This window comes from Drosophila kikkawai, chromosome X, assembly GCF_030179895.1.
Source record: "Drosophila kikkawai strain 14028-0561.14 chromosome X, DkikHiC1v2, whole genome shotgun sequence".
In the NCBI taxonomy this organism is placed as follows: Eukaryota; Metazoa; Arthropoda; class Insecta; order Diptera; family Drosophilidae; genus Drosophila; species Drosophila kikkawai.
In genome coordinates, this window is record NC_091733.1 from 13,203,043 (window position 1) to 13,342,093 (window position 139,051).

Consider the following 139,051-nt stretch of genomic DNA (forward strand, 5'->3'; position numbering starts at 1 on the left):
GCGGATTTCGGCAACTGGCTTTCATCTGCCGACCAGGCTTACATCGTCATCATCAGCATCCTTAGTCGAGTAATTCGAGTCCCGGGATCTCTTCAGTCTTTTGGACTCAGCCAGGCGCATTCATTTATTTATGAGTTCGGGGCTACTTCTTTATTGATTGCCCCTGGAATGTGAGGTTTGTATTTTTGAGTTCGCCAGGGGGCTTGGGAAAATGAGGAAAAGTGGTTGGAAAATAAAGGTAGTTGGACTGTTTCATGTGGCAAACGAAAGAATGTTGTGTGAAATTCGTTGTGTAACAGGGTAGTCCATGGGCATGACTCCCTAAGTCATTATGTGGTAAGCGAAAGATTCAGGTGGCTAAATAGTAAGCTGTTTGTTTTGTTCTGTAGAGAGTTCGGTACTTTTTGTTCTAAAAAATATAAAAGATATTTATTTTTGATTTTAAAAATATTATTTTTTTCCTTTTAAAAAACAAAAATCAAAGCAGTGACACAGTCAATACATTTTTTTTTTCAATTGCCTCTTTATCAAAGCGAATGAGATTTATCCTTAGCTAGTAGCTAGTAAGTAGTAGGTAGTACCACGCCCCTTATCCCCTTGAAAGTTGTGCCTTGCCCAAAAAGACTCCCTGTAACAGCGGCATCTCCTTTCGTTCCGTCTAACCGCATTTCTTTTGTGGCAGTGGCAGCGGCACACCGCCTGACAGGCTCTAACTTTATTACATCGTCCTTGTCTGCGTCGAGTGGTTTGCCATCTGTTCAGCCCTGCCGCTTTTCCCAACCGCCACAGTCCCCCCCTTTCCCCGCCCCCGCCTTTTGCTTTTCCCGCCATGTTCCTGTTGCTGTTTTAGCCAAGCAACAGGCGAGGCAAAATGTGTGCGGCATTGTGGCAAAATGTTCAATTTATGTATAGTAACAACATGAAAGACCACAAAAAAATGGGCCAAAATGGGGCTGCCAGTGGCAGTGGCAGGAGATGGTGGGTGGTGGGTAGGAGTCCTGGGCAAACATCATTGGAAACTTGACGACCAAAAAGCGGACATAGTTTCCTTTTTTGCCAAAAGAAATTAACATTAAAGACTCAACGAAGACGTAGGGAAATGTGGAAATAAAACCTGAGAAATCTCAAATAAAAATTTACTTGGGCTTAAGGAAAGGCCAGGAAAAGCGGCAGCAAGCCAGACTGAAAAACCTGAAAACACTGCAAATGACCGAGTTAATAAGCTGGAAAATGTACCCCAAAGACCAACATTACCATTAATGGCGTCAAGTTGAAAGAAAGGTCAAGCATGGGAGTGGGGGAAATGGGATTGAACCTGTCGACCCTGAACCCTCCTTTGCTACTCCTCCTCCTCCTTTTTTGTAGAGGAAAATCTCTGAGAAGAATCAAATGCCTGGGCCCGGGCCTGGTCTTTAATTGAGACTAATTGACGAACCTCGTCGGTGCCAGGGGGCGTAAATTGTAAACATTTTCCAAATTACTTAAGCTGACAGTTGCAGGCATTCGAATTAATATCGAAATGTCCGACTATTGATGAATTATAAGTATGTATGTGTATATATATGGATATTATCTATATTCTGATACACTGGAACAAATTATTAAAGCCACAATAGTTTGTCTCAAAGGATTTTCTTGAAAATCAATAGAAATTAGCAGCTTCTAGTTCTCATTTTTGTGACAGTGTTGCCCCCGTTTCATGTGGCAACTATAAAAAAGGAAGGTGGAATTGTTTCGCCAGGATATAAGGCACACACACACACACACACACATTAAGGCCGCTCTGGCAGCCATTAATTGCTGTCCTTGCACGTGAGTGTTTGAGTGTGATCATAAAATTTGATGACGACGCTGCAGGAGGCCAGCATCCGGCTGGCTGCTAATATATACTACATACTCTATATATATATATATATATATATATATATATATATATATATATATATATATATATTTATATATAAATATATATGTACATATGTGGCATATGTTCTGACTGCTGATCCAGCTGACAGCTCGACGCGTTTTTAAAAACTGCCCAGAAAAACATAGAACACACACAGAGGAGGCCAGAGCATGAGACCATGAGAGCAACGTAAGCGGAAACGGAAGCGGAAACAATGCGGAGGAAATGGCGAACAAGGGTGTCGGAAAAACAAGTGCTAAGCCGGTGGCGAAATTGGCAATGGCATTAACCCATCGCCAACTGTGTTTGCCAGCGCCATAATAAAACTGTGACTCTGGCATATTTTTCTGTGTGTTTGCGAGCTGAGAATGCTGGCAGTGCTGTCACACGGTCGCCAGGGAAAACATTTAAGAAACCATTTAAGGAAATCATTCAAGAAATTATTTAAGAAACCATTTTCCATGGAACTGAATGGTTATGTTAAAAAAATAAAATCAAATTTATTTGATTAAATTCAGCGCTTTGCAAGGACATTAGAGGGGAAATTATGGCCTAACTATAGAGGATTCTATAAAAATTATTAAACAATTTTTAATCATGTAAGATCATGTATTTAGATTGGGTATTTAATCAAAAAATATTTTCAAATATATATGTGATAATTTATTTAAATTTTTTTATAATATTTAAATATTTTAGATAATGTCTTTAGATTGTTTTATAATTATCAAAAAATATTTAAACATATAATATAATATATTTAGATTGATATAATTATTTAAAAAATATTAAAATATATAAGAATGTATTTATTATTCTTATATAATCATCAAAAATATTAAAATATTTTAGATAATGTATTCAGATTGTTTTATTATTATCAAAAAATATTTAAATAAGAAAAATAATTTATTTAGATTTTTTATATAGCCGAAAAATCTATTTTCGAGAGGAAAATGGGGCTATCTGAGTGAGTTATTGTTTTCGTTCTTGGGAAATCCACAAAAGCCGCATCTTGGCAGTTAAAATATTTATTATCAGCTTTTGGAAAAGAGATTTTTCCCATAGCTTAAGCATTTCCTTCCTGTTCCGTTTTGCAATGATTGCCCTCAGTTTTCCGCTTTTCCATGGCAACCTGCTTTAAATCGAAGCTAATTACCTTTTGTCTGGGCCAACTTTCACCGGATTTCAGACGCCCGACTCCGGGATTCCGGATTAAACCCACTTAACACCAGCCCATATTATGGTTATGGTTATTATGGTTATGGTTATGGTTGATTTTAAACAGGAAAAAAGAAGCAGGAATAATTATTTTGTAAAATATAAAAACAAAGAGAGAGAAATTCTAATCTCTATATATTCTCTATATTTTTTCTTAACGATATATCTACCCCAAATGTCTGATTTCCTGAAGCCTTAGGCTTTGAATACCAATTCTTGTTCACTTTTTCGTAGGCACTTGTTCTAGTTTTTGTGTGCGAGATAGACCTTTTTTAGCGCCTGGTTTTTCCTCTTTTTCCCGACTGTTTTTTTTCCTTTTTTTCCCCGCCAGGTTTTCCACTCATGCAATGACAGCTGTCAAACAATGCTTGCCCTGCGAATGCATTTTAATGGCCCTAGTTTTTCCCCCCAGAAAATTGAAAAAGAAAAACGGGCAGAGGCATTGCAAAAAGAAAAATGAGGAGACGAAAGCATTGTCGCATAGATTTTCTTGCTTTACGAGCTGTCTCAAATTGCATACATTGTGCACACACACATTATACACACCACATATGTACACACACATAGATGTGTAGAAAGGACAAAGGACACCGAAGAAGCTGGCTACAAAGTTGTTAACTATTTCGGTTACGAAACTTTGTTACCACAACCGCGAATAGCGGAAAATGTCGTGCTTAATGCCATTATCTTTTGACATAAAACAAACACTAAATAGGTTTCTAAGTTGCTAAATTGGCTAAAAATTCAAGGCAATTTCACCTTGCCATTTTATTATGAGGCCTCACAACAAAGGACTTCTCAAAACTTGAATATTTGTGGGCTCAAAAGGGAAGTACTATTCCCGAAAGAACCCAATAAATTTCAGTTCTTTTCAGAACTGTTTATCCCAACAGGAAGTATTCGTATTGCATATATCCCGACGGTATCCATAAATATTCATTATGAAATTATAGGGGGGAATGGCGCAGTCACAGGACTCTATAATTGAAGCCTGCGGTTTGAGGATAATCCAGGCCATTAGCCAAAAGGGGGGACAAGCTATCCCTCTAGCCAAGACTTTTGCAGGACTTGTAGCCTGATGCCCAGCAGATTTATTTGCATCTCTCTTTCTGTCTCTACCGTCTCATTACAATTAGGATGGATTTTAATTACCATAATGATGATGATAATGCTAATGATAATGCTAATGGTAATTGCCTTATGGCGAGTGTTGTCACAGTTGGTTTAGTTTCTGCGCCTATTTAATATTTGATCGTCCAGGGCTTCTTTGATGTCGCCTCCTGGCTAATTAAATTGCATCCTTATTAATTAGGCCACGGTGTCGGTATGCCAGGATCCTCGCTGTCTTGCTTGAAATGTCTCCGGGGCCCGGGGATGTAATTAAAATATGTTGCCAAAGACAAACAACGTTGGGCAAAGAGAGAGATACAAAAAAGCACAAAAGCCAACACCAAGAATATATAAACAAAAGCCAGAAACAGCAACAAAAACAAAAATAACAAAAGCAACAAATATATATAGTATATACATATATATAGAAATATATAGAATAAAATCAAGCTAGGAACCCGCCAAGCACGCACCGCACAAATTGATAAATATGCAAATTTAATAGACTCGCAATCAATTTGCATAAATCTTGGCGGCCAAAAATAAATAAATAAAATTGGAAATGCAAAGGAAAATTCAAAATGGGTTAGGCCAAGAGCCTCGCAGAGGGAAAAAGAGAGAGAGAGAGCTCTTAGGTTTCTTAATTAAAACGCACACATGCAAAGGATAACAATCCTTAAGGTATTCATAAAAAAAAAGTGAGATTTTAAGGCACTTATTTGACTTGCTAATTTATAATTTTTTTATGTTTAATAATATCTAATAATATCTAAAAAAAAAGGTTGGTTTTTAAGGCAATTATTTAATAATTTTACAAAGCTTAACTTGATAATTTATATATTTTTTTATTCAACTAAAAATATGGTGGGACTTAAAGGAAAATATTCAATAATTTTTAGAGCCAAAAATGCTATTTTATATATATATATTTCTTTATTTATTTTAATTTTGGAAAACAGTTCTAGACGATCTCAAAAAGACACTAATTTGCCTCCTTAAACTCTCTATATGTATATATATATTATCTATATACATATATATGAAACAAAGCTGGAATCTTTACCCAAAAGCAAAAACTAACAAACATAAAACGAAAACAAAAATAAAAATAAAAATAAAAATAAAAATAAAATAAATAAATAAATATAAACAGCTTGAACAGCAACTGGCAATTGACTGTGAACAGTTGTGCATATAAATTGGGCAATGCAAGGAGGCCAAAAACACAAAGGATACAGACAGCAAAGCAGATACAAAGATACACAGATACGCAGATACACAGATACACAAGTACACAGATACGGATACAAGGGGGCGGAGGAGGAGGAGGAGGAGGAGGAGGAGGAGGAGTAGGAGGAGGAGGAGGAGGAGGAGGAGGAGGAGGAGGAGGAGGAGGGGGAGGAGGAGGAGGAGGAGGAGGAGGAGGAGGAGGAGGAGGAGGAGGAGTAGGAGTTGGAGTTGGAGTTGTAGGAGGTGCTCTGAAAGTGACAGGCGCCGAAAACGAGATCAGGATTTGTTTCGTTTCCATTTCCGTGACCATTTGCAACAATTCCCCTTGGTATTTATCCACCTGCCACTTTCCACTTGCACAACCCCCCCCCCCCCCCCCCCCCCCCCCCCCGAATTTTCCCATTTTCCGGGCTCCCCTTTTTCGATTGTGTGTGTGTGCGTGTTTATTTGCGTGTACATTATTTGTACACACGATTGCCTTTCGCATATTAAAGACGAATTCATAATAAATACAAAGGCATTTCTCTTGGTCATATCTGTGGCAATAATCAGATTGCCTTTGCCAGAATATCCTCTTCCAAAACTCCTTTGAGTTAACTGATATTTACTCCATTTTTAGACTGTATATATATATTTTATTATATTTAATATAATTAATCCCATATGGTAAGACCGATTCATTAGCTCGTTAAATGATTCATCAGTGTGGAATTGTGGAATTTTCCTAGAATTTTTCCCGCAGCTTGTGACAGCCTTTGGTGTTTCCAGGAAACTGATTTCCCTGGAATTGTAAGCGAGTCAATCAAGGCCAGAAGTTAACTTTAATCGGGGTTTCAGGGAAGGACTTTCTATGTAGCTTCTTTTAAAAATTAGAAATAATTTGTTACCTATTTTATTAATGGCATCTTCCTAAGTGTCTTAAATCTGCATTTTATTTATAGTTCAGGGATATATATAGATGATATATATATACAAAACTTTCTGAAACCAATTCTCGGCGGACTTGCTGCCAACTAATTCCGGGACGCCCAGCCGTTCAATTACCAAAGTTTTGCCAGCCAAGTTAATAACATTTATCGCTGCTCATAAAACATATCGTATATACAAATATATATTTATATATAGACGGGGAAAGTTACTGCAACAAGTTTAACCTTTTTTCCGACAGCCTCCTTCCTTCTCTGCCTGCTTGGCGCTTCCGGTTTCCGGTTGCCCGACCAGCGAGCCAACATTGACTTTTCTCTCCGCACACAAGCAGGAAAACCAATCGAACTTTTGTATAAAAATGCACAAGAAAATGTGACTAGCTTAAGTATAATTTAACAAAGAACTTAAATATTAATAAATATAAAGTAAATAAATTGAAAATAGAATAGAAAGAAATAAATAATAAGTAATATTTTTATAAGATCGAAATTCTCTAAGTGAATCAATAGTTGCCCAGACACTAGCAGTAGAAACTGTTGACACACTCTTCAGAAGCAATAGCAGAAGCATAAAGGCAAGCAGAAGCAAATATCCTCTAGGGTAAATGGCACTCCCAGCCAATGCATTCCACAAATTGCATCGCAAAACCAGCGATGGCTTTACCCGATTTCCATTTGCCATTAGATAATTGACAAACGGCTTAGGGTTAATCTGTTCCGAGTGAAATTTCCGCAAGGCCGTACCCTTTTCCTATGCCCGGAAATCTTTTAAGCGATTAAAATATGTTGAGATTTATTAAAATATATACTTTTATTTATGGAATATAAAACTAAAACCGCAAAAATACATTAATACTGGTTGTATGACACTATATTGTGGCTTATAATAAGGTCATACCGTTTTTTAAAATTTGATTTCATTTTATTTCAATTTAAATTTGCAAAAATAAGAATTAATATATTAAGGAAATTTGCCTTCTAAATTGTGGAAAAATAAATAAAGCCGCGATTAGACATTAATCCTTGTTGTATGACACTATATTGTGAGTAATAATAAGGTCATACTATTTTGTTTTAATTTCATTTTATTTTAAAATTAAATTAGCAAATAAAAAAAAAAATAAATTAAAGAAAATTTCCCTTTTAATATTTAATATTAATTATTAATATTTTTTGTTCTTACTTTGATTAATAATCTTCTCTTATTAGAACTCCATTATACTCAATTAGAATGATAATTAATAATTAATAAATGTAATGTCATATCTTGGGGAGTTCTCTGCATCGAAAAACCTGTTGAAACTCGATCTTAACTTTAATTTAGACCTCGTTGTGCCTGCTTGGCCTTAAATAAAGCCAGACATTCAATGGGGCCTTGGCCCATAAATAAAGCTGGTTTTCCTTTTTGGGAAATCCCCCGCCCTCGTTACAGCTCAACTTGAGTTGAAAAATGTTTGAAACGGCATTTTAAGGAGCCACCAACGATATGCAAAGCACTTTCACCTGGAAGACGAAAAATCGCATGCCTATGCATTCCATTCCATTCTGTTTTATGGTTCATAAACTTTTGCTCCTTGGTGAGTGCTTTTTGCCCTTTTTTTTATGGGGGGCAAAAAGGAGAAAGGACGACTCGCGCTGAATAAAAAACTGATTTGTTTTTCACCTCGTCTCCATACCCATACCTACATATACCCACCCTTCCCATCGTTTGATGTTGCCGTCTGTTTTGGCTGATTTCCAGCCATTTGTTGCCACCAAAATGTGGCTCAGTTTTTCCGCTTTTCCGGCTGCCTCCTCCTTTCTCTCCCTCTCTCTCTCTCTTTCTCTCTGTGTGGGGGGGGTAACATATGGCACTCACTTCGGAATAATCAACATCATCATCGGCCTCATCGTTACGCTGACGAGTTGTTAATGATGAACATAATGATGACATGGCGTGGGGTACCCGCTTTGGGCCAAACAAAGTTGTTAACATAAAATGGCTCGATGCACACACATACACACACACACACACACACACATGCTCGAATTTGCGCAGATTTCCCGAGTATTTACTGCCTTTTTCCCAGGCCTTGTCTGTGTCTGCGCCCCACCACTTTCACCTTTAATAGTCCGCATCTGTCATTGCAATCGCTTTCCCCCGGCTCAGTCGCAGCAGCAGCAGCAGCCGGGCTGCCCAGGCCAACAAGCTCTCAAGTAAATTTCCACAAAGTTACCAAAGAATTCTCAAGTAGTTTTAGAGGCTTGGAGGGATATTCAAAGATCTTTTAGATATATATATTTATAGATAGTTTTATGAGCCATAAAAATAATAGCTATAAAAATAGTAACAATCCAAAAAATAATAAGTAAATATTAAAAAATAAAAAAAAAAAACATTACAAAAAAATAAGTAAAAAATAAAAAAATAATAATTATGAAAATAACCAATAATAAATAAATAAAAACTAAAATAATAAAATAGGTAAATAAATAATAAATAAATATTAATATATAAATAAAATTGAATAAAACAAAATTAAACGAAACATAGAATGAAGAAAAGAAATACCTAAATTAATACATACCTTCTAGATACATAAAAAATATAAAAAAATAGTAACAACAAAAAGAAATAATAATAAATAAATATTAAAACATAATTAAAATTAAATAAAACTAAACTATATAATAAATACGATAAAGAAAAGAGAAACCTTAAAATCCATTTCTCCCTGTGCCTCAATTTCCCGTCTCAAACTTGCTGAACAAAATATGTGAAAATTTCATTAGATTTTGCATTTGATGAAGGTGAATGGAAGCAACAAAAAAAAAGCGAAAGTAAAAGTAAAAATAAAATAAAAAAGATGAGATTGAGGGGTTGCTTTTGAGCTCCCTCTCTCTCTCTCTCTCTTTAGGGTTGACTCGGGACACTTTTTTTTTTTTTCCTTTGGGTGCGGGGTAAACTTTTCATGTTTTTCCCTGGCCTTGCCCCTCGGGCGATGGATGATTTTGATTTTGATTTGGATTTCTGGTTTTATGCTTCTCCCCCCGCCGTCTCTTTGTTGCCTTGGGTTACTGGGCGTATGAGCAATGTAAACACTAGCTCTATCTCGAGTTTCACTTGGCGAGTCTAACATATTTTATTTATTAGTCAGTCTCGAGATATCCTTCCTGGAAAGCCACAGAAATCATATTCAATAATTTTCCAGCTTAGAAGAAAATGAGAAAGAGAGAGAGAGTCAAATTACTGGGAATTTGTGAAAATTTCAATGTGGCTCCTTTGAAGCGTCCACCTGTCCGACTGTCAGCCTTCTCATCCGGCCGCTCGCCCCGCGGCAACTATGTCTCCCACAAAATCCTGCACAGATCCACCCGGTTGGGTATCGATTACCTGTTACATCTCTTTATCTAAAAGCAGCGGGGGGGGGAAGCGGGTTTTGGCGGAGGGAAAGACTTTAATGAAAACTACCTGGAAAGTTAAAGCCAATTAAAGAATGAAGGCAAACATTTGTATGTGCTCGAAAAATTTGTATGTGGAACGAATTCAGCGGAAATTTTAAAACAAACCTACCGGTTTTTATATTAAACTTAAATAAATAATTACATAAATAATTACGGAATTTAATATTATTTATTTAATTATTATTATTCATTTTTATTTATTTATTTTAAATTTGAAATGAATAATATATGCTATCCCTCAAGGAAATCCCACATATTTGCATTCTCTAGAAATTTGAAATCGATATAAGTGATGAAGAAATCAAAGTCTATATTTTATAATCAATTATTCAGGATTTCTATTATGAATCGGTTTATATATGACATTTGAAAATAACACAGCTTTGGGTAAGAAATGCTTCTAGGAATATAATAAATATTTTCTTTCTTTACAAATTTGCAATCGATAATTATCGATATAATTTTTGTAAAAGCCATAACTAACCCACAAAAAAGGATTAATTATAATTCGTTTCTGTGTTAGTTTTTATCAGCTTACAAAATCAGCATTTCAAGTTTTTTATTTAAAAGCTTTTAAATTTATGGAATTTCTCACAATTTTAAAACAAAGTCCTCAATTATGCTTATGCCTTTAATCGATATTTTCTTAATATAAAATGATATAATCGGAGTAAAAAAAAAATAGATAGAAGTTAGAACTGCTTTTTAAAATAAGCATAATTTCTTATTTTTCTATTCTTTAATTTTAATGAAAACTAAGGTTTTTTCCCACAATACTTAAACAGCTTTAAAAAAATGTAAACCTCAAAAAAACCTTAGAAAAACCTAAGTAAAACCCCATTAAATTTAAATATTAACAAAGCAGAAAATGTAAACTCGTTGGTTTAACCACTTTAACAATCCCTCGTAAGCGATAATTGCAATTGAAAATGCCAGGAAGCGGAGACTGCCAATAATGCCGACCATATATCCACTAAGCCAACGCATATTCAAATGGGTATCCTGCTCGCAGGACGACGACGATGGGGTCCCCTAAAGAACATGCTATCAATTTTATTTTTATTTATTTTTGCCGCTCCGCAGTTGTTTGCTCTTGGCTCAGGCTGAGCATATTTTGTAGCTCGTAAAAGTTTTTGATATAAAATGTAAACAAAAGCGTAACGGCACACATACAGACAGCGGGGATGGGGACACTGGACAAAATTTATGATCTTTATATGATATATATTTTATAAAAGTAAGCGTAAAGATTTCGACGATTTTTTCTTGCAAGATTTTTAAAGTCAAGGGCTTAAAAAAGCTACAAAAAAATATAATTATATAAAATTTAATATATTTATATTATTATATAAATTATATAAATAAAATAATTGTATAATATATAAGATTTTCAAAATCGTTAATGAAAATGTTGTATAAATTTCAAATATTTCTTCATTTAATTTCTTTAAAACTAACCCCTTTTTTCTGCCAGTGTCTGGGCTAACAGCTCGAAATTATGGCGCGTTTTGTAACCAGCAAAAGGCCAAAAACGAGATTCGCCTTTCCGCTTTGCTGTTTTTGTTGCGGCTTTCCTGCCCCGCCCCCTTGTTCCCTTGTTTTCTCGCTTTTCCCCCTTCCGCTCTCTCCACTCCCAGCCCTTTTCCGCCATTTTGGGCCAGGACCTGGGCTTGGTGTGAGTGTGCTCAACGAGTCCTTTCCATGCTCGATGCTCACGCACTTGCACGTATTAATTAAAAAGTTCAGGGTCAGGCCAGGAGACAGACATCAGCTGGCAGAGGACCAAGGGCCAGCAACAGAAAACACACACACACACACAACAGAGAGCGGGTTTTGGTCTAGGGGAAAATCTATGGAAAATTCAGCACAGCCATAAGGGGCTATTCTTAGGCGGAGAAAATATTTTGTTTACTCTCCTGACCAATGATGATGGGTCCCGGGTGCCCGCTTCCTGTTATGACAGTGATTACACTGTAATTTTCCAAGCAATAATGGCTATTGGAAAACCTGGTTTTCCAAGTAAAACATACAAATATTTCTAGCTAAGGGAAATATTTATAAAAATTATTTAACAAGAAAACAAAGTCACCTACAGCCTGGAAGAGAAGCTTAAAAAAATGGGAAAGAAAAGCAGAGGAAGAGGGATGGAGGGAGGTAAAGATAGGTGTAGCGAGAAGGACAGATCCTGCCGGAAACTGTGCGTAACTATAATTAATTTCATTTTAGACTGGTTAGCAAATAAACGAGCAAACGATGCGGTTCTTCCCCCGTGAAACCGTTCGTCTCACCCCTTTCGGTTGAGACACTATTTCCTGACATCGTCCTTGTTGTTTGCCAGCCACTTTACTGGGGGGGGGGGGGGGGGGGGGGAACTGAGGATGTCGGACTCAACCCAGGACCTCGACAACTGTTGCTCATGTTTTGTGGGTCTTTCGAGAGCCATGCTCTCAACCCTTATCAAAAATTCAACGAAATGATTTTTGTGCCAACCAAAAATTATTGATTCAACGCCGAAGCACAAACCCTTCGTCCTTCGCTTTTCGTCTCTCGTCCTTTGTCGTTCGTCTTTTGCCCCTTTCCGGCTTAATCGCTTGGAACTCATTAACTTTCCTGCCTGGCAAATAATTTCTTTAATTTGCAACTGAAACTCATTACCAATTCACTTTTATTCGAGGGCTTACTTAAATATTCTACTTTAATATTAAAAGAGTGATAATATTAACATTTTTTAAGCAATATAATAAATAAATACAATAAAAAATATAAATATTATGTAAAGAATTTTCTAAACTCTAAATGTAGGATACCTTTTAAAAGCTCTCTTAAAATTGAATTTTTAAATTAAATATATATATTTTATTTATTCTATAATTTATATAAAATATTTTCAGGTATATAAATAAGTTGCCTAAAACCTGTCGTACACTTGACTACCAACAAAATTCGTTTCACAAAAGTCCACGAAAGTTTTTGTCAAACAAAAAGTTGACACAGCAGAAAAACCCTTTTGAACAGTTTTAACAAAATATTTGCACTAATGAAGCCAGTTGCATTTAGTTGAGTTAATGATTTTATATATGTATATTCATATATACATATATCAAGAAAACATAGGAAAGTATACACACTCGAGCTGGGCCATAGGTCATACCGAGATGATGCCATCAAATATGCAAGGCATCATCATCATTGGCATCAGCAGCAGCAGCAGTCTCCTACTCATCCTGGTCCCTTAAATCCTCCTCCTGCTCTTTCTCCCCCTCCCACACCTTGTAGCAGATCCTGTCCAGCCGCCAAGCTGTCCTGTCCATTTGAATTATGCATGCATAGAGACGCTGGGCTGGTCTTGGGTTGTGGAAATGTGGAAAATGTGGGAAAAAGGGGTTGTCAACGTCCCGGAAAAAAGCGCAGCATGGAGGAAATTAGATTTCCTCGGCAACAATGGTTGGCTTTTCCTGGACAAAACGGCTTAAGTGCTTCGCCGCGGCGCCTTTTCACTTGATTTGCATAATGGTCGCGGTCGCGAGGCAAAACTTTATATATATATATATATTTTTTTATTTTTATCAACTTTTGTCAGCGGATATTATGCAGGGAGTCAGGTCAGTTACGTGTTCAATATCAAATATATATATATATATATTTATGTACTATATATAACACACTTTAATTATTTATTTATTCAAATGGCTGCCACCTCCTTTTGCCTTCTAAGCCGAAAAGCCTTTTACAAAGTAAAGAGAAAAACCAAGGGGAAAAAAGCCAGGGGTAAAAGAGGAGAGGCGGGGTTGCAAAAGGGGAAAAGCCAAAAGCAAAAGTAGAGAAAGGCATCAGTGCCCAGCATTTTTTTTCTTCCAACTTTTCCGCCAGCGTTTCCTGCACCTTGGAGCAGCCCAGCCGCACACAAGAAATTGAAAGTGGCACGCGCAAATTACTTAATCCGACTTTCCAAGTACTTATGGCACACAAACACACGCACGTGTACAGTGTGTACTGGCCAAAGGGGACTAATGAAATTTATAATAAATAAAAATCAAAATAAAAACAAAAATAAAGAATAATATAATAATAAATAAATAATAAATAAAAAAATAAATAATAATAAATAAATAAATATAAATAATAATGAATAAATTGTAATGAATAAATAACAAAAAATAAATAATAATTAATAAACAAATTATAATAATAAATAAAATATTAATAAAGTATTCTTGCTAAGTCTTTAAGAGTTAAATTTAGCAATATTTTAGTTATTAGGGTAATTTGGAAATTTATAAAAAATATATACAAAATAGTTAAACACATTCCAAACATAATTTTGTCTTCTTTTTAATACATATTTTTTAAATTAAATGTCAAGTTAAATGATGTTACTATAATAGCTATAAAATTATAATAAATATAAAACTTTCAATATTAAAAATTAATTATCAAGACTGTGAATTTTAATATACGAATAAACATATAATTGCCAAGGCTATTAAAAAATAAATTAATTAAAAACCTCTATATCTATAAGATATCAGAGGTTATCAAGGTGTTAAATCAAATACAATCCAAGTATCTCGAAGATACTTTATAAATAAAAAGCCTTCAAAACCGGGTTCACTCTTCAGAGACTCCCCTGTGAATGCCTACACGTACTCCACGGGTCCTTTGATCTAATTTACCAAGCATTTTCAGGTATTCCAACTTTGAATGCCAAAAACGAAACCCAAGATGACAACAACAACGGGCTAGCCTCTCAGCTATGTGGGCACAAGAAATAAAAATAAAATATAATAAAGAGGAAGAAAAAAAAGGAAGAGGGGAAAAATAAAACCTTAAACGAGAGCGAAAATGAAAACTGTAAATGAAAATGTTAAATGAAAATGGTCGTCCGTAGGACAGCCCTCGCTACCCGCCGAATCTGTCATATATGTCTTGAGCGAGTCCTGGCAGTTAATCAATGAATAGCCGCCGCCACACCCAACCTGGAGATGGAGTCCCAGGGACCCAGAGAGACCCAGGAGCCACCCCTCGCAATTACATCAAAAGGAAAGCGTTGGCAGCAGCCCAAGTAATATTTCAAGGGTCGAGACAGACGCTCTAAAATTAACTAAATAGCAGCAGGAACCACCCTCTGACGGGCGTGAGGGGGAGGGACCGCATTCCGCAGGACATGAAATGTCACTTTCGGGGTTGCCTGCCAGGTGCCAAAAGTCCTAAACGTTCGCCTCTCTCTCTCTTTTTTTTTGTTATATTTTTTTATTTCAAGCGAATTGCATTTTATTGCCAGGACAACGGTCCACAGCATAAAAGCAGCTGAGAAATACAACAACAAAAAATTGGTAGAAGAAACCTGTCTGAATAGAACCGCAACAGGGACAAGGACAAGGACAAGGACGAGGACAGCCCTCTCCATCCTCCTCAACGTAAAACGTAAAATGTTGACCATTTAACTAAATTGTTTCATTTAGCGATGAAACAAAGTGGAACTGGCAGCTGCGGCGGTTAGATAAATGACTTCTCAGGGATAATGCAGATTAATGGTGTCGGTTGATAGGGGATTTTGGTACAGCAAAATGTGCGTATCGAAAAATATATATATATTTGCGATATGAAGGAATTTTTTAAACTGAAACTAAGCATATTTTGGGAGAGATTTAATTGTAAATATTAAATTTTTGTTATATTTCACCAATATTTTAGAAATTGAAAGAAATAATATTTTAAAACAAGAAAGAAAGCTAACTTTGGCCAGTTAAAGTTTGTATACCCTTGCAGGTAACAATTAAAATATATCATAACTAAGCCAAAAATGCATTAATTTCGATTCGGAAAGCAATTTTGTGTTAGTTTTTATTAATTTAAAAAAACAGCACCCAAATTTAAAATTTTAATAAATCAAAATTGTTGGCCATTTTTGCTAATTTTAATGATGTAAACCCTTATCAAATTTCGGAAAAATGGCCAAAAAATCGATTTCTTCCGGACATGTCTAGAAAGATTCGCATGTTAATGCTGATCAAGAATATATATGGTTTATAGGGTCGGAAATGATTCCTTGACTTAGAAAAATATTATTTTGTATTGTAAAATCGGATTTTTTATATTAAAAAACTTCTTGATTTTTTTTTAAATTAAAAATATCATAACTCGGCCAAAATAGCATTAATTTTAAATCGGAAAACTGTTCCGTGCAAGATTTTCTACAGTTAATAAATCTGCATACTTCATTTAAAAATTTTGAAAATTCAATTTTTTATCAAAATCAAAAATTTTAATGATGTAACCCCTTATAAAACTTTGCAAAAATGGCCAAAAAATCGATTTCTTCCTAACATATCTAGAAAGATTTCCCTGTTGATGCTGATAAAGAATATATATACTTTATAGGGTCGGAAACGTCTCCTTCACTGCGTTGCAAACTTCAGACTGAAATTATAATGCCCTGCAAGGGTATAAAAAGTATGACATTATACTGTTACTACACTTCTAATATAAGAATAATATATATATATCTTATTTTTTGAAGGCTTACAATATTATATATAAACTTTAAAATGTTTTTATTTTTATATATATATATTTATATTTATATTTATATATATGTTTATATTTATATATATTTATATTTATACATATTTATTTTATTTATATACATTTTATATATATATATATTTATATAATATTAAGTGTGTTTTATTAAAAGATAACACTGCGTATACGTGTTTTGGGTATACAAAAAATATAGCGCATACGCAGCGTTGATTTAATAAATTGGTTAGCTCATGAACAAGCTTAATTAATAAATAAATCATTACTGTTTTTATATTTTTTTAAATATTGAAAACCATACGTATTTAATATTAAAGAAAATATATAAATATTTAAATTTATGAATATAAAATTATATAAATATTTTTTCTTAATCCTTATAATATGTTAGATATCTTTAATGCTGTCTAGTGTCATAAATTTCAAAGAAACCCAATAGTTCCCAAAATCAAATACCCAAATGCTCTGTTATTTTTGGTGTTGAGTGACTTTGAATATGGTTTTTCAATATTCGAAGCGCTTTGCCATCGATATTAATAGTGCCAAAGTGCAGCATTTACCTTTTTTTGTGTGGATTGTGGTCAAAATGTGGATTTGGCCAAGACCCATGACCGCACTAGACAAACTTTTAATTAGCCCAAAGTGTGAGTGCGTGTGTGTCGGTAACTTTCATATGGATTTTTCCCCGGGAACTTTGGCAGGAAAATTGCATCTGCTAAAGACGGAAGCTGGTGCCAAAGTGGTGCCCGGTGCCAGGTGCCAGGTGGCAGGTGGCAGGTGACGATATCTCTTTAAGCTAGCCCTGTTCGATGATTGGAAGGTCGTCAGGGCGGAAGACAATCCTCGCTCCGGTCGTGTTTGGGTCCAGCTGCTACGGCTTAGCCGCAAAACTGGACTCCAACTGGGAAATGGGAATGGGAATGAGAATGGGCATCGAAGCGGAGGAGGAGGAGGAGTGGCAAAATTGAGTTGAAAATTGTTCATGGCACTTCACAGGCAACGCAAATTGACAGCTGTCAATCAACTGGTCGCCAGGAGCCACCATTTTTCCTGTCCTGGCGGACATTGCTTTGCCGCTTTCCTGCTGCTGTTGATGATGATGATGGTGATTCCTGCTGCCAGCTGCTGTTCCTGCACTTGAAATTGATTAAGCTCTGGCTGTTGTCTTTCCACCAAGTTCGTCCTTAAATCTGACAATGAGAAATTATGAGTAAAAGGACGCCAACAGCACCCGAAATGACTATTGATTTGTAAGCCGAAAATGAAATCCTTTGAGCTCGAATGTCAAACATAAACACACAGACTGCACATTGCAGAAATTGCATTCGAATGGCTGGCATAATTGCCATTTTCCAGGACAGGACTCTCCGTACCTGTATGCCGAGCGAATGTCCAAGATGGCCATGAAGAAAATTGCCCTCCTCTTGTTTCCATTGGCCATTGCCATTTTCATGTCCATTCAATACTCTCGCACTGCAAACTGTATGACTGTGTGTCCTTTGGGGGAACTTTGGCACACACTTTGGACAAGTATTTTCCACTCGAGAAACTCGGAGGGCAACTTTTATGAAGCTGCCACAACAACTTCCGGTACCCACACACACGCACACCCCTCCCTCATGCAACTCACAACCGTCTGGCAGTTATTAAGTTTATGGCCCTAAACTTGCGGCCAAATAAGTTGATGCCCCATTTTGATTGCCTCGTCGCAGTCCCAGCATTAATTCATCTAGAATTCTGGGCCAACAGCCTCCTTTTCCCCTTCCACTTGTTGGTCATCTGGCTTGAGTGCACCAGGTCTGAAGTACACTTGAACAAAAATACAGGGAGAGTCCATTTTTTAAGTTTGAATTGAACGCGAATTGAGGTCTTTCTGAGAGACCTGAACTCATTATAAAATCCTAGAGACCACAGGTCAGTCTAGAACAATCTGAAATACAAATTCGTGAGGATGAGCCTGGGCTGTGTGGGGAATATACATTAAAGGGAAAATTTCCAAAGGATTATGGGGAGAAAAATATAAAATATATATGTTAATAATGTCAGCAAAAATTTTGCATTTAAAATTAAAATAAAGATATTATAATAAATTGGTCTCAAATTAAATTATTAAATAAATATAATAAATATATATAATTTATTTAAGCTCACCCATATTCTCACAGTGTATTCTATTGCCCCACCGCAATTCAATGGGCAAACATTCTCTGAAAAAATTAAATTGAATTATTTGTGCATTATTAACAAGCCAAAAACGACAACAAGCTGTAACTTATGAGTATCGAATTATTTGAGGGGTAGAAGCTTCCGAGAAATGGTGTATGGTAACTCTGTCTGACAAGAATGTTTTCTCCGGAATTAAATTCTGTTTATTTATTTATATTTCTTTGTTTCTCTCTGGGCAGTGAAGGTATATTAACATTTTTTACTCAATAGACAATTGCAAATTGGCGCCTTAAAGAGGCTTTAAATCGATTTTTTATCGATATATTTATAATACTATAAATACTTTTTTGGATTTAAAGTTAAACTTCACTTTAACTAAAATAAACATTAATTTCTATATGGAATGCTTTACTTTTTTCTTATGAAAAGTGCAAGTTAATAAATATAAATAAATATATTTTCGATATTTTTATAATATTATAATTTTTTGGGGAGGCCAAGTTAAGGTGATTTTGTATACTCTATATATAATTTAGAGGAAAATGTTAGATGAATATTAAGGATATATCAATAAGAAGCAAGACTGGGGGATTTAAAAAACACAGGAAATATATATTTAAGCGCACAATTTATTATTATTATTAGCTAATTATAATCATTTAACTTGGCATGATTATTATTGATAATTATTTCTCAGTTATTTACTTTTGTGTTGACTTAATATTACATATATAAATATACAATTTAAAAGAGATATTGACGAGTTGGTTAATTGATAATCTAGTATATATAGACCCCCCCCCCCCCCCGAAACCCGGTAATTAATCAGTAGTTTGAGCCCACAGCCATTAGTAAGTCCCTTCCCCCAATTCTCAGCCGGAGCCCATTATTGTGAATCCCCCCATCCGATATATTTTTATAAAACCACAAAAAAAAACAACAACTATTTTCTTCGTTTTTTCCAGTGTATCTCTGTGTCTCTGTGTGTGTGTAGCAAAACCAATCAATCAATCAATCAGTTACCCCACCCAGTAACCCCCCAAAAAAAAAACCAAACCCCCGCATTAAACCTGCCCTGCCAAAAAAAAAAAAAAAAGTATATATATATATATGTATATATATATGGTATATATAAATATAAAATAGAAATGCTAAGAGCGTAGGGCGCACAGGAGGCAGACGAGGGAGCCACAGGAGCCGCAGGAGCGGCGGCCAAAGGATACCGCTCACCTCAAGGATCGGCGGGCGCTGCCACAGAAGCCAGAAGAACATGCGCCATGTCAAAACTGCGGCATTACAGGTCCATGGATCAGCCCAGCAGCACCTGCGTGGTCATACGCAAAAAGTTAGCAAGCCCACCAACCACTTACCGATAACCTCAATAACCGCATACCGCATACACACATCGAAAGCCTTTCACCGTCCACCCTCAGCCAGCGAATGCCCTAGCCACAGACATACTTTCTATACTTTTTACACTTTCCACCTGTCAACTCTGCTCTACTCTACTCTAGAGGAAGGAAAAGTACTCTATCATATCGAAAATAACGTTAAATTTGATCTATTGCATTATTAAATATCGAAAAATATTGATTTTAAGGCTAAAATATCGATTTCTTTGAAGAATATCTGAATAATGTCATTTCATTTATTTGGTTCTCTTTACCAATTATAATAATTCGATATCATATCTAGAATATAATATATATACAAGATCGATATATATTGATATATATTATGTTACTATTTCGTATTGCTTTTTTTAAACAAGTTAAATCTTTAAAAAAATCTAAAGTAAACTTACTTAAAAGAAAACAAATTCAAATAACAAACAGATTGTACCCATATTTACACAATCTATGTGTAATTTTACACTCTGCATCCAGGACACTTTTCGCTGAGCTTTCGCATCCTGAAAGCTTACCACTGCATGACTGCTTTTTCTCTGTGAAAACTTTGAGCCTCTTGGACTTTTTGCATGCCCATCGCTGTTGGTGAGGAAAAGCTCCTGCCTCGCTGGCGCTTTCCAGCCAAACGGAAACCAAAAATAACATTCTGACTTTCTTCGCCGCATGACTCTGTCCTATCTTCTACAAGTTTTCCCAATTTTTCCCTGAATTTTTCTAAGAGCCATGTTTCTACTTTTCAATTTTCTATTTTTCATATTTTCACGTCTCTGTTTTCTGCATGAAAAATAAAAAAAAAGATACAGTAAATATTTGAAAAGTTTATTTGGAACCCAACTAATCAGGACCTTGTATCGTTGCAGGACTATGACAGCCATTTGCTTCGTGTGCAACCTGCCTATCATGTCGCACCAGGTGGGCTTGGTGTGGCAGGGCGGCAACGGCTGGGACGATCTTGTGCGCGAACAGGTGGGTTTTGATTTAAAATAGTACAAAGAACAGTAAGAAAACAGCGTTAAGATAGTAGTGGAAAAACAGTGTACAAACAGTTTACAAAATGCCAAAACACGTTGTTAAAAAAAAAATTAATAAATATAAATTAACATTTAGAGACCCTTGAAAATGTCTTTCAATAAATAAGTAACACCACTCCTCTTGCAGCTGGAGGAGTCCACCATCCGTCAGCGTTTGGGCGGCAGACGCGACTCGGCGGCCCAGATCACAACCCCGCCGAGCACCTCGCCTCCGCCGGGACTCCAACGCCGCCGGCGCAGCTCCCTTGCCCAGCTGACGGACATTCTGCGCGAGTGGAGCGGCGGCGGCGCCAGCAAGCAGCAGCAGCAGCATCACCACCAGCAGCAGACGCAACAGTCCCAGTCCCAGTCGCGTTCCAAGGCGCAGCTCAATCGCCGCGAGACGCTGGCCGATCTGGCCAGGAGCCTGCCCTGGCGAACCTCTACCACCACCGATGCCAGCACCGGAGCTGGCGGAGGAGGCAGTGGCTCCGTTACCACCTACATGGCACCGCGCAAGCGTCGCGAGTCCAGCGCCGATTCGGGCATCAGGAGCATGCGTTCGCGTCGCGAATCCAACACGGCGGAGTTTGTGCGTCACTGGAATCGTCGCGAGAGTGGAGCAGTTGAGGATCAACCGGGATCGAGCAACTGTGGCGTGGTCGTGCCCGTGGTCATCGAGTGCAGCAAGAGCGTGAGTATCGGGGATCGGGACAAGGGGGAACCTAAACCAACTCCCTGAGAGCCAGCCAGCCAGCCAGAAAGCCCTAATCCTTGGCGCTCTTCTCTCTCTGTGTCTTCCTTGAAAACCTCAACCGACCTGCCTGCCTGTCCGACCTCCTCCGACCTCCAATGATCCATCAGGCCTCCCGTCGCGGGTCCGGTGAGAGCTACCTGTCCGGCAGTCGGCGGGACAGCAATGTGGCCGGACGGGTGACAACACCCCCACCGCCGGGCAAGTATCAAATGGCCAAGAAGCGCGACTCGCTAGCCGCCCCGGAGTTCCCCAACTTCCGGCAGGAGCAGCGGCCCAGCACCAGCTCCGCAGGCTCCTGCTCGGATCACTCCCAGCCCCTATTATCGCAGCACTCGAGCACTCACCACCTGGCCCACCACCAGCAGGTGGACACCGCCTGCCAGGCCCTGCCGCCGCCGACGATCATCACCAGCTCGGTGACGCCGCCGGCCACCAGCCCTACGGCCCCCAAGGGACGTCGTGACTCCCAGACGCAGTGCGGAAGGGTCAATCGTCGTGACTCCAAGGCTGGGGTTAGTCCAGAGCGAGCGCCGCGCCTGCAGCGTCTTCAACGTCAGGCCACTGCCTTCGATGAGGGCTGTCTTCCCGGAGGCGGCGGCGGCAGCCGTCGTGGCTCGCAGCCGGCTTTAAGTCCGGATCCGCCGGACCAGGACTGTGAGCGAAGGACATCGCGAAGGGACTCTCTATCACCGGACAGTGCCTCGCGCGGCGGTCGCCGGGACTCGAGGACTCACTTGTCGCCGGACAGATCGCACGAGCGGGATGGCAGTCCGCGGAGGCACACGCTCCGCAGGCAAAGCAGCTCAGCGGCGGGTAGGTCGCCCAGGTCGCCGGACTCCAACAGCTGCTGCTCCTCGCGGGATCCCAGTCCCTGCTCGCGGCCCGGGCCGCAGGTGTCCACCGTCTCCGAGCAGAATCAGCGGCCGGCCATAAGGCGTCAGTCCACCACCGAGGAGATTCTGATAGCTCGCGGCTTCCGGCGGCAGTCGACCACCGAGGAGATGATCCGTTGCCGGAATTTTCGGCGTCAGAGCTCCCAGAGCGACGATGTCTGTCGGTGAGTGTGCACATAGGATATAAAATATAAAGAAAGGTTATAAGGTTATAAAAATACTCAAAATATTCTAATGACAATCTTTTATCCTTAACCGCAGCTATCGTGGCAGACGCGACTCCTCGGCCCAGATCATAGACGGCACCATTGGCACCATGACCGTGGAAACCACTAGCACTTTCTTTGACTCCAGCACCCAGACAGGTGAGTCATAGAATTTAAGTTCTTTGATTGGATAGTAAAAAGAAGAAGTTAATAGAAGAAGGTAATATGATATTATTAATACAAAGAGGTTATTCTGGGATAGGATCGGTCGATATTACGATGCTCAGCCCTAATTTAAAAACCAATAAAGATTTTAAGGGATTTTTAAAATAATTTTAGAAAGATATTTCCTTTTTTCAACTATAAAAATTTACACAAAATCTGAAAAACCTTATTAATTTTACAAAGAAAAAGAAACAAATTGTAAAAAGGATACCTTCTGTACTTTCCCCTTTTGAATATATTCGAGTCCTGCCAACCTGCTTTGCCAAGCTTTCGCCGAAAAGCTTTGCCCTGCCAAGCTTAGTGCTTTTCCGCTTTTGTTGTTTCCGCTTTCCCCCCCTGCCCTGTGGTTGCCCCAAAAGCTGCGCCCAGCTGACTGCTAATAGGATCAGCTGTGCCCTCCACTTGGGCTGTCCACTCGCGGTCCTGTCCACTCCACGAACTCGACTCGAGGCAGCGCCATCAGTCGGTGTTGCAGACGCAGACGTGCCACAAGCGCCAAAGGACGCAGGACTCCAACGGAAACAAAAAGAGAAAAAATAGCGAAGAAAAAACCGGCGGAAAAACAAAAGGACATAGAGACATAGAAATAGAAAAAAGAAGCGAGGAACTCTGCGAAATACACGCAGAAAAATCGGAGAGTGAGCGATGCCACAGCAAGCTGGCGCTTTTTTCTCCCAGTGCGCATAAGTTGCTGCGTGTGTGTGTGTGTGCGTACGTGTTCGCGTCGGTGTGTGTATATTTTTCCTGAATCCGAAAACTTCGTCCTTTTTTTTTGTATATTTTTTTTTTGTTGTTGTTTGTTTGTATTTTTGTGAGTGAGTTGGACTTAAAAGTTGCAACTAAGCTGAGCGACCAGCAGCAGCCTCCGTGTGCCAGCAGCGCATTATCCTTGCCACATAAACAAAAGCAAGAACAACAACAGCAACAAGAACCAGAAGAGGCAGCAACGTGGCCGAGTACGTCGACGTTGGCAGCGACGGCGGCGCTGCTGCCCCGCCGCTGCGCAGCGGTCGCCGCCAGCCGTCAAGCAGCAGCGCCAGCAGCAGCAGCAATCGCAGTCGCAGCGGTCTGTGTAAATTTCTACAAATATTTATATATCTGAATATATATATATATATAATATATATCTAAAGAATAGCTCAAAGAAAATGGCAAAGTTCTTAAAGGGATTTACTTGTTGCATGTGCAAATATGAAGCCAAAGAGGGAATACTCTATGGGATTTGATATTATTTAATATTTGTATAACTTATTTAATTCTTTATTTTAATACAGTATTTTCATGCAGTGTCATAACGCCATATAAAATCATAATTTATTATATTTTATAAGTTTTAATCTTAATGTTTTTTTTTTTTTTGTGGGGGGGGGGGTTAAAATATTTTGTGATATTTATTATACTCAATTTTTTAAAGCCTTTTTTAAGGCAGTCGACCAAAATGTTTATTTACCAAATTAAACAGTCTCATAAAGTCGTAAAAGTTTATATTAGGTTTATTGCAAAAAAAAAATATATATATAATTCCTAACGGGCTCTAGCCTGAATGTAGGGTAAAGTCTCAAGAATTTTAGCGATATTCGTCTAGTTGTTTCTGACTTAAAGCGAACATATATTTTTATGAGCTATATTAATTAGGATCTCCAAGGAGGACCATCTGGAGAAATATGTGCCAAAAGCCACAAGTCTTGTTCTCGGAATGGGGGCTTTTAATGAATGAAAATGGAAAGTGCAACGGCTGCCAGCTGTCCATGTGTGCGTTTGTCGGTTGGGAAGTATCTGTGTATCTGCGTATCTGTGTATCCGTGAGATACACTCTCTCGCTCTATCTCTGGCTTATGAATGAAATGAAAGACGAATCGAGTGGGCCAAGTCGCAGAGTCAGGGCCGCCTCTCCCGTTTCGCCCATTATTCTTCAGCTATATAGTATCCGTTTGCCCGTTTTCCATTTTCCCATTTGCCATTTTTCCCCCGCCAGCGGCAGTGCAACAAGTTGAGACTTCGCGAACAACTTGGGCGCATTGAAATGCAAAATTTATTGATTCAGACCACGGGCGGCATTCGAGGTCAGAGTTCAATTGCAACCTAGCTAAGCTCCTGCATTTTCAATAAAAGATTTCCCTGGCTGAGAAGAATCCTTATAATTAAGCTCAAAGTTGTCTCCATTTTGGGTCTTAATTTACCGAAAGATCAAACAGAGAGACATTTCATGGGGAGAAAGAAGAATTGAACAATTTGCATGCGAATTTTAATCAGTTTATTAAGGACCCTTGAGTGGTCTCCCTCTCTCTCTCGTAAGGACATGCCACATGGCCCTTCAATTAAGCGCAATCGGCGCGTTGTTGGAAAGGATTTACGCCAAGTGGCTGTCGCTGTCGCTGCCGCTGGATGTCCTGCCAGGACTCACTAATTAATTTTGAGTGTGAGCTACGAAAAGAAAGCAGCTTCAGCACTTGACTCAATTCGAGCAATTAGTCCTTTTCCTTTGTGTCTTTAAAGAGTCAATCAAGCGAAAGGATAATCGGCAGGACTTTCGTATGAAATATATTGAGTAATATTCCGAATCTAGGATCCACCAAAGGGTTAAAGATTCGCCTTTTGCCAGCCAATCTATTAAATGGAGTTCATCAAAAAGAACACAGGATTATCAACGGCAATTGCCGGGACTGTAGTCCAATTAGTATCTCAACTGCCCATCGATTACATTAATTTTTATAATTGCCTTTTTACGATGCACACGCAAACACACACACACACACAGACAGGTCAAACAAAAAGCGAAATTAATGTTAATTTATGGCCAAACAAAGTTCACAAAAAAAAAAACAGAAGCGAGAGAGAAAAATAAACGAAGCGAGGGGACACTTTTATTACCAAATTTGGATCGATGAAAGGCATCGGGTCAGGTCATAATCCTTGAAAAAGTACAGTTTTATTTCAATTTCTATTATTGTGATAATAATATCAGCTCTGTCATAACTGTTATACTGACAAAGGGTGTCATAAAGGTAGTGTTATAAGTCCATAGGTGGAAAATGGGCATAATTTATGGGGTTTAAATATTATTCAATATTTATTTTACTCCCTTTATTTTTAAGGCTTTTTTAAAGTAAAAAGAAAAAATATGGATTTTTAATACCTTAAGCAGGGGACTATTTTTATTATCATATATAAATGGGTTATGAAATAAAGATAAGATATTTATGCAGTAAAATAATATTTTAATATTTATTTAACTTACTTAAGTCTTCAAGCTTCAAGCTTTCGGGTAACCCACCTCTCGACAAGGTCAATCCCTAACTCCAGGTCTAGTTGTCTTATTCAGTTATGTGTATAATACATATTATTTATTTTCATGAACGCATCAATAATGGCACAGACACAGAAATTGTTTTGCCGCCTAATTGATTGCCCAGCCCCAAAGATTGATTTATCGAATTAAAGTTTCGCCCGAATTAAAGCTTACCCCTTGATGGATATGGCCGCCTGATTGATGGGCCAACACTGGCACTGCCACTGGCACTCGTAAAACAGTTCGTAATCGAAGGAATTAGCAGCTGACGCCGAATTCGAATCGAAATTGGCAGCTCGAAAGTTTTCAAATCAGCCGCTTGGTTAGCTCGTAAAATGCAAATTGTTGCGGGGGGCTAAGGAGGGGCGGGCAGAAAGGAAAACCAGGAAGCTGGGCTGGCCAGGATGATGGACTTCACCTGGAGAGGTGGTTAGAAGGGGGAGGCATGGGGGCGTGGCCACCGCACAAATGTATAATGCCATTAACAGCTGTCACTTTCGGGGCTGTTGAAATATTTGACAGTCAAACACGAGTGTCGCATAAAAAAAAGGCAGAAGCGAAGGCAGAGGCACAAGGACCTGAAGGACTCGAGGAAAAATAACAAGGAGAACCATAAAACAGGAGACGATAGAAACGATAATAATAATAATAATATTATTATTGAGACAGCATTTTAGTTTCGTGGTAATGGCTCGCGTTTATTTGCCAAACAAGATGGTGGCTGTCAATTGTTGTCTGTTCCTTGTTATTCCTTAGCCTGCTGCCTCCATTTACCTCCCACTTTCTTTCTTACTTTCTTCTTTATGCTTTCCCTTTTATGTGTGTGTGTGTGTGTGTGTGTGTGACGGAGTATCCAAATTTCGACGCCTTTCGTCAATCATACGCACCGTTGTACGCACCGCGGGCCATAAGTCAGCCTAATGCCTTTAGGAAATCAATATCTTTTTTAGGGAAGATAAGCTTCTTAGTTCTGGGCTAAAATTCTGGCCACCGGAAAGTCTTCTAGTGTTGGGAAAATGAGTGGAAAACTGAATTAGAGAGTTAAGCTTTAGTATCAGCTGCAAAATGTACCTGCATTTCCTTTCTATTTAAGCTCTTTTCCCCCTTTTCCACACCTGAAATCATTTCCTTTTGGCATTTTCTTGCAGCTATTTTCATAAAATCAAATTAACACACAGCGAAACCGGAGCACGCAAGGGAAAATCAAACCGAAACCAAAAAAAAAAAAAAAAGGATAAGAAAAACAAGAAATATACAGGGAATGCCTCCTCCTCGCTCGCACTAATTGAACCAGGCAGCAGCGGGGGGTGAGGCTTGGTTGGCAGCGGAAAATGCGGCTGATGGGGGGGTTAGACAGAATGTTTGACTTTGGCTCAATTAACACCGCACACAGAACGGCCGACTCATAGATTCATTAAAACACAGCAAACAAGGCTGGACAAGACGGAGAGCTACGTCCTGGCCACGCCCACACACACACACATGGCCAGGACTTGGACTGGAACAAACAAAAGAACTGTCCTCGTCGTCGTCCTCGTCCACGTTCACGTTCACGTCCACGTCCTTGTGTGTGTATTTTAGTAATTTGGATTAAACATGCAGTCCGGCGGGCAAGAGGACAACGGGCATCGGTGGCGGGCGAGGACAATAGAAAATCACCTGACCCATTAACCAGCAATGCTTACAAAGTCTCCTTCCACCGCTCCTTCGCCTTTGTGTGTGTGTGTCCTGTGTCCCGGCGTTGAAGTTTGAAGTTATTGCTTTCATTTCCCTGTAGTCGCTCCCAGACGCTAAGAATTTAATTAATTCCTGGCTGAGCATGATAAGCCAGTCCAGTCAGCACACATCGTATATAAATAGGGCGACTCTTTAAGGTCAATTACTAATTCCATTTCATTGCCTGCTTTGGAGAGAATGAAGAAGGGAGAATCGAGACTGGAGACTGGAGACTGTAGACGGGAGACGGGAGACTAGAGACTAGAGACTAGAAACGGGTAGCTGAAGACTGAACACTGAAAACTGAAGACTGGAGACTGGAAATTGAAGACTGGAGACTGCAGACGGGTGACTGGAGACTGGCCTGGAGACTGGAGACTTTTGGGTTTTGCTGTTCTGTGTAAATGTAGGTTAAAGCACCAAGAAAATTGGCGATAGTTTGTAAGTTGGACTGATTTGTGTAGTGCCACCGATTACCTTTCCAATCGAAATCAAACAAACAAATCACGTTTATTTAGTGCCTTTCAAAGCAGACCAATTTTGAAACTCGAACCAGGAGAAGGAGAAAGGGAGACTGAAGGCAGAAACCCAAGACCGCAACATGTTGTCGCTCCCTTGCTAATTGGATGGCAAGGATGTGTGGCAGCAGCAGCAGCAGCATGACGTGGTAGCGCGGCATCGTCATGGCGAAAATAATTACAAAACAGTTTACTCAATAAAATTCCAACTGATTTAACTGCGGCAACCAGGACGGGGCTAGGGACGAACCACAGGGCTGACATTGATTGAGCGGGGATGTGAGGATAATGGCCAGGACCTGGCACGCAGCTTCAAAAAAAAAAAAAATAAAAAAATAAGAAGAAATATACAAGGAAAATAGGTAAGAAAGAATAAAAGATCTACATATATATATATAAAACAAAATGGGGCAAAGGGAGCTGACTGAAATAAAAAAGTTTTGATCAAGTTTTTGGCAAGAAAAAAAAAGGGATTTTCAGACGCACACATACAGGGCAATGTTTTGTAAAGAGAGAGTGGTGTGGGGTGTGTGTTGAGTGTGTGGTGTGTGTTGGCTTGAATATGGGTAAACTTGCACGCTCGCAACCATTTCAAAACTGAATTAACTTTTGTTGCACTTTTGTGCAAAAAAAAAAAACAAAAAAATCTACATACTCGCATACGTTTTTTCCACTTTTTCCGGGTAAAAGTTTTTATGTAAATTGCTGCCACCCGGGGCCCAGGGTTAAGGATACGGTTACGGATAGGGATAGATTCACACGTCTCCTTGTTATCCTTCGACAGCTGAGGGAATGCCAAGGAGGCCGTGGTTAATTCCTGTCTGGGGAGCAGGAATTTAGTTTGCACAAATTTTCCATTTAAGGTTTCTTCTTTTTTTTTCCCAAATATCTGCCCCAAATTTATGGCTGTGGAAATCAGAGTCCTATAATATATAATGCCTTCTTTTTCGAGGACTCGGACATGTGTGACTCGATCCATTAACGATTATCCTTGTCTGGCACGCAACTCGCACATTTTCCGGACTCAACAAGTGTTGAGCGGGAGCACAGTGCGGTTCATGTTTATAAATCAAATTTGTGCACCCCCCCCCCCCACACAAAAAAAAAAGAAAAAATTAATCACAACTCATTCGCAGCTTGGTATGTGCGCACTGAGCCCTAAAGCCATTTGGCTTGAAGCATTCTTTGAAGGAAAATAGCAAAAAAAGAAGGAGCTGTAGGAATCGATTTAGTTTTTCACAATCTTGAATCCTTTACCTTAAAATTTTATATATATATATTTTAGCTTTTAATCTCTTAACATAGACATGCCACGGGGCGTATACTTGATGCAAAATTCTATTATTATTATTATTGATTTCAAGCAGATAAGCTGAGTTGTGACAGATTTCCTGTTCTGCGTCGTAAAAAAGTCAAACTAATGCTACAGTTTTGCTCTTCCCGCTTTTCCCGCGTTTTCTTTGACTTTTTCCTGCATATTCTCCTGCCTTTCCGTCGCTTTTCAGTGCCTTTTCTCTGTCTTTACCCATGCTTTTCCTCCCTTTTTTGTTTAACATCGCGTGTGTCTCCGCTCTGGTATCCCTAGGGGGATGGTGGGTGATGGTAGTGGTTCTAGTGCTTTTAGTGGTGACTCTCACGTCCCGGTTGACCCATAAATACGCACACGTACACGCCGCTGACCCCCAGTGACCCGGGCCAGTGCAGTGGACAAAATGATATGCTTCCATTTAATTGCCGTGCACTATAATCAGCAAAATGCGACAAACCGATGGCGGTTTCTCGCACGGCTAATGACAGGTGGCCGTCAGCGTTAATTGGCCAACGCCATGGGGGACACGATGGCCTCTATATATAGTTGGCCAAGATGCGGTTGGTGGCGGTAGAGTGGCAGTAGGTGTGAAGTCCGGGAGTGGCAGTTCCGCTAACGCACAGTTTTGTTTTGAAGGTTTTCAAGGGGAAAGCATTTTCTGTTTATTTTATTTGTGTCTTGAAAAAATGAACAAAAATTACCACTAAAATTTTATTTTAAGAGAATATCGATAAATATTGATTAAACCCCTCTGAAATGCTTATTTTTGAGCTCTTCTAGAGAGAGATAAATAAATGAATTAATAAATAATAGATAATTATGTAGTGTCATAACGCCATAAGTACAGTTTTCTTATAATTCTTTCAAGCTGCATTTAGTGCATTTTGTAAATATTTTTATAGCTTTATAAAATAGTTAAAAAATTGATTATTACAGGGTTTCATCGAAGGATTTTGCCATTGGGGCAATGCACTTGCCTTGCGAGGGAGGTTCGAAAGTGTCCTCAGACCCTGCCCCGTCCTCTCCCTGTGTCATTTTCATGAAAGTGCAGTGAAGTTGACTGGTTTCTGTGCAACAGCAGCAGCCGTGGCTGCTCATGTGCCCACCAGTCCACCCTGGTCCAATATTATTTACGCTCAATTAAGTTAGTGTGCACATTGCACTACTAGCCCCTTGTCAGCCAGCAGTCCTGGATTTATCTCTTTTCACAGACCCCTTTCAGCGACTCTTCAGACCGCTGTCACCCCTCCAGACCCCTTTTAGTCCCCCTATAAGTTTCTTTCTTTTTTTTTTGCCCTCTTCTGACCCTCTTCAGCTGGTTTTCTGCTCCCTTTTCTTCGTTTCGTTTCGACTGCATTTTTAATTTAAAACCTATTGAATGCAACAACTTGTCAAAATTAGTGTGACCGTGCCAACAAGTTAAGGCAGTGTCATAGAGTCTTAAGAAGATTTTATAATAAATATTAAAACTATATTTAATATTTATTTATTTCTGTATAATTTTTATAATAAATTATAATAAATTTTTTATAATAAAATATTAAGAAATCACCAACAACTAAATGTAGTGTCATAGGGCCATAAGTATTTTATTTATTTTATAATAATTATTATTATTATTTATTATATATTATTATTATACTATATATTCCGCTCTGATCAACATGTGCTCCCTCATTCAGATGACGCGGATTGTGGGGAATATATCCATTCAAAATAGTGGCCAAATACAAGGGTTAAGAGGGGGTTAAGGAGCCAAAAGAGAGCGCCAGTCACGACCCATTAAGCAGCTATTGTTTCGAACTGGGCGAAGGGGAACGAGGCGGGGCAGGGGGTGGGGGCCTACAATAAAAGCCAAATAGCTAAGGCCGTCCCTGAAAAGTTAACGCTTGATTTCTGCACTAAAAACCAGAAGTTTGCCATTCTTTTGGGTCATTAGTTGGTAATTTATCAAAGTCATGAATTTATATTATACCCGGACCCAGAGAACAGAGCCCAGAGCCCAGAGGCAGCTGCAAAGTGCAGATGCAAACTTTTCAATGCGGCAGCTGTCATAAAAGCAAATGAGAAAAGGAAGAAGCCCCGGCGAATGTGCGGGCAAGTCGTGGGAAAACTCAGCGAAAGTTGGGGCCGGGGAAAGGCAATAAAATATGGAGAGTAATGCGACTCGATTTTGTCCTGTTTCAATTAGTCAAATTTCGTGGAGCGGCTGCTGAATAAAATTCTCGTGCAAAGTTAATAGTTTTTTTTTTACTTTTTAGAGCTAACAGTGCGAGATAATCTCTTATAAACTTGTATAAACCGTTTTAAACTCGTATAATTTTTTATAAAATAAATCGTTCTATTTTAACATTTTAGAGCTAATAGTGCGAGATCATGTGTTATAAATTAGTATAAACCGTCATAAACTTGTATAAATAGTTATAAACTATTATAAAATATTAATAAACCAAAGGAAAAATCCCACAGCTGCTGTCTTCTGTGCAGTTGATTCATAAAATCAAGCAGTTGTAAAATTTATATATTTTAAAAATCCTATAAAAGCATTTCAAGTGCCTTTTTCCCTCTGCTTTTTTGTGTGAGCCAGCTACTAAAAGTCCCCGATTTGAACGTGTACAAATGACAGGTAACCTGGCTGCTGGCCACTTCCCAGCTCCTGGCACCAGCTGGCTCTTAGCTCCTGACCTCCTGCTCCTGGCTCCATTCTGGACGCCTGTCCTGCTTTTGACAATGCAATTTGCGGCAGAAAGCAGATTGCAGATGCAGATGCAGATTGCTGCAACGAATTGCCAGCTGCAGCCCTCGACATTCATTACATTAGTTTTTGGGGTGCGCTTAGTTCTGGCTTCTCCGCGGTCTCCTCTCTATTCATTAAGGTTCCATTAGGTCGCAAAATTTGCGACAAATTAAGAGGACTTAAACTTAATGAGAGTTCTTTTTTGTAAAAGGGAAAGCTAAAAAGAGTTGATTGAGTACCAACTTGTATTTATGGTAGGTATACGTGGTGAGGCAGCCCTGAGCTCCGTTTTGATCTTGTATTTATGGGAAAAGATATTTATTAAAAAAAAAAAAAAAATAAATAATTCAATAATTAAATAATTAAATAAATAATAAAATAAATTACAAAATAAATAATAAAATAAATTACAAAATAAATAATAAAATAAATTACAAAATAAATCTCGAATATTACGCATACGCACTGTGGCAATCGCCCTTAATCGCACATTACGTATACGCCGCGTGCAACAGGCCACAAAAGCCCTCCATAATGACTTTACGATACACAATGCCAAAGAGGCACTTTTCCCTTTTCTGATTTGGAGATGGAGATGTTGAAGTTAATGAAATGCGAATCACATTTGCTGATTGCGTCCTGCCAGGATGACAGGGCGATGACAATGAATCGGCATGTCAGCTCATAATATGTTTCCGCTTGCCTGATTCATTTAATTATGATTTCCGGTGTCGACAGGCACACACGTGCTCATTATTACAGCCACTTGATTGCTAGGTCCAAAACCGAAAAACCCTGAACACACGCCCAGTGAATGCCCTTTGAGAATAATAAATCATAAATACATTTCAAAATAAGAGAGTGGAACGAGGAAAGCGGAACTAAATCACCTATAAAATAGAAAGAAAATCATTTATTGTTTTTATATACATATATGCATTTTAAATGCATTTTCCAAGTGAGCACCCTGCCAGCTGTGACTGTCTGCGGTTAGGGTATAGTGCCTGGCGCCATTCATCAACTCGATAGGCAACAATTTCATGTCCTCCCATCCTTTGGGCAATTTGCTTGTATTAGAAACTCATTTCCGTTTGTAATTGAGTCGTGTGAGTCGCTACCGCCAGCCACCCAGCCAGCTGGTGCCCCTTATGTTCATGCAAATGAATGGCCATGTTTTTTGGGGCTGAAAAACAGGGTCTCCCCTTTGACGAATCGAAACCCGGCATAATTTTCATCTTTACCTTTCTCTCTTCCCATTTGCAGAACCCTCGCCGCTGTACGACAACAATCACTATCATGAGGAGTGTCTGCGCTGCAACTCCTGCGGTCTGAACCTGACTGGACCCAACCAAAAGCGGGCCAGGAGATTTAAGGTGAGTGACTACAGTCTACTATTATAATTATACCCCTGCAGGGGATTATAATTTGGGTTAGAAGGTGGTAAGGCAGTTAAGGAGTCATTTTCGACCCCATAAATCCTATATATTCTTGATTAGCAGCAACAGGAGAGTCAATTTAGCAAAAGAAAAACCCTTTTTTTTTAATTTGATAAGGGGTTAGTTAAAATTTTTCAAAATTTCAATTAAAATATCTTGTCTATGTTATTTTATTTAAGATTTATTAAAGCCAAAAATTATGGACAAAATGTTATAATTAATATCCGAATTTATGCTATTTTTTTTAGTACCCCAAAAACTATTAATTTTACCGTCTAATTAATGAGTGAGTGAAGCAGCTCAAAACGGCCTAAACAATGAGTGATTTGGTGGGTTTTTTCCCCCTCGTCAACTCATTTCAAATGCATTCGCTCATTTCGAGACCCATAAAGCCGGACTCATTACAGAGCGAACGACGTAAGGGAGAGGGAGACTCCATCTCCGGACAAGTGGCTTAACCAGAATTATATATGAAATGAGCAGGAGGCACAAAAAGTAGAACCGAATAAATCATTTACAAAGGAAAATATATTTATGAGCATAAAGTTATATAGCACTCGGGCAAAAAATATTAAAAACTTGAACGAATGAGTTTTATATATTCTATTCTATTCTATTCTATTCTATTTATAATCTTCTATAGCTTATACATATCGTATTTATTTATTTAATTTATTCTATATTAATTTTTATATATTTTACTTTATTTTTAATATATACAAAATATTCTATATTCTTCTATACCTTTTAAAATAATTTATATAGTATATATTTATTTTATTTTATATTTAATTTATATTTGTTGTATATATTTTACTTTATTTCAAATTTATAAAAAATATTTCCAAGTGTAACCCTCTTTCCCCCGTCATATTTTTGCAGAACCAGATCCTGTGCGACCTGCACTTCGCGGACGTGGCCCTGATGGAGTGCTCCGACTTTATGCAGCAGCTGCGTAGCTTCAAGCCACAATCGCTGGGCTGCGCGGTCGCCAGGCGGAAGAGCTCCACCACGCTGATATTCCCACTGCCGCCGCAAGCATGTTCAGGTATGTACCGCACTGTACTTGGCACATTGCGAGCGCCAAATCGGCCAAAGCTGCGGGTCTGTCAGGTGGATTTCCACCTGGTGAATACCCTGCTATCTAGGGAATTTTGTGGCTTTAATTTATAATCGATTTATAAATTTTCTGGTTAAGCTTAATATCGATATTTTCATATTTTCTTAATGTTCAAAGAAAAGCAAAATTTAATCAAAAAGTAAAAAGTAGTATAAAACTTTATTAGAACACATGATATGAATAAATTAATTATCGTTTCCTTTATCATATCGATAACTCCTTCGATAATAAATAATATATTGAATATCCTTATCAAGGATATTTCTCATTCGAATACGCAAGAACCAGAGTCGAAAAACCCTTCCATAAATTTCGTTTTTTTTCCCGTGCGAGTGTGTGTGTGCGTGGCGTCATCATTATAATTCAAATGAGATTTGCGCGCATACTCGCACACCCACACACTCACAGATGCAGGAAGAAAGATAGGGGGAAGGGGAAGCAAAGGGGAAGAACAAATAAAAGAGCGAAACGAACGAGATGGAGAGCGAGAGCCACGTCTACAAGTTGGAGAATGTTTGGCATTTTGCATAATAAAGTTGTTCAAACATATTTGACGTCGGGTTGCGCACTCACCCACACACACACACACACTCGCAGGCACATCGACACACACAAACATACAGGCTGATAGAACCGCCATTTTTCGCTGACATAAACTTTCAATTCGGTTTTCATTTTACTTTATTTCCTCTCTGTCTCTGTCTCTTTTTTATTTTTTATTCGCAGCGCTCGCAAACGATTTAATTAAAATCCCCCAAAAAAATAAAAATAAAAATAAAAAGAAAATTGAGGGGAAAAAATCCGGAACACGAAACACTTCTTAACATTCTTTATCAGTTTCCCCAAATATGAGCACAGTTATATTTACTTTTACCAGAGTATGTGTATATATAGTATTCGTTCGCACTCGGAATGCAAAGTTTATTAACTGGATTTTTATTACGAAAGTTTTTTGGGGCCAAGCCTGGGCTTTGGCGTCCATTTTAATTACAATAAGCGAATCAAGGCCATTTCGGCCAGTTAAATATTATTGCTTCTCTCTGAACGATTTCCTTCGAAGATGATGATGATGATGCTGTCAATATTTGTGTCCCGTTCTCAACTTGATTTCTTCGTCGATTTCATGCACAATTTGTTGCAAATACAAAATAGAGGCCCTAAAATTTTATTGTTAAATAACTCCGAGTTTAAAAATAAGGAGGGAGACAGAGAGAGAGAAAAAAACAGATAAGAAAGGGAGCTAAAATATGCGACTTCCCCAATTAAGTCTTGAATCTATATTTATCGATATCTTTATAATATTATATTTCTTTTGAAGGGAAAAAAACTATCAACATCTTTTTTTACTGAAAAATGATTTAAAAGAGCTAAAATATGCGAATCCCAGGGGCCTTGAATCGATATTTATCGATATCTTTATAATATAATATTTCTTTTAAAGCAAAAAACTATCAACAAAATTTTTTTCTGAAAAATGCTTTAAAGTAGATCCTAAATCGGTATCTTCCAAGGTTTGTCAATCGATGAATATCGATACTATTATAATATGATCATTTTTTAGACACAAAGTGTATAATTGATTAACTTAATTGCTGTTTAACTTAAAAGAAAGCCAACCGTTAATGACTGGCAAATAGTTTAGCCAAGAGACTGCCAAAAGCCGACTGCCTAGGAACTTGACACGCTTCCCATATCCGCTTCCACCTCTCGAGCTTCTGCTCTTGCTCCTGCTCCTATTCTACCTCTTTCTCCTGCTCCTGTTCTTCCTCCTACTCCTGCTCGTGTTCCTCCTCCTGCTTCTCCGCCTGTATTAACGCTCAGCTGCGCTCATTCGAAGCGACATTGAGTGCGCACTCGAGTAAAGTGATTCGATGCGTGTCACATTCGAGGGCGAGTGCTGCACTTGCTCTGCTTAGGAGCCACGCCTCCCTGGCCTCCTCAGCCACACAGTGACAAAAAAAAGTGGTTAAGATGAGCAAGAAAGACTCGAAAGTTCATGGTGGGAAAGTGGATTGAGAGGAGAAATGTCCGATATTGTAGCAAACAAATATATTAATGTCATATTTGATAATTTTAAAAAGAAAAAAATATCGCATTATATCGAATACAATGAAAACTATCTGAAACAATATTTTTTAATATATTTATTATATTTTAAAATTTATTTTTTATATTATTTAATTAATTTTTTTGGTTTAAATTGATTTCATATATCTCGAAACAATATTTATTAATTTATTTCTTTTATTTTTTAGATTATTTTGGACCCATTTATCAAACATAATATTGATTGAACACAGAAGACAACTTTAAATCCCAAATTTATTTTCTTACATTTTTTTCTCAATATTTTTATTTATTTTGATATATTATTATTATTGTTAACTTATTTATTTATTAATTATTATTTGTTTCACTTTTCCTATTGTAATTTATTATAATTTTTATTTGCATTTTTATATTATTATCAAAATAAAAAAAATATATATAATAAACTATTATATTATATTATTTATATTTTATTATTATTTAGAGCCTTTGCTCACTCACAAAAACACTATTTAAAGTTGTCAAGTTCCCGAATTCTCAGCCTCAGCTCTGAATAATTCATTCGTGTTGGTGTTTTTATGGGTTTTCGTAATTGTTCCTGGTTGCCAATCAATAATGCCCAAAATGGGACAAGGGAGAGCGGGAAATAAATAAATAAATAATGCAGACACTGCCATAAATGAAAGGGAAATCCTTTGGCTAAGCCGCCTCCGAAAACAGCATTTAAAATAATATTTAATGAACAGAAACTGCAGCCAAAGTTATTATACCTTTTCTATTACTATTTCTCAGAGAGAGTGAGAGGAAAGGGGGTGGCAGGACATCAAATAGATAAAATACACTAAATAAATCATTTAGCTTTGCCGCGACGTTAAGTATACGCCACGTAGGTCACGCAGCACACGTTTATGGCCCGAAATTGCGCCAGCAGAGTTATAAACACGTATTATATGCCATCTTAGATCCATGTGTGTACGTGACAATTAAATTTATGAAATCCTATAGGATATGCGAAGGGCAAAGGCCGCCTCCGTATCCGAATCCGAAATCCGTTTCCCAGTTGAAAAGTCAGTTTAAGGGTCTCGAATTATCAGCCCTGCCGTGGGCGCGTGACTGTTGCCAGGATGCTGGGCAGGAAGTTAAGCCATTAGTGGAGCGTATGATATCCTTGAAGGACCACAAATCAACGGCTAGTTGCAACAATTTAAATATTTTAGATTAGACCGTAGCTTTAAGCTCATCCTGTTTGCCATAAAGATCCAATTTGAGGGTCCTGTCCCTGTCTATATATAGCTTCTATTATTCAGGGCTTTGTCATCTGCTGCTGCCTGGCCATAAATTTAGCCCATGAATACCACGCCCACCTGGCCGAGGCATTTACATTTTAATATGCATTATTAGCGCGATAATTGTTTGAGAATATAGCCCAAGAATAGATGATGGGGGAGAGCCGTAAAAAAGCAGCATTCAGCCTGTCCGCCCATCAATTTGTCACTCTGCCTTGCCACATTTCGGGGTATTGGCCACTCTCTCTATAGAGATATATATATAGCGTATATATAGATATTCTCCGCTGTCATAATAAATTCAAAAGCCCCGCAGAACAACAAAATTGTCGCGCACTTTTTACGTTCATTTGTCAGCGCGGTGGAGGTGGTGGTGGTGGGGCTCTCGTTCCACCATTTTTGTTGTGTGTTTCTTTTCTTTTTTGCAATATTTTAATATGTTCTAGCACGCATTTTTGTGTCTCATTTGTTTGGTGAAAAATGATTTTAATTTCGCCAGCGAGACAGCATTGTGTGGCTTTTAATAAATGGACTTGTAATAGCCATTAATGGTCCGGGTCTCTGCCGGAGTATTTTATGGCCAAGACGGGGACTCAGTTGAAGTGAGAAATTGCAGCGGGCTAGAGAATCGATTTATTGATATATAGTTAATTTTATTTTTAATTAATATTCAAAATAAGAAGAAAGACTTAAAAAATTCTCACATTAAAATGCTTTTTTTTAATTCCATTTTCGCCCGAAACCTGGAAAAATCTCAAACTCTTAACAAAAAAATATATAAAAATAATATAAATAAAAATTTATTTTAACAAGAAAGAAAGCTAACTTTGGCCAGCCAAAGTTTGTATACCCTTGCAGGTAACAATTAAAATATATAATAACTAAGCCAAAAATGCATTAATTTCGATTCGGAAAGCGGTTTTGTGTTAGTTTTTATAAGCCTAAAAAAATTGCACACCAAATTTAAAATTATAATAAATCAAAATTTGTGGCAATTTTTGCTAATTTTAATGATGTAAACCCTTATCAAATTTCGCAAAAGTGGCGTGTCTAGAAAGATTCGCATGTTTAATGCTGATCAAGAATATATATATATATATATATGGGGTCGGAAATGATTCCTTGACTTAGAAAAATATTATTTTGTATTATAAAATCTGATTTTTTATATTAAAAAACATCTTGATTTTTTTTTTAATTAAAAATATCCTAACTAGGCCAAAAGAGCATAAATGTTAAATCGGAAAACTGTTCTGTGCAAGATTTTCTACAGTTAATAAATCTGCATACTTCATTTTAAAATTTTGAAAATTCAATTTTTTATCAAAATCAAAAATTTTAATGATGTAACCCCTTATAAAACTTTTGCAAAAATGGCCAAAACATCGATTTCTTCCTGACATATCTAGAAAGATTCCCCTGTTGATGCTGATCAAGAATATATATACTTTATAGGGTCGGAAACGTCTCCTTCACTGCGTTGCCAACTTCTGACTGAAATTATAATACCCTGCAAGGGTATACAAATAAATATAAATATAATTCCCTTAGCTGGACAACATGGCGTATGCGCAATATTTGCAGGCCAGCCATCAAAGCCTTTGAAAGAAGCCTTCGAGGACAGGTCCGAGTGCATTTTTCTAATTGAAAAATTCAGTAAGAACGACTGGGGCCATAATCCAAAGGAATTAAAGCTTTTTGAACTTCCTATCACCTCCTCCCATCAGCCTTGAAGCGACACATAACCAGTAAGCCATAAATCGGAGTGAAACTTGAGCTCAAAACCAAGTATTCCTCCACTTTTTGGTTTTTTTTTTTAAACCCCAAATCAAATGAAAAATCAGAGAATTTATAAAGAAATAATACGAGACTCTTTAGTTTTCCCACTCATCCAGGGAAACCTTTAAAAAATAAAATCACAAGCTAAAACCTCATTCAATGCAGGCCCATGAAAATGTCTTGCAAAATCCCTCTCACTCGTCACTAATTAAAATGTGGCTTTCAGGTGTCCCAGGTGTCCGCCTACTTACCAGGTGTCCGCCTCCATAAATTCCTCTGTTGTCCATTCACAGAAATGCAATGCAATGTACATCAAATTAAATTTTGTTGGCCAGGGATAAAGGAACAAAAGGACACTCGCAAATAGATATGGCTGCGTTCTCCTTGCGGCTTCTAGAATATTTTGCAAAAAGGAAATTAAAACGAAGCTGAGATAGAAATTTCACAGACAATTAGAACAGAATAAAATATATAAAAAATATAAAATATATAAAATATATCTATATATATAAAAATCAATTGCTGTTCATTAGTCTCGCTAAAACTCGAGAATGGCTGAACGGATTTATCTTATCTTGGTCTTGAATTATTCGTGGAGGTCTAGGGAAGGTTTAAAAGGTGAGAAAAATTCGAATAATTGCCGGGAAAATCCTCAAAACAATATTTTTCTATTTCCCATACAAACGTTTTCTAAATAAAATGGAGAGTCAATTTGTAATTTATTACCGCTGTATAAAGTTCAAATTCGCATGCGCGTTGGAGGATCTAATATCGCGTTCCGAAACTCAACAAAAGTGAAAGTGAATCGCGAACGCGACAAAATTGCATAGTCTCACAGCTTCATATAGCTTCGAGAAAATTAATTTTAGCTAACTTCAGTTGTTAATCTGTCTTTTGTTTTTAATAAGACTATATAGAAATCGAAAGATAAATCTTAAGTTTTGTCACAAACGTTAAATTATAAATCTTAAGTTAAATTTCTGAACGCAATCATAATATTTGACATTAGATTTGACAACCAACTAATATGTCAATCCATCCTGTCTGTCGCTTTTCAGTCAGAATGGCAGTTTCGGCAGGACAAGGAGGAATCTTCTTTTTTATGCACTCCTCCGAAACGGCTTTACCGATTCTCATGAAATTTAGTGTGCTTATGCAGTTTGGTTCAACTTGAGAGATAGGATAGCTAAGATCTTTAACATCATGGCAGTTTCGGCAGGACAAGGAGGAATCTTATTTTTTTATGCACTCCTCCGAAACGGCTTTACCAATTCTCATGAAATTTAGTGCGCTTATGCAGTTTGGTTCAACTTGAGAGTTAGGATAGCTAATCATGGCAGTTTCGGCAGGACAAGGAGGAATCTTCTTTTTTATGCACTCCTTCGAAACGGCTTTACCGATTCTCATGAAATTTAGTGTGCTTATGCAGTTTGGTTCAACTTGATAGATAGGATAGCTAAGATTTTTTACATCATGGCAGTTTCGGCAGGACAAGGAGGAATCTTATTTTTTTATGCACTCCTCCGAAACGGTTTTACCGATTCTCATGAAATTTAGTGTGCTTATGCAGTTTGGTTCAACTTGAGAGATAGGATAGCTAAGATCTTTTACATCATGGCAGTTTCGGCAGGACAAGGAGGAATCTTATTTTTTTATGCACTCCTCCGAAACGGTTTTACCGATTCTCATGAAATTTAGTGTGCTTATGCAGTTTGGTTCAACTTGAGAGATAGGATAGCTAAGATCTTTTACATCATGGCAGTTTCGGCAGGACAAGGAGGAATCTTATTTTTTTATGCACTCCTCCGAAACGGCTTTACCAATTCTCATGAAATTTAGTGCGCTTATGCAGTTTGGTTCAACTTGAGAGTTAGGATAGCTAATCATGGCAGTTTCGGCAGGACAAGGAGGAATCTTCTTTTTTATGCACTCCTTCGAAACGGCTTTACCGATTCTTATGGAATTTAGTGTGCTTATTTAACCAAATCTTTATGCTTTGCTCGGGCTATTTTGTTGATGAGTTTGCACCAAATTGGTTGAGCGGTTCTTCACGTATTACATATTTTGTAATATATTATTTCAATAAATCGCATTTCGTCAGAATGTCTTTTCTTTTATTGTCATTTGTCATTCATAATTATTGTTTTGTGTTTATAAGTGGTGAGTCTCTAAATTATCATTTGAAATACATTAAGAAGGTAAGATAATATTTTCAGCAAAATGCCACCGAAAAGATCGAATCTCAACAACGTAAGCAGCAGAGTGGCACGACGCAGACGTTTCGAAAGAGCTCATCAGTTGCCAGAACAAGTCAATACAAGAAATAGAGCTCAAAGAATTAGGACAGCAGAAGGTCGTGCACAAGAATCCCAGGAACAGCGTAGCGAACGTCTGCAGCAGAATATTACGAGAATCAGGGCGGCTCGAGATAGAAACATAGATATGTATAGTACGAGCACAAGTACGACAAAGGCAGCGGAACAGTCGCTCATTAGTTCGTACATCATTCGTTCGTCTTGCTTTTGAATATGCACCAGATATTAACTACTTTGCGCATTCAAAAATTGCTATCGGTGGAATGGACAAAGTATGTCAATATTGTCAGGCGTTTAAATTTCGGAATGAAACTGCCGGTATGTGCTGCGCAGCAGGAAAAGTCGTTTTGCAACCTCTACTTGCTCCGCCAGAACCTTTATTATCCCTTCTTGCTGGAAATTCAAATGACTCAAAATTATTTTTGCGTAAAATACGCAAATTTAATAGTTGCTTTCAAATGACGTCATTTGGGGCCACTAAAATTTGTGATCTTGCATCCGATGGACGTAATTTTGAAACTACATTCAAAATACAAGGCCAGATGTACCACAAAATTGGATTATTGATGCCTGATGATAATCCGAAATTTCTTTCAATTTATTTTATGGGCAATTGTGAAGAGCGCGTAACGACCCGATGCCAGTATCATTTTATTGAACAAGCAGAGGAAGCGGTTTAGGAGTCTATAGCGAACAAACATAGTGACAGGAGATTTTTATATATTAAGATTACTGTTGAAGGTTTAATATTTTATTTACTGACAACTCTGTAATATGCTCATTGTTTCCGTATTGTTTCCTACAAATAATATGCATGACAAAACAGTGTTTGCCGGGTCAACTATAATTAGTACGGGCCCAGCAAAGCGGGTCGGGTCTGCTAGTAAAATATATAAAATATATAAAATATATAAAATATATATATTGTTGTAAAAATATTGTTTTTATTGTTGTAGCAAAAAAACAAGGGTGAAATCTTTACATTTTCAGTACAAATCCAGCAATTCTGGGGTTTCATGTAACAGGCGATCAGAAAACAGCAGAAGGTGGATTTAATTTCGTGAAAACGATTATTTTCACTCAAATTACGATATTGCTTGTCAGCTACAGTCTTCGGTCTCCTGCTCTTTGTTTAGCAGTTACGGCCCTCGGGTATTTAGAGAGCCGAAATAAGTGCAACCATTATTTTCACTCAATGCCTATACTTCCACTCAATGTTTTCACTCTTTGCCACAGATCAGCTCATCTCAGCTCTCCCTCTCAATGTTCGAAAGTTATTCGAAATGAAGAGACGGACCATTTATGAGAGCAGGAGAACAACGATTACCATAACTCTTTAACTCAAATCTCTTTGAGAGCAACGATTAAAATATCTTTATCGTGGCTCTCAAGCTCTCATTAATTGCTTGTCTCTTCATTTCGAGTAGCTGGCGATCAGAGAGCGCGAGAGCTAATGAGTGGAAACAATGAGTAAGAGTATTTGTGTTGAGTGAAAACAATGGTTTGCACCAAAGTACATATATCATCCCCCTCTCCCCCATAAAAAATGCCATTTATGTGCACGAGTTACGCATATCTTTATTCACTCGCTCTCCTTTAATATTCCCCACATCTTATCGTAATAAATACACAGAGGAAAGGAATAGATAATTAATGGTGGCTAACTCTAGCCAGGAATATTCATAGCTTATCAATAAAATCCGTTGGGTGGGCGTGGGACTCCCTGGAGTCCCGCCCACTTAAGCCTCTTAAGAGAAAGAGAGAGAGGGAGAGTGCGGCTGGAAAAGCAATTAAAATACATATAGAGTAGTTGGGGTCACGTGGCTCCCGGCCAGCCCAGCTGACGGTGGACAGCCCGGACATTGCGCATGAGCTGCTTCTGGAAGCGCCGTATATTATCGTCCAGCTTCGGCGGCGGCTTCACCAGCGTCTCCAGGATGTCCACGTGGCGATAGTGCTGCATCTGGCCCATCTCTACGTCGACATGCTGCGGCCCGCAGGACTCCCGCCACTGGATGGCGAAGTGGTTGTGCATCACCGTGGAATAGGCGGTATTATGCAGACACTTGGCCGCCAGCGCCGGGTCCAAGTGCTCCGCCACCCGGGTCACATGGGCCAGCATGTAGAAGCAGGACTCCATTTTCGGATCCGGGGCCAGCTCCTTGGGGAAGTACACATTGCTGAAGCAGTAGCCACACCGAGCCGAACAGTTGACATCGGCGGCTTCGAGCTCCTCGAGGAGATCCGGCCAGGAGCGCTGGCGACCCAGCGGCATGATCACCTCGTCCACATCCATCACGGCCACGTAGTCGAACTCGTATAGGCTCCGGTACAGGCAGTCGTTGTAGAGCAGCACCTCGTTTAGCTGCCGGCACAGCTCCGTCTTGCCGTCGAACGTGGGCAGCATCTGGTAGGGACGCAGCTCCAGCAGCCCATCCTCGGGCCGGGTGTAGTAAGCCAAAGTTCTCGAGATATTCGGATGCAGCTGGCCAATGTCAAAGGCTCGTATTTTGCCCGCGCCCAGGAGACGCATCAGCTCCAGCCACTCCACCAGGCGCTCGGATATATCCACATCGGGAAATCGCAGATACTTGACGCAGATGCCCGTCCTCAGGCGGGGCTGAGCCTTGACCCTCTCCTCCTCCAGCACCGGCGGCTGGATAACCTTCAAAGCGTTCTGCGGCACGGCACAGCCGTTGCCAAAGACCAGGGCCACCAGCTGGGGCTGACGCGGCGACTGCATCTGGAAGGTGAGCAGTGTGGGAAAGGGCACACCCTCGCCCTGACCCCACTGGGGAAACCAGGCCAGCTTGGACTCGTGGAGCGGCACCAGCTCCGGCAGGGTCTCGCCCTCGAACCACATCTGGCAGTAGGTGGGCGGATGGTTATCTGTACAGGTGGTGATCATGGCCAGGATCACCAGTTCGGCCACTCTGGGCCGGCGATCGTAGTAGGCACCGTACAGGTAGTAGGTGAGATTCCCATGTTGCGTCTTCTGGAAGTGCGGACTGTGGAACTCCAGGTTCTCGTAGCGAGGATATGGGGCGCACTCGGGCCCATGGGCCCAGTTCTCGTCCTCGTTGCTGCGCAGCAGGGTTTCCAAATCTGGCTCTGGCTCTGGCCTGGACTCCAGTTTGGGTTCTAGCTTGGGTTCCAGCTTGGCTTCCAGCTTGAGCTCCTTGTCCTTTTCCTTATCCTTATCCTTGTGCCTTTCTAAATTAAGCTTCAGGAGATCCAGCTCCGCCCGCCATTTGCGGGTCTCCTCAAGGAGCGCTAAAAGAGGAGAGCCAGAGAGAGACTTTCGAGTGAACCAGGATATAGAGTTCTGCCCACCTTTGTGGTCATCCTGTAGCGGCGGTCCTGCCAGTCGGAAGAGCAGCACCAGGAACAGACTGCCCAGGACACAGACGCAGAGAGGTGCTCTCAGCGAGCGCAGCCAGACCATCATTGCGAATCGCCAGCAGGGCGAAAACTGAGCGAAAGCACTTTTCTGTTGAAACCTCTTAAACAAATTGCAATTCCGCTAAGTGCAGAGTTGCAGGAAAATACAAAACTATAGATGTATGAACAGTGGTTGTTCCAGGTAGTATCTCTCGGCACTAACAAGGCCGCAAGCAGATCTTATCAGGCAGGAAGACCTGACCCTTCTCTTTTTCTTTTCGGAGATAATTACCACCCATTGAAGTTGCTACTTTCTATTCGATTTTACACAGAATTATTGCCAAATCAATTAATTGAACATTGTAGCGAGTTATTCGTATCGGAGGCAGGTGCAAGCGGGCGATAAGGTGGGGCAGAAACAGGTGTAACTGTCGAGTGCCATCAGGTTATGGCTGATAACGGGGAGCTACGGCCTCAGGCCACAATTAAAATATCAACTGGAGATTATTTTTAATATTTTTGGTTTTGTTTAGATTTTTCACATTTTAAAAGACGAGTTTTTAGTGAAAAATAAACGTAAATAAGCAGGAGATAAATAAATAAAAATAAAATTAATGAATAATTTATTTTTCCATTAGAATATAATATAAAACTAAAAATAAAATAATAACAAAATAAAATAAAAAAAAGAAATAAATAAATAAATCAAAATAAATACAACAAAAGCCCTGCCTGCCTTCTAAAACAAAAACCAAATCCTCCGCTAACGCAAACTTTTCAGCCAGATTAAGCTGCTCAGGTATCGAGAAAAGTGGCCAAGGAAAAATGAGGAAAATCGGGAGGAAAAGTGGCCAAGGAAAATCGTGATAAATCTGGGGGGAGGGGGAAAAGTGGCCAAGGGAGGAGTTGGGGAAAGTGCGGGGAGCTTAACAAGCGGCAAACAAGCCCAGACCGATGGCAGGACACATTATTATTATGTACGTCAAGCTTGGACAAAGCCATTGGCCGTCGATATATGCTATATATATATGTATATATATATATGTATGTGCCACATACACACTTGGGTGTAAATATGTATTATATAGAGACACACATATCAAAAGGGACATGGAGGTGAAGCCTGCATTAAATTATTGATTCGATTTCGCGCGCGATTCGCTTTTATTGTAGCGAACTTTTTGTCTGAATGAATTGTAGCCCCTGGCCGGAAAGTTTGCGGCAGACACTCTGCCACACACACACTCACCTGTCTGTCAGTCTGTCACGTTGCCCTTCCAATTTCGCAGTGTGCGTGCGTGTGTGTGTGTTTGTAAGTGCCACACCCAGTAGCAGGAGCAGCATAACAATAACAACAAGAAAGGATGCTAACTTCGGCACGCTGAAGTTTGTATACCCTTGCAGATATTATTTTATTACATTTTAACTACGGTTCTGAGTTAGTTTTTATAAGGTTTATAAATCTGCATTCTTTATTGAAAATTTTTAAAAATTGCAAATTTTGTTGATGTTTGAAAATTTTAATGATGTAACCCCTTATCAATTTTGGGGAAAAATGGCTAAACATTTTTTTTGCTTCAAACATGGCTAAATCGATTCGGCTATTGATTCTGATCAAGAATATATATGACTTATAGGGTCGGAAATGATTCCTTCAATTCATTTTAAGCTCCCGACTGAAATTCTAATGCCCTCAAAGGGGTGTTAAAATGTAAATATTTATTTATAATATTATTGATATTTTTAAGAAAATTAAAACTTAAAAGTATCACAACTTGACCAAAAAAGGCATTCATATTCGGCAAGCTTTGTTGTGTTAGTTTTTATTTGCATAATAAAAATTTTGTAAATTGTTGACCATTTTAATGATAACTTCCTTAAACAACATTTTAAAATTGAGTAAAAATAGATCTTTTAAATTAAAGTAAATCCTAGAGCAAATATATTTTGATTTAATTATTTTTAATAATAACATAGTTAAGGTTTTCGTATTATTATTTTATTGACAGCTCTAAATTGAGCCCAAAAAATCTGCGAAAATACCTAAACCAACAACCAAATGTCCATTTAACCGAATAGCCCCACTTATTTCGCTCAGTGTACCCCAGTGCACGTATACATGTACAATGGCAAACAAGACATAATCAATCAGTTAACCCAAAAACGCACACCAAACGTTCGTTTCAATTAAAGTTTCGTTTTCATTCACTTAGCTGGGGTGAAAATGGACATAGAAGGAAGGGGAAAGGGGAAAGGAAAGTGGAAAATGTGGGGGGAAAAGCTAAGCAAAGTCGAGGAAAATAGGAAAACCAAAGGCAACCAAAATAGCAAAATCATTTAATGCACTGTGCGAATTTTCTTAGAAAGAGAGGGAAGGAGTCAGAGAAGGTTTAGTGATGTATTATTGCACGTTCCAATTTGTTATATTATTATTATTATTTATAAATATATATTATTTTTCTATCTGCTCCAGGCATGTCCTGGCTTCCTTTTACAATTTCAATTTAATTCCTTGGCACTCGTTTAATAAGTATGCAAACTGCACACTTTGTTTTGGTTTTTTGTCACATTTTCCACTTTTCCTATCACTTTCACTTGCATTTTAATGCCGAAATTGGGACACACAAAGACAATTGACAATTGCCTTTTGGTTTTTCTATATTTACCAGATTTTATAAGATTTTACAAGACGAATTTGTATGCTTCTTGGGTCTGTTGTTTGATTAAAAACGTATTTATTACGTGTGCAAGGGGAATTTTCTGCTCAAATTGTATTTTTTATTTAATTAAATTTTATTCCCAACTAAAATGTAATATTTGCTAATTGTTTGAGTTATTTTCTGACTTCTTTTGTCAAGTTTTGTGGAAAATATTACCACCTTTCTCTATTCTTTGACAGAAAATACATTTATAGTTCTTTTGGCGTTTGTTTTATAAACTATAATTTCCAAACTCAATTTCCTCAATTTATAGACATGTTTTTTTTACCAAGAATAATGGCAAAATAATTTTTTTGGCGCAACTTTCGTCGCACACACACAGCCACATAGAGGAAGTGGGTGGCATTTTCTCGAAGGAAACGGGGACAGTTGGTGGTTGCTTTACGACGGAACCTTTCAATTTCCGTTGGTCCTTTCTGCATTGCATACCATATTTTTATTCCTTTTTCTTTTTGAGGAAAATTCCTGGACTGTGGGGCATTTCCTTGCCTCCAAAATCACGGAATCTGTTGCGTATGCCGAGAGCCGACTGTTGCTGTAATTGAAGCAATGACGCAAGCGAAACTCGCTCGCAGCGCCATTTCAATGCCTTGTCCCCGCCCGCCGCTTTTCCACCCGACTTTCCCAGCGACTTGCCCTTAAAGATTACTCGCTTGAAAGTAATTTGTTTTCATACGACATGGCGGAAAAGTCTGTTCGCGACAAGGATAAGGAAAAGTGTAATGCAAAACGGCAGTCCCCTAAATGATGACGGGCATAGATTGGAATTGGGAGAGGAGCCCCGCGCCCTGTCCCCCCATTATCATCATCGACTGACAATCCTTTTTCCCAGACCCTGGATATATTTATGTATATATACAGAATATATATATGTACATTTATTCAGGTAGTGGGTGAAGGCCAAGGGCCAAGGCTCTCTCGCTCTCTTGGTGTTCCACACATTCAAATCACATTTTGGCGCACATTTAGCATAATTTAGCACTTCATTTGCAAAGCGGAAAAGCCGCGACAGCTGCCAGCGAGGGGGAGGGAAAAGTTTTTCGGGCCCAAGATATATGCCACTGACACTGGGCCTGGGCCGTGCAAAGTGATTATGATGCCCCGAGCGACATGTCACCAGACAGCAGCGAGTTCCACAGCCCAGAGATGTGAATACACTGGGAAAATAGAGTGTTTACAGTAGAATAAAGTCATTAGAAAAATTCAAAACAAAGGAAAACAGGCGATCAGAAAACAGCAGAAGGTGGATTTAATTTCGTGAAAACAATTATTTTCACTCACTGCACATCAGCTACGGTCTTCGCTCTCCTGCTCTTTGTTTACCAGTTACGGTCGTCGGGTATTTAGAGAGCCGAAATGAGTGCAACCATTATTTTCACTCAATGCCAATACTTCCACTCATTGTTTTCACTCTTCGCCACAGATCAGCTCATCTAAGCTCTCCCGCTCTGTGTTCGAAAGTTATTCGAAATGGAGAGAGTGACCATTTAAGAAAGCATGAGACTGACTCAATGGCTCTTTAGGAGCAACGATTAAAATAACTCAATATAATTATATAAACAAAATTTTAAATAAATAATAAAATAATTGCAAGGACTTTAGTGACCCCAATTTCTGTCTCTGCAACAAAATTCCTGCTGCGATGACACGAATCTCAGCATCAAACACACAAAAGACACACGATTTTCATGCGGTTGGCTGGCTTTTCCCTCTACCAATCCAGCCACCCTCTCAGTGGGAAAAATTCCCGGGAAAGTTTTCGGATCCACCTGAAATTGAATGATTAAATGTGTGATTTATGTTTCACTCATTGGTTTCACCTTCTTCCCTCTCGTTGCAGGTAAATTGAATGGAAATGTAAATGGCAATAGAAGTGGGAGCGTATAAATAATATTCCAAGGGGAGAGTGCCCCATGTCCAAGGGATAAGTACAGCCGCTAATCAAGTAGATAATATTATTTTGGCTTATTGCATCGTTATCATATTATTCGCCACTATGAAATTAAGACAATAACCGAAATTAATATAATACCCAAAGCCACAATCATCATACATATATTTCCTTAGGTTTTAAATAGAAAATTACTATTAATCTCTATAAAATTTAAGTGTTTAAATAATTCTAATATTTATAATATTTATTCCTAAAAAGAGGGAATTCCCAAGAGGCTGCATATATAATTACGAAAATGCTGCCACACTTCAGGCATCCTTAGGCCACTTGACTTGAAAAGCCCTCGACTTTTGGCTTTTATGTTTGGATTTCTCTTTTGATTTTGATTTTGGGTTTGCTTTTTGGGTTTGCTTTTGACTTTGTTTTGGGCCGCCATTTGCATTTTGGAACCTGGCCAACCGCAAAATTCCTGGCCAATGGCTTTTAAGGACGTGTCCTGGCGGCTCTTTGCGGCTTATTGGCCAATTTGCAACTTGATTAACAAAAAGTGCATGAGGTCAGCCGCCGCCGATGATCGTCCTGGCAGAGCCCTCGTCCTCGGAAAATCCCCCCAACCAGTGGCGGGAAATGGCAGTGTCAACGGAATGCCAGCACTTTAAAGGCAATAAACCTTAATTGCTGATTACACACATTCGCACGAAGCGAGAAAAGAACAAAAATATTTCAATAATCCAGCAGGGAGAGGGTAGTCTGTGTGTGTCTGCCAAAGCGAGGGAAATATTTATGTACAATTTTTGGAAAGAAACTAAAGGGAAAATACTAGAAAATCACAAGGAAATTCCTTAAATAAACTTATAAGACCTTGGTTTATATTAATAAATATTCTTTGAGTTCCCTTTAATGTTATCAAAGGACTTGTAGCCACAGGGTATCCCTGGTTCGAGCTGGGCAAACTCTCGGGCGCCTCGCTTCGAGTGACGCATAATTCGAAAATTGAAATTTCCATCACGTACAGGAGGACGCCGGCAGCATCCACTTGTCAACATGAATTTCCAATTTTCTCTTTTCCCCAGAAAAACAGGCATTGTTCACGGTTTATATGTATTTCTGTGTGCGTTTTTATACCCTTGCAGGGTATTCTAAATTTAATCAGAAGTTTGCAACGCAGTGACGGAGTCAAAACGATCGGAAAATTGTATAAATTAATTATTTTAAGTTTATAATTTAGATTTGTGTTAATTTTTCCCGTTTCTCCGAACGTTTTTCCTGCGACCGCGAAAGCTGTGAGTAGAGACAAACACAAAACAAAAAACAAAAAAAAGGGACTGCCAACATGCCCACTCTTCTTATTTCACTTACACTTGCAAGCCAATAGCCGGCAGACGAAAACTACGTAGATTTTCCCGGTTTTCACTCGGATTTTCGCGCAGAAAACAGTCGCCGATCCCTCCGATCAATGCGAGTGGGAGAGCGAAATGAAGAGAGAGAATGGCGGAATTCTGGAGGACGGCGAGCGGCGAGAGAGAGTCGACACTCTCTTTGAGCTTGTGGCCGATATTGCAAACTGCAAGGGTATACAAACTTCGGCGTGCCGAAGTTAGTTTCTTTTCTTGTTTTTGTTTTTCGATTGTTTTGGGGGTGAGCCCTCCTCCTCCACTTGCCTCTCATAATCTGGCCACAATTGCTTATATCAAATTGACATCGAAATCAAAAACACACATTTTAAGCACAGGTTTGTCATGTTTTATATAATTTTTTTTATACTTGTAAAACAGAAGGAGTATTTAACAAAATATAACTAAGTACATAGAATGTACTAATCATATATATTTTTTTTATAGATTATTTTCAGAATTTATGTATGCTTTATTTGGTTCGTTTTAAATGCTTTTTTGCATTAGTTTTGGTATATATACAAATAAAAATAAATAAATACATATAAAAATATAAAAGTATCATTTAAATATTTATTAATAGGCAGACATATCATAGAAGAGAGAAAAATGCAGTTCCTTTGATTCCCTGCCAAAGAGCATTCATTATGCGTAACTGTATTCGATTACAAATATTTGTTTATATTCTCGCATTTCAATCTTAACACATTTATGGGCCCTGACGGCCACTCTTCTCGATTCCATTTCCGGGAAAAAATAAATCGAATTATTTGCCAATTCAATCGACAGACACAACACGTTTCCAGCCACTGGATTCATCACGTCGAAGGCAAAGCAAAACAAATAGCTAACCAAGTAATTGGGGATAATGATTGGCGATTTGCATACATATATATTATATATATATATAATTATTTCAAGCTCCAATTTAAGGCTTTTAACCAATATTTTTAAATATCCCAATAATTTTATAAGTAAATACATTTATTTTGTAATATTTTGGGAGCTTATAATTAATTTTTTAAAAGTTCCCAATAACTCTATGAGTATTTTTTTGTAAGGCCTAACCCCAAAAACGGCAACAAGGACGGGCCTCTGGCCGCTGGCTAAGCGTTCTGTGACCAATTATAATTTACAACGACTCCCGGTTAAGTGCCCGGACCCCCGTCCGTGGCTCCATTCAGGGACTATATATATATATTTTCCCCGCTTGCTGCTGCTGCTGCTGACACGTCAAACATGGCCTGTGTAGTTTACGGCGCCCAACGCAAATTTCTGGTCTTCATTTTTGATTAAACGCAAACAGGGTGGCACCGAAAAAATTAGTTGGCTTTTATGCAAATGCATGACGGACCAAGGAGCAAGGAGCAGGGAGCAAAGGGACCAAAGGCACCGCAGGACCTGGCCTTTTCCTGGGGCAAAATTATTTTTAGCGGCGCTGCCCTATCGCTTCCATCTGCAGGTAACCCCTTGTCAGTCCGGCGGAAAAAGGAGGTCAATCGGTGGGAAAAACGACCCCCATTCTTGCCTCTAATATCTTATCCGCTTTCTGTTATTTGATATTTGCGCTTTAATGAATTTTAATGCCACCCTCCCTGCCTGCCTGCCTGCCTGGACCAGCTTTCATTTCTTTTTACGAAATGGCAGCTCATTTTTTTCTCTCCTTGTAAATTATTAATAAGGAAATTTTGTGCTTAGGCTTCAGTTTTTTTGTAATTTTTTTTTCGGGGGCCCTGCACAGATTTTAATCGTTTTAAAATATTGTGTTCTCCTTCAATTGAAGTCAAGGCCGCACAAAAAGATACAGCTACAAATACAGATACAGATCCAAATACAGCTACAAATACAAGTACAGATACAACTACAGATTCAGATACAAATACAAAGAAGCATAGAAAATATCACGCATACGCCGCGTTCAGAGCGAAATTCCTTGGCTGGCAGCGCACACTGTAAATTGTAATCATCAAAGCGTTTTTCTCAGAGCCGCTTGGTGTTACTTCTTACAGTGAGTGCGCCAGTACACGTACACACGGCAAGAAAGAACCTTAAAAAGTATATTTGAAAAAAAAAATATAAAAATTAAAGGAAATTCGATGAAGGATTTTCTGATTTGTCAGCGGAAGTGGAAGCGTCAACGGAAACGGAAATGGAAACGGCAGCGGCAACGGAAGTGCAAGTGAAAGTGAAAGTGAAGTGGAATGCAAACTATATATATACACTCGATATATACGAACACCCACGCATACACACACGCACACACTACGCACACACTACGCACACACACACGCACCTCGCCACACTCAAAGTTCAGTTCCCCCAAAAATCACTGGACGAGCCTCTCCTCCTGTCACGTTGCAGTCGTCCGCCGTGACATGTGGAAAATGCGGAAAATGGTGAAAATGTGGAAAGGGTTATCAGCACGTTCGCCGCCGAACGACGCCCAGACGCCAGTCGCTTATTGTAAACAGTTGGAAAAGCTCTCAGGAACTCGGCAGCCAAGTTAGAAGTCATAAAACTGTGATTCAATCTCACAGATTTCCCGGGGAAATACAAATCTAATATAAAACATATAACGTTAGGGGGAAAAACAAAATAAAAAGTATGAACATTAAAAGTTTCATTAACTAATATTTGAAATAATAAATGGGAATTTAAATGGGAATTTTGAATAGGTTTCAAGAAATATACAACACACATTTCTATTTATATAATTTCAAGAAATATTTTAAAATGTATATTAATATTATTATAAACTAAATCATTAACTTTAGGAGCCCCTGGAAAAATCCAACAAAATATTGACGACTAAGAGGAGCTAAAGGAAACTTTGGTTTGTCTGATTTGCTTTTTTGTTTGTCGCTTGTCGCCTTAATTCCTTTGCATCTCTGCCGGAATTGGTTTCCTTTTACTTTTGGCCAAACTTTTGTTCTTGTTTCGATTGTGTTGCCGTGTTTATTTACACTCTCTCTCTCTCTCTCTCTCTCTCTTTCTCCCTGTCCCTTTGTTATTCGTCCTTTTGATAACGGCCAAGGGAGAACTGAGAAAAAAAAATATATCCTGCAAATGGCAGCTGAAATCAAGATGAAATCGTAGCAGTGAAAAGTGCTGGAAAAAAACCAAAAGGGAAAATCAAATCAATACAAAAAAGAAAGTAAAAGCTATTTCAGCTCCGAAACCAATTTCAAACTTGCGACTGGCAACAATTAATAAGCAAATAAACCAAATAAACCAAATAGAAAGCAAACAAATCGGCGGTGAATTGGTTGGAATTGACAGAAAATGTCGATATATATCGATGGGCATAACGATTTATCGAAAATATTAACATAAAAATATATTTTATATATTTTAAATGTGGTTTGAATATATCTACTTTTTTTTCTAACAAAAAAAAAACAAGCAAGATTATCGAAGGATCCATATTTATATAGTTTCGACATTTTATCTTATATTTGTGAATACAATTATTATTATGTCTATATTTATATGGTTTTCTACATTAAAAAAACCTAACCTAACCTAAATTAATTTCCTAGTTGTTATTCTATAAACGAAAATCGATATTATACAATTGTATCGATGAGCCAGCTACAAGCTATATTATCGCTTAATTTCTACTGTTAAATTATTATTAAACTGTTTTGAAAGTAAACTTTGATTTTGCCAGCTGTGAATAATATTTTTCCTACACAACTAAAGTCTAGTTATTTAATATTTGGGACAATATTTCTTGACCATGTCAGCCTGGCGGCATCTCTGGCCATATGCAGGGCCCCGTGTAGGGTTTCCTCCTGTCTCACCGCCAGAGAACCGCCCTCCAATGTTGACTCGCTGACCTTATTGTCGCCATTGACATCATTAATGACACCCAAAGTGTCCTCCATTTAGGGCGAAACAAGCGTCCCCGGAATACCAAGACGCCAAGCAGGGGGTTTGCTTAATACAAAGCAAATAGCCGTGGCTAAAAGGGAAATGCGGGGAAATGCCTGAAAAGTCGAAGCCCAAGCCCCCCCCCCCCCCCCCCTCCCCCCCACTGAAACTGGATGCGCAACAAATTCAAATGGCGAGATAAAGAAAAAAAATTGTCAAGCGTGCTGCTTTCGGGGAAGGGGAGATAACAACGTAGGGAGGGGGAAGCGGAAGTGGAGCTGGAAATGAAAGGGAAAGTGGCCAAGAGTGGCATTCAATAGTGGATGGGGGCGCAGGGATAAGGATAAGGCCATGTCCTTTAGAAACCTAACTGAAAACAGCCATAAATTAGTCACCGCGAAATCAAGATTGAATGATGTATCTCTAAAAAAATGATATGAGCTCTAAGATGCGATTTCCTAGCACTCAAAGTTCGTTAGAAAATGCAGAAAATATTTATTTATTTTTTTATTTATAATTTTATATTTATATTATTTGTAATTTATAGTTATTTAATTTATTTATATTTTTTTATAATTAAAAATTCAATATTTTATAGCTTACAATATTTTCAATATTATGTCATAATTTTGTGGATATTTTATGACTTTAATTTCTTGATTTTTACATTACAACTTTGTATAATAAATTATAATGGTAAAATTTAGAGTACAAGAAGGTCATATTTAATTTTTTAAAATTCCACACAATTCCCAATAACAACAACTGCTCAAAAAAAGTGCTTTTAAACTTGTCTTCCATTACAAAGTCTGCTTTTCTCGCTCCTTTTTATTATTTATATTTTTTTTGCACAACGCCTACATATGTCTCCGTCCGACACTGGCCATTACGCTGCGAGTCATTTGTGAAATGTCAGGCCATTGTGCCGGCACTTTATGCTAATGCAATGTTGCGTGATCCTTGAAGGAATCGTCATCGCAGCAGGGAAGGGACACCAGTCTCCGTCCGCTAATGGATTTCCAGGGCGCATCAAAACATAAAAAAAAAAAACTCTGGGAGAGAGGGGGAGAGAGGGGGAGAGAGTTGGCTGAAAACAAATCCAGCCCAGTCATGTGGCGGACTGCATCAAGGACCAAGGCCAGGGCCAGTTTGTGTTGTGTAAGCGGAAATCCTTGTGGCCAGGACGGGCAGGCCGTCATGATGAGTGGATGACGCGGCAGGAACTGGGAGCAGGATTAGCCTCGCTCATAATTAACGGTGAATGGATTAAGGGGCAAAAACTCAGCCAGCCAGAAAGCAGGGATTGACGTCCTGTCATTGGGCTATTTTTTTCTTTTTTACCTTCTTTAATTCCCGCCTCATTGGTTTCTTGATTGATTGATTTCAATTTCATTTCCCAAATGGCCGTCAGGTAGATCTACTCACCAAAAGTGATAGTTTCGGGTTGATAAATAACAATAAATCTGTATTTATCGATGTGGTTATTGTGGAGAAATCGGAGTTTAAAAGAGTAAACTATAAATAAGTCGAAAAAATGGGTTTAAATTTTATTTGAATTATTTTTATTTATAATTATTATTTATAATTATTACTATTATTATTATTTATTATTATTACTATTATTATTATTATTTATTATTATTATTTAGGAAGCTGTTTTACGTAAAGTTGAGCTTCAAAGTTTTTCTTAGGTTTTCAAATATTTCCTGCTAATACTTTCCATATTTTTCAACTTTTTTTCTTTAGAATTTTTCTGAAGGGACTCTTCAAAGGAGAGCCTCAAACGGTTGGCTATCAATTCAGTTGTTTGTTTTCCATTCTTCGTGCTCCCTTCTTCCTTTCCCGCCTCTTTTTTTATGTTGTCTATTTTTCATTTTCCTGCTGCATGTTGCAGCAGCAGCTGCAACACGAGTGCTGTGTGGGGGGTGGGACTTCGAGTGAAAAATGTTGCTTACAGGCTGGTATCTACATGGTACCGACTTCCAGGATAAGCCGGAAAAGTGAGGCGTAAATCCAAATGACCCAAAAATGGGCACAGGATGCGAGGCTGCTGCGGCTTAACTGGCCTTAAAAAATCAAATATATTGCACATCCGCGGGGCGCTGGGCTCACGCAATTTACACGCACATCTGACCGAAGGCATACTCCTCCGCAAAGTCGTAACCATAACCCCCGTATGCTAACGCTACGTTTTCTACTCCTCCTGGTCTTTCTGCTTTTCCTGCTGCTCCTCCTGTTCCTCCTCCTGCTCCTCATCCTGCTCCTCATCCTGCTCCTCCTACTCCTCCTCCTGCTCCTCATCCTGCTCCTCCTGCTCCTCCTCCTCCTCGACCTATTCTTGGCCGCAGGAAAAACAGCGCTCGCAAGCGATTTCATTGCCTACTTAGCGGCGCACGCTGCGAGTTATTCAAATTTGAATTAGGCAGGGCCACCGTTTTATGGCTCTCACTGTCTGTCTGCCTTTCTGTCCCTTTGTCTGCCCCAAAAAATATGCAGCATCTGCGTGGCAAAGGAAGGAAAACTTGCGGCATAAAATGTGTGTGTGTGTGTGTGTGTGTGTGTGTGGCACATGTGTGACCGGGGTAACAGCGAACGGGCGAACGGTGAGCGCTCCTTAATTAGATCATAGTTCCCATCTCGGTGCAGGGCAGCGTTTTACTACCGGCACACAGGAGCAGCCACAGGACCCACAGAACAGAACAAAACAGAACACCATCAATGTCAGGCTCCTGCCAGCCATCATCATCATCATCATCTTCAAGGCACATGGCGCATGGGATGCACTGTGGGCCATCGGATTGGTTTTACTGGCTAAAAATGTTGAGTAGATCTAAAAAAAATTAAGGGAAACATTTGTTTTGTATAAAAATTAGAATTAGGTATTTAAATTATCGAAAAACTAACGATTAATGATTTTATTTATTATTTATGTATTATTATTTAATTTATTTTATTTTTTATTATTATTATTTATTATTTTTATTTTTTCGTATTGATTTATCAATATTTCTAAGGCTTCCCCCTATATCCTTGATTTTGCCCCACTGTCCCTTCCATAGATAGAGAGAGCTGTGGGCACATTATTGACTCACGACGATGCGCCGCATCGAATTTCCAACTCAATCATTTGGGGGAAGATGGGTGAAGGAAAGCCAGTGGGAAAAGGACTGGGGGAGTGGGGAAGTGGGAAAACTTTCCCCCTGCTTTATGACTGGCAACTCACGCGACGCCAACGTTTACGGTATTTGCATTTTAATTGAATTGAACTAAATTATTTTGTTTAGAGTCGAAAGGAATTGCCATCGTCCTCCAGCGGGAGGAGCTGGAAGGCAACAGTTTTTGGCCAAAATGTAAAAGCCACAAGCCGCTAAAAAGTTACAACTTTGAAAACTTTCGACACAAGACAGGAGATTTGGCGGGGTAACGAAAACTTGCCATAATGGCTTGGGGTGTCTCTACGATGGAAAATCGAAACTGAAGCCCCAAATGAAGACTTAAGAGTCGCCAAAGCCTTGATTTTATGGGAATTCTTTTGTTATTTTTGTATTTAAGATATACTCAAAATATTCCTTTCTTTCCAGATGAGTTCTGCGAGGAGTATCCGCACAATCTGATGCCCACGCCCGGCTACTGGATCGAGTGCTCCCGCCAGAAGATCACCATGCCCACCCCGCACACCATTTGGGATGAGAGCGATTCGGAGCACGAGGATATACGGGCGGGCAGTGCCAGCGATGCGTACTTGGAGCGCGAATGCAGCGATCTTTACGAGGACGACGAGGACTCTGAGGCCACGCCCAGGTAGATTTGCTTAACTGAAAATAAAAATAATAATAAAACTGTAAATAATAATTAATAATCCCCGTTTAGTCCGCGCAAAAAGACCACCATTGAGGAGCAGTGGGACCAGCAGGGCGCCTTTGAACTGATCTCCGTGGAGCAGGAGACGTACGAGAAGTATTTCTATGGCACCGAGCATTGGAATTACTTCACCAGCGATGAGGACCTGGGCCCGGTCATTCTGTCCATCAAGCAGGAGACGCTCAATGGACGAGACCAGTTCCGCATCCTAGTGCGTGCTGGCTCCTATACAGTGCATGGACTGATACCGGCCTCCTGTGTGTTTGCCGATAGGTAAGGTTTAATTTAATAACTTTTATTATATTTTTTAATATATATATTTGTTCCTAGATATAATCGCGAGGAGGTAGTTAGATCTTTAGGTAAAGAAGTTAATTTAAATCCACCTTTAACGTTAGGACAATTACCCGACACGCCAGAGGAATTATTAAAATTAGATCAGGTGAGTTAGGAGAGATGTAGTTTCTTAGAAAGATATATTGTTTATATGTTTTTATATATTTATATATTTTATTATTTATTTCTCACCTCTCTTTAGGTTTTTATAAAATCAGAATTAAAAGTTGGCGTCATATTTGTCAAAGAGGATCAGTATACCGAAGAGCAAATTCTGGACAATAATGAAAATTCACCGCTCTTCGATGAGTTCCTCACTCTACTGGGCGATCGCGTCCGGCTGCGGGGCTTTGACAAATACAAAGGTGGCCTTGACACGGTGCACGACCTCACAGGTACCCCGCCGAGACATATATATTATGTTTATCCTTTTTTTTATAACATTTTATCCCCCGTATAGGTCTCTTCTCTGTGTACACAAACTGGCGCAACATCGAGATCATGTTCCATGTGTCCACCCTGCTGCCATACGAGAAGCATGATCCTCAGAAGCTGCAGAGGAAGCGCCACATTGGCAATGACATCGTGTGCGTGGTCTTTCTGGAGGCGGACAACACTCGCTTCAGTCCCGCCTGCATCAAGAGCCATTTCCTGCACACGTTCATACTGGTGAGTTGCTGGTGGAGATTCCTGTCATCTCTTCCTTTTAATTATTTATAAAATTTCTGTTCTCTATTTTTCCCTCCTTTTGCAGGTTCGTGTTTCGGCCAGAATCAAGCACAAGCCCACAAGATACGAGGTGTCCGTGGTGACCAGAGACGAGGTGGGCGCCTACAAGCCCTACCTGTGGGAGCAGTCCGTGTTCGAAAAGGGACCCATGTTCAGGTGAGTCAAATCGATCTCTGCAACAGCAAACAAATCCCCCTTGAACCCCACTTAAAAAACCCCAACTAATCCCCCTGCAGGGAGTGGCTGTTGACGAAGATCGTCAATGGAGAGAGGGCCTCGTATTCGGCACCAAAATTCGCCAGGATGCAGGAACGCACACGGTCGCAGATGCTCGAGGATCTGGTGATGAATCTGTCCAATCATGCCGAAACTGGCCAGATACCGAAGCCCTATCGCCGCGGCAGCTGGCGACCGATCGGTGAGGATGAATATTTCAAAATGTTGCATGCCCGTGTCCTAGACAACAACACACACCACGAACAGCAGCAGCAGCAGCAGCAACTGTATGGCACCGTGTGCTGCTATTGCACTGGCAGCAGTCACGACACAATGATGATGATGATGCTGCAGCAGGGCAGCAATAACAACAACTACAACAACAATTACAACAACAACAACAACCACACATTCAACAACACCACACACAGACACACCAACGACAACAATAATCACTTTGAACAGCAGCAGCAACACTCGCAGCTGGAACAGCAGCAACAGCAACTGCAACACTCGACATCGTCACTCACACACACGTCGTGTTGTGCCATGTTGCACCTGTGTGTGAGGCATAGTATGTGGGCCGAACCAACAATCCCAACCCACAGGACACACAGGATCCTTGTCCCGCATGTCTTTTGCCTGTCTTTAAACTTTACATTTTTCGTAATATTTGGAGGGGCTCACAAATGCAAATAAGTTCTAGAAGAAATCTATAAATATTGATAAATATTGATCACTATTGTCGATTTATCGGAATATTATCGCACCTTAATCGATAGGTCTAAAGGAGCTTTGGCAGTCCTGCAATGATTTAAAAAGGATTTTTAATTAATTTTCTGTTTAATTTTTAGCCACACTATCATAAGAAATATATGTGGCTTATTCTGGTCACACTCTTGTCAAAACGATTTCCGCTATCTGTCATCGGAAAATCCTTAGGCTGAGATCCTTCTCCAGCAGTTTTCCACAGTTTCGCACTTCTCCTTGCCTGAGGCTTTAAAGCCCATCATTTTGACTTAACATGGCCAGGGACCTTAAGGAGATTTATAAACAATTCGCGACAACAAATTGCCGACATTACTGTGACCCTAAAAAAAAAGAGGAAGAACCAAAAAAAAAAAGACAGAAAAGAGAAATTGTGGAGACATTTGCATTTGGCGCGAGCTCCTTTTGTACGAGTATGTTTGATTAATCGTTTTGTCTTGCTTTCGGTTGAACTTTCACCGAACGAATAAAAAAAAAAAAGAGAAACCGCCCTCCACACACACAGACACACATACACGCTGACACTTCCGCTTCCGCCATTAACACATCCGGCTGTGTTTGTGCCCACCGGAAACGTGCCTCATGTCACACAATCCCTCGCTCATAGATACACAGACACAGAGTTCCAGGCAAGGACAATCTGCCATGCATACAGTGGAAAAAACAATTTCTTTTGGTAATCTCTATTAATGTTAGATTTTGGGAATAGGGTGTTCCTTTATTAAATTAATTATGAAAATGTTTTTGAAATATTTTTTTTTATATAAAACTAACATTTTTCTTTGTCCAAATTATAATGCTTGTTTATGATATATATAATATATATATTTTAACATATATTTTCTCTGTGTGTATTACGTCCACTGTCCGGCTAAGAAATATGGTTCATGTTTGTATAATTTTATCAGTGGAAGGAAATCTATTGTTGCCACCCTGCTCACACATACCCACTCCAAAACACACCACACCACTACCTACCTCCCTCCCTCACCCACACACACACACACACACACGGCTGCTGTTCGTTCGTTACTGTTGTTGTTGATGTTGTTCGATGTTGTTTGATGGTGTTGTTGGTGCTTGTTGTGATTTTGTTTAGATTTCTTGTTATTTATTTGTTGCTATTTGTTGCATTAGACAACACACAAATCTAATTTGATTTATTCACTCGCACACACAAGCACACACACTTAAACTCAAGCACACGGACAGGGACACCGACTGAAGGGAAGTGGTTAAGGTTGAGGCTGAGGAAATTGAAGTGATCCCCAAAGGGACAGACCCGCATCCAAACTATGCATATTAAAGTTATGCAAATTCCAGCTTCATATGTAGTTTTTTTCCAGTTAATGTATAAATTCAAGGCTCTGTTTTACATATAAATATATGATATATACATATATATGCTGCCATAAAGATTGCTCAATTTTATGTAAAAATTAAAGATTCCAATTAGCTGCCTTCGTTGACAAAGACACTTATCCAAATTAATTCCTTAGAAAATCTTGTACAAAAAATATATAGTTTGTGTGCTTGAACTAAAATAATAACACCTACCACAAGACCCCTGTAAATCACTACCATTTCTACCATTTAGCGTGACATTAAACAAATACATATATAAATATATTTACACGCATGCATATTGATCTTTTAAAGACGTTTTTTTCAGCGATTAAACACACACAAATAAGAACCTTCTCCAATATTGAACATACTATTAAATAGACCTTGGTTTAGATACCCCCGCCGAATGACCTGTACATTCCAATCGCCCGTTTATCCACAGGCCACATGAGACCCTCGTCGCCGCTGCTCGACTCTGTCCGGGATCAGTTCGAGGACTACGACCAGCTGGCCAAGGACTTCACCCGCGTATTCCTCAACGAAGAACCATCGTGCCTGACCAATGCCCATCTCTTCGACGTAGTCTTCCTGGTGGGCCAGTCCAAGCAGAAGGCGCGATTCATTGGTGTCCGGGCGATACTCGGGGTACGGAGTAGGGTTTTTCAGGTGAGACCTAGAGTGATGGATAAGTTTTAATTATAAAATAATAATAATAGAAAAAATAAATAAATAAAAAAGAATTACACAAAAAAAATAATATATGTATATAAAATATATATATATAAGATTTAAAAAAATATATATTTTAGGGCCACGGTGCGTATGCGCTATAACTTCTTTATACGGAAATCACGTATACGCAATGTTATCCATTGATATCACGCACTAAAATCAAACAAATACCTTTCAAAAATATTAAATATTTCTTAGAAATATTTTTAATCTTAAATTTAAATTTTAAATATTTTGTAGAAACATTTTTCCTAATAAGAAATCCGTATAGAGATGAAAATCCCAAGTAATATATAATTAAAAATACCCAAAAATACCTTTGTCTTTTACAGGAAATGCTGTACGGCATCCAGACTGGCTTCGGATCGCCTCAGATTCCCGTTGCCGAGATCTTTGCCCGTCCCGCCCCATCGCTCGTGTCCCCGCAGAACCAGAAGCCGAAGAGCAACAACTACCTGACCGTTCCCGACTCGGACTCCATACGGCCGAAGAGCGTGCCATCGTCGCCGATGGTGAAGCGGGCCTTCTCCCGGCTGGGCACCATCACGGCGGGCTGGGGCCGGTCCATAAGGAACAAGAACACGAACCAACTGAATCCGGATGACAAGAAGAAGTGGATCTCGTCCACGGACTGTTCGAGTAAGGGTTTTCAGTCGGTGCAATGCAACCATATCGATGCGTGTCTCTTTTCTCCGCTCTCTCTTTTCTCTCCACACGCTGTCGCTCTCTCTCCTCTCTCTCTCTCTCTTTCTCCGAACTCTGTTGCTCTTGCGCTCTCTGCTGTGCGATTTGTCTTGAATTTTCCACTGCCCACATATCAAATATTACGTATACGTCCGTCGTACGCCGTGACCCGTACCTCTCCCATCCCATGATCCCCATTGATCCCGTTAACCCCTGACTCCTGTGCCCTCTGTAAATTACTCGTACTAAACTTACTAAACTAACAAATGTTAATAATACTACCTGCAACGCACGCCGCACATCCTTTGCCTAAGAAAATTTCAATTATTTCAAAATTGAAACAAAAAAATAACAAAACCCTTGAACATATTTAAATATTGTAATTGCGAACGAACACACAATTTTTCCCTATTGTTTTTGTTGTGTTTCCTTGGGTTCCTTATTGTAAAATAACCTTGGTTCAACGATTCAAATATTTTGGACGTGGTTTTTCGACAATTTTGCATTCTCCTTGGATTTCCCAATGCACTTAAAAAACATTCTCATGTTAATTTTTTGCTTTTTTAATTTGCCTGCCTAAAATATTGTTATTTGAGTTGATATTAAATTCCTCATAAATTATTCCTTCTTGAAAAATGCATTTTACTTTGAAAATCACCTAAAACCATGAAAACTCTCCACAACTCACCACCGAAACTGCTTGCATTTTACTGTTATGCGAATATTCTAACCATTGGATTCAAACTCACCACACTGTTTTGCTCTCTTTCTCTTGATCTCTCTCTCTATCTCTTTCTCACTCGCTCTTGGCCTTCCCTTTCTGTCATGGGTTGTTTGTTTATCGTTTGTTATCGTTCTCTGTTTCTGTCTCTGTCTCTTCTCTCTTCTCTCTTCTCGTTTTTTTTTTCGATTTTACAAATATCTATCAAAAACAAACAAAATAATCTAAATTAAACAACAACAAAAATCTTATCATTCTCTCATCTCACCTGACTCGCCACCGCCCACTGCCACGCCTCCACAAATACAAACAAAAAATAAAAAACAACAATAAACTTTTATCGTTTTTTTTAACAACTGACAAATTATTTCCCTTTTTTATGATTTGCGGTTTTTGCTTTGTTATCGTTATTTTCGACAATCACCGACCGTCACTGCTACTACCGATAACCGATAACTGATAACCGATTACCGATAACCGACTACCGATAACCGCTCCCAACCACCACCTCTCGCGCACCACTCCCCAAAATAATGGCGATTGCAGACAGGGACAGCAAGGACAAGGACAAGGACAAGCCGGGCAGCAACCAGCTGGCCGTTCCCCGGCTCTCCGTCTGCGCCGATGCCCAGAAAGTGGACCGGGCCAAGCTGGCCCAAACCGAGTTCAATATTATTGAGTTTGACCCGGATACGTTTCGGGTTTTGCTCGATTACCTGCACACGGGCACCTGTCCGCTCACCTGCGTCTCCATACCAGGTAAATGCATATAGGGATCCAACTCCCGATCTCACTCCTCGTCCTCCATTTCAGGCCTCCTGTGCGCCGCAGAGCACTACGATTTGCCGGAGCTGCTGCAGGCGTGCTTCCACCACTGCAAGCAGTTCCTGCGCATCGAGGTCGTATGCCCGATGCTCATCTCGCTGGAGAACTACTACTGGCGCTACACATCCGCCTCCGAGCTGGTCAACATGATACTGTCGTTCGTGGAGAGCAAGGCGCATGCGCTGTTCAAGTGCCCGGAATTCCTGCACCTGTCCGAATCGATGGTCCAGATGATCATGTGCCGCGAGCTGCAAACGCCGGAGATACGCAAATTCGAGGCGATGCTGGCCTGGGCACAGCACAAGGTGGGCAAGCTGAAGAATCATCCGAACAAGGACACCCAGTTCGAGTTCGAGTGCATCATGGAGCGGCTAACGCGCGATCTCAATTTGTGCCGGATATCGCCCAGTGAGCTGCTCACCGTCGTCCTGCCCTCCAAGTCGATGAAGAACGAACGCATCATGGAGACGCTCATGGTCCAGGTGAATCTTGGCACCTATCGGATGCCCGAGCTGGATGCGTACCGTCAGCAGTTGCGCCAGCAGGAGTCCGCCGAGGCCACCGTCCAGGTCCACCGGGGTGGATGAGACAGTAAGAATGTGAGTTTCGATTTGGAGCAGCAGCAGCAACAGCAGCCGCAGCAGCAGTCCCAGCAATCGGATTCGGAGGCAGCCACACAGATAGCAGCTTCATCCTTGTCCTACACCACCTCCGCCGCCGCAGCCGCTACAGCCGTTGCCACCAGCAGCCCGCACCCACCAGCCATTGATGCCCGCACCGATGCCCGTGCCTATGCCATGGCCTCCTTGGCCGCCGCCCTCGAGATGCAGCAGCAGCAGCAGCAGGATCAAGTCCAGGTCCAGTCGCATCCGAGCTCCAGCTCCGCCTATGCCCGCGATGCCGCCGACGAGGAGGTGGAGCTATATGCCAGCTTTGACAACACACCGAGCACCAGTCGAGTGGCCGCCCAGATGCAGGCCGCCAAGGAGGCGCGCCGGAAGCGCTGGCAGGCGGACGGAGCCAGCGGCAGCAGCGGGGACGGCGGCTGTGCTAGCGGCAGTAGCGGCAGCGGGCGGCGTTACTAATCGGGATGGGAGTAGGTGCCGTAGAAAGTCCCCGAGCATGGAGTGGGTAGTCACAGGGTGTTGGCCATTTAACCTGGTATTATTTTAGTTTATATATTTAATATTTTTTTATATATTTTTAAAATATTCTTTGTATTATTTTCAAGATGATTTTTGTATATTATAATATTATATATTTTTATAATATATATTTCTAAATTAAGTGTTTAAACTTTGTTATTCATTTATTTATTGTTTTACGTTGATATTTACCCCTAAGTCTTTGTGGATATTTTCGCAAACGCTCCCTTCATTTTTATTAATATTATTTGTGTATTCACATGCTGTAAATATAAAAATATACAAAGGTATATTATATACTTGGCATCTCTGGGAACTACTTGCTCCATGTCTCGGGAGAGTGTGAATGAGGGAAGTGCCAGTGCTGTCCAAGTTTTCCACATTTCCGCTTTAAAAGTTCATTAAGGTTATATTGAATTTAAAAATATAAATTATAAAATTACAATTATCATAAATTGAAATTGATTTTTATTTTAAAATTATTATTTAAATATTTAAAAATTAAATTACCATTGAAGGGCTCTCAAAAAGTGTCCTTTAAATTAAAAATTAAATTAAAATTTGTATTAACTATTATAAAATAAATTGATTTTTATTTTAAAATAATTATTTAAATATTTTCGAACTAAATAATTATTGAATTAAAGCCATTTAAGGTTGGAATTTTCCAAGTTATTAATTTCCAAGTTTCCCAGAATTGGTTCTTTAAATTAAAAATTAAATTGAAATTAATTTAAGACACTGGATTACTTGGCAGAACTGGAGGGATATCCTTGTATGCCTTGTACATATAATATATAGTCCTGAGAAACGAAACAAATGCCCTTAATTAATCGGAGAAGTTGGAAAGGTAATCACCTTCGTTTAGCCAGCATTGAGGGATGGCAGGTCCTCTTTTTTTTTTGTAGAAATATATGAGATATAGGAGGATATATGTACTTCCCGCCACAGAGCGTGTGTGTGCCCGTGTGTTTGTGCGTTTTGAAAAATCCCACCGGTCAAGGAGGCGCGCCCGAACCATCCAAATCGAAACTGACATTGTTAACTCTTACATTCACCCCGCGCAATGACAAAAGCCCCCCACTGACGGGGCTAGGAGAGAGCGGAAGGAGACGGCGGCTCCCAAAAGAAAGACACCACCCCCCTCCCGCCCCCCTCCCCACACGCGGAAAAGCGGAACAGGACTCCCCCGAACGATCCTACCATATGCATAAACAATAAGCATTTTCTACCAAGTATTATGTGTGTGTTTTGAAGATCAGGACTAGGGATGTTAGGGATATGATTTTTGAAGCTGGAGCAGGAAGGAATATAAAAACAAACGCTTACTGATGTAAAACAAAGACTTAAACTAAAAACAAACCAAAAAAACAACAAAAAAAAATGTAAACAACAAAAAATATATATACCAAAGTGAACCTAAAGTATAAAAAATTTTTTTAATCAATGTTATTGAACCAAAATGTAAGCAGATCAGGAGCTCCTCCTCTTGAGCCCCCGAACAACAAACAAATACTATATATTATATATAACTGAATGTTTATGAGAATTGCAACCAAAATCTAACTGTTTGAATGGCTGCCTGTTTGGTTTTTCCGTTTCTGTTTTTATTACAAAAAAAAAAAAAAGAGGTTTAATATTATGCATAAGTATCTACGTTTTATTGCCGAACAGAACCCCGGGCTTGCCTTCCCTGTACATTATATAGAAATGAAATCCATAACTAAATGTTTGAGTGTTTTGACCGAAAGAAAAACAGAATCAAACGAATATATCAAAACCAGCGGCACATGAAATTTCCATAGTTTGGAACCCCAAGAAGCCCCAGAACACCTGAAGGAATTTTCCAAACAAAACCGACAGAATATATATAGACCTAGAAGTATGTTTATTATATCTTAAAAAAAGAGAACAAAAAATCAAAGAAATCATAGAAAAAACCCACAAAAGTAACCCTTAATGTGAGCCAGTGTGCCCGCACACCTATCAGTGTCCTTTATATAGAGTACAGTCGAAACAAAAACAGTTGATACCCAGTCGAACCTCTCCTTCTCTCGCAGTTATTATGATTTTATTTCTATTTTTTCAACTCGAAATCAAAGAAGAATCTAACACAAACCAAAAAAAAAACTAATAAAAAAAAACTAAATGTAAACGGCAGCATTTCCAAAAGGGTTTCACATAAATGTTCAAAAACGGCCTCCATAACATACAATATCAAAAGGTATTTTCAATGTCTAACTGTACAAGCAAGTTTATCAAAGTGTCTATAACAGGAGGGGCAGGTCGGTAACACACATAGTACATTTAAGAACAAAGAACCGTGCTTGAAGGGCGACTAAATCTAAGCAATTTAAAGGTAAACCCCGTGACAACATTAAAAATCAAAAGAAGAGAAAATAAAACCAACATAACCAGCAATAACTAAACTAAAAGCTTTTAATGTGCAAAAATAAATTCGGATTAAGGCGAATATATTCAAGTTTAAAAAACAATCTGGAACTGTATACAGACTTGTTCAAAATTTTGATGACTGGTTTAAAGCAAAAATAATTAACAAAAGAGTATTTAAAAAAACAAATTACAAAGCAGCAGAAACGTTCTGAAAAATCTTTTATAAAAAAGGAAACCCAAGAATGTGAAAAGCGAAATCTCCGGCAATTTAAAACATGTTTAAAAAGAAGAGCTACAGACTTTTGAGCTCTCCTCTTTCTCTTTGCCGGAGATTGTGAAATATTTTGAAACCAATTTAACTGAAGGAAAATATACATACAATACAAAGCTGATGAATTTTTTTTGGTTAATTAAATAATTAGCCAGCAAGAATAGCTTAAAGGTTCACCATAGATAGCTATATTTTTACCGTCGCTCTACCGACTCCAACCTACTGTTCGAACTGAATGTAATCTGATTAATATAAATGTGTATTTACCGCAGATATAATATATATCTCTGCCATGTCAGCGACGATAGGTGGAGCGTTTCTATATGTTTGCTCCGAACTTAAATCAATGCGGCTAAAAAGATAAAATCTCGGGTTTTCCGAGGGTCTGTTTTTGATAATAAAACCGGAAAATGATGAAATGGAAAACCAATATCTGGAATAACATATGCAAAACTCAATGTAAAGCCGTGACTCCTTTTGAGCTGATCTGAAATGTGTCAAAAAAAAACATGACAAAAAAAAAAACTAAAACAAAAAGGCGTTTGTTTAATCGGAAAAACTCAATTGAAAGCAGAATAAAGCTAAATAAATGTTGTAATTTTCAGGGCCAAGCAAAAAAAAAATATATAAAAAATTACAGTAAACAAAAATTACAATAAAAAAATACCACAAAATTAAAAGTATTTTAATTATGGAATTTAGCAACATTCACGCTAAAGGTAAGTTGTAGAGTTTAATTTTCAAAGGCTAAAAAGGGAACTCAACTATCTCGCATTTCCTTTGGCTTGCACATTGCAGGCAAAACGTGTGGTAAAAACAACCCAGAAATAAAAGTCACTTTTGAATTGATTTTGAATTTTTTGCTTTGTTTCTTTTTTTTTGCCAGCGCTTACATAATAAATTAAACATTTATAATAATCAGTACAATAATTCCATTTTTTATGTTTGTTGTTTATTGTTGTATTTGTTGTTTTGTCGGTGTTCCTTGGATGAAATCTGTATAGATCATAAACTAAAACAAATTGCAAACAGCAAATGCAACGAGTGCTTGCACTTCACCCTCCTCCCTCCTCCAATCATCTCTCTATATACAAAGCTACAAAAAAAAATCAATTGATTTTATTATTATCCCGCGAACCTCCTTCGATTTAGCTAGGTTTAATTTTTGATTTCAGAAGAGATACGTTTGTGGGTACAGATACATAGATACAGATACAGATACAGATACAGCATAGACAGCGGTTATAGAGAGAAAAATGGAAATAGGGAAATAGAAAATGTGAAAAAGGAACGAGTACTGGGAGAACAGAATTGCTTTCAACTATTGCACTATTATTTTACCATCGGATGCGTATATATATATATAGATTTGTATATATATAGAACCCTACAGATACACGTTTATATCCCTATGTACAGTTGGAGCCTGGGTAGCAAACCAAAAACTAAAGTATCTCCTGACTTTTGAACACTTTTCGCATCAGTCACCACCGCGCCAGGGCTGATGGCCCGCTCTGGTTGATGACCCTCCTCGTGGCCATGCTTGCTCCACATCCGCCGTATAGAGACTCGCATACGAGCCGCTCGCCGAGCACGAACGCCGACCTAGAGCGAGTCTATTCCGATTGAGCCTGGCCTCCGGACAGGCAGGCATTGATATTACCTCGGAAACTGGTCCTGACCCCAGCTCCTGCTCCTGCTCCTCCTGCTCCTGGTCGTCTCGGGCAACGGCATCATCGTCGAAGCCATACCAACATCACATGACCATGATTTGCAGCGCCACTCATTGATCTATAGTCCGGTAGATGCGTCTCTGTGGCTCGGGCGTATAGTGAATGCGGGTGCGGAAATGCTGCGGTGATCCTGGCACACTCTCCGACCCTCGACGCGGTGGCGGCAGCGGAGGCGAGGCTGAAACGTATCTGAAAAGAAGAGAGAGAGAGAGAGACAGCATTAGCACAATTCAGAGCGAGACCCACCTTCGAGGTAGAGACCCACCTTCGGTGCAGCAACGGCGATCCCCCACTCAGCTCCAACAGATTCTTGCGCAGCAGCAGCGGCGACTGGCCGCGATTATAGCGCGGCGGTGGATCCGGACTGCGGTGCCTTCGATCCAGACCAGACAATATATGGGGACTGGGTGGGGTACTGCTGCTGGCATAGCGTCGCAGGAAGCTACTCGTTCCGCCTCCACCGCCAGGCAGAGGTTCTGTTGTGGGAGAAGTGCTCTGGCTGGTGTTGCTGCTGCTGCTGGCCGCCGACAAGGTGCGATAATAATATGACTTGCTATGGCCACCATTATTCACAATGCTCCTGTAGGCCGGCGGCTGTGGTGGCTGCTGAGCCGGCGGATGCTGCTGCACCTGCTCCTGCTCCTGCTGCTGCTGCTGCTCCAGGCTGGCTGTGGAATTCAATTGGGTTTTAACATAGGTGGCAAACTGTCGCTTCATGGCGCCGGCGAGTGTGTGGAACCAGCCTGTGTGTTTCGGTTGGTTGATGAATAGAGTGATGAATTGGATGATGAATAGTTCGTGATCAGTGCGGAGAGTGCGGAGTGCGGTGTGTGTGTGCAGCAAACGAAGAGAAAACAAAAGGAAAATGCAAATGGAAAATGTTTTGAGTAAACAACAAGCTTAAAAATAGCAAACGAAAGTAAAATCAAAATAATATAGAAAAAGTAAACAAAGCTAATCGAAATCTCCGAAATTATCCTAATAAATCCTTACCCGCCTCCTGCTGATCCCTGCTGTATCCATCCAGGCTGCTGCTACTCGCCCCACTGCTCGAGCTCTGACCCAACAGCTGGCGACGGGCATACAGCTTTCCCAGCTTGCTGCTGCTCGCACCACCACCACCACCACCACCACCAGATCCTCCACTGTAGTCAGCATTCGTTTGTAGTTGCTGATCTGGTGACCTGGGCAGGAGTGTGGGACTGGGCAGGGGTTGGTACTGCAGCTGCTCACCATTCCCCACAGAGCCAAAGTGACCAGCTGACATAGATCCAGCTCCTCCTCCTACTCCTCCCGCTCCTGAACCCGTCGAAGGCGTTAGGCTAACTGCTATTTGCGAGCAAGTTGACTGCGTGGAGGACTGACTAGATGTGGAGTGCGTAGATGGCGGCGGTGCCACATAGTTGCTGTGAAAGGGATTCGTGCTTGTGATGACTGCCGGCTGCTGGCGTTGCTGCTGCTGCTGTTGCTGCTGGTACCGCTCGGCGGCCTCCTTTTCGCGTAGCTGATTTTGTTGATGGTAGAAACGCTGCAGCACTAGAGGATTAAGTGGGTTAAAGAGAGTCTGGAAAGGAGTACATTTAGAGATTTAGTGTCTTACCTATGGGACTTTGATTGCCCGGCTGCAGGCGAAGAGGTGGTTGCTGCTGCTGCTGCTGATGCACGTTTGGCGGCGATTCTGGCTTGCGCTGCATCACAGGTGAGGGTGTGACCAGGCCCAGATTGAGGTTGAGGTTCAGGTTGTGGGTCTGAGGGGCGCTGGCGTTGGCATTAGTACTACTATCACAGCTGTCGTGGGCCAGGGACATGCAATCCGTGGCTGGCAGGCGCCATCCTGTCGTGGTCGTTGGTGTTCCAGGTGAAATGGCCTCCTCCGGCGGCAGTGGTATTGTCTTTGTGGCTGCTACTCCTGCTCCTCCTGCTCCTACTGCTGCTGCTCCTGACGATGATGATGATGATGCTGACAATCCATGGCTGTTACTGTGTTTCTTTTGACTAAAGGGCGATGTGGTTAAATTGCGTAAAATTGTGTGGCCAATGCTGCTGAACATGGACTCCTTTTTGGGACTCTCATCGTTGTATTTATAGTGGGCAGGATGATGGCTTCCATTGCTTAGCTTGCGCTGCATAAACGGCGATTTGCGGTAGAGCTTGTTAAGATCATTGCCCGTTGTTGTTGTTGGCGGTGACAGGGGGCTGGGACTGGCACTGCTGCTGCTCCCATTGCCGCTTCCATTTCCGCCAAAGCAATTGGTAGTTGTTGGTGTCGTTGCTGTCTTCGCTTGAGGTAGTTGTGTGGCTGATTGCATGAAATACTGCGACTGCGAATGCTGCTGTTGGTAACTCGGTATCTGCGAGGGTTTTATTGTCTTCTGAGGGTGATTCTGTTGCCCCTGTCCCGGCGCCCTGCCATACGGTGTTGCTAGAGATCCGCCACCAGCCGCCGTTGCCCTGCAATCAATGAAGGATACATGAGTTCGTTCCGCGGGATCTCTGTTATTAAGTTTACCAATTAAATGAGAGAGCACACTCAAATGTACGCCAAAAGGCAGGAAGTAGAAGAGGGATGTGTGTGTGTGTGTGAGGAGGAGGAGGTGTCCGAGATAGTAGGGTACGGGGAGGATACATGTATGTATGTACAAAGATTGACAGGCGCCAAGGCAACATATCTAAACACATTTAGATGAGCTGTATTGTGTGGTTGTGATTTTGTATTTACAATGTGTGTGTGGTATGTGTTTGCTGTGTGGGCAGAGTTCAAGCGTCAGGTAGAAACAACAATAATAAACAAAAACACTGAAAATGCGGCTATGACACAACACAGTATTACATTTTTGCATTAATGCAGGTATGACACTGCATTAAACATTTTATTAATTTGTCGGCTATGAAACAGTTTTACAATTTTTAATATTATTAAAACCTTGAAAGACATAAATAAATTTGTTTTTTGTTAGTGCGCCTATGGTCACACCGTTTTTGAAATCCCCAAAGCTTAATTAAGCATTTCCAAAGTCCTTGTTCATAAAATGATTTATTTTAAACTCAGAAGTACACATATATATTTAATTAACACAATGAAAACCTTTTCTTATAATAATTATAATTAATTACATTTTTAATTTAGTGTCACAACCGCCTAAGAGTCACAGCAAGAGTGAAAGCGAAAGGTGGATCAACTGCGCGGGCTCCCTTTTGAAATTGATTTGTTAAATTTACAATTTACACTTTTTTGAATAAATTGAGCTCAAAATCAGGCAAATTAAAAAAAAATTAAGAAAAATTAATTTTAGAAAAACTAAAACCCTAAGACTGGTTAAAATCATAAATAAATCCATTAAATCAAGTAAGGCTACCATTTTAGAAATTCTCTAGCTTTACTAGCCCCTTTTTAAACTGAAGTAATGAAGAATGATAATGAATATTTAAGAATATTTGCAGAATAAAAATTACATGAGCTTTGGGGAATTTGAAAAAAATAAGCTAAAGCATAATAAATAATTAAACTTAAAAATAGATAAATAAATGTAAAAATAAATAAATAAATTTAAAAACAAATAAATAAAGAACAATATAAAATTACCTTTTTTCGGTGTATGAGCATTTCTAGATGGGTAAATAAACAAATTAAAAAATAAATTTAAAACCAAAACCAAAAGCTAAGGCCAAGAGCATGCACAGGATAAACCAAAAACCAAATGAAATCTATAATCCAGGCTTGGAAATAAAATAATGGTTAGCAAAGCGTTGGCGTTGGTGTTGTACAACAATTAATGATTAAAAAGAAAACAAAAAACAAAAACATAATTATAGGGTTAATAATAATATGAATAGGAATAATAAACTCGTCGTACTTACTGAATTTTACTTTTAATTGGGAGGAGTTTTTCTTTTATTTTATAATTATCATTGCATTTGACTTTTGTTGTTATTATTTGACTCTTTTTGTTGGCTTCATATATGTATATGTAAATATACATCAAGGATATATATATATATACATATGTATATAGAGTTGATTGTTTATGTCTCGGATATTGGTTGTTGTTTATGTGTTTTGGTTTTTGTTTATAGAGCTTTCTTTCTTTGTCTTCTTCATTTTCAGTTTCAGTTTCATTTTCGCTTGCTTTTTATATTTTGTTTTTGTTGTTTCTGTTTGTTGTTAGATTATGTTTTACTTTTTATGTTTTGTTTGCTTCTTTGTCATATTATTGTTTAAGAAATGGTATTATTATTATTAGGAATTAGGTAACCTACAAAAAATGGTAATAAAAAAGGTGAAAAAAAGGAAAATAAAAACATTGCGCACACACACACTCAAATTACAAATTACGAATTTAATTTATGTGGAAATTAAATGCCAAATAAAAGGTAAGGAAATACGTAAGACCATATATGTATAATTATCTATATAAAAGTAAGAAATGGATACAAGTGGATAAGAGGGTCTTCTAGTTGAGAGAGACTTTACGGGACCAAAAGGAGGAGAGCATGCATGAACTTGCCAAAGAAAAATCCGCCACTAAAAGAAAATTACTTTTAGAAAATCCACTTTAGGTGAAGGTAAGCAAAGTACACAAAAAAAAAAGACTTATTTGAGTTTTACAGTAATTTTCAATCATTTCTATCAGTTTTGGCCTATCGATTGACCATATTTACGTATATCGAGTGGAAAAGTCCGATACATCGACAAAATATTGGGCTTAGCATCGAAAAAAAAAACGTTAAAAAATGTTGTAGTTTTTTGTCTACTCTCTTCCTATTATTTTGGTTTTGATCGATTAATCGCACGTTAAAAAATATATTTTAAAATATGAATTTTCGCGTTATTTAAAATGTATTTAAATAAACGTAAATTACCTTTTAAATTAAAAGTAACTACCTGAAAATTACCGAAAACACCAATCCTTATTTACTTTCTAGCTATAGGTTAAATCTTGGTGTACTTCAAGTGGGACTTTCTCTAGGTGTATTGAAGTAGAAAAACAAATAGAAGACATGCCAAAAAGTACAAATAAAACAGAGAGAAGGAAAAGGTTATTTGTATGTTCAAAAAATTGAATTAAAACAAAGCAGAAAGGTTTAAAGGGAATAAATATAAAAATAACAAGCAGGTTATATATTATTTATATTAGTTTGCTAGCGACCTACGATCGGGCTTAGTTGAAGCTTTCCCAGCTTTTCCTTTCTCCTACCTGTTGGACTCGCAGAAGCGCAGAAAGCAGAGAGCGGAGAATGGAGAACGAGGAACGGAGAACGGAGAACGGAGAATGGAGAACGGAAAATGGAAATAAAAAAACTGAAGGCAAAAAGCACACTCCATATCCAAGCACACCCACCCACACACCACTCACACACACACACACTTCAGCAGAGACTGGGGTCATTGGGTTATTGCTAAATATTTTTTGTAAAGGATCTGGATCTGATGGGATTGGTCAAAGATCTCTCGCACTCACCTTTTGAGCGTGGTATCGCCGCCATTGGCGCGATGCCGATTGTCGACGATGCTCTGAAACCAATTGGGTACATCTACTTTGGCTATTTCGTACGTCCGGATAAAGGGCTGGGCCAGCAGTTCCGGATACTTGGGTCGATCCTGATGGTTCTTTGTGAGGCTGTCAGAGAGGTATTCATTAAATCGGTATTTAATGTCGATTAGGGCAGAGTACTTACCACTTCTTGACGAAATCGCGAAACTCCTGACTAAAGTTAAAGCCCTCACCGATGGGCAGGCATGGAGGCTCCGAGTCCAGTACCTTGGTGAGCACCTCAAAGTCCGTGTTGCAGCCCTCGTACGGGGATCGCGCTGTGGCCAGCTCCACCAACGTTATGCCCAGCGACCAGACATCGGCGCGAATGTCGTACTTTGGTTTCTTTGGATCGATGCGCTCTGGCTGCAGAGGGAGATGAGAGATATATAACAATATCGTATTGAAAATATCGTATAAATAAGACTTACCGCCATGTAAGCTGCACATCCTGCAGAACGTGTGTTCGCCTTGGAGTCCACCAGGCGACCGCTGATCCCGAAATCACAGAGCTTGATATTGCCACGCTCGTCGATCAGTATGTTCGAGGGCTTAACATCCCTATGAATGACCCCGTGCTTGACCTTCAGATACGACAAGGCGTTGACCGTCTGCGGAAAATATTAATTAATCGATAAATCTCCCTTTACCAAAAGAATCATCAATATCCTACCGCCACTGTGACCTTGCCCAGTATCTGCTCCGGGACAGGCTTCTTTGAGAGCTTTAGCAGCTTGTCGAAGCACATGGACATCAGCTCCATGCATATCCAAACGTCTGGATCGCGTACGAAGCACCCCAGGCACTTGACAATATACTTGCAATCGTGCGATTTAAGCACCACATCCAGATCCATCAGAATGCGCTTGTTCTCCTCGGCGTTGCCGGTACGACGCATTTGCTTGACCGCAATGATCATGTTGCTGGACAGGTGCATCATCTTGACCACATTGCCGCTGGTCCCGTTGCCCAGGTCACCCAAATGTTTCAGATCATTGATATCCGTGGGATATTGCCGCCCGTTGATGTTCAGCTTGCCCGTCTGCTCCATGATGATCTTAAGTTTCTTGTCCGTCTCCGTCTCCGACGGATGCGATTGCTGTAGGAGCGGCAGGTTCATGTGACGCGGTCGGTGATAGACACCGCTGGCTGGAAGGAAATAAGGAAACGCGGTATAAATATCTAGCGGATAAGAGAAGAGAGTACTAAAGAATTTAGTATCAATATTATTATTATCTGATTATGCAATTCTTTGGAAACCCATAAAAAAAATACACAATACAGTTTTTACCTATCAAATCATAGCCTAGAGCCAAAACTATAATAATTAATAAATAAACAAACAAACTTTTGATAATATAATAAATATATTGTGCAGATTTTGCAAAGATCTTAACACTCAAGGTGAAGTTGGCTTCGAATTTTGCCAAAAACAACAAAAAGAACTTTTTCACATTTATTTATTTATTTTTATTTTATTTGTATGTTATTTTTATACCCTTGCCGGGTATTATAATTTCAGTCAGAAGTTTGCAACGCAGTGAAGGAGACGTTTCCGACCCTATAAAGTATATATATTCTTGATCAGCATCAACAGCCGAGTCGATCTAGCCATGTCCGTCTGTCCGTCTGTCCGTCTGTCTGTTTCTACGCAAACTAGTCCCTCAGTTTAAAAGCTATCTAAATGAAACTTTGCATATAGTCTTCTATATGCTCTCACTGCTATATATGTCGGAACGGGCCGGATCGGACGACTATATCATATAGCTGCCATACAAATGTTCGATAAAATTTTAGAAAAAAAATTATAACTTAGCTGTTTTTCAACATATGTGCACTATTTTTTACATATGACCATTTTATATTATTTTTGAATTTTGGTAAAAATTTTATGAAAATCGGACGACTATATCATATAGCTGCCATAGGAACGATCAGGAAATTAATAGAAAAAAAATTATAACTTCGTTGTTTTTCAAACTATTTTTATCTACTCTGAGATATAAGCTTATTTTATTAGTTCAGAACTTTTGTATAAATTTTATGAAAATCGGACAACTATATCATATAGCTGCCATATAAACCGATCGGTAGGTATAGGGAAAATGTAAAACTGGGAATGTAAAACTGTAACTGTCAAACTCTCAAGGTAAAATGCAATGAAATAATATCTGCAAGGGTATACAAACTTCGGCGTACCGAAGTTAGCTTCCTTTCTTGTTTATTATTATTTTATTTTTATTATTATTTTTGTTTTACTTTTATGTTTTTATTTATTTTTTTATTATTAATATATTTTTATTTAACCACTTCTTCAGTCTATCAGACAGGCCATTTTTATAATCTTATTGGATATTGGACTTTTTTTAATAGAATTTATCTATACCTAATCTGAACCGTAGAACTTCATTTATAACGAGAAATACCAACTAGTCTCTAAAACGATCAAACAATTTTGTTATTATTATATCAAATAAAGGCCCACTGTGCCACTTGAATGTATGGGAGAGTGCGTGTGGGTGGTACTGTTACTTGTATCACCGTGTGTGCGAAAGAGAGACAGAATTAGAGCGATTTTGTTTTTGTTTGCGAAGTTATTTTCACTGGCAGAAATTGAAATCAACAATTAGCAACTACAACAAAAGGCAGTCATAAAAAAAACGCTATTTGTAAACATGCGAAAGAGGAGACACGTTGAATGGGCGAGGAAGGAGAGGGCGCAGAAGAAATGCGAGACCGAAATATAATAATACCAACAACGTAAACAACAACGGCAGCGAGCGAGAGAGCGGGCATATCAAGGCATTACTCCGGAAATGCCAAAAAAGTAACCAATAAGCCAGGCAGCCAAAAAGAGACAGGGAGAGGGAAAGAGTCGCACACACACACCAACACGCAATAAATAAAAAAATATAATCAAACACTTGATGTCCCATGAAAACCAATACGAAAATTTATCAAACTAAACATAAATATGGCAATGCGACGAGGGTTAATCGTAATAAATATAATCACATTTAAACACATCGAATTGATGTTTTTCCTTCATGATTTGTATCGATCAATATGGTAAATATCGATAATAATTGTGAAAACTAAATAATAACCATAAAGAATAATATAACATACATTTTTTAAATTTAAAATCTGATTTTATCATATAAGACTCTATCTTTTCCTGGTATTATTATCTAGTCAGATGCTTGAAACGCAGTGAAGGAGTCTTTTCCTACCCTATTAATCAATCATATATATTATTGATCAGCATCAATAGCCGAATCGTTTTAGCCATGTTTTGCATTTTACCAAAAATTAATTTCGTTGAAATTTACAAAAATCAACAAAAATTTAAATTTTTAAAATTTTACATAAAGTATGCAGAATTAGAAACCTTATTAAAACTAACACAAATCAGCTTTCCGAATAGAAATTAATGGATTTTTGGCTGAGTTATATATTTTTTAAATTTACGTTTTTTCCCAAAAATGATTTTAAAAAATCCTCAATTTTCCGAAATTGTATAGGGGGTCACTATTAATTTGCTAAAATAAAATAAATATTATTCGGAAAACATTAATATAAAATTAGGTTAAATTTTTACGAAATGCTTGCAGTTTTATTATTTATATTTACATCCCAATTTCTACTAATTCAATACGAACTCAAAGAAGGCCTAAACTAAATGTTAATATTCGTGGTAGCTTTTTTTATTGAATTTGGAATTTATGGACACTTTTTATACCAAGAATTTATTATCTAATCAACTTTTGTACTCAACTATTCAAAAACTCATTAACATTTTATAAACTTTTCTGGGTACTCCTTTAGTACTAAACCCGGTGGTGAATTCGTGGAAAACTCGGTCACCTGCACAATTTGTGTTTAATCTTATCAACGTTTTTGGCAACTACCAGGAGAAAAAAATTACCAGAGCTGCGCCTTTTTTGGAATTATTTATATATTTGATTCCTTGTGATGCTAGGATTTAGGATTTAAGCTTGCTAGGTTAGAATATGTTTTAAAAGTTAACTAATAAATGATTATATTGAGAACGATATTATGGAAGCTTTTCTGTAGAATCTAGGGAGTATATCTAGAGTCAAGATATTGTATATCCGTAACTACAACAGCATAAGTTAATTCAATTGACTTTTGACCCAATTATTTATCGCTTTGATTATACGATAAAACCCCGTTAAGGTGTTACAAGATGTAGGTAAAAATTCGGGTTTAGTACCTGAAACTACCTCCATTAATCTATGGGTTGGATAATTACAAGTTCCACTGTTCCATTTTTGTATTTACTTTTTGGGCCAAAACGAGTTTACTTCTCGAACTTGGCGGCCTGTACGGCCCTGTCTTATCTATGCAATCAGGGGAAAAACAATGCGGTGAAAAGTCAGGGGTTGGTGGGTGGTGTTTCGGTATATACGTGCTGGAACAAGAGGGGATTATGAGCAGCTGTTATGCAGTCCGGGGAATCGATAGCGGTTGCCCTTTGTTGACGGAATTCAAATGCTCAAAAGCCAGCCAAGAAGCGAAACCAAACGAGCATTCCTCTTATCACAAGCCAAACACAACAGCACACACACGGTGCCGTCAGTGCCTATTGGGCTATGACAATTTATTAACAAAATATTGACACAAAAGCGCACAAAAGATGGGTCTGTGGCTTGCGGTTGGCGCATAGGCGACATAGATATTTATATATATATTTATTTTTTTGTGACCATTTTTGGGGATCACGACTTTTCCCAGACCCCTTTTATTACCACTACCAGCTACAGTTGCGGTCAAAATAATAGAAATAATAAACTAAAGCTACAATTTAAATTTGATTTCATTTTTTTCATTTTGAATTTTCTAAATAGTTTTCAGATCTTAAGATATATTAGGATTTCTATAGACTTCAAGTAGGCAGTTGCGGGAGCTGCCGCCTGTTGCTCTTCTTTGGAGGCACGCAGACCCTTAACTAGGAATGATGGGCACCAGAACCTGGGCCATCATCCTCTTCCCCTTGAACAGGACATAAAAGTCCTCCATATCGACTATAGGTTCTTAAGTTTTTGTTACTTCTCAAAACTTGAAACCATTTCCTACTCGCTTATAAACAAAAGCCAAGACAAATGTGTTGAATTCACAGGAGTTACTTAAGAAAACCTTAAGAAAATAATTGTTAATTTTCTACGAATTTCCTAATGATCTTCAGGGAATTCTACAGATCGTCATATTACTTTGAATCAAATACATAGAGCAAATTAATGTAATTAAGACCTCAAGAAAGCTACTAGCAAGACTTCTTATCTGAGATATAAGATTTCCTTTACTTTCCTCAAAACCCAACTTGTGGCTTATAGATATACCCAATTTAGGCTGCTATCAGTAAACTTTTAAGGGGTACCTTTTCCAGACCAAATGAAGGCGAGAAACTTGGCTCTAACCGAAAAGGGACTTTCTTTACCCTCTCCCCATAGATCTAATTCTAGTTAAGTAGGACTTACCAATGGGCAGACTGGGCGTGGGACGCGGACTCCTGGTTTTGGGCGGGACAAAGGATCCGCTGAAGGTGCCCGTTGCCGCCACCGACGAGGAGGAGGAGGAGGAGGATGGAGCCATAGCGGCGGACGATGCGGCGGCGGAGGAGGCAAACACGGATAAGCCAGCGGGTGCTTGCGCTGACTGAGGAACTGGAGGAGCTGGCCGCTGGGCTATGCTGAGGCCGGCGGACGTCACAGGCGAGGCGGCGGACGCAGATGTGGCTGCAGATGCGGATGCGGGTGGTGGCGGAGGAACACGACGCGTTTTGGAGAGAACGATCTGCTCGTGGGACTCGTTCTGGGCCTGGAGGGCCGCCTCCAAGGACTGCAGGCGGCTGCCAATCGTCTCGAACTCAATGGTCGACATTTTGCGCGCTCCTTATATATATATTTATATATATTAATAAATTCAATTATTTATTATTGTTGCTGCACTTTTCAAGCCGTTTTGTGTTGTTTTTGTGTTTCTTCTCTTTTCGGCGAACACTTCTTCGATTTTTTCACACACACACCGACACACACGCACGCACACTGGCGCTGTCGCTGGCGGGGGAGGGTGCGTGTGTGCGAACCGTTTTGTTGTGCCCTCTCTGACAGGCTGTGTGTGTTTGTGTGGGGTTCTTGTTGTTGCTGCTGTTTTGATATAGTTTTTTTTTGCGGGACACACACACGCGCTTTTTGAACTTTCCCACTTGCACAAATAGCGGATAGCTGGATTTTGTTGTTGGCGGACACACAAAAACAAAAAACAAAATCGAAAAAGGAAAACACAGTCACTGTGACAGAGAGGGACACAAAACACACACACACGGACAGCGCTCTCTTTCGCTCTCTCAGCAGTAGCCAGTGGTAGTGGTAGTAGTAACAGCAGCAATAGCAATGGCAACAACAACTCGCAACGTTTTTTCGCTAATTTTCGCTTGGCACACACGAAGAATTTAGCTTTGGGGATTTCGACTCCTGCGCTCGGTTGGGTTTTTGGCCGCGGGCGGCGGTATCACTTGCACAATTCTTGCACTGGATTTTGTTCGATTTGCGATTTCGCGTGTACAATCCAAAACAGTGTGACCGCGGCGAGACCACTGACCTGATACCGCCTGCCCAGCCACGGAAAACCCTCAAAAATACCAAGAACTAGTATAAATATACCGCATTGGCGGGGCAGACCTTTCGATAGTTTTAGTTGTGTTTTCCCCTATTCGAAAGTATTGCCGAAAAATAAAAACAAACAAAAAACATTAAATTATATAGGAGATCCTTACAAAATATTTCCAGAAATTACATTGTTAAATTGATGTGTTCTTAAATAAACCCAGTTAATGCTAATTGGAAAAATATATTGCAGTATTTATCTGCCAGCCCTGGCGGTATATTCTATCGTTATCGGCGCGGTCACCCTGGTTGTGTTTTGTGTTCCTTTTTTTTTCATTGCGAGGAACGTTCTTTGCGGTGGAAAAGGCGAGAAAAGCGTGAAAAGCAAACAGAAAGCGAAGCGGCCAAAACGGAATACGCGAACAGCGAATAGTGCAAAAGGTGCGCAAAGCAAACGAACACAAAACACGCGCCACCCGACAGCGGCTCTTATTTGATACCAAATGTGGTAAAAATAGCTGAATTAAGTTCCGCCATCCACAGAATCGGCGCCACACACAACCCACCCGAGGAGCGAGGAGCAGAGCAGACCCCAGTGCCGAGATCAGAGCATACCCACGCCAGCCGCCGTCATGTCCAAACGTCCGCGGCCAATGCCCATTTCCATCTCCAAAGAACCAGAGCAGCCAATGTAAGTTACCTACCCTACATCCCCCTCTTCTTGCTCTCTTTTCTCCTCATTGTCGCCGCTTCGCTTCGCCTTCTCAGTGTACCGCCGCGTAACCTGGACTCGCGCGCCACCATCCAAATTGGCGATCAGACCTTCGACATCGATGCCGATAGCCTGGAGAAGATCTGCGATTTGGGACGCGGCGCCTATGGCATTGTGGAGAAGATGCGGCACCGGCAAACCGACACAGTGCTGGCGGTTAAGCGGATACCCATGACCGTCAATATACGGGAACAGCATCGCCTTGTCATGGACCTGGACATATCGATGCGTTCCAGCGACTGCCCCTACACGGTCCACTTCTATGGGGCGATGTATCGCGAGGGCGATGTCTGGATCTGCATGGAGGTGATGAGCACGAGTTTGGACAAGTTCTATCCGAAGGTCTTCCGCCACGATCTGCGCATGGAGGAGAGTGTCCTGGGCAAGGTAACTAGCATTGGTGAGCATTAATTTACATCATAATCGAATTTGTTTCTATTTGCAGATTGCCATGAGTGTGGTGAGTGCCCTGCACTATCTGCATGCCCAGCTGAAGGTGATACACCGGGATGTCAAGCCCTCCAACATATTGATCAATCGCGCCGGCCAGGTTAAGATCTGTGATTTTGGCATCTCAGGTGAGGCATTGCTCTCTGTCTCCCTCTCTCTTCTATGTTTCTCCTGTGCTCATCTCTATTGCTCTTTCTCTCTTTCTCTGCTCTCAAGGCTACCTCGTGGACTCCATTGCCAAGACCATAGATGCCGGCTGCAAGCCGTACATGGCCCCGGAACGCATCGATCCGCAGGGCAATCCGGCGCAATATGACATCCGCTCGGATGTGTGGTCGCTGGGCATCAGCATGATTGAAATGGCCACGGGCCGGTATCCTTACGATAACTGGCGGACGCCCTTTGAGCAGCTGCGACAGGTAGGGATTCCTTCGATGTACATATATCTACATTTATGAGCATAAACTATAAACTTTCTTTAAAAGTATAGAAAATTTGATGTTTACTATAATTAAGATTTAATTCCCTCTCCAGGTGGTCGAAGATGATCCGCCACGCTTGACGCCCGGCACCTTCTCGCCGGAGTTTGAGGACTACATAGCCGTTAGCCTGCAGAAGGAGTATACGGCGCGACCCAACTACGAGCAGCTGCTGCGGCACAGCTTCATTGTGGAGCATCTGCAGCGCAACACGGACATCTCGGAGTTTGTGGCCAGGATACTGGACCTGCCCGACATCCAGCCACCGGCGCAGTAGGGTTTTTTTTTGTTGCCCGTATCCCCATGTAAATTGCCGGCGTCTTCTTCTAAAAAGCATGCATTTCCTACATGTGCGTGTGTGTCCTCCCTACCTCCCCCTATCCCCACCCTCCCCCTTCCCTTCTAAAAATAATAACAAATGGATAATCCAAGGAAAAGCAAAAGAAAATCTAAAAGAGCATCGAGTTGGAAGCAAAGCGTAATTATTAATTTTTAAGTGAGAACCAAAAGCAGAAGCAGAACAGCAAAATACCTGAAGAAGCAACATGCCACATGCAATATGCAACCTTTTCGCCTTGCAAACGCTCAAAAAACATAAAATAAACAAACCGAACGAAAAACCGTCGTGCCTCCCCAGCTGGCGATGCTGATGATGTCTTAAAAAAACATTAAGAAAAGAAAAGGTTTAAACATTTAAATATATATATATATTATAAAAAGGAAAAATCGTGAATAGCTTAGACAACGAAGCCAGCAAACAATGAATGTAAAAAAGCGCCTACTAAACTCTAATGGTAAATTGTCAACCTTTTTGAACACCAAAATAGCCGAACAGAAAGTGTAACTGTAATTATAATTGTTTAACAAATATACATTACGTGAAATAGCTAATTAATGTGGTCAGTTGTGAGGGGCTTAAGCAGCGCTGGGCAGCAGCAGGTCGTCCAAAACACACAGAATTTGTTTTTGAAAGCTCAAGGCATTGAACATTTTTCTCTATTACTGGTAAGTATATATAAAAGTAAATATATATATATATATATATATATATATATAGACGTATGTAAGTATAAATATAGTTAAGTACATGTACAGCTGTGTTCACGGAAATAGCAGTGCCCAACGACCTGCACGTTTAAGATCGGAAAATCCTGTTACAAACACTATTTTCATAAATTTTTTTTTCATAAAGGCTTAGTGTATTTAATTGTTAACAATACCACAATCATTTAATTTAGGTAACATAAACCTTTTAGAAGATATAGCTAATATGAACAAAAAATGTCTATATTATGCCGTTCATTGAAATAGCAGTGAAAAACTAAAATTCTTCATAAATTTAAAAATATCGTATAAGAAACCTATTTCTTCTTAAGTTCTAATTGCCTATGATCTAATATTTTGTTAAATAGCCTTTAGAAGCTATCATAGCCTCATACCTGGGTGGCAAGGAGTCCACCAAGTCTTAGCAACGCTTGAGGGGAATATGGCTTCATTCCTCCTGCACAAATTGCCAAAGATGCGGCTTAGAAGTCGGAAACTTCTCTAATACGTAGCCCTTGATGTCCCCCATAAGTTTTCGATCGAATTTATATCCGGGGATTGTGCAGGCCCTGGCATTGCATCCACTTTTCCATTAAGAACCCACTCCTTGGCCACCTTGCTGGTATGATTAGGGTCACTGTACTGCTGAAATATGCAAATTAATGGACAATTTTCCTCAGGATACGGCTGCAAGACAGTTTTTAATATTTGGACATAAACATAATGGTCTTTGATCCCACAGATCATATATACGGGACCTACAACGTTGTATGAAAAGTATACCCATACCATGATTTTTAGGCCACCGTGTTTTACTGTCTTCAGCGTATGGTTTGGGGGGTACTATGTATTTGGAGGTCGACGGACATATTGTCTTGTCCTATTCCACCAAATAAAACCAGTTCGGAGTCATTTGTCCAAAGGATATTACGCCATTTGAATAGTGGCAGTTCAAGTGGCTATTGGCGAACTCCAATCTGGCCTTGATATGCCTTTAACCAAGCAGTGACATTTTCCATGGACTTCGCGAATCTAAAATTTATTCAATAAGTCCCCGGCGAATGGTCCCATGACTGATTCCCATGCCAATTCCCGCTCATATATCCCTAGAGGATGCAAAAGGACGAGCTTTGCTGAAGCGAAGTACGCGTCGAGCCTGTACAATTGTGGTTTTGCGAATCGTACCTTGGTTTTTTTGGGTTCGGTTCATATTTTATGACTTATAAACTATTTTAAAAGAACAATTTGAAAGATTTGGAGTCTCTTTACATGTTTTGCCCTTCTTTCTAGGCTAAGTAATCTGATACCTTTCTCTCATGGAGCAGTCAGGTCCTGCGCCCACTAAAATAATTTTTTTTTGCGTTGTAAAGGTGTATTATAGTATAAACTATAATAACGACCTTAATTAAAGTCATTTTTTACAAAATTAAAAGAAATTTCGGCACTTTTTGCGAAAGAAAATTAAAAACTGCTATTTCAGTGATCGGCCAAAACGAGCTGCATATGTGAAAAATATCAATAAAACATAAAAATAGAGCAAATCTAACGGAATTTTTTCTTGATTCTTATCTTTATGTTCCATTTTACAAAAACAATGTGCAATAGATCAGCTTGCAAAAAGGAATATGTACAAAAAAACGTTTTGAAGTTGTTCCTCTGTCGCACTGCTATTTCAGTGAACACAGCTGTATAAGTCGAATTGTTCAGAAAATTAATACAAAAATGTATAAAACTTAATAATTTCAGCATAGTTTTAACATTTGTACTCTTAGATTTTAAATTTTCTTTATAAAACATTAACATTATATATATATATATATATATATATTTTTTTTTTTTTTTTTAATTTGATTAGCTTTGCGGATTTCATGCACTATAGTTTTTTTCTGTTTAAAATTTTGCAAATATTTTTTATATAATTTTTAGTTTTTTTCCAAGTTGTTTAGCAGTTGATAGATAGAATTTGCCATGTTTTTTTTTTTTTTTTTTGTAAGGACAATAATCATTATAAAAGAAAAAAATCATTGTTTAATAATTATCTACTGATTTTAATATATTTTTCTAACTATTCATAATTATAAATTCATATTTATTTAATCGCTCAAAGAATTATTATTATTTTGAGCGAACAAATAGCACTAAAAATATAATCATTATTTTAAATAATCGTTATTTTTACACTCAAAATAATAATAATAATAATAATTTTTTTAAGAGTTATTTTTTCACTCAAAATAATAATAATTATTTTTTGAGCAATTAAATAAAACTTAAAAATTAATAATTAAAATTAATTTAATCGCTAAAAATCCAGATTTAAGCAAGTATTGTCTAAATTGTAGCCTATTGGTTTTTTTTATCCGGGTTTTCCAAGTGGATGATTTTTTTGTTTAAAAAATAAAATAAATAAATAAAAATATTGATAATCATTATTTATGGTCCCTGGTTTATTAAACAAATTAGTTTCTGTTTTTAGCTACTTTGTTTGTTAATAAAAAAAATTGTAAAAAAATAATAAAATAAATTAATAATAAAAATAAATGAATATATATTAAATTGATAAAATAAAAACCGTTGAAGAGTTTACCGATTTTCATTTACTAGCTGCGTTCCAGCCCTCGCTGGGTATTCTATATCGATAGATATAGAATACTCAGCTGTTGCAATGCACTTTTTAGGGATGCATTTCTAGGGGGTTTTAAACCGAAAAAGAAAATATAGAATTTGAAGAAACACCTTATCCCAAAATGTGTGTATTTTATAAATATTTTACCAATTTAACTCTTAAGCTCTTAACAACCCCTTTAAATGCATCTTCCAGTACGCCCCTGCTTGGTGATAAGGCGCTTCTCCTACTCCGATATTTCTGTCACATCCCTAGCGGCGAGGGGTCATAAAACCCCAGCTAATCTGGAACCATTCCCCCAGCTACCATCGGAGATTAGATTTGCCAGAGAAATAATGGGCAGCGCACGGAACCTTCTGTTGCTATCCTCGTCCCGTTTGCATGGGCATGGATATTTGGAGCACGCCCGCGGACAGCTGGAGGATCTCTTCAAGGGGTGAGCCAGTCCAGCCATCCATCCCTCCTTCCTCTTATTCAAAAATCTTGTCTCTCCTGTGTCCAGAGCCAGTGTCAAGACCGTGCTCTTTGTGCCCTACGCTCTGCGGGATCACGACAAGTACACCGCCACCGTTCGCGATGCTTTGCAGCCGTGGGGCTACACCGTGGAGGGACTCCACACGAAACCGGATCCTGTCCAGGCCTTGAGCACAGCCCAGGCCATCTTTGTGGGCGGTGGCAATACCTTTGTCCTGCTGCGCACCCTCTACAAGCTGCAGCTCCTGGAACCCATCCGTGAGCTGGTCCTGCGCCGCGGCCTACCCTATGTGGGCAGCAGTGCCGGCACTAATGTTGCCACACGCTCCATACACACCACCAACGACATGCCGGTGGCCTATCCCCCGAGCTTTGATGCCTTGGCCCTGGTCCCTTTCAATATCAATCCGCACTATCTGGATCCGGAGGTGGGTAGCCAGCACAAGGGCGAGACGCGGGACGAGCGGCTGGAGGAGTTTGTGGCCTATCACCAGCTCCCGGTGCTGGGACTACGCGAGGGCACCAGTGTGCGTGTCGAGGGGGAGAAGGCGACGCTGCTGGGGGATCGCAATGCCAAGCTTTTTAAGGCGTAAGTAGGGGAATCCTCAAGGAAATCCTAAGAGAATCCCAGGAGATTCCTAGAATTATATATTCTTTCAATATTTTTCCAGCGATGGCAATACCCAGGAACTGGCCCCCCAGGCGGATCTCAGCTTCCTGCTGCAACAGGAGTAGAAGAATAGCAGACACAGGCACTAAGGATAATATCTACATTTATTGTACACAATTTTTTGTATTATTTTGTATTCTGCAATAACAACAATAATATTCCTAAACGTACAGTAATTCTAAACTAACAACTAAAAGTAAAAAAATGGTTTCTTTTGGGGGAAATTAACCCTCTAGGCCTTAAAAATGCCTTGAGGCCCTTATTACATTATTCACAATTTCAAAAATAATATAAATAATAATAAAATCAATATTAAAACAATGATTTCATTTCCATTATAGTGGAAAGTGGCACTAGAGGGTTAACTGTAGCAATAAATTAAACGGATTTAAGGCAGAAATAATCCTATTCGATGCTAAAATGGTATCAGAGGCATATATTATATAAAAGACAAGTGAGCGAAACCGGTAATATCATTTAGAAAGGGTTTCCTTTAAGGAACAAGTAAGCTTTTGTCGTCTTAAAAGTTAGCTCCCCAGGAAATAAAGTGCAATGTCAAGTCTCTTCTAGGTTTAGGATACTCTGGGCAAGTATGTTAATCTCCTTAAATCTAGACACACACACACTTTTGAGGCAAGGCGGCATCTGTTCTCTCTCTCTGGCTAGCACTTAGCTTAATTAATTAATTATTATTTTGGGGTTTCAGTAGGGGAATCGTAGTCGTAAAGTTAAAGATAAGTATTTACATTACACCATTTTGAGCATTGAATGTTTCACTTTTAAAAGCAAGCAACAACAGGAATTGCCTAGGTCTAAACTCTAAGTTTCGGTTTGAGATAGGTCTGCTACAGGATGCTCAGGGGGGGCTTATTATTATTTATTTATTTTTATTTGTTTCAAGGAGCTAACACAAGTCCTGTATAAGATCTAGATCTAGACACAAACAGACTAAAGGCAATCGAATGAATAAGATGCCTAACGGCAAAGCTATACTAGAGCTTACTTTAAGCATCTTATTAATTTTATTATCCTTATCACACTCTCAGGCACACACACACACACACACACACACACACACGCGCGCGAGGCATTCAGTCAGTCACACCTGGAAATCTATGTGTAAGTTTAAAAAAAAAGGAACTGATGATATTACAGGCAGGCGCTGGAACTAGAGCTGAAGCTGTAGCTGTGTGTGCTATTTGTGAAGAATACTTTTATCCTCGTAGCGTATGATGGCATCGCCAATCTGCTTGCGCGACGCCAAGTGGATGCACTGCTCCCTGCCACAGCGCTCTGGAAGACCGCTGTCCGCTGGCAGGGAACCGCCCCGCGCCAAATGGTTGCGCACATTCTGGCCAAAGCGCAGATTTGGCTCTACGCCGCGCAATATATGCACCGAATGCTGGGCCGCCACAAACATGTCCAGGATGCTTTCCACCCCAGCGGGTCGCGGTGCAGCCTCACCTGTAGACGGCGGCAGCAGCAGCTGATCAATGTCCAAATCGCTGCGGATGATGGGCAGGCCCTGCGGATGTAACAGCTTACGGGCTGTCCGAAAAGAAAAAAAATTCTGTTATAAGTACAAATAAATCTCGGAAGGATTAACCCACTCACCCTGCACATAGTCCCGGCTGTAAAAAGCTATCACATCGTGATTCCTGCGATCAAAGTAACCGCTGCTCTGGCTCACGTCGCAGGTGTCGCACTCCCGGCAAAACTGCGCCCAGCGGCACGGATACATCTGGAAGCCAATGGGCGCATACACCTGGAAGCCCTGGATTGTGTTCATGCGCACCCGGTTGAGGAAGTCCGCCTTGAAGCCCATGCCCGGTGTGGCCAGCAGCACCAGGGACTCAAGTCCCAGCTTGGGCAGGGCCAGGTCGGCCACCACCAAGCTGAGCAGCTGCCGCGGCCCGTACATGGAGGCGTGCAGGAGCCAGGCCTGCGGATCTACCGGATCGCTCAGCTGCTCCGGCAGACGGATGGACACCCAGGCTATCCGCGAACCATCCGTTTTGTATTTGGAGGAGAGATCCAAAGCCAGAGTTTTCAAAGCCTTGAAGGGATCCTCGTCGCCCTTGCTGGGCGATTCCAGACGATACAGGAAGATCTGTGGGGGTTAGATAATTATTATATCTAAAGATTCAACCCTTCACCGCCATCTTACCTGCAGCAGGAAGGTGTTGTCCTGGTTCTGCATACAAATCCGCTCGTACTGCTCCACAAAATCCAAGGCATCGGGCACCTGATGCTCGAACGCCGGCATTAGCATGGCAATCCGTGTGCTCTCCGTGACATAGGGCGAGGGCACCACTTCAACACGGCCCAGGGGCTTGACCACATCAAAGCTCTTGACCAACTGCCGGCGACTGCGACCGGATCCCTCCACCAGGCTGAGATGCAACTGATAGTCCATGCCGCGGGTGGCATCGAATTTCTTGTAGGCACTGTGCAGGCTGTGATAGCTTAATCGGGGATGCTTGAGGGCCGCATACTGCAGGGCAATCTCCAGGACCTTGGCAAAGTCCAAGGCCTCGATACGTGAGAGGGGGGCCACCGCATGCTCGGCATTGCCGTGCGGCAGGAAGCTGTGCGTGGCGTTTAGGAGTTGCCATGTGAGGATGTCGTGTCGCGTCTCCGGCGCACTTGGCGGCGGCACACCCAGCGGCCACCGGATCTCGAGGATCTTGTTTGAAATGCTGCCATTGGCAATGCGATATGATTTTTGTTCCAGCGCATAGCCGCGCTCCTGCACCAGCTCCAGGTGATGCTGTCCAAAGATTATTTAATTATTTATTTATTATTTATTTTGTATTGTTTATTTTCTTACCTTGGAGTAGTAGGCGTGCAGGCGATAAAAGTCTTCGGGCGTCTGAACGGGATACACGGTGCTGGCATTGCGGAAGGCCTCCTCCTTGGCCAGATCGCTAAAGTCTCGATGTCGTCGTCCTGGAGCATCCAGGGCATAGCTATACTGCCGCATTCCCTGCAAGAAATGAATATAATGAAAGCCATTTAGTAGGGAGGAGAGCACAGCGCCAGTTGGCCAAGGTCAAGGGCAAGTTCTGGGTCTGGGTCTGGGTCTGGGCTGGGTCTGGGAATCCCACGGCTCGCTGCCAGATGGGGATCTCTCTCTCTCTCTCTCTTTACGATCCATAAAAGCCGAGCGAGCGTAATTAAATTAACAATGTCGCTCTAAATGGAGCAGAGGATCGGGGTCTGGCTGTTCCCTCCTCTGCAGTTTCTTTCTCTGGGGGAGTAGGAGTAGCAGGAGGAGTAGGAGGTGTGGTAGGATCATTAAAATTGCCGGCGCACATTAATCAATTCCCCGCGTTGCAGTGCAGCAGCGTCGTAGCAGCTTTGATGCCGCCGTTAAGCAAACTCTCTTGGTCAGTTAATTAAACGGAAAGGGTGCAAAAAAATATTTAAAGGAGGGGAAAAACAGTCAGGCTTTTGTTTAAACAGTTGCAGTCAAAAGAAAAGAAATATCTAACAAAGATTGTCTTTACAATATATATGAAAAAACTGGGTTTTAAGGAAAATATATAATAAATAAAATATATATTTTACCCTACATCTGAACTAGAACCCTTTGGGAATTATACGTGTCGATGGGAGAGTACATTTTTATATATTATAAATTGTTATTATATATGTGAAATAGTAATTGATTTTAATATGTTACCTCTCTATCCCCCAAAATAAGTTATGTTTATTGGAGTCACAAGTATTTAAAGTGCTATTGTGTTTACCTCAACTGTACCGGGGACCACACATATCACATAAATCATTCCCTGGACGCATAAATAATCGCGAATCCACAAACAAATCCAACGGAATCGGATTCGAAACCGAAATCAAATGAACATGAGATGCTCCTTATGCTCTAAACAAAGTTTATTCATGTCTCTTCTGCGAAATCTAAGCAAAACTGTGTGTTTATATACAAAAAATAAGTATAATCAATAGTCAGAAATGATAATGAGTAATGCAAAAAAAAAAAATCGAAAAGATTAACTACAAACTTAAAACCAAAAAAATCTTTGGAAATCAATAATAAATTTTTGTAAATATAAATTAATAAACATTTCAATTAAACAAACTTAGAAGAGGGTTTACACCAAATACGGTAGTCTCTGGACAAGGATAAATCGACTCGCCTGCTGATGCATAAAAGTATGGTACTGGGTATATAAAAATACAATATTAAATGGTTTATATCAAGGAATTAAGAACTGTTTTCAATCTTTGATTTACCGAAATAAAAAGTTGTAAACAGTTCTTCGCTCGACTATTCTGGCAGCTGCTCTCAAACTGTCACGTCGCGAAGTTTAACACACAACACACACCCAACACATTCACACAGCACACACACACTTAATCGACGGCTGAGAAGAAATTGTGTTGTTGCTACTCGGAAATTAAATAAACTGAGTTGTCCATCAACCTCTAGAGATGCGCGAGGATGGTTTCTTTACCGCTTCCCGCTCTGATTTTCCCCTCAACGTATTTATGCTTTTTTCCCCCACAAAAAAAATATCTGACGCACGTTGTTGGGTGTGAGAGTACTTGGCTACTTGTTTTCATTTCGGTTTTTTTTTTTTTAAATTTTTTTCTGGGGATTTTCAGGGTCAAAGAGGGAATTTTTAGGTTTGTTCCAAAAGAACCTATTAACTAAATCGGGGTAAATTACACTAAATGTATTATAAGACATATAATATTATTATTGAAAATAATTTTAAATATTCTATAAAATATAGGAACTAAGAATTCAAAATCCAATCCACTGTTATTGTATATCAATGAACTGATTTCTTTCCTAAAATTGAAGTACTCGTGTGTCTGTGTGTGAGTCTTTTTAGTCAAAAGCAAATTGTTTAAATAAATAAATAGGCATGTAGGAAGACGGAACCGAGCAGAAGCTAACTGAGAAGGTATTAAAAATCAGGCTGCGAATTAATTGAAGAACGCACAATGCCCACCATCTCGGAGTCTTTTCGGTGCCAAGTCAGTTCGTATTTGGATCGAAGAGGGTAAATATATTTAATATATTGGTAGCCAATTATTTGTACTTATTTGTATGGAAAAGTTTAAGCTTTGATTTGTGTTAAGTCCAAAGTCTGCGTTCAGATTATATCACATTTAATGATGAATGTACATATTGTATTATTCTTTTATTAACAGAATGCGAAGTTCATAACAAGAAACTCTCTCTTTCGTTGGTTTTTGCTTGTACTTTGCAGGCAAAGAGAGAGAGAAAGAGAGAGAGAGAGAGAGAGAGAGAGAGAGAGAAAAAAAAGGGAGCCAGAAAAGCAAGTGTAAAGCGAGAGAAAAAAATCAAACAGAGATTTTTTTAAAATTAAATTATTAAATTAATGTAATTATTAAAAGAGAACTCACTTGAAAACTCTCCTGGCAGCCGGCAACCCGACTGGCATACTTGACGCACCGCCCTATGTTGACGCTGTGGTCGCCAGTGCTCCCGATCCGGACGCAGCGTTCCAGATTGTTGCGCATCTTGCGGATAACACTGCTGCTGAGCAGAATGCCGGCCTCCAAGGAGCAGTAGTTGCGATCACTGACACCAGGTGGCACCTGATCCTGATCCGGATCCAAATCCTCACCAGGTGCTGGTTCATTTGAACGAGCAGTCAGACCGATACGGGCACCACCCATATACAGATCAAACGTGATGCTCATGTGGTAGAGGAGCTTGGTCAGCTTGCGGGCATCCACGTAGACATTGTCCGGGACCAGCAGGAAGTAGTCATACTCATCCAGGTAATTGTCGGCTATGTACTTGACCACATGGAAGGGACGCCGACTCTCCTGGGTGTCCGTGAAGCCGACAATGTTCTTCAGCTTGTAGTTGGTCTTGACGCTGTCCGCGTAGATGAAGAACTTGATCTTGTTCACCAGGTGGGCGGTGGTGCGATTGAAGGCAGTGGCAAAGGTGTTGATGTGCTCCTGCGAGGTCATCACCCCAATGAAGATCTTCTCGCGGATGCCCAGCTCTGAGGAGTAGTATCGGGGTCGAATCACATTCTTTACCTGTCCGGAGATAACGAAAAATATATGTAAATTTAGTTTATGAATTAACATTAAAGAATAAAGATTTAAAAATAATTTTAAATAACTTTTTTAAACTAAAAAGTGAACCACATAATGGAGGGAATCATATTCTTTGGAGCTTGGGGAAATCAAAGGCCTGAGGAAAATGTTTGGATTCGTAATCAGAGCTGGCATTGGCTTCCCAGAACCGATTTCAAGGAGATCTCCCTAATAAAGTTCGTATATCTCAAGTAGATCGATCGGGTCGGGAGTCACGTCCTGGGGCAGAGCCAAGATATTTTAAGACAGTGTATCATATTACCCAGCGCAGGGAAAATGATAAGCAGATAGCTCTATGCTATGGACGTGATCCCTAAAAAGTTAAAGTCAAAAGTTGTATTTGATAAATGAAACACAAGTGGCTTGCCCACCTGCCAATTTGTATTTTTTTTATATTTGGGGTCTTTTATCTGCCCAATTACATCAATTCCTCCACGCTTATGTACTTATGGCGACTACCTCATAAAGCGAGTACTTCAAGTGGTTCCCTTTCCTTCTTCGCTTGGTTTTTGTTTCGTTCTTTGGCCACTTGGGAGAGGCAAGGTTTTAATTTGTATTTTTTGTTATTCTTTTACTACCAAGTAGATGACTGTTCAAAGTTTGAGGGGGCCGTTGAGGAATTCCCCTCCGCGCGAATATACATAACATATATCCATTATCTGGCAGCGAAACAATTTCCGATTGCGTTTCTCAGAATGCCCACAAACGATGATAGTGTCACTTTTAGGGAGTTAATGCTCTCTGACATTTGGATGGAATATTTCTAGTTATTTATTGTGTCGCAAGCAAGACATGTGATTGGGCTCTATTTTTCCTAGTTTTGCACAAGGAAAGGGTTAACTTTTTGCCAGTAGCTTTGAAAATAGAAAACTAATCGAATAAAGTCATCGATAATATCTAAGATAAGCCTAACAATCGATGACATTTAAATTTTTTGGCGTACGATATATATTTTTAATTTTAAATGGCAAACTTTTTTAAATTTCCTTTAAAAAAACACAAAAATCCATAAACAAAATGTTTTAAAATATATAAAAAAGACTAGTACTTGGCGAGTAAATACTTCCTGCATAAACAAAACTCTTAATCATTTTTACTGCGAAACTAATAATTTGTTTTGCCTAAAACTTTACGTATTGCCAAGTATTTCGGCTTGTGAGTCACTGTGCAAGGTGCTTGGCAAAGATTTTCGAATGGGTAAACACTCATTTAGCTTGGCCCCCTTGGCCAATTTTGCATGCATGCCACTGACTTTGTTGGGTAAATTATTGGGCGTCCTCCGAGACGGAGACAGAGACCGGCAATTGACCCTAAGAGATGCTCCTCCTATAGCTATAGCCACCTGCTCTGGCCAGCGAAACTCCACCTGAGCTCGTTAAATAAACAAAACGCCAATTGCCGGGTTGTGCAATAGTCTACAGGAATTATGGCTAATTAAAAATCATTCCTAATAGATTTTTAATAACTGCAAACAAGCTGTTTGCTGCCAGGTTTATATATATGGCATAGTTAAGCGGCGGCGGCGGCGGCGCAGGGTCAGAGCTTCTATTAATAATATTACTTCATGTTTTTTTAGAAAAATACTCTAAAATTCTGAGGGAGGGATCATGGCCATGAAATTGGTAGAAATAAAAAATCTATAACAGCCAAAAATTCATTAAATTCAAATTGGAAAGCGGGTTCGTCTTAGTTTTTAAAAGATTAACAAATCTGTATACTAAATTTAAGGATTTTTTAAATTGCATTTTTTGTCGATTTTTTTTTTTTTTTAATTTTAACGATGTAACCTCTTATGAAATTAAAAAAAAAAATTTATACATTTTTTTTCTTTCCGAAAAGTGCTAAAACGATTTGGCTGTTGATGCTGATCAAGAATAGCGTTTTTAGCATTAGACTAAAATTAGAATACCCTCATATCATTATATTTTTGTAAACTTTAAAGAGCATTAAACATTCGCTTACCTAAATTTTTGATTTTCCCCTTCGATTTGTTGTAATAATTCTTAATTTTTTAATTTATGATTGAAAACACACACTCATTGTTAAATTGTTTTTTTGTGTTTGAGTGTTTTACAGTCCTTGGATCTAAGGCAATATTGAAAAATAAAAACTAAACAAAAAATGGACGTTGTTAGCAAATAGACTCGTCTGTGTCAGCAATTAGCAGTGATCATCTTAATAAATATAAATACATAATTAAGGAAGCAACTGATGCTGGGGAAAAAGGGTAATCAATTCCAAAATCGTAAGAAATGATTGTTAAGGAAATAATTAATAATTAAACAATAGTTTCAAGTACTTAAAATTAATCAATACAGACATAAATGAAGGCAATTTACGATTTTAAAGCTTAGTTAAGATAGTTACTCCAATTACAATTTACAAATTACAAATTACACTTTTATTTCTGTGCCTTTGACACTTAATTTCAATATCGATTTTGGATTCAAATGAATTGCAATGCAGCAATGGAGTACCCAGTACTTATGCCATAAATGCAGTCGCTGGTGGTTTAATGGGTCCATGTGGCGCTTTAATTACCACGCTGGGGTCACAGCTTGATCCCATCGCCATCGTATCGCATCGTAACGGATCGGACCAAGTTCTGACCTTGTGCCAATAGCACAGACGCGGACAGACAAGGCCGGGGGAGGTAGGGGAGCAGGGGAGGCAGGCGCAACGCACATTTGCCAATCATCAACTGTGTAAATATCGGGCGAAAGGTAAACCGCGGGTAAAAATAACAGAAAAAAAAAAAAAACAACACATCCATTTCGGTTGAGTTTTTTGGTTTTTTTGTTTTTTTTATGCGTTTTGTAGCGATTTTTGGGTAAATAAAAATGCTTTTCGAATTATGAATGATGCATTGGGGAGATACAGTGGACCTTTGGCTATTTAAGGCACGAAATAATATTTTTAAAATTAAATAGAAAGTATATAGCATATGTATCCTATGAGTTATATTGTTTTGAAGGGATCTTATATTGCTTAAGCAGGAATCTATTTTTCGAGAAATAAAGTCTTATAAAATATAGAAAAAATAATATATCGCGTAAACTATAAATGCAGTATCCATTTATTGATATTTTGTGAAACTCTTCCCATAGCAAGAGCAGTTACAAAAACAACCTGACCAGAATCTAATATTTTTGATATTTAAAAATTCGATAAATCAAAGGTTACGAAATTTTCTATATCATACTGTGTACGATATTTAATTTATCGATTTATTATAATCAAATAAACCAAACTTTAAAAAAAAAAATAATTAAACATAAAAATAATTATAAAAATATTATAATATTATTTGTAAATATATAAATTAATATTGTGGGACATTTCCACTGTAATTTTTAATTCCGTAAATTCCGTAACAAGGCCGGCCATCATGGAGAATTCACTAAAAGGTTTGTTCACCTGAACAATGACTTCGCATCTTTGAATCGCTCGAAATTCCACATAAAATGCTAATAAATTTTCCCGGCAGCTAAGGAAATCAAGGAAATCTGCCTCGAAGAGCTCGTGGGCGGCATGAGGAATACATATTATAGGGGTGAAAATATATAACCAAGAGAGCCAGTAACCAATAACCTTGTGACGTAATGACAACAACGGAAGTGAGCCAAAATGTTTCAAGTGAAAAGAATATAGTATATAGAGGTGAAGCTAACCAGGCTAACCAGTCCTTATCGACGGCTGCCTTATCTGTAGATATTGCCAAGACGACGTCACCGGCAGCCGAAACAACGGGAATACAAATAAAACAAAAAACGACAGCAACAAAAAACAGCATTTCCAATTTCAATTTCCATTCGACAAAAATTTAATTAAACACACACACACAGATAGGGAGATTCCATATTTGTTTACTCGCCGCCCTACTAATAAACCCCATTCTTTGATCACCTTCTGGCGGCCAGACAAAATATTAATAAAGATTTGAAATAAAAATGTACGAGTCTAGTAGAATTTTCAAATATATTTTTAATTAAGATTCAAGTACTTACTGTTAGAGAATAAATGAAACTGAAGGTTAAAAAATAAAACAAATATTTAAAAAGAAAATCGTTGCAGTTGTAACATTAAAAATTGATTATTACTTATAATAATAAAAAAAATACATCTGGAAGAAAACTAAAAATCAGAAACTAATTAATGACAGCCCTAATGTGCTCAATAGAGTATAAATATACGATTCGTTTCATAATTGAATCAATTACTTCAAGCTAACCCCAGTGTCTTGATCCGATAATTTAAATAATTGACATTAAATACAGTTCACTGACGTCTTTCAAGGCTATAGAGGAGGCAATAAATAACAGGGAGAGTGCATTCAGTTAATCACTGGTATTAGTATCGATAATACGGCTATTAAACAGTCACCCAAACCGGATTCAAAGGCAATAGATCACTTTAACCGTTGACAAATCGCTCGATTCGCTTCGCTTCTCTTCATAAATTAAGTATGTCGAGTATGTAAAGCAGGCTTAGTCTTAATCGCTGGCTAAATATTTAAACATTTCGACTAGCCTCATTTCTGCCTATCATTACACGGTGCTTACGAGGGCAAACACAAACTAAGTAGTGGCCATATAAAAAGTAGTACTACTCACTTTGGGGCTATATCTGGAGATTTATTGCACCCCCAAAGCCGACGACAACGACGACGACAAGGGCCATATAATCACTCTGTGGATTTTATCGCGTCCTAAGTTCAAGTTTAGACCAAACCTGAATCATCAGGAGGCGTCGTCCAAGGGGTTCATTTTAAATTACACAATATTGCCACAAGCTCACACGCACTATATGCTTGGAAATCGATTAAAACAGATTAGTTTACTAAATATTTTCCTAATTATTTTGCTTATTTATTGGCTTTAAAGAGACCTCAATCATTACTTTATATCTTAAACTAAAAACAAAGAAAGAAATATAACATTAAAATTTCTATGATACGAGTTTCGGATTTATTTAAGCCTTAGTTTTTCCAATTTCCTTTACGGATCAGGTGTATATATGTATATATATCCTCGGCCTCGGTAAACCTCGACTTGTTTTCCATTTCAAGAGAGAGAGAGAGAGAGAGCGGGAAACTGCAGCTGCAAATTGTATTGGATGGGACAAATCTTAATTGGGACAAGTGCGAGTTCTCCTCCGTTCGCTCGGATTAGTCTCGTATCGTCTCGTCTGGCGACGCTTGTGCCAATTGATGTGCCCTGTACTATGTACAGTCTGCCCTCGAATAAAGGCCATAGCAGCGGGCACCGGAAATGCGACGCGCTTTTCAATTAAGCCCACGCCAAGACGACGCTCTGGCCGATCCGGGTGAGTTTCAGAATCCATAACGTTCATTACATAGATGTGGAAATGTAAGCCTCACAAACTCCGGTCTCCCATGGCTAGCCTCTAATCATTGTAAATTAAATTCGAACAAGTTGGTTTATATTTATTAGGCGACTTACTTTAGACTTAAACTACTAGTTTATTACGGACTAAATCGAAAAATTCTTGGGCTTAATAAATGCATTTAATTCGTTTGTTTAGCGAGGGCAAATATTTAATTAATTACGAGACAAAATGTGATAGGTTAAGACATGAAATATAGTTAGGCTTCTAATTTAGTTTAATTTAAATCGATGTATATCATTATTTTTGTATAACTTTTCGGATAAATCAAAATTTAAAAATATCATAACTAAGCCAAAAATTTAAATTTCCATTTTAAGGAAAAAATCAAAATTTAAAAAATCTATAACTCAGTCAAAAATGCATTAAACTTAATTCGGAAAACTGTTTTTTTTTTTAGTTTTTATAAGGTTTATAAATCTGTGTACTAAATTTTAGGGTTTTTTTAATGTAATTTTTTTTATCACTTTTGAAATTCTTAACGATGTATAAAATTATGAAAAATATATGAAAAAAATTATTATTTTTCCGATATAGCTAGAAAAAATCGCCTATTAATGCTGATCAAGAATATATGTATATGATTTATGGTGTCGGAAATGACTCCTTCACTGACTAAAATCATAATACCCCACTGAAAGGGTATAAAAAGACTAAAGTCTAGACCAGAGTCTGAGACTCTTAAAAGGTGCATTAGCACAACTTTAACTTTAATTTTATTGCATTTTTATTATTTTTTTATTTGCTACTTGGTAGATATGCTTTCTGAAGTGACAACCTGTTAACAATTGAGGCCTTTAGCTGTTGCCAAGTTTTGTGGTTTCCTTAATTTACATCCCCCATGGGCTTTTTTCTGATAATGCTTAGTCAGGGATGACAATTTCGATAACATAATGATCATCTTTGTAATTATTTCACTATGGCTTAAATTATTGAATCTTCTTATCGCTTGTGATATATATTTTCTGGTACAAAGATTATCGTATCTCTGCCAGGGGTTTGCTTAATATATATGTCTGTATATATACATACATAGGTGTATTAGGCGTGTTATCGAATTATACAAATTTTAATAAACCTGACTTATTGCTTAACATAACAGAAATTCTTTACCCGGTTTATATTCAGATTACGCATAATCTTAAAAAAATTATACCGAGAGGATTATCGGAGCGACATTGGAAAAGGAGGTTTTATTCAGTTATTGGATTCGTTTTCGTTTTCAATTAAAATCTTAGGCAACCTCTTGCCACCCGTACAGCCGATAAGCGGTTTTATTTATAGACCTAGTGCTAGTGCCAGCCAGCTCCAGCTGATAATAAGTCGAGCGAAGAAACCGAAAACCCATTGATCTGCTCGCAACAACTATTCTTTACTATTCTTAATAAAATACATAAGCACGGGAAATTTTTAAAAATATTTATACACATAAAATTTGTCTAGGCCTTACTTGCCGCCGGAATGCATGCCAGCCGAGAGCATGTACTTGTCGAACAAGTACTCGCCCACATCGCTCTGGGCCCGCTCCAACTGCCTTATAAAGTCGGCCAGGACCTTCTGGCCATCGACCTGCTCCTGCAGGAAGTTCGCCTCTATAAAGTCACACAGATTGGGATCCGACTCTTGGCCGGCCAAGGTATGCAGATCGAGCAGATGCTGGTTCACCTCCAGCTCCATTCGCAGGGCGTGCCTCAGCGCCTCTAGAGAGCTGTCAAAGCTTGGTATCGGCTCAGGGACACTGCTCAAGATGATCACTCCACCGCGCTTGTTCATGTACTTCATGATCTTCTCGGCATGCTCACGCTCTTCGGTGCTCGCCTGCAGAAAGAAACCGTGCAGGCCCGGGGAGCTGATGTCCGACCTGTCAAAGTGGTAGGCCTAAAGGAGGGGATCGATTTTAAAATGGGTCTACGATGGCCCGAGAGCTCTCACCATGGCCAGGTACTGGTGGCACGCCTTCAGCTCCATGTTAATCTGATCGTTGAGCTTGCTCTCGCAGCTCTTGGCAAAGTTCTGGCGCATCAGCATGCACATGTGACGCCCTATGCTTCGAAAGGCCATTCCTATTCCCATTTATTTCCTCCACTTTTTGTTAATTTCATCTGAAAGCCAGAACACAAAGAGAAGGGCTGACTGAGTTGGCAGCTTGACGCCAGGTGTCGAGAGATTCGATCCATCGATCTCCGAAGGGGTCACATCATCCTATCCCCTCCTAGGTTGGGAGTTCAAAGTGCTGCCGGCTCTGATTTCACTTAACTTCCACTTAGCAATACCGTGTACACAATAGTATATACACACACATATGTATATGTATTATGTGTAGCTCTGTTTCCAGATATGTTTGCTTTAACTTCAACAAGCACACACCACACACGGGCACACACGCGGGCCACGCTAAGTAAACCCAGTTATTGTCTTTTATTAAGTGAATGGAAGTCGACTTTTGTCCGAGTTTTGTATAATCTCGACGTTGCTCTTTCAGAGGGTATTGGCCCGCCTTCAGGTGCAATGTAAATTTGTTAATATATTAACTAATATTATATAATATAAAGAAATTTAGAGAAAGCTCTATTGATTTATGGGGTATTTTTCGTATTCTTTTCAATTTTTTAAATGTTTCAAATACTAAACTTTAAGGCAGAGATTGTACTCTCTTATTTGCTATTGCTTGTACATTGCAGCCAGATCAAATATAACATAAGAAAGGTAGAGAGATTAATAGAAAAAAGATTGCCAAAATAAAAGAGTTCTGTAACTAATATTTTACAGAAAAGCATGTAACACCCGTAAATTATGATACATTTAAAGGGTATTAGTCATGTCTATGCTCTACACACCCACTTCAAAAAGAAAAACACTCAAATATTATATATTTTATACTTTATAATTTTTTTCAAAGGAAGTTTACTGATGATTTTGATGGTTTGAGAGCTTGAGTGTTATACTAAGCTTCAGGGTATTGACAATTTGACGGTCACTTGAAAAACTCGAGTTTAAATTCTGAGACACGCGTGCGAATGAGTCGTAGACATTATGATCACAGCCTATAACCATCCCCAAACTGACTGACCAGACAGGCATACACTCTCACACACACACACACACACACACACATTACGCACACACCAGGGAAATGGTGACTCTTGAGACCATGTGCGCCTCGTAAAAAAGGCAATAATAAAAAAACAACTAAGCATTTTCACCACCGTCTGTCTGAGGGGGTAAACGAGCCGAAAAAGCCTCTTAAAAGTTATGCAAATTACCAGGGAATTTTAGTAACTAACCGAGAATTAAACATAGTTTAAAGGGTTAGAAACAATCTTAGTAATAATTTTAATGAAAGGGGATTACTTCTTGAGACTTGAAAGCTGTTTTAAAGTTCTAAAAATTATTGAAGAAAAATGATCCACATTTTGGCGGAGGCAATTGACGAATTATGTTAATTGGGAAACAGGTTTAGTTACCACAAAATCAACCCAATAATTTCATATTAATCCTAATTTTTTCAGCTCGAAAGTCAGGCGTATATTTAATAATTAAAGCACATAATTCAATTACGTGTTTGCCGCCATTAAAGTTCAAATTGGGACGAGTGTGACAGCTTCGGTGACACTTTTACATCACCTCCGAAAACCTCAAAAAAAAAAATTATGGCAAGACAATCCAGTTTGCGTTGTCATAAAAACGTGCAACAAATTATTAACAATATAAAGCCAGAAAAAAAAAATAAATTTATATGTATAAACGCAAAGCTCAGCATATGGAATCAAAAGTGGAAAAAAAAAGAAAATAATCAACATAATTTGCTGAACATGAGGTGGAAAAAAGCGTACGTACGCCATAAGAAAATATTTAATCGATTTGAGGCTCTTTTTTTTTGTTCATGCATTGTCCAAGAAAATGTTAATTCATATAATAAAATATGCAAAATTATTAAAATTAAATATTTGGTTTCTGTGTCTAAATAATTTTCAGAAAAATAATATTAAAGTAAACGTAAGAATATTCCCAGGAATTAGAAGGTTTTTAAATATTTCGAAGAATATTTAAAATTAAAATTGATAAAGAAATTTCTTGGTTTTATTCATCTTTTTAAAACCAATAAATTCCGCGAAAAAAAATCGGAAAAATCGGAATTTCGATAAGCTTTTTCAAAAACAATAATCACTTTTAGCTCTTATAATTTTGTGAAATGTTATACACTTTTTAAGGTATACAGAGAACAATGAGGCTACACATGAATCCAGTTACTCATATTTCCTAGAACTACTTTTCTTAAAATTTCTTTTCCATTTAAATCTAATTAAATCAACCGAAGCCCAGGAAAAAAATAAATGAAAAGTAAAGAGAACTTCGGTTACACGTTACGGCTTTCTGCCCAATAAATAAATAACAATAAATAAATAAATAAAGAAATGGGCGTGAGCAATGGGCGAATTTCAGAGTCGATAAGGAACAACAACAAAAACACAAAAAAAAAGTATATAGAATGACGTCTGAAAAAAATTGTGAAAATTTGACACTAGGCAACAGGGTCGGTCTCCCAGTCTCAGTCTCCGGCCTCAAGTGATCCAACGGGGAACAAGGGGTCATTGCACCCGGGAAATACTTTAAACAATATGTGAAACAAAAATGCTCGGTGTTAATTACAGGGCTCGCTCGCAAACTGTAACTGGTTGATTAAGAGGGGGTTTTCTCTTGAAATCAGAGAAGGAGCTCCACATGTGTTTAACGACCCACAGAGCCCGACAATGTACATACATATACGTTTATACTTTACAGCCGTAATACTAAATCCAATATTAATAATTGAATACTTTTTGTTTTATTGAAGGGTTACTAAGTTCTGAAATCCCAGCTGTCCAGTGTATTGTTCCAGCGATAAGCAGGAAGGTCAATAAATCGCTATCAGCAGCAGGCACTGATGTCTGATGTCCGATGCCTGATATATGAGACTTGAGAGCACGCTGCCGCCGCCAATGACGACGACGACGACAACGGACACATTTGCATTTTTGGGTTAGCATTTCACGGGGATTCGGATTTAGGAAATCGGATATTGGAGGCTTGCTTTAAAAAAATCATAAAATACATATCATTTATTAAAGTAGTTCAATCGAAAATAATGTTTGAGTGTAAGCTCGCTGGCAAAACAGCGAAATGAATCAATTTATAATTGATTTAAAATATGTATATTAATCGATTTATAATCTATCAATTAGAAAAATATATACAAATTGTAATATATTTCAAATATAGTGAAATGTAAAGATGTAAAAGAGTTTGAATAAATATAAATATAAGCTGGCAAAATGCCGGTATTTATAAAAGTTTCCGAAAAGCATTTCCTAACTTAACTTTTTAATTTTAAATTTAATTTAAAAATAATGCTTGTATGTACATATATTAATTAATGTGTTCTCATGCTAGAATATTAAGATATATTTGAGTGAAACTTTTACCTGATTTGAATCAGGATATACGGAAAATTTCAACATCTGCATGTACTGAAAACAAAATATGATAAATGAGCGAATAATATTAATATGAATTTATTATCTCATGCAGGTAATTATCAAATTGTGTAGTTGTACATTATATTTAGATATAACTGATAGAAAACGATATGGGAAACACATAAAACCAATCAAACACAATTCAATAACTAAAGAACTGAAGAAATCGAAAGTTAATTTGATATTTTCAATGTTTGTGATATTTTATGAGGAATTTTTCTTGTTTCTTAAATTTCCCTTTTGGACTTCAAATAAGGATTATATTTATATTTTCCTGCCTTTAAAAGGATTTTTTTAATATCCTAGCTCTTCAACAAAGCCCCAAAACCGTCTCAAGTGTAAATAACAATTTTTAGAAATAATAATATAATTTGGAATAATTTCTTATTTTATATGAACATAAATACATATATAATTTATGGAGTTCACACCTGCTTCTTGGCCTCCAGCGGCTTATTGATGAGGTTCAGATGGGGCTCAAAGTCCTGGCCAAAGCGCTCAATCAGCAGATCCTCAGCGGCCTCCTGTGGACACTCCTCCTGCTGGACCAGCTTCAACACGTCCGGGATATAGCAGCTGAGCAGGAGGCCCAGGAGCAGGCCGACGAAGAAGTGTTGTTTCCGGCTCAGCACGGCGACTGGTCTCCGCATGTTTCCCACCTCCTCTTGCCTCTCCTCCTTCCAGATGTAGATATGTGCTTGTGTGTGTAGAGGATATCGAAAGGGAGCTGGTAGTGGCTATGGCAATGGCAATGGAAAGGAGATGAAGATGCAGAGAGGGGATGGGTGAGTGATGCGTGTGCGAGGAGGAGCAAAAGAGAGAGAGAGAGAGAGCGGAGAAACTGGTGTGCAGAGGAGAGTTTAAGCCAATTGTCATATGCACATTTTCGCTGCTTCTTATGGCACTTGTTGCTGCTTCTGTTGCTTCTCCTCCTTTTTGGTTCCGCTTCGGTGGCTGCTTCTCCTTCTGGTTTTTTCCTGCCTTTCCTTGATCTTCGCTCGCCTTCTTTTTGGATTCCAACAAGTGCTCTTGCCGCCGGGCCTGTTTATTTTATTTTTGGCACTTTTCGCTCTCTTTTCGCCGCACGCACTTCTTTCGTCGCTCTCTTCGCGGTTTCTTTTCTTTCATTTTCGATACATTTTCCGTTCAGAACACCGCACTGGGACAGTTCATTTATTGAACCCTTTTTTTCACACCAAACAATTTGGCGCAAAAATTTCGTATCGCTTCCAGCGCGCGCCTGGTGCGGGGGGTAGTGCGGAAAAAATAATACAAAAAAATTCGAGCGCCGGCCCGGTTCCACTGCGCGAAAAGTAAACAATAAATTAGAGCTGGAAAGATCTCGATGTCGTATCACAATCGATATTGACTCGTATATATCGATGTGGTTTTCAAACATCGATATTTTTAGTTAGAGACACGATCGACAAGGCGCGGCGTTGCCAGTCCGCACAACTGTCACAGCAAAAAGGCGCCAGAACGGAGAGGGTGCGATATTACACGATAGTTTGCGATTCTTTCAGAGTTTCGGGAGCTATTTAATTTCCAAAAACTCTTAAATAACTAATAAAGCTCTGAGTATATTTTTTTATAATTATTATTACTATTTTAAAATAAATTCTTTAGCGCTACCGATGTATTTATAACATCGATAGTATCGATAGCGAGATCGCTGTTTTTGCAGCTCTGGAAAAGGCGCCAAAACGCAGGGGCACGCAGCTGTAAATAGCATTTCGCGGACACAAACAACAAATTGCGCGTTCAGTTTAGTTTATTCACCGAAAAAGCGAACAACAAACACCATGGATGTGGCAGATGCTCAGGTCGGCCAGCTGCGCGTCAAGGACGAGGTGGGCATCCGAGCCCAGAAGCTGTTCCAAGACTTCCTCGAGGAGTTCAAGGAAGACGGCGAGATCAAGTACACGCGGCCGGCAGCCAGCTTGGAGTCGCCCGATCGCTGCACCCTCGAGGTGAGCTTCGAGGATGTGGAGAAGTACGACCAGAACCTGGCGACGGCCATCATCGAGGAGTACTACCACATCTATCCGTTCTTGTGCCAGTCCGTGTCCAACTATGTCAAGGATCGCATTGGCCTGAAGACCAACAAGGACTGCTATGTGGCCTTTACGGAGGTGCCCACCCGGCACAAGGTGCGCGATCTGACCACCTCCAAGATCGGCACGCTGATCCGCATCTCCGGCCAGGTGGTGCGCACCCATCCCGTCCATCCGGAGCTCGTCTCGGGCACGTTCATGTGCCTGGACTGCCAGACGGAGATCCGGAATGTGGAGCAGCAGTTCAAGTTCACCAACCCGACCATTTGCCGGAATCCCGTCTGCTCCAATCGCCGTCGCTTCATGCTGGACGTGGAGAAGAGCCTGTTCCTGGATTTCCAGAAGATACGCATTCAGGAGACGCAGGCCGAGCTGCCACGCGGCTGTATACCGCGCGCCGTGGAGATTATACTGCGCTCGGAGTTGGTGGAGACCGTGCAGGCCGGTGATCGTTACGACTTCACCGGCACCCTGATTGTCGTCCCGGACGTCAGTGTCTTGGCCACGGCCGGCACCAAGACGGAGGCGGGCTCTCGCCACAAGCCCGGCGAGGGCATGGACGGTGTGACGGGCCTGAAGGCTCTGGGAATGCGTGAGCTCAACTATCGCATGGCCTTCCTTGCCTGCAGCGTTCAGGCAACCACGGCTCGGTTTGGCGGCACGGATCTGCCCATGTCGGAGGTTACCGCCGAGGACATGAAGAAGCAGATGACAGACGCCGAATGGCACAAGATCTACGAGATGTCCAAGGACCGGAATCTCTACCAGAACCTAATTAGCAGCCTCTTTCCTTCGATCTACGGGAATGACGAGGTGAAGCGGGGCATACTCCTGCAGCTGTTTGGCGGCGTGGCCAAGACCACCACGGAGAAGACTTCCCTGCGTGGCGATGTCAACGTGTGCATTGTGGGCGACCCCAGTACGGCCAAGTCTCAGTTCCTCAAGCAGGTCTCGGATTTCTCGCCACGTGCCATTTACACCTCCGGCAAGGCCTCATCGGCGGCGGGTCTGACGGCCGCCGTGGTCCGTGACGAGGAGAGCTTCGACTTTGTGATCGAGGCGGGCGCCCTGATGCTGGCTGACAATGGTATCTGTTGCATCGACGAGTTCGACAAGATGGATCAGCGCGACCAGGTGGCCATACACGAGGCCATGGAACAGCAGACCATCTCGATAGCTCGTGCCGGCGTCCGGGCCACTCTGAATGCCCGCACCTCGATCCTGGCCGCTGCCAATCCGATCAACGGTCGCTACGATCGCTCCAAGAGCCTCCAGCAGAATATACAGCTCTCGGCTCCGATTATGTCCCGTTTTGATCTCTTCTTTATCCTGGTGGACGAGTGCAACGAGGTGGTGGACTACGCCATTGCCCGCAAGATTGTCGATCTGCACTCTAACATCGAGGAGTCCGTGGAGCGGGCCTATACCCGGGAGGAGGTGCTGCGGTATGTGACCTTCGCCCGCCAGTTCAAGCCTGTTATAGGCCAGGAGGCCGGTCGCCTGCTCGTGGAGAACTATGGACACCTGAGGCAACGCGACACGGGCACGGCGGGACGTAGCACCTGGCGGATCACCGTGCGCCAGCTAGAGTCCATGATCCGGCTGAGCGAGGCCATGGCCAAGCTGGAGTGCTCCAATCGTGTGCTCGAGCGGCACGTCAAGGAGGCCTTCCGTCTGCTCAACAAGTCCATCATCCGCGTGGAGCAGCCCGATATCCATTTGGATGATGATCAGGACCCGGCTCTGGACATGGACATGGATGATGGCATTCAGCCGGATCTGGATATGGAGAACAATGGAGCGGCCGCCAATATGGACACCGAGGGAGGCTCCTCTGTCCCGCAAAAGAAGAAGTTCACGCTGTCGTTCGAGGACTACAAGAACCTCTCCACAATGCTGGTGCTGCACATGCGCGGCGAGGAGGCACGCTGCGAGGTGGAGGGCAGCGACACTGGGATGAAGCGCAGCGACGTCGTCACCTGGTATCTGGAGCAGGTGGCCGAGCAGATCGAGTCCGAGGATGAGCTAATCTCGCGCAAGAACCTCATCGAGAAGCTGATCGATCGCCTGATCTACCACGACCAGGTCATAATTCCCCTCAAGACCAGCTCCCTGAAGCCGCAGTTGCGAGGCAGGGGCGACGAGGAGCCGCCGCTCGAAGACGATCCCCTGCTGGTGGTGCACCCCAACTACATTGTGGAGTAACATGCGCTTCTATTTCTAATTTTTTTTTGTCTTTTCCTCCATTGTTAGTCCTAAGCCTAGACCTAAGCTGAGAATCGTTCAAATAAAGGTTCATCTCGAGTTCCATGTTTCTTTCTTTCCCTTTTTAATTGTACAGAAGATGCGTGGCTAGATGTTGCAAGAAGGCGGAGATGGAGGCTCATCCCTACTTCTCAAAGGTGTAGTGCTTGACGCCATCGGCGGGATACTGCTTGGCGGCCACCGGGCGATACATCTTTTTGTCCTCCAGCCAATAGTACAGGGCCAGGCAGCCGGACATCACCCCCGCAAAGCACAAGAAGTAGTAAGAGTTTTGGTAGCGCGGCTGTTCCGCCTGCGAGTAGCGATCCTCGCTGTACAGATCGTGATCCGCCGAGATCTACCAGAAAAATACTCGTTTAGTAGCTGGATCAAGGGGTTCCATGGCTTACTTACCGGCTCGTGCTGGTTGCGCTTGTGCTCCGGATAGTCCCAGGGATAGTAGTTGTCCTTGGCCTCCACGCCCAGGCCGCCGCCCACCTTTGGATAATCGCCATAGCCCAGGCCGTCGTCCGCATAGGGCCTGTACTCCTCCGGCAGCAGATAGTACTTCTTGGCCGCCTCCAGGCGCTCCTTCTCCGTCTTGGGATAGGGGGCGGGCTTAAAGTCCTTGTTCCAACCAGCCACTGTCCAGGCAGAAGGCAGGTGAAGCAATCGCAGGGGGAAACAAGAAACGATTCAAAGTTACGTAAACAAAAACAGCATAAAGCGGGCCTTCTCGGGCTCGGTTAAGGGGGCTATGGCGATACTTACTGCTGCGCACCGCCTGGCGGGCCAAGGCTGGATTGGCGGAGCAAAGCTTCTGGGCCAGGCACACGGTTTTCACAAACGCCGACATCGCAGGCTCTCTTCGAAATTCGCAATATTTTCTTCTTACAGTCGGACCAGGCGAGACAAAACAGCTGTTGCGGATGTTTTAGCGATAGTCGTGGCGATGAACTTTCGTCTATCGATAGGTGTGGGTGGAAATATACGAATAACTGCTAGTATTTAGCTTGTTGCGAAAGTTGACGCTACCATTTGCGTTGCTGGAAAAAGTTTATGATTTTTGAACTAGACGCCAAACTAATACGATTACATTAACAGTGTTTTATTTGTTGTTTTTATTGAACTAAGTGGAATAGCCCTCTGCTATCGATAGCTTTGTGTCTATCGGCCTACAGTTGTTTTTGTTGTTGCGGCGCGGTGGCAAGAAAGTGATCGAGAGCGCGAAAAAGTTGGCCGGATTTTTTGCTGCTAATAAACAAAGCGTAAAACGTAACTGGAAAAATGGTGCTACCTCTGCTGCAGCGTTCCTCGCTCCGCTCCGTGCAACAGCTCGCCAAGCCTTGGGCCGCGTCCGCCGGCAGCCAGCGTTTGGTAAGGATTGCACACAAGTGTCCCGTGTCCCCCCGCACCCGCCCTAGCCACCGCCTGAGGGCCTTATGTAATGCCTGCTGCTGCTGTTGCTGCTGATGCACTTCTGCAACATAAACCTAAAACTGCCAGCCAATTATCCATAATAATTTGTTCAAGGCTAGGTGGGAATAGCAAGAACCCGGCGTTTCGTAATCGTTACACAATGCATGCATCCACATCCAGTGAGTGCGCCTGGAAAATGCACACAAAATCTCTTCTCTGCAGGCTCCCTCGGGAAGCATACTGAGTGAAACGCTCTCCACTCCAATTTGATTGATTTTTCGCACTCACTCTTCCCAACAGCTTACTTTGCGGGTCACATGTAGGCAGCCAAAACAAACACGGCGAAAAAAGAACTCGCAAAACTCGCGAAACAAGTTGTAATTCAGTGAAAAAAAAAACAAGAAATGTGTGCCGGCAATTGAATTCTAAACCGGTTAATTGCTTATTCACATCTTTGGCAGCCGACACCTGAAATACTCTCCCTTTTCTGCTCTGATTACCTGGTTTTAGCTCTCATGCGGGTAAGGAGGTGTGTCCGGCACTCGTAATAGTTCCATCAGCCTCCTGATAGTGGAAGTCGCTCAGAGATTCTAAAAAGCTCTCATTGCAAACACTGAGGGGCACAAGAATAGCTTTCCAAATTAAGGAGGAATTTAATTACTTGATATTCTGCCTAAAAGTATTTTTATACAATTTTTTTAAATTTAAATTTGAATTCATTTTCGAAATAGGAAAAATTTTGCAAACAAATATTTGTTTTATTAAATAAAAAATGAACCCTTTACTCCCCAGATAAGGAATTCTTTATAAGATTTCCACAAATAAGACCAGACCCAAGCTGATTAGCCAAGCACCCCATGCTGGGAAGAGTCTTCGTCGTCGTCACCCCTCCTCTCCGATTTCGCACTTGCCCACTCTGCTGAGCAATGATTTTATTATGTATTTTTTTTTTTTAATATATTTCCGTCGAGAGCCTCGTTTCGACTCAAGTTTTATAACCGCTCCGTTGCTTATCGCCTCAGTCACCTCCGAGCAGCAGCCGTGGTCGAGTGTTCGTCCTCTGATTTCAGTTATCTCCAGCCCATATCTCTCGCATAATGGTGGGATCGGATCGGATCTCCCTTCAGAAGCCCACACTTAACTCTCTCTCTCTCTCTCTCTTTGCAGGCCTCCCAGGATTTCCGCGTGGAAAGCGACACATTTGGCGAACTGAAGGTGCCTGCGGACAAGTACTATGGCGCCCAGACAATGCGCTCCCAGATCAACTTTCCCATTGGCGGGACCACCGAGCGGATGCCAGTGAGTGTATATGTAGCTTATGGTGGCTCAAAGAAAACCTATATCTAGCTGACTCAGGGAAGAAGCAAGTTTAAGCACCCATTAGTCGGCATTTTATAAATTAACAAGCTTTAAAAGGTTTAGTTAAGAGAAGAAAATGGGTACTCAAATTCTTCTGTTTTATCTTGAAAACATTCTAGTTAGAGCGAGACGGAATTCACAAGATTTATTTATTTGTTGGGTTAATTTGTTTGAGATTAGAGAAGTGCATAGAGAAAGCTACACAGTTGTTTTTAATTTATTTTAACCACTAAAACTCTTACGATTCTCAAGTAGTTCAAGTCTCATATGAGAGGAAATAACCATAAAAGGGTTAACAAGAAGAGTTTCTAATTGGAAAAAGAAGGTCTCCATTATTATTATTAACTAAATCACATTATTTTATTACTAACTGAATCATATTTTCTGGCAATCCCTAGAAACCCGTGGTCCAGGCCATGGGCATACTGAAGAAGGCCGCCGCCGAGGTAAACAAGGAGTTCGGCCTGGACACCAAGGTGAGCGAGGCGATCTCCAAGGCGGCCGACGATGTGATCTCCGGCAAGCTGTACGACGATCACTTCCCGCTGGTCATCTGGCAGACGGGCTCCGGTACCCAGAGCAACATGAACGTGAACGAGGTGAGTACTCTCTTTCTCTCTCTTTCTCTCTCTTTCTCACTCGATCCTCACCTTATCCTCACCCTCTCCAGGTGATTAGCAACCGGGCAATCGAGCTGCTGGGCGGCAAGCTGGGCTCCAAGACGCCGGTTCACCCGAACGACCATGTGAACAAGTCGCAGAGCTCCAACGACACCTTCCCCACCGCCATCCACATATCGGTGGCCTTGGAGCTGAACAACAACCTCAAGCCGGCCATCAAGACGCTGCACGATGCCTTGAAGGCCAAGTCGGAGGAGTTCAAGGACATCATCAAGATCGGACGCACCCACACCATGGATGCCGTGCCGCTGACACTGGGCCAGGAGTTCAGCGGCTATGCTCAGCAGCTGGCCTACGCCCAGGAGCGCATCGACGCCTGCCTGCCGCGTGTCTATGAGTTGGCCCTGGGCGGCACTGCCGTGGGCACTGGCCTGAACACCCGCAAGGGTTTCGCCGAGAAGTGCGCCGCCAAGATTGCCCAGCTCACCAGCCTGCCCTTCGTGACGGCACCGAACAAGTTCGAGGCTCTGGCCGCCCGCGATGCCATGGTGGAGGTTCATGGCGTCCTCAACACGATTGCCGTCAGCCTGATGAAGATCGCCAACGACATTCGTTTCCTGGGCTCGGGTCCGCGTTGCGGTCTTGGCGAGCTATCGCTGCCGGAGAACGAGCCCGGAAGCTCCATCATGCCCGGCAAGGTGAATCCCACGCAGTGCGAATCGCTGACCATGCTGTCTGCCCAGGTGATGGGCAACCAGGTGGCGGTGACCATTGGCGGCTCCAACGGTCACTTTGAGCTGAATGTCTTCAAGCCGCTGATTGTGTCCAATGTGCTGCGCTCCATCCGGCTGCTGTGTAAGTACCATTAAAGGTGGCCTGTCGGAGGAGCAAACTCCTGCCCAGAGTGGTTCTCAGTTCTTTAGTTATTTACCAAACTCTGCCTGCTCCTTTCCAGCCGATGGCAGCCGCACCTTCACTGCCAACTGCGTGAACGGCATCCAGGCGAATCGCGAGAACATTGCCAAGATCATGAACGAGTCCCTGATGCTGGTGACTGCCCTCAATCCCCACATTGGCTACGACAAGGCCGCCAAGATTGCTAAGACGGCGCACAAAAATGGAACGACCCTCAAGGAGGAGGCCATCAACCTGGGTTACCTCACCGAGCAGCAGTTCAGCGAGTGGGTGCGCCCCGAGCAGATGCTGGGCCCTAAGTAGGCTACCAGGACTACTCTCACACACACACACACACACACACACACACACTCTGACCGATCCACAAAAATAAATGAATAAAACCGAGAAAATGCTGAAGCAAATCGTGGTCCAGCGGCGTCATTTCTGGGAGGCGGTGGAGGTGCGGGCGCTGCGTCTCTTCCACGACAACAGTAAGAAGAAGGAGGAGGCCAAGTTCCGGCTGGAGAAGGACACCTTTGGGGAGCTAAAGGTGCCGGCGAACCGACTGTACGGAGCCCAGACAATGCGCTCAAAGCTGAACTTTCCCATTGGAGGGTATGCCGAGACCATGCCGGTAGGTACCAGAGACTCCTCCTGACCCTGCCTCTGAATCCAACTCCTTGCTTAGATGCCCCTGGTCCAGGCCATGGGCATACTCAAGAAGGCCTGCGCCGAGGTCAACAAGAACTTTGGCCTGGATCCGCAGATATCCGACGTGGTCTCCTGTGCCTGCGACGACGTCATCTCGGGCAAGTTCTACAAGCAGGGCCACTTTCCGCTGGTCATCTGGCAGACAGGCTCCGGCACCCAGACCAACATGAATGCCAACGAGGTGAGCTGGCACCAGATACTGGCCAAGCCCAGGCACTGATCCTGATCCTGCTCCTGCTTCTCTTCCTCCTCCTGCCAGGTAATCAGCAACGCCGCCATCAGCATGATGGGCGGTGAGCTGGGCTCCAAGACACCGGTGCACCCAAATGACCATGTGAACAAGTCGCAAAGCTCCAACGACACCTTCCCCACCGCCATCCACATCTGCGTGGCCATGGAGCTGAATGAGCGACTCATTCCGGCGGTGACGCACCTTCGCGACGCCCTCAAAGCCAAGTCGAACGAATTCAAGGACATCATCAAGATCGGACGCACTCATCTGATGGACGCCGTGCCGCTGACACTGGGCCAGGAGTTCAGCGGCTATGCCCAGCAGCTGACCTACGGCCTGGACAGGATCGGGACCTGCCTGCCGCGCGTCTACGAGCTGGCGATAGGCGGCACTGCCGTGGGCACTGGCCTAAACACGCACAAGGGCTTCGCCGAGCAGGTGGCCAAGCGGATAGGGGAGCTCACCAGCATGCCCTTCGTGTCGGCGCCAAACAAGTTCGAGGCTCTGGCCGCCCGCGATGCCATGGTGGAGGTCCATGGAGTGCTCAACACCCTAGCCGTCAGCCTGATGAAGATTGCCAACGACATTCGTTTCCTGGGCTCGGGTCCGCGTTGCGGTCTTGGCGAGCTGTCGCTGCCGGAGAACGAGCCTGGGAGCTCCATCATGCCCGGCAAGGTGAATCCCACGCAATGCGAATCGATGACCATGCTGTGCGCCCAGGTAATGGGCAACCAGGTGGCGGTGACCATTGGCGGCGCTAACGGGCACTTTCAGCTGAATGTCTTCAAGCCGCTGATTGTGTCCAATGTGCTGCGCTCCATCCGGCTGCTGGGTGAGTTCTTCTCAGCTCCATTCGCTGCTTATTCCCCCTAATCCTCTCCTGAACAGGCGACGGCTGCATGTCCTTCAGCAAGAACTGCGTGGAGGGGGTAAGGGCTAACAAGGACGCCATCGACAAGATCATGAACGAGTCCCTGATGCTGGTGACGGCCCTCAATCCGCACATTGGCTACGACAAGGCTGCCCAGATCGCCAAGACGGCGCACGCGAACAAGACGACGCTGAAGGAGGAGGCCCTCAAGACCGGCATCACCGAGGAGCAGTTCAAGGAGTGGGTGGACCCCAAGAAGATGCTGGGTCCCAAGTAAACGTAATTTTTTTCTCAGTTTTGCAGAATTTTAAATTGAAAATTGTATGTTTTAATTACGGTTATAATTATCGGGTAATAAATTTGGCGCTAAGAAATTTGAAATTCGCAGTGTGACCATAAATAACCTATTCAGAGTTGTTCCGAGTTTCCAGCTTATTGGTATATGTCCCCGCTATGTTCTCCACTTTGGGGTATGATTGCTCAGTGCTGTAACTGGTCACACTTTTCTTGCAGGTTTTAAGTGTTTTTTCTTTGTTTTTATCGCGAAATCCTGCTCTTCGAAGAGCATACAAAAAATCTATAAAATATTGAAACCGTGCGGCGGCTTGATACCTGTGCAACCGATCCAAGCACCTGTGTAATTTAGCCCTGAATTGATATTGGCCAGTGCTGAAAAGCCGATTATCTAACGAAAAATTATCGATGTATTAACGATTCGAAGTTCGAACGCGAGCGAAGCAACCCAAGTGATTAAGTCAGCCAGCAAGGCAAGTCGGCTCCCGTAAATTATCTGTCCAGTCCCAAAACTGCTCAAAATCTATACCCCTTTCTCTCGCCCTCTTCGCAAAAGGAGATAACAAATTTCGCTAAATAGAACCAAAACACCTTTCGGCCAGGATTGTTCGGCAGACCGTTTTGCCTTGCACCGCCGCTCATCCCCCCACCAACCCGCTGTTGGCCTTGCAACATCAAATTTGCGACGCAAAAACAAAACACACGCACACACAGACTTATACCGATACACCACCCACACGCCAGCTGTTTTGTTATCGCGTTATCGATCGCACACATGAGCGACAGTGGCCGCGAGGAAGAAGAGGAAGAGCGATAAACGGAAAAAGCGAAAGAAGAAAAAAAACGGAATATAAAAGGTGAATTTTTCAAGTTTAAAAGGGAAACCGATCTTGAGGGTCTTTTCTGAAAGCATTTGCAGGTCCGGGCGGGCGGAAAGATGTCTGTGCGACTGCTGACCGTGCGACTGATCAAACATGGTCGCTACATTTTGCGCAGCTACTGTAAACGTGATATACACGCCAACATTTTGGACCAAAACCAATTGAGGACAAGAAGCAAGCGAGGCTTTCCCCTACCCTCCAGCGCCGCCAATGTCCTGCGGGTACGTGACTGTCGCTTCTGTCGCACCTATAATCCATATTAACCCCTCCGTGATCCCCGCCAGCCTGCAGCACAGCCGTCGGCAGCCAAGTCGGCGCCCAATCCTCCGGCCAGTGTCACGCCTATTGCTCAGGTACAGAGCAACAATGGCCTGTTTCGCGTCGGGCAGCATGCCCGGAAACTCTTCATCGACAACATCCTCAGCCGGGTGACTACCCAGTACTCGGAGGAGCTGCGCCAGCGAGCCACACGCAGGCTCTTCTTCGGCGACTCGGCTCCATTCTTCGCCCTGGTCGGCGTCAGCCTGGCCTCTGGCACGGGGGTGCTGAGCAAGGAGGATGAGCTGGAGGGTGTGTGCTGGGAGATACGAGAGGCGGCCAGCCGCCTGCAGAGTGCCTGGAATCGTGATGGTATATCCGAGACCCTGGACAGTAAGTTTACCATTGATAACTTGGACGTGGGACCGGCCATAGCCAAGGGCTGTGCGGCGGTAGTCTATGCCGCCAGCTTTAAAAAGGAGGATGCCCTGGATGCGGAGCCACTTCAGTCTAAACAGGATCCTGCTGCTGCCGCCCCCTTGCCCGTGCCCGCCATGGCCCCCAATAGCTGGACCACCAGGGAGATGATGTCCCCCTTGCAAAACATGTCCCGCTTCGTGCACAACTTTGGCGGCTCCGTGGACAACATCTTTCACTACAGTCAGCCCTCGGCGGCCAGTGACTTTGTGGGGGAGCTGGAGAAGCAGCAGCAAGAGGAGCACCAGCAGCAGGCGCCTAATCCCTTGACGGAGGCAAGACTTGACACCTCCACAGACAACTATCCGCTGGCCTTGAAGATGATGTTCAACTATGACATCCAGAGCAACGCCCTGTCCATTTTGCGGGCCATGTACAAGGAGACAGTGCCGGCGCGTCAGCGTCGCATGAATCCCGCCGCCGAGGAGTGGGAGCGTCTGCTGCAGAACCAAACCCTGACCCTGCCGCCGCATCCGAACATTGTCTGCATGTTTGGCTTCTTCTGCGACGAGGTGGGCAACTTTCCCGATGGCCATGTCCTGTATCCCGTGGCCCAGCCGCAGAGGATCAATCCGCAGGGCTATGGACGAAACATGTCGCTGTATCTGCTGATGAAACGCTACGATCACAGCCTGCGCGGCCTCCTCGACACGCAGGAGCTGAGCACCCGCACGCGGATCCTTCTGCTGGCCCAGATGCTCGAGGCGGTCACCCATTTGAGCCGCCACGGCGTGGCCCATCGTGATCTCAAGTCGGACAATGTGCTGGTCGATCTGCAGGACGATGCCTCCGCCGTGCTGGTGCTCTCCGATTTTGGATGCTGTCTGGCGGACAAGATGCACGGCCTGCGTCTGCCGTATGTCTCCCACGACATTGACAAGGGCGGAAATGCGGCGCTGATGGCGCCGGAGATTATCAACATGGTGCCCGGGCCCTTTGCCGTGCTCAACTACGACAAGGCGGATCTGTGGGCATGCGGTGCCCTGGCCTACGAGATCTTTGGCAGCCGCAATCCCTTCTATTCGAACAGCGGCGGCCTGGCGTTGGAGCGCGGAGAGCTGACCCATTCGCTGCGCAACAGCGACTATCGGCCGGAGCAACTGCCCCCGATGAGCGACACCTGTCCCCCGCTGCTACAGCAGCTGGTGTACAACATCCTCAATCCGAATCCTTCCCGCAGGGTCAGTCCGGACATTGCTGCAAATGTGGTGCAGCTGTTCCTTTGGGCGCCCTGCAAGTGGCTCAAGGCGGGTGGCATGCCCAACAGCTCCGAGGTAAGAGAATTAACAACCTTTAGTTATTCTCGAATATTAACCCCGCTCTCTTACAGATCCTCCAGTGGCTCCTCTCGCTGACCACCAAGCTGATGTGCGAGGGACGTCCTCAACTGGACGGATCATCGCCCGTGTCCGCCAGCGGCAGGCGTGCCTATGTGGAATACCTTCTCATCTGCAGCTTCTTGGCGCGCGCCCGCCTGCGTCGCATTCGCGGCGCCCTCAACTGGATCCAGAACGCGGTGGCGTTGTAGGCGGAGCAGCCTTCCCTCTTCTACTTGTTACTCTGAGAAAATCAAATGAAAACGCGTGTGATACCAATATATTTTACATATGTATTTATAAAAGAATTCAAAATTAACCGTGCAATTTAATCGTGCAGTTCTTTTAGGAGAATCTGCTCTTCCTGGCGCGCCTTCGCCAAGTCGGTTACCAGCTGCTGGCAGCGCTCGGTCACAGTCTTAGCTTCCTTGGACGTCCTTTGAACGTCCTCCATAGACTCTTCCGGCAATTTTTTAATGTTGCCGTGCATCGCCTTAAGGGTCTGCAGCTGCGACTCCAGGAGTTCAGCCTGCTTATTCATTTTAGCGCTTGGTATTTGGTTATTCAATATAATCCGCCGAGGTTTGTGCTGTGGGTATTAAATGCAGGGAAATAACAAACTGGAGAATTTGTTTGCTTATTTTGCCACGCTAGAGGTGGCAAAACTCAAATGCCCGATAAGTGATAACGATAGAACGATAACGGAGACCTACCAGGGCTGAAGTCGAATTTGCGATTGATGCCAATTCTCTTATTTAATTTTTTCACTCATTAGCTCTCCCGCTCTCTGATTGCCAGCTACACAAGAGACAAGCAATTAATGAGAGCTTGAGAGCCACAATTAATCATTGGTCATTGGTCATCATCACCATTTTTTTTACTCAAATTCAACATTTCTTACTCATTGCACAGATCAGCTCGCTGATTCTTTAAGAGCAACGATTAAAATAACTCAAAGACCCAATGAAAAAGAACAACTGTTGTTGTTAATGGCATTTATTGTAAAAATATTGTTTTTATTGTTGTAGCAAAGACAGACTTTAATTGGGCCAGTTTCTTCAGTACAAATTCATACATTTCTGGGAGTCAAGTACCAGGCGAACATAATCAGCAGAAGGTGGATTTGCATTAGTGCAAACGAATATTTTCACTCAAATTACGATATTATTTTTACTCAATTATCGATATCTCTCAGAGCTATATATCAGCTCATCTTCGCTCTCCTTCTCTTTGTTCGTTAGTTACGATCTTCGGGGAATTAAGATGCAAAGTTAAGAGCACGTTTTTTATTCTCTTAATTACGATTCCGCTCAGCGCTGCGAGTGCTGACCTTCGCTCTCCTGTTCTGTGTTCGCCAGCTACGGTCTTACGCAAATTAAAGAGTAAAGATGAGTGCAACCCATTACTTGCGAATACCGTATCTGAGCTGTCCAGCCCAGAGAAATATCGTAGTTTGAGTGAAAATATTCGTTTGCACTAACGCAAGTCAACCTTCTGCTGATTCTGTTCGCCTGGTACTTGACTCCCAGAAATGTATGAATTTGTACTGAAAATGTACAAATTGAAACCTTGTTGCTACAACAACAAAAACAATATTTTTTACCATAAATGCCATTAACAACAACAACAGTTGTTCTTTTTCATTGGGTCTGTGAGTTATTTTAATCGTTGCTCTCAAAGAATCAGCAGGCTGATCTGTGCAATGAGTGAGATATGTTGAATTTGAGTGAAAACAATGCTGTGCACTCATTTCTGCTGTCTAAATCCCAGAAGAGAGTAACTGGCGAGCAAAGAGCAGGAGAGCGGAGACCGTATCTGAGATGAGCAACTCAGAGAAATATCGTAATTTGAGTGAAAATATTCGTTTGCACTAACGCAAGTCCACCTTCTGCTGATTATGTTCGCCTGGTACTTGACTCCCAGAAATGTATGAATTTGTACTGAAGAAACTGGCCCAATTAAAGTCTGTCTTTGCTACAACAATAAAAACAATATTTTTACCAACATTTAAACAACTATAAATTTATTTTCCGTACAAAAACAAATGTAACTAAAAGCAGTTTTATTGGCTAATCTCCACGCGACTGACGCACAGTTTGTGGTCGTAAAAGGAGCAGGTGGCCATGACGAGCGGTCCATCGCTGTCTCCTGGTCCACTGGGCGCCCAGTCGGCGCCATAGCAGATGCTTTTGTGCTCCTCATAGGCACCCAGCCACCGCAGCGCCGGCTCCTTGGCATCCAGCTGCACCACGCTAAAGTTTGTGTACATGCAGGCGGCCAGGATGAGATCAGGACGAGCGCGATGCGGTTTCAGCCGCCAGATACCTCCGCCCAGGTCCTGCTCGGCCAGCGTTCGCTTCATGGAGCGGGTGTCGAACAAGCGCAGCTGCTCGTCATAGCTGCCGGTGAGCAGGTGATGCTCGTGCCCCGGATGACTCAGTAGACAGGTGACGCCCGCCATGTGGGCACGATTTGTCCAGGCCCGTTGTTCCGTGCGCAGATCGTGGGCCAGCAGGAGCATATCGTCGCCACCGCTGTACAGGAGATGTGGGGACCAGCGGTCAAAGGCACACGTCCAGGCTTCGAAGCCGTGAGCGGGCCAGGATCGCTGACGCGTTAGCCCACCGCCGGCTGAGTAAGTAAGGAGATTCAGGCCGCCCTTGGAATCGGAAATGGCCAGTTGAACCTGATTTTCTCCTTCTAGCTGCCGCCAATCCAGTGCCAGGGCCAGTGGTTGCTCCTCCCTCTCTCCCTCCGCCACCTTGATCGACAGACATGTGCGTTTTCCGAGCTTCTTTTCAGCAGCATCAAACTCGTAGACTTCTAGTTCACCCACGGAGCTAACGGTGGCCAGCTGGGGTCCACTGTCGCTGCTCAAGGCTGGCAACCACTTCATGTCCAGTATGGCAGCCGTTTCAATGCATTGCAGTCGCTCCAAGGTAGTATTGTTGGCCTCCCCGAAGTGATACAAGTACACACGGCCCTTGCGGGGACGCGGTCCTGTCTCCTCCTCAGTAGCCTCTCCTTCCGCCTGGACAAGCTGGTAGGTGCCACACGCAAAGTATCCAGACTCGAGGCCATCTTGGGGCAGCCACTCGACGGAATCCGCCGAGTATTCCGTATCTTCGCTGTGCAGCGTTGTGAACATTGCCATGACCGGTGTTATCGATAATACAACTAATAATCGATGACAGGACCAGGGCTGCGCAGTGGCCGTTAACGTTTGATATTGTTATCCCTAGCACAGGTGCTTCTTAGATCAAAGAAAGAGCTTGAACATTTTAAATGTAATGAATCACCGTGATAGGATATATATAGTTAGTTCTTACCTTGCACGGTTCCACCCTGACATATCGGTAATATAACTAATCATCGATAAAAATAATAATTATCTTATTAGATTTATTTGTTATTTTTTTTTTTTTTTTTTTTTTTTTTGCTAATTTAAAAAATTAATAGTTAATACATACAACTACTTAGTGCTCTGTTTACGCGCTACATATTCTGGATTAGGTTTAGTTGATCTCGTCACTCGCTTACCTCTCTAGTTTAGCTGCATGGCCTGCGTTCCGGGTTCCCACTCCTTCCTCGACTTGTGTGGGATCTCTTTTGGGGGTGGTCTCTCCTAGGGGCGTCACATTACCCGGAGGCTGGCTTACACACAGTCACACGCACATAGCAGCAGCTATTGCACCTGACTCTTTCATCTGCTTTAGCTTTTTACAATCTCTAAGGCCGTCAAAGACATTGGCCTCGTCCGACATGCATTTAAAACGAGTTAAAAAAAAATCCTCTTAATCATAACTATAGACAATCGATTCGCGCAGATATCTCCTCCCCCTCCCCCCTTATCCTTCTTGTGCATTATGTCCTTCGCCTCCTCCAGGCCACCCTCGTCTAGACAGCTCTCCGCCTAGCGACTGGTGGCGTTGTGACGCCGCCGTGTTCCTCATTTGGTCTTCATGACAATGATCGGCTCGAGTATTTTCAGCATGTCGTTGTTCTCAGGCGCCCCGGTTCCATTGCCGCCGCCAGAGCCAGCTGCTCCCGTTGCCGACGCTGCTGTTGAAGTCACTGCTGCTGCCGCTGCTGAACCGCCTGCCACTTGCAGCTTGCTGAATCCCGGATGGGGCGGCTGGTGCTGATTGATGGCAACCAGTCGGTGCTGCTGCTGTTGTTGTTGTTGGTTCAACACAATCGCCTCGTGATGCGAGTGCTGCTGCTGCGCCAACTGTTGCAGCTCGTGCTGTTGCAGCTGCAGTGGCGGCAGCTCATTAGAGCCATCGCCATCCTCCAGTTGGTTGTCCGTCTTAACGCCGGCCACAAATCCACCACCGCCACCTCCATCGCTGCCCGTGGCTGTGACTGGTTCGCTTTCGTACAACTGTTCCGTGCTCGTGTCCTCCTCGTCGTCGTCCTCCTCCTCCTCGGTTTTGGCCCGGAACTCAGCGCTGGTGGCACTGCTGCTCCGCGGCGTGTGGCTGCGCATGCGTCGCATGCGCGCATATTCCGCCTGCTTGGATAGCCGCTCCTTGCGCTCCTCTGTGTTCTCGGTGGCACGGATTTGGGCCCGCTTCAGGCGCGCCCGTTCACTGAGCTTCTGAAGTCGCGTGGCCCGCTGCTCGGGGGTTTCATTGGCCCGCACAGCACGCTGATGGGCGGCCATCTTGTCCAGCCGAAGGCGCTTCTCCTCCTCCGTCTCGTATTTGTTCGCACCACTGCGTCGCGGCGTCACTGGCGTCCGGTTATCGCCATCGGCGGTGGAATGTACATGTATCTGGCCGAGATCCTGCTGCTGCTGCGTTGGCTGGGAGAGGGGCCTGCCCCTCCGCGGGGTGTTCGTGGCCAGCTGTGGAACGGCCAGCATCTGATTAAGCTCCTGCTCCAAGAGACTGTTCACCTTCAGCTGCTCCTCGTGGGGCAGCGGATGCTTTCTTGGCCTGCCCCTGCCCGGCGTAGTGGTCACAATATGTTGCTGCGGTTGCTGTTGCTGCTGCTGCTGCTGCTCCTGCTGCTGTTGTCCTAGACCGGCGGTCACTGTGAGTGTAGGATTCGTAGTCGTCGCCAGGATGTTGTACTGGCCCCCGGTGGGACTGTTGCCGCCGCTGGCATTGGCAAAGTGTACAGGCGTAAAGGGCGGTGGCACCGCATTTGGTCCTATACCAATCTGGAAGCCATTGTGGTACATCGGATAGTAGGTGGTGGTGCCGCCCGTTGCCGTTGTTCCGGCCGCCGTTGTCGTTGCCGTGGTGCTGCCGCTGGCCGTGTTGCCCGCCGTTGGAAAGGTGGCCAAGTAGGGGAATTGGTTGTACAGCGGCGTTGTTGTTGTCGTCGTTGCCGCCTTAAGCAGCTTCTGATGATCCCCCGTGGTGACGATAACCTTGGTCTCGCTGTGGCCTAGACTAACAGACCCGCTGTTATCGTTGCCGCTCGATCCCGAGCCGGGAGCATCGTTGTCCGACTGCAAAAGGGACACGGAGAGAGAGAGAGAGAGAGAGAAAGGGAGAGAGAGAGAGAGAGAGAAAAAGAGGAAAGGTAATGGATGAGTGGGTTCTGGGTTTTTATTTCTCAATAAACCTCCACGAAAATCTCGATTTAGGCTCACTTTTACCTCATTTTCAAGAGTTTTGAGCTCTTTAAACTTTATTTACTTTAAATTTTGCAAAATGTCAAGTATTCACCTGTAGCAGGGCTGCCCCATACGATCACCCACAGAGGCGAACACTTGCTACAGTTCGATCTTCGAGCCACTCTCTTCTGCCTCCGTTTGGGTCGGCTCATCCCGAGAACTTGTCACTTTTGGGGACTGTATTCGTTAGCTTGCTATCTTGCTGCATCTGATGGTATATAGTTCCAGATAAGTCAGTCTGTAAGGTCATTCTGTGACCTTCTTTTTTACAAACAAGCTGCAGAACTTTACAGCGAAATTTCACTTAGAAAGTGAAAGCATTGGTAGAAGAGTTTCATGGAACCATAATCGATTCATTTTGAATATTCAAGTATTTATATAAGAAGACCGAAGAAGGCTACGTTGTTTTTACTTAAAGCTTTACTTTTGGATTGCCCTCAAAATAAACAATATAAAACATTTAAGATCCTACAGCTGGCAAGGCATTAATAATCGTTTAAAAATCGTTATTAAAATCTATTATTTTTATACAAACTTAAAAGTCTTTTGACAGTTTTAGGTATGGGATATTTCTGTTGCACATTTTGTTTTATTTTAAAAATAAAAGAGTTAGGGGGAACACACACAACACACTTAATTTAATTACATTTCAATCTCTTTTTTGTTTTTCGAAGCGAATAAAAAACATATTGGTTTGTTTTTTGATTCTTTCATATTTCATATCTTTGTTTGTTGGTTTTTACAAGGCTACATTTATCTACACTCTAGAAACTAGGGGGTTAAGTTGTATATTATTAACGAAAAAAAAAAAAAAGAAAACAACAAAATAGATTAAACAAGTGTCCCGCAATGAATATTATACGGGTCTTTCTAGGAAGAAGAAAGGAGAATTCTCCTCAACGAAATGGAGAAGGCTGAGCAGGCACTCTTCCTTCGCTTCCTTAAACATATTCTGTCTGTTTCAATTATCAATCCAGCAGTTGAATTCGCCAACTGCAAGGAATAATATTTGAATGTTCTTTTCTTTGAGTTGATTTTCGAAAATTTCATAGTTTACCAGAGAAAGGGGGAGAGAGAAGAGAGAGCTTGGAGCGCCAGTTATCCAAAGCAACTCTGGGTTACTTTTCATTGGCTCTCTGCAACTGGAGAATCAGAGAAAGGAAACATTTATGGTGTGCATTATACAGGTTGCCTCGTAAAGGGATGTATATCGGAAGGAAAACTGCGACATATCAGAAATATCTACAACTTTAAAATATCGAAAAGTTATCGCAAAATAGTATTATGCTGTGCCCCCTAAATACCCATCCCTTAAACTCCTTGGGTATTAATTATTGTAGCCCTATTTTGTGTGTGTGTTTGTATGTGTGGTGTGTGTTGGGTTAGCCCCCCCCTATGATCGCTTTTCAGATCCCTGATCCCTGATCACTGATCCCTTTTCCGCTGCTGCTGCATACGCACCTGAAGTTCCTGCTTCTTGGCGGAATATTTGTGCGGATAGAGCTCCAACTGACCGGTGGCTCCGGTGGTGGCAATGCTGAAATGCGGCACATGCGCCTGCAGCAGCTTGGTGGCCGTGCCGCTACCCTTGCCGGTGCCTCCATCATCGCCATAAATTTGCTGGACAAAAATGCTACCAGGCTCGGTGCCCTCGAGTAGAGCGGCAGTCACCTGTTGCTGCTGCCCGGCGGCGATGGTGTATCGCTGCTGTTGCTGCTGCAACTGTTGCTGGTTTATCTGGTTCTGCTGTTGCTGCTGTGGAGTCAGGGGCTCCTGCTTGAGCTGCATGGGACCGCGCAGGGATCCGGGTGTAAGGAACATGCCCTGGCCCATGTACTCCACTCCAGCCAGGGCCTGATGCTGCTGGTAAGCGGCTGCTGTGACCAGATGCTGCTGCTGCTGATCCTCGGCCGTGGGCTGGGGCGTGCCAGCTCCTCCTCCGTTGTCCGATGTCGACGCCTGGTTTAGATTGATAGTGTGTTCGTTAGTACAATTGGCTGCCGCCGCTGCGGCTGCCGCTGCTGCAACAGCCAGCACCTGCTGCTGCTGTTGCTGCTGATGCTGCTGCTGGTGGTGCTGATGGTGCTGGTGCAGCTCCGTTGACGAGGAGGAGGACGACGTCGGCGTTGTGATTAGCACCGACGACGATCCACCGCCGCCACCGCCACTGTGCACCACATGCTTCAGTACCTTCTTCTTTTCTCTGACCTTTTTGGCGTAGTCGTTCAGCTTTCTCAGTCTTTCCTTCCGCTCCTCCGGCGACTCATTGGCGATCCGCTGACGCGCCCTGGCCGCCATCTCGGCCAGTCGCAGCTTGCGCTGATCGGACGTCTCGCTGGCCCGATACATGCGCATCCTTTCGGCCAGCTTGGCCAGACGCTTCGCCCGCTGATCGGGCGACTCCATGGCTCGGCGTAGGCGCTGCCTGGCCGCATTCCGAACCAGCCGCATGGCCCGCTCAATCTCCGACTCGTTCTGTCGCCGCTGCCTATTGGCCTCGGCGTTGCGTAGCAATCGCTTTCGGTACTCCTCTTCACTTTCGCGCTGTCGCCGCTCGCGCATCCTTTCAGCATTTCTGGCCAGGCGGCGCTGGCGTGCCTCGGGACTCTCGTTCCAGCGCTGCTGGTGTGTCGTGGAGGTGCCGGTAATTGAAGCTGAGCTGGCGCTAACGCTGCTCGGTGGTCCCAACGGTGTGGCGGCCGGTGTCTGTTGCACCTGCACTTGCTGCACCTGCTGCTGTTGTTGTTGTTGCTTTAGAGTGGCGTGGGTGCCGTAGCCGGCGGGCAGGGTAAGTTGCAACTGCTGATGCTGGAACTGTAGCTGATCCTGTTGCTGCTGCTGCTGGAGATGATGCTGCTGCTGTTGAAACTGATGGTGCTGTACGTGCTGCTGCTGTTGTTGCTGTTGCTGGAGCTGTAACTGTTGCTGGTGATGCGTGGAGAGGGGTACCAACAGCGCTGAGGGATGCTCGATGAGGAGGCGTGTGTTGGGTCCATTGATGGCCAGCACATGGGTCGCGTACTGCTGCTGCTGTTGGTGGTGGTCAAGTGTGGGCTCTATTTTTATCCCATTGGGATCTGGTTCCATTATTCGTCAAAGCCTGAACAACAATCGAAATTGTCGTCTGCGGGTTCAGGTCAACAGGGTTCTCTTGCTGGTTCTTGTTCCTTTTCTCTTGTTTGTGCTGGCTCCTCTTCTCTTGCCCGCTCTGGTTCTTGTTCTTGCCGCCGCTTCGCTGATCGCCACAGTCGCTTCGATGGCATCTAATGGCCGAAACGTCGCTCTTTCTGTTTGTTTTGTTTTGCGGCCGTTTCCGAATTGGCGGCGGCGCCTGGTAGTTATATAAAGAAATATGTGTGTGCTGGCTGGCTGCGTCGTGCTCTCCACCGCTTGCGCCGTCTCTCTCCCAGTTTGCTCGCTCGCCTGTGGGTCCCGCGATTTTGCTCTCTTACAATCTTTGGGAGGTCTCTTCAGCGGCGATCGGTTTTCGCTTTTGCTTGCAACGCACTTCCGGATCCTGTTCCGCCTTGTTCCTTGTTTCCTCCAGTTCCTTTTCCTGCTTTCCACAAAGCGCTCTTCCTCTTGTTCAAAAGCGACAATTGGCGCCGCTGCTGCTGCGCTGCCAGTGCTTCCAATCGATTTTTCACATGATTATACACACACACATGCACGCCAGCAGGCAAAGCAGCTCACACACATACACGCACACCTGCACACCGCCAACGCACACAAGCGCGAAGTTTACGTGTGTGCGTGGTTTTTTCCGCTCCTATTTTTGCCTTTCGTAGAGATCTTTGTTGTTTTCTTTCGCCAAAATGTGCATTTATTTATCGCCCCCAAATCGTTCGGTGGCGCCGCTCCAAGCCCCGCTCCTGATCGGGGTGCGCAAGGAGAAGAAGATGCGAGCTTTGGCTGCCGGGACTGGGGATGTCGGCATCGCCTCACATAAGAATCCGCCACACATCAGCGGCCGCCGCGCTTGTTTTGGTTACCAGCGCCATCAAATTTCACTCCCACACGCCGCCTGCTGCTCACCGTGTGTGCGTCCAACGAGTTAGGTGGGGGCAAAAACGCGCTAAATTTCCGGCAATAGCGCAGGCAAATATTGCGCCGTCAACAAACACACATTAAAAAATAACCACAAAGTGTGTATGTATATGCGTCCGCTTGAAAGACAGATCTACCATCCCTAGATATTATCGGTCTATCGCTGGAGGTATTTTTTTAATTTACTTTGTGCTGCGGTTTTTTTTATCGAATATCGATAGGTTACGTTTTTGGGCAGCAAAGTTTCCCACCATCTCGTTTCCCAATTTTACCACCTTTTTATAACAAATTATAAATAAAAATATTTTTTATTTATTCCAAGCATTATTTTATGCCCTGTATATAAATTAAATACATTTTTTCAATTCTCTAAATAAAAATACGGCTTTAACAAAATTGCTGTCCCACTCCCGAAAAATAAAAACTCCGATTTTAGAAAATAGTGTCAATCGATTTCGCATTTTATCGATAGGGACGTTAACGTTTTTGCAACTCTGTGCGGGCCCATCTCTAGTGGAAATCATATGACTCCCAATCGATACAGAAGGAAAAAAAGTTAAATTTTCACCGTCGTTTGTCGAACTCCACGCCTTCCGCCACACAATTCGCGCAACTCGAGCGAGTGCAGCAGCCAAAAAGCGACAAGTAACCGCAGCAGAAAGCAGGCTCTTTGTCACCGCCGTCTTGGTTTTTTTTTCTGTCCACCCACTCTGAATCTGTGTGTGTGCGTGTGTCAAGATGAACAGCTCGGGATTTATGTTCAACATCGATAATGGCTATCTGGAGGGTCTGTGCCGAGGCTTCAAGTGCGGCATCCTGAAGCAGGCGGATTACCTGAACCTGGTGCAGTGCGAGACCTTGGAGGGTGAGTATCCCATTTGTCTGGAGGGGCTTTTTCTCCCACTCTACACATTTCCCCCACACGCACACGCCCGCACGGTCACATGACCAGGCCGATAACAGCGTTCGTGTGTGTGTATGCACTGCTGTTATGCCTGCGTATGTGTGTGTAAGCTTGTCTTGTGATTTGTTGACGTTTTTTCGCAGTTTTTTTAAATGAGAATTTTCGGAAAAACGTTCATAGCAATGGTATTACCAGCTCTGGCTGGAAATATAAACATAATGGGGATAACACAAAACAGGTGGATCAATTTTTCACTTGTATTTTGGAGCAAGAAAAAAGAAATTTCTTGGGGGTTGAAAAACCCTTACTGTGGCTTGATTTTGTGATATTCCAAGCATATTTAACATATTCTCTGAATGCCATTGAATTTTTAAACATAACATAACCCCCAAAAAGTATAAACTTTACAAAGAAATACAGTAATAGGGTTTTTTCCGCTCTTAAATAGCCAAATAGCTTAGAAAAGAATGCGTTATACTTACCACTCCCTTCTTTTGCAGATTTAAAGCTGCACCTGCAGGGCACGGACTATGGCAGCTTTCTGGCCAACGAACCCTCGCCGCTGTCCGTCTCCGTCATCGACGACAAGCTGCGCGAGAAGCTGGTAATTGAGTTCCAGCACATGCGCAACCATGCCGTCGAGCCGCTGTCCAACTTCCTGGACTTCATCACCTACGGCTATATGATCGATAACATCATTCTGCTGATCACTGGCACGCTGCACCAGCGTCCCATTTCGGAGCTGATACCCAAATGCCATCCGCTGGGCAGCTTTGAGCAGATGGAGGCTATCCATGTGGCCTCGACGCCAGCGGAGCTGTACAACGCAGTGCTGGTGGACACACCGCTAGCTCCCTTCTTCGTCGACTGCATTTCGGAGCAGGATCTGGACGAGATGAACATTGAGATCATCCGGAACACGCTCTACAAGGCATATTTGGAGGCATTCTATAACTTCTGCAAGAACATGGGCGGCGCCACCGCCGATGTCATGTGCGAGATCTTGGCTGTGAGTTATACTTACAACAATTTTGCTTTCCATTCCCAGTTGTCCTCTTATTAACTTGTCCAATTTTCCCTTGCAGTTTGAGGCCGATCGTCGTGCTATCATCATCACCATCAACTCCTTTGGCACGGAGCTGTCAAAGGATGACCGTGCCAAGCTGTATCCCAACTGCGGCAAAATGTACCCCGATGGTCTGGCCGCCCTCGCTCGGGCCGATGACTACGAGCAGGTGAAGACCGTGGCCGAGTATTATGCAGAGTATGCTGCCCTGTTCGATGGCTCTGGCAACAATCCCGGGGACAAGACGCTGGAGGACAAGTTCTTCGAGCACGAGGTGAAGCTGAACGTGTACGCATTCTTGCAGCAGTTCCACTTTGGCGTCTTCTATGCGTACCTCAAGCTCAAGGAGCAGGAGTGCCGCAACATTGTCTGGATCGCCGAGTGCGTCGCCCAGAAGCATCGCGCCAAAATCGACAACTACATACCCATCTTTTAAGTGCAATGGCTCCAAAATAATTATTATACGTGTTTTTTTCTCCTGCCTTTCAAGATGTTGTGTTTTTTTTTTCTATTCGTTCGTCCCCCCTCCCATACCCTTGTTATGCAATTGTTTAATGTATATTATATATTATGATACGCTGTATGTGGTTTTGTTACGAGTATTATTATGATTTTGTCAAGTGTTCAAAGTGTCCTCCGTTTTCTCCGCCACTCTCTCCCCGATTGGCCTAACTATATATATATATGTATTCGGGAGATATCTATATCTATCGTGTTTGTGTACATATGTATAATTATAAATGATCGAAAAGAACGAAAGCAGTTCAAATTGATTGTAGAAAAGAAAGAAGAAAGCATCAGCGCCCATATGTTAACTACTATATAGAACAAATGCATACATATACAGCAACAAACAACATAAAGAACATAAAAACCACATATGTGAATGATAAATCAATTATTAAAACATGTTTTCAAACATTCCCTTAAACAAGGCTTTCTTTTTAATTATTTATTTACTTTTTGATGAGTTTTGGGAAGTGAGCTATGGAGGAATGCCGCGAGAGAAGAGTCGGAGTATAAATAAAAGTATCGCTCTTAATATTGTTTTGAACTTTTCGTTGTACACAGTGACGATCTTAATTATTGGTACAGCTGGCATATCGGACTTTGACACAGTTTTTCTCGATTAAACATAGTGATATTTTAATGAAACAAATTTTATTTAAAAATATTGATAAATTTTCAACTAAATTAATTTAGTTTTATTCTTCTATATCATTCCACCAATTTAAAAAATTTAAAGAACTTAAAGAACAGCTTTTAATTAAAAAATAACCCAACAGCCTTAATAAAATTATCTAATTTTGTTTATATTAATCCTATATATTAAACATAATATTAATTTAAACATAGATTTTTATATCAACTTATAGACTCTCTTAAGGATATTTCTATATTTTCCAGAAAGACAGCTAGCTAAAACACCGAAATAACCTTTCCAAAAAACAACCATATTGTCTTTGAACTAACTCTAGCCACTTTCTTGTTTTGTTCGTTTTTATTTTGCATAATTTAATTTTAAATTAAATATGTTGTTTTTTTTCTTGTGAATAGGAGGTACGTTTTTTGGATGCTTCTTCATTAGCCAAAGCCTGAAATGTCAATCGATTAGACAAATAATAATCACGAGTCGTCGTCGTTATAGGGTTATATAAATATTGGATAAAAGACGTCGAAACTGGTTTTTTGTTGCCGTAGAAAGCTCTTCCCTATTACATCCACAGGCCGGGGCAAAGCCTCTATTTTATCATAAAGTTGGAATAATTTATGGAGGAGTAGAAAACTAAACTGAATTGAAGCTAAAGTACATATTATAGAAAATATTGTATTTATTTCCTTTTCAGTTTTGTAAGCTCTTCTCTTAGTCACCTTTCTTGGCATGACTCCTGAAGCTGACAGAATGATAAAAAAGTCTATGGATGAGTTGACAGCTTACAGGTGTGTCTCTGGATGGATATCCCTCGGTTGCAATGGAGTTTTTCTTTGTCGTCGTTCCTTGGTTTTTTTTCAAGGTCTTTATAATTCACAGGGTGTGGCTGATTATTCATCATCATGGTGATCCATCGGCTACCTAGACAAAGGAGCCTCCATTTGTAGCTGAGAGGAGCAGGAAGTGCTGGTCTTTAAATGCACTTAAAAAATATTTATGCGAGTTTACCTCTGAATTTGATTGTTTATTTATTTAATTGCTTTAATTTATATTTTTTTTATTGGAATGATGTTTTTATTGGAACAAGATAATAAAAAATGTTTAAAAGTTAACCGCGATATTTTTCAATAAGTAGAATATTAATATACAGTGTACATAAGTTTAAGGTATTTTTTTATAGGATATTAAGCACGATCAATACATAATATATCATAATTTTTCTCTCGAATTACATAAATGCAATATTCGATATATCAAAATTAACAATATGATATAGACTTTTTATATATAATTTTTTTTTTTTAATTTATATATTGTTTTATATTAATATTTTTTATACTCATATTTATCATATTTTTAATATTAATCACTTTTATTTATCATTTCAAACTTTTCCCTTCGAACTGCATCCCCAGTTTAAAGTTTTTCTCTTAGTGTTTCTACGTGCTACGTGCCCATAGATCCGCCGCCATACCGTTAGGCTTTGGAATTGGATTTGGTTATGCATTTTGGCCTACTGCGTGGATCGGCTGGATCAGGTGGCCCCACCGGTCAGGTCGAAACAGCTACCTGCTGTACGAGCAGAAGGCGGAAGACCGCGACTCACAACACGTTCGATGGGAGGCGAAAAGAAAGCTGGCTTTGTTGTTGGAGTTGGAGCTCGATCAGCTGGTGGCCCCGAACCTGTGGACTCGCGCCCATAACTCTGGCCTGGTGGCACCAACTCCGCGCAGTCGAGTTCCGCGTCTCCGAGCGTTGAGTTCACATATTTAAAAGGCACCCAGCCGAAGTCAGCTTCTCTCAAAGCGCGCGCTCAAAAATCATAAACTAATATCTACTACAAGCTCATTTTTTTTAGTGCTGGCTTCCGTAATAATAAATAAATAGTTAACCGGGAGTTGCCCTTTTTTTGTTTGTGTTTTCAAGTGCAAGTGTGTGGATACCAGGATAACCAGGATAACCAAGTCTTAGGTAAAGAGGCAAGTAGAGTTTGTGTAAGTGTAAAGACAGGTGAAATGCGGTCGGCAGTTGCAGAACATACACCGAGCACTTAACGGGGCCAATAATGATGATGGCTGGCAGACCAGGAAAAGCCAAAAGTGAAGCCAAAGCCACAGTCAAAGCCAAAGCCAAAGCCGAGGCCGAGGCAATTGCACGTAAAAGTCGCCGTGAAATTGTGTCAACCAGTTTGGCTCCGACTTTGAATACGACTTGGTCTTCGTCTTCGACTGGGATTCCGTTTCGGTTTCTGGCTCCTAACTCTTCAGATCTCCATCTACGTAGCTCGCATTCTTCCTTGCCTTGTCATTAATTTATTTGAATTTGGCAAAACAAAAGAAACGCGTTCTTCGTTTTACTTTCTACAACGTCGCATTCTTCGCTGTCTGAAGACGCGGGGACTCGGGCTCCCCGGGTGCTGTTTGGCTGGAAAGTGGAACTGTCTGTCCGATTGTTGCCCCAGCTGGTTGCTGTGGGTTAATGGTTAATGGTGGCTCTGCTGGCTCCGGAGGTCTCTTAACCAGCTGTGCCTAGCTAATTGCTAAAGACAAACACTAAAAAGTTAGACACAAACTGGTAACGAAATTCTTTTAATTTACAAGATAATATTTTTTTATAAATTCTGTATTTGTAAAGAATTTTCTTTTCATTTTTATTTTAATATTTGGGGTAAATTTAACGATTTTTATGATTCTTATTATATATTTTTGCCTCAAGTATATTTAGTTTTATTATAAAATATATCAAAAAATTATATATTATTTTATTTATGCCCAATATTTTTTTAAACTAATATTAAATTTGATTGTACTCAAAAAATGTAGTTAAATATTAGGCCGAAGGGAAATCCCAGGTTTTTTGCCCAGCTTTAAACTGGGTAATTTTCTGGTCCATCGGTTCAGCCTTGACCGGAAATGCTGGCCCCCTTTTTCGGGCGCTTTAACCCTCTATTAACCCACGGCCCACGCGAATAGCAAACCAAATCAAAAATTTCACCGTTGGCTGCATTAAAGAACTTAACCTTAATTTTGGCATGGGTCTCCTCTCCCGCTGCCTCTCCCTCTTCCTATCTCTCTTTGTCTTGTTATGGTAACTTTGATTTTTTTCACCTCTGCCTCTTTTGCCTCTTCTTCTTGTGCTGCTTCTGCCTCTTCTGGCTTTCTGCTGGAGATTTCACCCACACACACTCAGCGAAGAAAGTGTTAAGCACACACACACACACAGCAAATCGAGCTTGAAAAAAAAACCAAAGAAGAAAAAATCTCCAAAAGCAGAATCAAAATTATGCAAATTTCCTTTGGGTTATGCATGTGTGTTATATAAATCCAAACAAAAAAAAAGAAAAAAAAAAAACTAAAGGATGTAAAAGTCTGACAAACTGCTTAGCATAATCGAGCCGCGATGGGTTTCGTAATCAAGAAAAAAGAGGACAAAAGCCTAATGATTCGAAATCAAAAGAAATCTTTACGGAATTTTCGCAGACACAGACACTTTCGCTGCCGCGCCGAATAATTAACAGTTTGATTTCGGTTTCGATTTCGATGTAAGCTACGGCGACGACCTCCCCCTCTTATGATAATTTTCAATAAAAAAAAACACTAAGGCCTCACCAATGCCTGCCTCACTTTCTATTTTCCTAAGCGTTTAATAATTAATTAATGCTAATAACTTTTCACAACCGTTATAATTTATTGACAAAATTCGAAAATGCGCTCGAAAAACAAACGGAGTGCGAGGGAGAACACGCCGCACACGTGGGGGCAGCTCTCTTCCCTCTCCCTCTCTCTCTTTCTCTTAGCTCCACTCTCCACTCTCCACTCTCCTATCTCCACACTCCATTCGCTCTCCCAAAACATGCAAATTAACTGGACTCTTTGTAATGGGTTATACGGTAACGCATTGGAATTTCCAATGGGAAGTGGGAGAAATTATGAATGCGTGTGTGTGTGTGTGACCAGTTTCAACGGTTAATACGGCCCACATTCTGTGGCCAACTCTGTAGGAAAGATTAACCCAAGTGATGGCAGGAGGAGCCCTTAAAGGAAGTCTCTTGGCCATTTATACTGCTTCCAAAGAGTAACTGGCCCAACTGGCCATATTATCAGCATTTATTCTAGACTCGGACAAGTCCGACTTGGACTTGCCTCTGGCTACCTCTTCGGCTGCCATATTTGGCCGCCTGCACACTTTCTTTGCCCAAATACTAGCTCTGCGACCACCAACTGGGTCACATGGCCATCCACACAGCCACATCCAGCCAAGCAGAAGGCTGATCCACGGAGTCCAGCAACTTGTCCAATCTGATCGGTTTTTAAAACTGTGCATCATTATCCTGGGAAAATACATCAAGGACTCACTTTTCAATGCCCGTGCCATACTCCACTTCAGGAGTGCCCTCCACCTGTGATTGCCTCAGCGAAAGTTCCGCCAGCTCCTTCTTAATTTCCAGCACAGACTCCATTGGGATGGCCAACAATTCGTGGAGTTTCTTTTCGGCAGTCTCGTGGAAATCGAACAGGGTTTCTATATTGTTTTTACTCAGCAAATTTAGCTGATATTCCGACAATTGTTTTCCCGTAGGAGTCTGCGAAATCATATTTCTAAAATCCATTACGACGCGAGTTCTTCCTTCTCTGTTTTTTAGATTGTTTATAAATTCGATGTCGATTGGCATTTCGATCACGACTAGGGTAAATCTGATATATTATCGACATAATGCCGCGTAAAATTGAATTTTAATATTAGGAAATTAACAAAGGAATATGTAGTATAAATAATAAATATATTTTATAACTTATACCGATAATATATAATACAAACATGCTTATTTACTTTAATGTTCATTGTGTAAATTATATGTATTAAATGATGTAAGCTTAAGTTACACTTTACTCGAGGAACCGCAGAAGCTCAACTTGAACAACATACGCAGCGAGTGCTGAATCGGAATTCATTTCGGATAATAAATTATTATTATCGTATCGAATAAACACATAAATTCGTAGTTTGCATGCGCCTGGAACATATTCAAATTCTAATCAGATAAATTCCGCCGCTCCGACGTACATCAACATCAAAATATTTCATGGTGATCATCCAAAGATTTCATCGTATTTCATGGTCATCATCGAAATATTTCATGGTGATCATCCAAAGATTTCATCGTATTCAGCAAAAGATTTCATCAATTCATATGTTCGGTATTTTTTCGATATTTTATAATAAATACTAAGGTACTTGAAAAGCTGTCATCTCTGGTGAGAGGCGCAGTCCGCAAAGAAATCATAGG

At 41.3% G+C, this 139,051-nt stretch overlaps 17 protein-coding genes across 28 annotated transcripts in view; 9 read left to right on the forward strand and 8 right to left on the reverse strand.

Annotated features, from left to right (window-relative positions):
- The first annotated feature begins 19,677 nt into the window (after nt 1-19,677).
- On the forward strand, nt 19,678-67,391 carry rsh (radish). Of its 2 annotated transcripts, XM_070288101.1 has the most exons (19): nt 19,678-19,891; nt 20,816-20,921; nt 21,114-21,659; nt 21,830-22,779; nt 22,877-22,980; nt 33,879-33,988; nt 34,934-35,099; nt 59,444-59,663; nt 59,733-59,996; nt 60,054-60,165; nt 60,262-60,454; nt 60,520-60,728; nt 60,814-60,944; nt 61,025-61,206; nt 63,562-63,785; nt 64,184-64,490; nt 65,803-66,015; nt 66,070-66,660; nt 66,814-67,391. In XM_070288101.1, exons 1-19 carry the CDS (start codon nt 19,824-19,826, stop codon nt 67,164-67,166), a joined length of 5,049 nt encoding a protein of 1,682 aa, XP_070144202.1. In that variant the 5' UTR covers nt 19,678-19,823; the 3' UTR covers nt 67,167-67,391. The 2 variants fall into 2 exon arrangements, with proteins under 2 accessions (XP_070144202.1, XP_041631038.1); XM_041775104.2 differs by lacking the exon at nt 66,814-67,391 and having other exon boundaries at nt 19,679-19,891; nt 66,070-66,778.
- Nucleotides 44,176-46,048, reverse strand: LOC108079316 (uncharacterized). The gene is made up of 2 exons (XM_017173610.1): nt 45,934-46,048; nt 44,176-45,873 (listed from the first exon to the last, which is right to left on the reverse strand). The coding sequence occupies exons 1-2, from the start codon at nt 46,046-46,048 to the stop codon at nt 44,417-44,419; spliced, it is 1,572 nt and encodes a 523-aa protein (XP_017029099.1). The 3' UTR covers nt 44,176-44,416.
- A 3,361-nt stretch (nt 67,392-70,752) lies between the features above and the next one.
- hep (hemipterous) lies at nt 70,753-83,776 on the reverse strand. Of its 5 annotated transcripts, none has more exons than XM_017173749.2 (9): nt 82,657-83,774; nt 77,829-78,304; nt 77,587-77,766; nt 77,301-77,521; nt 77,084-77,242; nt 73,225-74,075; nt 72,618-73,160; nt 71,890-72,367; nt 70,753-71,813 (listed from the first exon to the last, which is right to left on the reverse strand). In XM_017173749.2, the coding sequence occupies exons 1-9, from the start codon at nt 83,057-83,059 to the stop codon at nt 71,675-71,677; spliced, it is 3,450 nt and encodes a 1,149-aa protein (XP_017029238.1). In that variant the 5' UTR covers nt 83,060-83,774; the 3' UTR covers nt 70,753-71,674. The 5 variants fall into 5 exon arrangements, with proteins under 5 accessions (XP_017029238.1, XP_070143910.1, XP_017029239.1 ...); XM_017173750.2 differs by having other exon boundaries at nt 70,754-71,813; nt 71,890-72,292; XM_017173752.3 differs by lacking the exons at nt 70,753-71,813; nt 71,890-72,367; nt 72,618-73,160; nt 73,225-74,075 and adding an exon at nt 75,611-75,877 and having other exon boundaries at nt 82,657-83,776.
- Nucleotides 83,777-84,056: 280 nt separating this feature from the next.
- On the forward strand, nt 84,057-86,376 carry lic (dual specificity mitogen-activated protein kinase kinase lic). Of its 3 annotated transcripts, none has more exons than XM_041775092.2 (6): nt 84,057-84,225; nt 84,313-84,475; nt 84,553-84,943; nt 85,002-85,134; nt 85,223-85,425; nt 85,541-86,376. In XM_041775092.2, exons 2-6 carry the CDS (start codon nt 84,417-84,419, stop codon nt 85,760-85,762), a joined length of 1,008 nt encoding a protein of 335 aa, XP_041631026.1. In that variant the 5' UTR covers nt 84,057-84,225; nt 84,313-84,416; the 3' UTR covers nt 85,763-86,376. The 3 variants fall into 3 exon arrangements, with proteins under 3 accessions (XP_041631026.1, XP_017029297.1, XP_017029298.1); XM_017173808.3 differs by having other exon boundaries at nt 84,059-84,225; nt 84,328-84,475; XM_017173809.3 differs by having other exon boundaries at nt 84,088-84,225; nt 84,303-84,475.
- Nucleotides 86,377-89,162: 2,786 nt separating this feature from the next.
- On the forward strand, nt 89,163-90,465 carry LOC108079420 (probable alpha-aspartyl dipeptidase). The gene is made up of 4 exons (XM_017173747.1): nt 89,163-89,278; nt 89,351-89,591; nt 89,658-90,218; nt 90,301-90,465. The coding sequence occupies exons 2-4, from the start codon at nt 89,491-89,493 to the stop codon at nt 90,362-90,364; spliced, it is 726 nt and encodes a 241-aa protein (XP_017029236.1). The 5' UTR covers nt 89,163-89,278; nt 89,351-89,490; the 3' UTR covers nt 90,365-90,465.
- Nucleotides 90,386-108,650, reverse strand: Chpf (Chondroitin polymerizing factor). The gene is made up of 6 exons (XM_017173746.3): nt 107,764-108,650; nt 95,700-96,350; nt 93,130-93,285; nt 92,467-93,069; nt 91,914-92,409; nt 90,386-91,847 (listed from the first exon to the last, which is right to left on the reverse strand). The coding sequence occupies exons 1-6, from the start codon at nt 107,980-107,982 to the stop codon at nt 91,495-91,497; spliced, it is 2,478 nt and encodes an 825-aa protein (XP_017029235.1). The 5' UTR covers nt 107,983-108,650; the 3' UTR covers nt 90,386-91,494.
- Nucleotides 103,170-103,963, reverse strand: Fer3HCH (Ferritin 3 heavy chain homologue). Its single transcript, XM_017173748.3, has 2 exons — nt 103,749-103,963; nt 103,170-103,694 (listed from the first exon to the last, which is right to left on the reverse strand). The coding sequence occupies exons 1-2, from the start codon at nt 103,887-103,889 to the stop codon at nt 103,263-103,265; spliced, it is 573 nt and encodes a 190-aa protein (XP_017029237.1). The 5' UTR covers nt 103,890-103,963; the 3' UTR covers nt 103,170-103,262.
- Nucleotides 108,651-108,835: 185 nt separating the features above from the next.
- On the forward strand, nt 108,836-111,690 carry Mcm6 (minichromosome maintenance 6). The gene has a single exon (XM_017173703.3). It carries the CDS (start codon nt 109,135-109,137, stop codon nt 111,589-111,591), a length of 2,457 nt encoding a protein of 818 aa, XP_017029192.1. The 5' UTR covers nt 108,836-109,134; the 3' UTR covers nt 111,592-111,690.
- On the reverse strand, nt 111,687-112,718 carry ND-ASHI (NADH:ubiquinone oxidoreductase subunit ASHI). The gene is made up of 3 exons (XM_017173709.3): nt 112,402-112,718; nt 112,045-112,274; nt 111,687-111,988 (listed from the first exon to the last, which is right to left on the reverse strand). The coding sequence occupies exons 1-3, from the start codon at nt 112,484-112,486 to the stop codon at nt 111,776-111,778; spliced, it is 528 nt and encodes a 175-aa protein (XP_017029198.1). The 5' UTR covers nt 112,487-112,718; the 3' UTR covers nt 111,687-111,775.
- An 88-nt stretch (nt 112,719-112,806) lies between these two features.
- On the forward strand, nt 112,807-116,347 carry Fum1 (Fumarase 1). 2 transcript variants are annotated; one of them, XM_017173707.3, is made up of 5 exons: nt 112,807-113,007; nt 114,217-114,348; nt 114,807-115,007; nt 115,079-115,883; nt 115,984-116,347. In XM_017173707.3, the coding sequence occupies exons 1-5, from the start codon at nt 112,918-112,920 to the stop codon at nt 116,244-116,246; spliced, it is 1,491 nt and encodes a 496-aa protein (XP_017029196.1). In that variant the 5' UTR covers nt 112,807-112,917; the 3' UTR covers nt 116,247-116,347. The 2 variants fall into 2 exon arrangements, with proteins under 2 accessions (XP_017029196.1, XP_017029197.1); XM_017173708.2 differs by lacking the exon at nt 112,807-113,007 and adding an exon at nt 114,048-114,149.
- On the forward strand, nt 116,317-118,114 carry LOC108079384 (probable fumarate hydratase, mitochondrial). Its single transcript, XM_017173705.3, has 4 exons — nt 116,317-116,559; nt 116,614-116,817; nt 116,896-117,700; nt 117,757-118,114. The coding sequence occupies exons 1-4, from the start codon at nt 116,317-116,319 to the stop codon at nt 118,014-118,016; spliced, it is 1,512 nt and encodes a 503-aa protein (XP_017029194.1). The 3' UTR covers nt 118,017-118,114.
- Nucleotides 118,115-118,262: 148 nt separating this feature from the next.
- Nucleotides 118,263-121,292, forward strand: Pink1 (PTEN-induced putative kinase 1). Its single transcript, XM_017173704.3, has 4 exons — nt 118,263-118,890; nt 118,953-119,135; nt 119,199-120,923; nt 120,980-121,292. The coding sequence occupies exons 2-4, from the start codon at nt 118,971-118,973 to the stop codon at nt 121,175-121,177; spliced, it is 2,088 nt and encodes a 695-aa protein (XP_017029193.1). The 5' UTR covers nt 118,263-118,890; nt 118,953-118,970; the 3' UTR covers nt 121,178-121,292.
- Nucleotides 121,293-122,971: 1,679 nt separating this feature from the next.
- LOC108079350 (diphthine methyltransferase) lies at nt 122,972-124,125 on the reverse strand. The gene has a single exon (XM_017173657.3). The coding sequence runs from the start codon at nt 124,117-124,119 to the stop codon at nt 123,028-123,030; it is 1,092 nt and encodes a 363-aa protein (XP_017029146.1). The 5' UTR covers nt 124,120-124,125; the 3' UTR covers nt 122,972-123,027.
- A 222-nt stretch (nt 124,126-124,347) lies between these two features.
- Nucleotides 124,348-130,765, reverse strand: LOC108079396 (uncharacterized). Of its 4 annotated transcripts, none has more exons than XM_017173720.3 (3): nt 128,803-130,765; nt 128,056-128,553; nt 124,348-126,426 (listed from the first exon to the last, which is right to left on the reverse strand). In XM_017173720.3, the coding sequence occupies exons 1-3, from the start codon at nt 129,679-129,681 to the stop codon at nt 124,915-124,917; spliced, it is 2,889 nt and encodes a 962-aa protein (XP_017029209.1). In that variant the 5' UTR covers nt 129,682-130,765; the 3' UTR covers nt 124,348-124,914. The 4 variants fall into 4 exon arrangements, 2 of the variants coding, with proteins under 2 accessions (XP_017029209.1, XP_017029208.1); XR_011445489.1 differs by adding an exon at nt 126,647-126,802 and having other exon boundaries at nt 126,200-126,426; nt 128,056-130,765; XR_001770867.3 differs by lacking the exon at nt 124,348-126,426 and adding exons at nt 126,850-127,587; nt 127,652-127,736 and having other exon boundaries at nt 128,056-130,765.
- Nucleotides 130,766-131,135: 370 nt separating this feature from the next.
- VhaAC39-1 (V-type proton ATPase subunit VhaAC39-1) lies at nt 131,136-133,545 on the forward strand. Its single transcript, XM_017173722.3, has 3 exons — nt 131,136-131,506; nt 132,046-132,554; nt 132,631-133,545. The coding sequence occupies exons 1-3, from the start codon at nt 131,380-131,382 to the stop codon at nt 133,045-133,047; spliced, it is 1,053 nt and encodes a 350-aa protein (XP_017029211.1). The 5' UTR covers nt 131,136-131,379; the 3' UTR covers nt 133,048-133,545.
- A 1,967-nt stretch (nt 133,546-135,512) lies between these two features.
- The window catches only part of LOC108079453 (enolase-phosphatase E1), a 7,720-nt gene continuing 4,181 nt past the window's right edge, over nt 135,513-139,051 (forward strand). The window contains exon 1 of the mRNA XM_017173788.3: nt 135,513-135,735. The gene's annotated coding sequence lies outside the window, so the exon portion shown is untranslated. The remainder of the gene's footprint in view (nt 135,736-139,051) is intronic.
- LOC108079454 (uncharacterized) lies at nt 136,193-138,410 on the reverse strand. Its single transcript, XM_017173792.2, has 2 exons — nt 138,120-138,410; nt 136,193-138,062 (listed from the first exon to the last, which is right to left on the reverse strand). The coding sequence occupies exons 1-2, from the start codon at nt 138,371-138,373 to the stop codon at nt 137,990-137,992; spliced, it is 327 nt and encodes a 108-aa protein (XP_017029281.1). The 5' UTR covers nt 138,374-138,410; the 3' UTR covers nt 136,193-137,989.

Coding starts and splice junctions, on each gene's coding strand:
- VhaAC39-1 (XM_017173722.3), top strand. CDS start 131,380: ATGAACAGCTCGGGATTTATGTTCAACATCGATAATGGCTATCTGGAG. Junction 131,507..132,045: donor GCAGTGCGAGACCTTGGAGG/GTGAGTATCCCA, acceptor CTTCTTTTGCAG/ATTTAAAGCTGCACCTGCAG. Junction 132,555..132,630: donor TCATGTGCGAGATCTTGGCT/GTGAGTTATACT, acceptor TTTCCCTTGCAG/TTTGAGGCCGATCGTCGTGC.
- Fum1 (XM_017173707.3), top strand. CDS start 112,918: ATGGTGCTACCTCTGCTGCAGCGTTCCTCGCTCCGCTCCGTGCAACAG. Junction 114,349..114,806: donor GGACCACCGAGCGGATGCCA/GTGAGTGTATAT, acceptor GGCAATCCCTAG/AAACCCGTGGTCCAGGCCAT. Junction 115,008..115,078: donor GCAACATGAACGTGAACGAG/GTGAGTACTCTC, acceptor CACCCTCTCCAG/GTGATTAGCAACCGGGCAAT.
- LOC108079350 (XM_017173657.3), bottom strand. CDS start 124,119: ATGGCAATGTTCACAACGCTGCACAGCGAAGATACGGAATACTCGGCG.
- ND-ASHI (XM_017173709.3), bottom strand. CDS start 112,486: ATGTCGGCGTTTGTGAAAACCGTGTGCCTGGCCCAGAAGCTTTGCTCC. Junction 112,275..112,401: donor CCGCCAGGCGGTGCGCAGCA/GTAAGTATCGCC, acceptor CTGCCTGGACAG/TGGCTGGTTGGAACAAGGAC. Junction 111,989..112,044: donor AGCGCAACCAGCACGAGCCG/GTAAGTAAGCCA, acceptor TTTTTCTGGTAG/ATCTCGGCGGATCACGATCT.
- lic (XM_041775092.2), top strand. CDS start 84,417: ATGTCCAAACGTCCGCGGCCAATGCCCATTTCCATCTCCAAAGAACCA. Junction 84,944..85,001: donor AGGAGAGTGTCCTGGGCAAG/GTAACTAGCATT, acceptor TTCTATTTGCAG/ATTGCCATGAGTGTGGTGAG. Junction 85,426..85,540: donor CCTTTGAGCAGCTGCGACAG/GTAGGGATTCCT, acceptor TTCCCTCTCCAG/GTGGTCGAAGATGATCCGCC.
- LOC108079384 (XM_017173705.3), top strand. CDS start 116,317: ATGAATAAAACCGAGAAAATGCTGAAGCAAATCGTGGTCCAGCGGCGT. Junction 116,818..116,895: donor CCAACATGAATGCCAACGAG/GTGAGCTGGCAC, acceptor TCCTCCTGCCAG/GTAATCAGCAACGCCGCCAT. Junction 117,701..117,756: donor GCGCTCCATCCGGCTGCTGG/GTGAGTTCTTCT, acceptor TCTCCTGAACAG/GCGACGGCTGCATGTCCTTC.
- Mcm6 (XM_017173703.3), top strand. CDS start 109,135: ATGGATGTGGCAGATGCTCAGGTCGGCCAGCTGCGCGTCAAGGACGAG.
- hep (XM_017173749.2), bottom strand. CDS start 83,059: ATGTCGACCATTGAGTTCGAGACGATTGGCAGCCGCCTGCAGTCCTTG. Junction 77,767..77,828: donor TGGGCAAGGTCACAGTGGCG/GTAGGATATTGA, acceptor TATTTTCCGCAG/ACGGTCAACGCCTTGTCGTA. Junction 72,368..72,617: donor CAGGGATCAGCAGGAGGCGG/GTAAGGATTTAT, acceptor CGAAACACACAG/GCTGGTTCCACACACTCGCC.
- LOC108079420 (XM_017173747.1), top strand. CDS start 89,491: ATGGGCAGCGCACGGAACCTTCTGTTGCTATCCTCGTCCCGTTTGCAT. Junction 89,592..89,657: donor CTGGAGGATCTCTTCAAGGG/GTGAGCCAGTCC, acceptor TCCTGTGTCCAG/AGCCAGTGTCAAGACCGTGC. Junction 90,219..90,300: donor AATGCCAAGCTTTTTAAGGC/GTAAGTAGGGGA, acceptor ATATTTTTCCAG/CGATGGCAATACCCAGGAAC.
- LOC108079316 (XM_017173610.1), bottom strand. CDS start 46,048: ATGATGGTCTGGCTGCGCTCGCTGAGAGCACCTCTCTGCGTCTGTGTC. Junction 45,874..45,933: donor GCTACAGGATGACCACAAAG/GTGGGCAGAACT, acceptor CTCCTCTTTTAG/CGCTCCTTGAGGAGACCCGC.
- rsh (XM_070288101.1), top strand. CDS start 19,824: ATGTCAAAACTGCGGCATTACAGGTCCATGGATCAGCCCAGCAGCACC. Junction 22,780..22,876: donor CAGAGCGACGATGTCTGTCG/GTGAGTGTGCAC, acceptor CCTTAACCGCAG/CTATCGTGGCAGACGCGACT. Junction 64,491..65,802: donor CTCGTCCACGGACTGTTCGA/GTAAGGGTTTTC, acceptor TGGCGATTGCAG/ACAGGGACAGCAAGGACAAG.
- LOC108079454 (XM_017173792.2), bottom strand. CDS start 138,373: ATGGATTTTAGAAATATGATTTCGCAGACTCCTACGGGAAAACAATTG. Junction 138,063..138,119: donor TATGGCACGGGCATTGAAAA/GTGAGTCCTTGA, acceptor AAAACCGATCAG/ATTGGACAAGTTGCTGGACT.
- Fer3HCH (XM_017173748.3), bottom strand. CDS start 103,889: ATGGGAATAGGAATGGCCTTTCGAAGCATAGGGCGTCACATGTGCATG. Junction 103,695..103,748: donor GCCACCAGTACCTGGCCATG/GTGAGAGCTCTC, acceptor CCCCTCCTTTAG/GCCTACCACTTTGACAGGTC.
- LOC108079396 (XM_017173719.3), bottom strand. CDS start 129,681: ATGGAACCAGATCCCAATGGGATAAAAATAGAGCCCACACTTGACCAC. Junction 126,427..128,055: donor CCAAGAAGCAGGAACTTCAG/GTGCGTATGCAG, acceptor TCCCTTTTGCAG/TCGGACAACGATGCTCCCGG.
- Chpf (XM_017173746.3), bottom strand. CDS start 107,982: ATGCGGAGACCAGTCGCCGTGCTGAGCCGGAAACAACACTTCTTCGTC. Junction 93,070..93,129: donor TGCACGCCTACTACTCCAAG/GTAAGAAAATAA, acceptor ATCTTTGGACAG/CATCACCTGGAGCTGGTGCA. Junction 91,848..91,913: donor CAGCCGGGACTATGTGCAGG/GTGAGTGGGTTA, acceptor CTTTTCGGACAG/CCCGTAAGCTGTTACATCCG.
- Pink1 (XM_017173704.3), top strand. CDS start 118,971: ATGTCTGTGCGACTGCTGACCGTGCGACTGATCAAACATGGTCGCTAC. Junction 119,136..119,198: donor GCGCCGCCAATGTCCTGCGG/GTACGTGACTGT, acceptor GATCCCCGCCAG/CCTGCAGCACAGCCGTCGGC. Junction 120,924..120,979: donor GCATGCCCAACAGCTCCGAG/GTAAGAGAATTA, acceptor GCTCTCTTACAG/ATCCTCCAGTGGCTCCTCTC.